This window comes from Athene noctua, chromosome 14, assembly GCF_965140245.1.
Source record: "Athene noctua chromosome 14, bAthNoc1.hap1.1, whole genome shotgun sequence".
Classification (NCBI taxonomy): Eukaryota; Metazoa; Chordata; class Aves; order Strigiformes; family Strigidae; genus Athene; species Athene noctua.
Genome location: NC_134050.1, coordinates 5,678,408 through 5,822,586, shown reverse-complemented (window position 1 = coordinate 5,822,586; position 144,179 = coordinate 5,678,408). Strand labels below are relative to the sequence as shown.

Sequence of the window (144,179 nt, the reverse complement as noted above, 5' to 3'; positions counted from 1 at the left end):
TAAAAGGGAAAGTGAAGAGTTGCTTCTTACCCTGATCAGCATCTTAACAAAAAGTACTTATACTTTATGGGTTTCATACCTGTGTACAATCATATATGGTGAGACTGTATAATAAAACTTGTAGGGGTTTTTTGGTTTTAGTCAGACTCAAGTTACTGAGAAAACATTCTAGCATCTATTAACATTTTGGCATTGCTGGATTACTTATTAACAACTTGTTGCCTTAATCCCCAAACACACAACCTTGCATTTTTTGAACAAATTACCTGTGAAAGTCAAAGACCCATCTTCCACAGAGCCTATACACAAAAGCACCTATTATGATATTTATCTAGCCAAGTTAACCACTTCTCATTGTTAAGTGTCAATAATACTGAAATTATTTCAGTTGACTTCAGTAAAAGAAAACAAAGTCTGAGTCCTTTGTAAAAATATCATTATCATTGACATAATTGAATCCAACCTTGCATCTGGCCATAGCACGGTTCAACAGATTTTGATATTAAGAGCTTCAAATATCTCACTTTTCAAATCACCCAACTCTGCCAATTTTCTATAAATTCAAATTTTCCTGTAAATTAAATATTTGCAATCCCTGCTTAAGTCACTAAATTAGACCAAGCAAATATTTGAGTCAATATATTAAGCAGAAGTCTTGCAAAAATTTACTCTCCCTTAACTACAGTTATAGAGAATTGTCTAATAGGTTATTATAAAATGAGTTACACATGTAAAAAAATGGACAAAACATTATATATGAAATGAAGGCTATGCTAACTGAATAGGCTTTAGGTGCTAGGCCTCTAATCCAGGAAAGTATGACTGCTTTAGCCCTGCTTTATCAGTGATCTCCCTAACATATTTCAAGTTAATCAAGTGTTTATACGCTTTACTAGATCAGGGTGCTCAGATTTCCTATTCATTACTGAGTTTAAACAGCTTATGATGTTGCCCAGGGGACAGCAGTCTGGAACATTCACCTTTTGACCACAGCAATAAAGTGTGAAATCTTTCATATTTACTCACAAAAATTTTCCAGTGAAAATGGTATTAGGACTATTGACCGCTCTTCAATCTGGTCTTCAAAACGATAAATTAAGAAATTAATTTACAATTAAACATTACACTAGCAAGAACATTATTAGAATCTGATGCAATTATTGGGTTCAGGTGAAACCTTGGCCCCACACTAGAACCAGTAACAAAAACTTCCAACAGTGAAGTTGCATTGTGCTACATTAACCAGACTACTTCCTAAGAATGCAAGGCTGCCTGCAGTAATAGCGACCTCTTACTCATCGTATGTTCTTCTATGACTTCTTTTGATCCGCTTTACTACTTGTAGACTTTCAGCCTTGAAACATCTGTGTGAATATCCACCGTCAATTACTGGAAAGTCATGCTACTTTACAGAGCACCTACACAGCAATTTTCCAAACCAGTAAAAGCTCATAGAAGATGTAATCCTTCACAGTGAGGGTGAATGTGGCAGTCTGTTTATGACTGACAGATGGACAGGAGGAAAGGTTGTGAATCCTAGAAGGATGCAGCCAGGATTTTGAAGTGGTTTATGAATTCTTACAACCAGAAATTCTGCAAAAACAAGGGGATGAAAATAAGATGAGGCTGAGTCATATTATTTTAGCAACATAGACATCAAGATGCAAGATTTTGGATTGTTTCTAGTAAGTAATTTGAGATTCTGCAACTTGATCTACTGTGAAATTTCATGAGCAGAGAAATCCAGGAGAGAACTTTGTAAGAGAGTACAAAATGCTATTTAAGCTACCACAAAGTGTTAAGATTTTATCTTTCTAACATCTGAGAAAGAATGGTATAAATTAATTATTTGGCACAAACAGCATGAAATTACAGCTTTCTGTAGCATACATTCTTAAATTATGCTACAAGGCCAGATCATTCTATTGTGTGGTTGAAATCCTGTTGGAAAAAATCCAAACAATATTTCTCTTTGTTGATCAGCAAAACCATTATGGTGATTGAATCAGAGCAAATATGTACACTCATGAGCTATCTTGCCTTAACCTTATTGGTAATTTAGTTAGAGCAGAACTGCATTTACAGTGTTATAGATAAGCTACAGAAACAGCCTCATCTTAAAGTTGCTATTTTAGGGGTTGTAAATCCACTTAAAGTTGGCTGTCTCCAAATGAAACATTCTGATTCTGAAGACAGTATAAACCTTTCCACAGAAAATATGGTGGAGGAAAAATAATGCTATCTTTGGTTGGCAGAAAAAAAAAGAATAATTACTTTAGATATTTATTAGTATTTTCTAAAATCTCTAAACCGGAATTCCAGTAAGAATTCAGTTCCATTATTCTGTTTCAGGCCGGTTATCCACTGTTGCATGGTCATTGCAGGCAGAGCTGCCCTCAACCTTCGCATCCCTGACCAGTTCTCCCTTGTTCGTACATATCAGGTCCAGCAAAGAGCCTCCCCTTGGCAGCTCCTGTGCCAGCTGCGTCAGGGGAAAATTTCTGTGTCAAGAAATTACCAGTGCTCTCCAGAAACCCCCTTGACTGCTTGAGCCCTGAGGTGTTGCTCTCCCAGCAGATTTCAGGGTGGTTCAAGCGTCCCTATAGACCAGGGGCTGCAAGCATAACGCTTCTTCCAACTGCCTGAAGAAAGTCACACACTTCTTCCTGATCGGGCGCTCTGTAGCACATGCCCACCACATCACCCACCTTGGTCTCCCTTCTGAATCTTAACTCATTAGGTCTCAGCTGGCTAATCATTGATCCTTGGGCAAAACTTTATGAGTTCCTGCCGCTCTCTCCTCCTCTCTGTCCCAGCCGGTGCTTCCCAAAGAGCCTGCATCCATCCACGGCAGCACTCCAGCCATCTACACCTCTGCAATCCCAGTGACATCACAGCCCTGCAACTGCACACAGGCCTTGAATTCCTTCTCATTAAGAACTGTTTTAAAGTCTGTTATAATGAGCACCTTTAAAATAACCCAGTAATACCGTTGCCCAAAAGAATAAGTCACATACACAAAAGAACTCCTTCAACAACAAAAGAGGAAAAGAAGAAACAAACCTGTGTGTTTTATTGAGGTACAGTCTCATCACAATTGACTAAATATGACTTTTTTCCCTTTTTTCTCTTTTACTAAAATGCAAAGTAAAAAACAAAAAATATAAAAAGCTCATTGGTCAGTTAGCTGTAAATACAAAATCTGTTCACAAAAATTTAAAAAAGCAGCATCCTGTTTTGGACATATAACTACATATACCTTCATATTTATGGCCTGGTTCACTCAAGATCATGTGAGTAGTTTTGTTTTCTGTACTATAACTGCTTTCTGCACAAGGATCCAATACAAAGGTTGTTCTTGGGTTTATAAATTACCACAGGCGAAGACACATGTGACCTGCTAGATACAGGTCTCTTACTCTTCTTCATGGTAAGAACATTGTCTTCCTTTGGAGGAGGCACGTGTACAGGTTTCCAAGGAATGGGGTTACAATATGCTGGAACTGGATACAAGCTTCCATCAGCATACCCTAAAACATTTAGAAAATACACATAACTAAAAAAGAGTAACTACAAGCTTTACAATGCAAGCAGTTCTAATAATCATCTGGAATAACAAAACAGCGTTATCAGAGGCATAGATGGCATGGGCACATCACATAATTTAAATGTTTCAAAGTAATAAGTCTTCCACTTTTTTTTTTTTTTTTCCCCAATAACTGGCATATTTTTCATCTTTGTTTAAAATAATAAGCAGGTCGAATGCTGTCTAACATTCAGAATGCTCAAGTCCGTTGTATACTTAAAAGCTGTAAATGTCTATGAAGTGGCTACTTTGCATTATTTCAAAGCATAAAACTTCCTGTCACCACGCATGCAAAGCTCACATATTCTTTCCATTTTTGCTTGTTATTCATTTTATTGAGGAGAAAAATACACTAGTTACCCACATATCCACTAATAACCTAATTAATAATCTAAGGCCCGTAAAGCAGTATCAGAAAACCTAAAATGTAACAGAAGGAACATGTTGCCCTATCAGTCATCTGTCTGTAGTGAAATTTCAGTGCATACATCCCATAGATGGGTGAAACAACATCTGTAATACATTGTACTGAATGAACACAACCAAGTAGAGAAATATTTTTCAAAAATCACTTAAACAAGTGATTGCAGCTGTAGGGAAGTAATAAAGTTCCAAAACAAAACACGAAGGCAAAGTGTATCACCATCTTTTGCAACAGACGTAAGCAAAAGGTTGTTCCCTTGCTTTGTACATTTTCTTAAACATTCAGAGCCTGGAATATAGGTCCTGAAATATTTTCTGTTGTGAATTCAAATAATAACAATTATTTTAATTTTATGAAAAAATAAAGGCAAAAGTATATATTTTTTAAAAGAAAATTTAATTAAATACTCAAGCATATAATGCAATACTATTTGTTAAAGCTCTTTTGCTTTTCTACCTTGTGGGATGACAAAAAATACAAAAATAAAGCACCGCATTCTCTTTAAAATAAAAAAGGAATAGAATTAGAGAACCCAAGAAGGTGCAGTGCAGGTATGAAGCTAAACAGAAATCTTAGCTCAGAACACAGGTTGATTCCCACAACTCCTTTTTCAGGCACAACTTCTGTCAGCCTCTTATTAATCTCTGCCTCTAAAAACCCCATCTCTTTTCTAAGGGGGATTCAGGTGCCGTAAGGTGGCACAGACCTTCTGTAACACAAACACTAACTTTACAGGGATGCTAACGTAACCCATTTGCTTCACAGGAACCAGTAATGGGTGCCAGGGATTCCTATGCCTGATAAGGAAAAAAATGAGATCAAAATCAGTTATTATTTGGTATGCCACATTATTCTCTCAAATTTTATCATTTTTCTCCCAAATAACATGAGGGTCTACAAAAAATGCACAAAGGGTCTCAGAGTAACAGCTTCTCTGACTTATACCATATGAGATATTCATTCCCATGTGCCAAAATTAGCTACTGGATTAAAATCTTTAACAGGCCTCATTTTACATTAAAAAATTAGTGGGAAGGAACCACAGAGCTAAGTCACTACCTATGTGTAGTAGAAGTACAAACCTGTAGCCTTCCCACGTGGAAAGCCATAACCATTTAAAACAGGACGTGGTTTATTTCTAGCATTATGGAGCCATTCCTTAAAGATCTTCTCTGATCTTTCTTTCTTCTCCTGTAGCTCAGCTTCCCTTTCTTTTTCTTTTTCCTAAAAGTAATTAAAAAAAAAATATTTAAGAAACTGATAGACAAAGCCCTGTACACTATACATAATAAAATGGTAAATAAATCTTTTGCAGATTCCCGGACTGCTGAATATATTTCAAATAGGTTTTCAAACACAAATATGCTTTCCTGACAATAGAAAAGGTGATTTTTTTTTTCTTTGTCTGAAAAAAAAAAATTAAAAAAAAAAATCAACCTCCACATTAATCATATTAATTCAGTATTTCTCTGAGAAAAAGCTCTCCGAAACCTTTTGGAAGACTACATGTAGAAGATACTCTGAACATAATGGGCAGATGCCCAAGGCCCACTGTGCTGCAGTTAGTCTAAGGAGGCTGCATCTGGGACAGCCATCCCCTCTTCTCATTTACCACTATTCATACACCTGTATCAGACATCACTGGGTTGCTTCCAAGCCTGGAGCAGGCTTAGGGAACCATCAATCAGAAGTAAGAGTGAAAACAGTGTGTTTAGGCACGGCATTTGGATTTAAACTAAGTTTAATTGATACTGTGAACATGGCTTGTAAGAACCGACGTAATGAAGACATAACTAAAAGAATGCATGTGGTTTAAATCTGACTGATGACTTCTGTCCTCTTGGGTTTCAAAGTCTTTGTGCTGTGCATTTTGGAGGCTCAGCAGAGACACAGAATTAGTTTGTTAAACAGGAAATCAACATCATCAGTACAGAATATTTAAGCATGTTTTAATTATATGGGAAATTTTGAAAGACTGCAAAATTAAGGTCATTAAGGCCGGAAAATTGATCTGATAGAGCTGACGGTATTTTCAAGTTAATCCAAATAAATGATTGTGAAATACTTACAAATGTGTTCTGCACTTTAAGAACAACTGCTGTAATTACAAGGGGAATATACATAAACTCTTCTCACCACAATCCTCTCATACACTTAGCTACGCTGGTAGTGTAGCACTAGAATATGACATATTCTACTAAAAAATTATACTGTAATGTTAATTACATTAAAATACAACCAATCAACTTCACAGATAGGACATCTGGTCACATATTTCATCGTTTTCAGGCATAATCATTACCAATATGTGATAATTCAGAGGAATTCCAGATGAGTCCTGAAAGCATTTGTTTTAGTGAACTAGAGGACCTCAAAGCCCGTACTTTAGGAAGCTTAAAACAAGTAAGAGGTGTTCTGAAACTCACTATAAAAATATATAGGTGATTAATTAATATGAAATAACATTAAAATTAGAACTCTCAGCATCAGATTGGTACAGAGAGATATGAAAAAAAATGCTTTTAACTAGAAATATGTGCAACTATAATGGTAATAGTGATGCTGGGAGAAAAATGCCCATTTTCTGTCTGGGTCACCCTGCAACAGATTGAATAATAAAGGTACACTGTGTGGTTTGCATTTCTCTTTCCCTTACCATATCACACTCGCAGTGGGTTTGCAAAGACTATTAACAAAAATGCATTAATATGCATCTTGCTTTGCTGACCATACCTCACTGTCTTCAGTTCACTAACACGGCAACTTTTGAAAGTTTTTGTCATGTACAACACCGCCATTCGATAAATTCTAATCAATTCAATAAATCAATACATTTATTATAAATTACAGATTAGGCGATGCCATCCAAATAAATGGGTAGTTGATTTAATACCTTCTCTTTCTTCTTTTTTTCTGCCTCTTCAGCTCTCTTCTTCTTTAACCATTCTTTATATTTTACTTCGGCCTTTTCTTGTAACTTCATTTTTTCTAGTTCCTTTGTGGCTTTCTCTGACATTTCTTTGCTCAGCTTTCGTTCCCTTTCCCTTCTTTCCTGCATGAAACAGACCAAAGAAACAAAATAGAAACTTCTCAGTATATTTCAGTGAGCAATTATTTTTAGGGATACAGTTAATTTTATTACATAATTACAAATAAAATTATTGTAACCCTGAAAAAAATATCATATTGCAAGCTCTTTGAAGACAAAACCTATTCATCACTAGGTTCCAGATAAAATAGGTTTAAACATATAAACTTCTCAGAAAACATGATAAAATTTACTTTCAGCACTCCTTATGCTCTTATGTTTACTACTCTGTTTTATTTATTCACTCCTGTTTTTAAAACACTTCAGACACTTCTCAATATTTCTGGGAAAGAAATATATGTTGTAATTCTTGACAATGGTGTGTGTGTTTTACTTTTCAATGAATCTAGAGCAAACTACAATTCCAAATGGAAGTCAGGCAAACTGCCCCCTTCTAAGAGTCACGGAGATATGCAGATTGTTCACCACACTTAAGCATAAATTGATGTGAAAACAAGAAGTTCACGTGAGAATCCAGTTCATGTTTTGTGGCATTCTCTGCAGTTTTTATATTCTTGACTTTATTTGTAAACAGACTTCTATGAATCAATCTACACATTTCTCCTCTTCAAGTAACGAAAGGGAAAATGAGAAAACACGTTCTTAAATAGGCAAAAAGTGGTAATTGAGCGTGAAGTGAAATTGCTACCTGTATAATTTGGAAGATAGAATACTCAGAGGTGTTGTTCACTGCTACGTCTTTTCAGCGTGTATGAATTTAATGGTACACTGCAAAGTTCAGGGGACCATTCTCTAACAAGCACATACTGACAGCTTCTTGATCTGGAGACGGAGGTATTTTCATCTGAAGACTAACAATAGCTTTCACTTCCCTGTTCTGCAACCTTTATGAAATGCCTGATTCTACTGATTCAGTACTACCTCTCATCAGCTTGCTTAGCTCAGAAGAACCTGCATACACACACATAGAGGCAAAAATCCTTACCAGACAAGCAGTGCACATGACCTGGAGGAGAGGCAGAAGACTTGAAATCAGTTTCCACTTCATAGAAAAAAACTGCTAAATAAAAATGTTGGTTTTCTTTTTAAGAAATCTTTTTCTTGTATGCTCCCCTCTATACTCCTCTTGAACAAAGGAGATGTGTAGTTTAGCAGAAACTTAGTGCTAACTCAGAATTATTATAGTAGGCAATGTGGATGTCAAATGCCTAGAACCACAACTGCAAAGTAAATAAACTGGGTTTAACATGTCTTCTTCATGGAAAAGAGGAAAAACACATTTACAAGAAGAGCAGGAATAGACTTCCCTTCCCATTTTACCTTTTATAGGCACAAAGTGGCAGAAAGCTAGAGCTCCACCCTGCTCCCCCTGTGGGCCCCTCTTACCCCTTTCTTCCAGATTTATTGCACTTTTGGAAAATCCAGTTATACATAAAGAAGGAGAAGCCATAATACTGGAGCTGGGAACCAGCACAATTCTCTCAGTCTGCTCTAAACAGACTATCTGATGGTTCAACCTTCATCCTCCATACCAAAATTTACTGGTAATTCAATAGTGGCATCATACCGAATAAAAACTGTACTTGATATTGCCCTGCAAAACACTAACTCATTTTTGCCATTTATTGGATATCATGATGAGGGGCAAAAACAGGGCTAAGAAAGAGAAAATCGCTTTCAGGTTAAAACATTTGCCAACTTTTTGTACTAGACATAGTGCTAGATAATAAACACTTTCATGTTTGAATCCTTATTCACACTACATGCAATTTTCTTCATAAAGAAATCATTGTAAGCACAGACTTAGCTTACTCTGGCATTCACTTTTTGAGCATGTCATAATGCTAAACTGCAGACTTCTTATCAGAAGCAGCCAGTTTACAGATTTCTTGAGTTAATGTGCTCCTTTCTGTTTGCCAGCACTAGAAGCATTACTGCAATTTTAACATCAGCAGGTAAATTATGCATTAACTCTGGGGCTTCTTCCCCTCTTTTACAAGCTATGTCTTATTAATTATAATTACCATAATCTCTGAGTTAGATGTTTCTTCACCTAAACCATGATGATACTTTCAGTACCCCATTTTGGTATACTCTTGTCAAATATTCTAATCTGATGTCAAAGAGTTATTTATGTACATACAGCACACAATTTCACAAAACAGTTATTTATTAACTGTATTTTCTCTTTTTTTAAAATTTCACTTCTAATACATTCTAGCAAACATCAGCTGAATCTGTTCTGCAGTATAGGGAAATGGTCAGATAAGAAAACACTCCAGTTTCAATGCATAGTCTTGAATGTAGAACACCATAGAACTACAAAATAATGGAAGTTTTATTATGATTTCACAACACTAAGACCTGTAAATGTGATAAAATTATTATTTACAACTAAGACCAATTAAAAAAACCCACCAAATAACAAACTGTCTAAGATTTTCCTCCTTCATCTAAAATTCACCTTAATCTCTTTTATTCAGAGCTGTTCTTCTGTACCTTCATTACCAAATAGTCTCCACATGCAACTCTTAACAACTCCTGTTTTGAAACCGTGATAGTCTGGGACACATAAAAAGCATTAATGTAGATGAGAATGCTAAAACAGTGAGTTAAAACCACGGGTGAAGGAGGCTTCCAAAGTTTTCACATCTTTTGTTGTTTGCTTGCTTATTTCTATTGTACATGAAAATAAGTTACAAAACTAGGGATCTTTGAAAGCTACAGTCTTTAGCTAGGGGTCTTATCATATAAAAAGCATGAGAATAAATGTAGGAGAAAATGAGGCCTGTTGATGCCTAGGGGAATTCTTCAATAATGAACAACAATTATAAGCAGAAAATACACTAAAAACTCTCTAAATACTGTAATTAAAATGCAGGGAAGCTTCTCAAATTATGTCGCTTTAATCACAACACTTCAAATGAGTTTAGCCACTATCTAGGCTGACCCAAAGTTAAATTAGGTCCTATGTAAACAGTGATACGTCGTGCACGCTACCATGAAAGCCACAACTATTGCTAAGTTTTACTTCCAGTGAGACATCCTTAAGATGGGGAGACTCCCTCCAGAATTGCAGACTTTGCAGCTGCCTAGAAATTATTCTGCAGACAAATCAGAAACGCTTCCTCTTTCCTTCATGCACGGAACAGCTTTTCGTTCATAAAGTCAGTGCACACCACATTCCCAGCTGCTTTAATAACCTGTTTCATGTCAAGCTACTGTCACCCTGGCCTTCCTAGCTTCCCCCATTAGCCTCATTACTTTCCTTACTACGAGTCTATCAAAAATGCTAAGAATGTGCATATTAATGTACATGTTCTTCAATCCTCCACTCTTCTTCCACATATATAGGGGGGAGGGAAATTATGTAATTTGTTTATGCTTGGTGTTGTCAGATTGGGTTTTAAAAATTCTCTTTGATCTTGTGTTCAAAACAGACACGATCTATTCACTAAACCACTAGCAAATTTACATGCACTTTAAAATATGATTACAGGTATTACATAAATTAAGGTATTGATTGTAAAACATCCAATTACTCATTGCAAGAAAGGCTTGTTCTCCTGCCACCCCACCCAAGCACATTATTAAGGAGAAAAAGGATACAAATCTGGCCTGCGGGTTCACTGCTCTGGGCTGTGATCCTATCAAGCCTCGGAACCTAATGAAGCCTGGGCTAGGTCAGTACTTGGAAATCCCCCACCCAAAACAAATCCAGCTGTCCCACAAAGCAGTGATGGTGACTCAGTAGGACAGCATGTGTCTCACCGAGTCAGTACCAAACCAATGTCTCATCAGCAGAACTACTAATTTTTCAAGAAAAATCAGACTTATGTATACATGGAGAATCATCAAAGGAATTTAAAATTTGAAGAAGCATCTCACTTTCTTCTTGACAGGAGGCAGAAATATTAAATAATTTTCCAGGCAGAAAAAAAGCCCAACTGCCATCGAAACAGAGACATCCAGTTGGAAGAAAACTAATAAAATATATATTTGTGTATTTTCATATCAGTGATTAAATGAGAGAGGGTGGAAAGGGTAAAGTGCAGAGCTACTTTCTGTTCTGCATTTGCTATGTTGATGGTCACTGAATAGAAATATTTCCATAAATTAATGTCGTGTTTATATTTTTTAAGGTAATTCTTACAGCAATTCTTTCTTATTTTCTAGTCAGCAGAATGTGACAATATTTTTCTTTTCATAGATAACTGATGATTCTATTTCACAGCTGTGAAATCTTTGCTCGGACATCTTAGCTACCATATTCTAGCATCATTTTATGTTGACTGAGGGCAAAATATCGGAAAAGTCCACACTGCCAAGTTAAGAACATACATCTGAATTTCCTGATTCATCCTCATAATAATCCTGAATGTCAATCACATTTAGCAGCCTCAGAGATCTGGGTTGTTTGGCCAAGAGTTATTATCTTTTCAATTTAGCCCTATTACACAGCTCAGCCACCAAGCCTACCCCACAGAAATACTTCTTTAATCTCTCCAGAACTGGCATGTGAAAACAATAAGAGGCTAGAAAGGAGGCCAGTGAAACAACACCGAGCTGCAGTTGTCTAGTGACAGACAGGTTGACAATGATTTACCGCTCAAGTTCAGACAAAGTCAATGAAGAACCCACCACAGTCAAGTACTTGGAGAATTGTAAAATGGTTACATACGTGGATCTCTCTCCCAAACTGTGTTTCTTTTCTGTGGGTACCCAATATATGTGAGAAAGCAATAAGTCTTTGTGTAATTGGACCCTGAACACTCTTGGGCTCTTCAGAAGAAGGCAGACTTCACAAATGCTGCCAAAATACATGAGGACTCACACTTTAATCGTCTGCCATACTGAATTCTTCTTCCACTCTAAAACTCATTCAAACACTAACCATGAGAAATTAGCTTACTCTATGTACAGAAATCTAAAGTTCGGACACAATTAAGATTCAGGTACATAGTAAAATTATACCTATGGCACTGGCCATGCACGACCTCACAGAAAATTTTGTGTAGAGACACATCAACACTATGCTTAAAAAAACAAAAAACCAAACCCAACAGACTGTCTTGTAAAGTACTCCAGGTCTAGATGCTGAAAAAGTCATAATTTGCAGGGAAAAAAAAAAAAAAAAACAAAAAAACAACCTTAAGAAATTAAGCCCAGATTTACCAAAAAAAAGTTTAGATATGTAAAGACAGACTTGGGCACCTAAACAGAAAATTTGAATTCTTTAATGATGTTGGTTCTCAAGGTTGGAAGGTATTTATGCCAGATATTTAAGCTTCCCTCACAAATACATTTTTTGAAAGAGTTCAGTCTTGGAAAAGGTGAACATCTCAGCATCTCTTTCAAGTCTAAACCATCAGCAAAAACCATAGCACATCAGGCTCTGTATAAAATGTAGCAGCAACCACAGCTTTGACTCAGAACAATAGTTCATCTGTTAGAACATTAACCTAGGACAGGGCAGATCCGGATTTCATTACCTCCCTGCCTGAGGGAATTCCAAATAGCGTGTCCCACTGTGAGGAGAAGACTCCATCTACCAGGCTGCAGGCTGGGATGACAGGATTCTCCACCCCTCCTGGTGAAGTACCACTCCTCATAAAATAATTAAAAATTCACTGGATGAAAGAGAGCATGACTTTTTAACTTGAAAGTCATGCTCAAGCTGCTGAACGATCTGTGTCCTATATTAGCAATGGTGAGATAAAGTACGCATTAAACAAAGTTTCTGGAGCAAGAGTTAGCATCTAAGCCTTTCTTCCAGGAGGAATCATGCAGCACACCAGGAAAGGGAAGTCTGCTCCAAGAACATCTGTCATACATTATTTTATAGCGTGTTGGTTCTAGGCTTTCATATTTCTTACTGCCTTTTCCTTCTTATGAAGATTATCAGCCAACAGCAAAGTAAATTTTAAGAACAAAATTTAAAATTAGAAAACATCAAAACAGAATTTTCCCATCCTCTGTTTTCTATTAAAATCATATTTTTCAATAAGCGATGGGGACCTACAGAAAGCAAAAATGAATAACAAAAGAATTTGCACAAAGTTCTATGATTAATGCCTGCTTTGCTTATATTCTAAGGAAAAAAATAAAAATCAACGCCTTATTCTCTATTCAACAATGCAGAAAGTATTTGAAATACTACAGTCAAATTAACACTGGTATTAGAAAAATTAGTTTTCCAATGTAAAATGTGTAACTTGTGCTCTTGCAGTTTTGCTTAGATACCACATCACTATAGCATAAAGTATTATATGCAAGTTAAAGGCTAAAGACAAGGATGTTAACAACATGAGTTTCAGAATCACAGTTATTTGGGATGCAAGTATTCCGCTTTTTTTGGTTTTCAGTTGTTCTTGAAAATATACGTATTGCATATATGTACTGGTTTTTGGCAGGGAGAGAGTTAATTTATAGCTGTTCCTGTGGCGGTGTGTTTTGGATTTGTGACCAAAACAGCACTGATAACACAACAGTTATTGCTGAGCAAGCTTACACAGCTTCGAGGCCTTTTCAAGCTGACTTTAAAAATAGCATCATAACTAGGAAAAAGTTGATAGAATCACTACAAATTTTAATTGATTTAGGAGTCAATTCAACTACATAAATACACACCTACCACATCCCAGCTTAAAAGTAGCTCAGGTTCTACATTAATTCACGAAAATACACCTTTGTACTTAAAATTTAATAAAATTTATACTTGGCATAATGAATTTTAAGCTTTCAACCATTTCAATCCAAAATAAATGATAAATGTATAGATCAATTTCACCTCTTAACTGCTTTACACCTCCACATAATCATAACGTTAGCAGATTTACCCATTTGTGGTTAATGTAACTTTAAAAAAAGAAAAAAGCCCAACACGTTAAGCGCCACAATGAACAGACATGGAGAAAATAAGCTTTCACAAGCGTTAATTCTAACCTGAAGAAATGAGGCTTTCAATACCTATTTAAGGTGTAGTTCTGTGATGAGATGGGGATCAAGAACATCAATTTATTTCTTTCTAAACTTCACAGTTCAGCTATGAGTTGCCTACACAGAGCTCCTTACCAAACTGGAGTCTAAATACAGCAACCAGCAATCAAGCAAACACTTGAACATACCAGAAGGATTAAGACAGATTCTGATGGCTTTACTGCTCTATGTCCAGTTCTGCATACCACTCAAATCAAGGCTAATTTAATAATGAAAACACTGAACACCAACTTTGCTTGCTCAGCATTTGTAATCATGCTTTCCTCATTTTTATCAATGAATCTAACAGTAACCCATAAATAAAAGCTTCAGTTACATACAAAATTATGTAAGGTTCAAGTACATTTTCTTCTGGAATCAGAAGCGTGTTTGGAGATGTTTTAGAGTTAAAATATTTCAATTGATATTCCTGTGACTTGTTAAAAATAGAGCTCTATTGCATCTAAAGCAAAACAAGTCAAATAGACAATTTACTGTTTGCCCACAAATGACTCAACCTTAGGAGAGAGAAAAAGCAAGACTATTTTTGTCCAGCAGACATCTAGCATCTTACTAAAAATTGGAAAGGCATTAGCAGAAGCAGGATAGCTTCTGACAGTTGATTTTATTAAGCTTTTAATTCCTAGTGAGCTGCAAAATTTTGCCCTATTTGCATAAACATATTTCACAGCTTAGAATGTTCTTTGATCGCTCACATTTCAATATATTACTTCTAGCTCATTTACAACCTTTAAAATCACAAAAGCAATTTACACAGAAGAATATTAAATGTTTATGATTCCTTTATTTTCAAAAATAGTCCATGCAAAGTGATTGGAACCATAAAAAAAAAACTTCATAGCATATAGTTTTAAATATATATTAAACAATAAAAAATGCAACTGCCAGTGAACAAAAATAGCGTTCAAGCTTTGCTTCCTAACCTGACCCTAAAGGACTATATTCAACAGTCATGAGCATCACAGCTGACACTGGCATGCAACAAAATGCAGGAAAAACGGCTTGGCGTACAGAAAAACAGCAGAATTCTTTTATGCACATAGAAACATTCTACTTCTGACATAAATATACCTCACATTCTCAGTATGAAGATTTTTCCAGCAGTGTTTCCCGGTGCTGGATGCTCAAGATGAAGGCAAAAGTTTTATGTACACTCAACCATCCCTTACTTTCTTTGTCAGTATTCAGCAATAGGAATGGAGAGAGACTTGTAAAAGTATTGCCTCCTGCCAAGTAAAGCGTTTTCTGCAGTCTACACACAGGGGCTCAGAATCAGTAACTAGATATGAAAATGGTGAGTGCTTAATGCATATTTCAGAAGAATACTGCAAGTTTTGCCTCAAGGAGCACCTTTAGATGCTCCTAGAAGGAAATGAAGTGAGCTTTCCCGAATATGAGACATATACAGGCTCCCCAAGAAAATCATAGCAACTGTCAGCGCTCATGAATCTGACCTTAAACATCATGTGAAATCTTCACGTGATTTTAAACACCTCAGTCACTGAATTGACATATTTATCATTCAGTCTGTGTCCAGATCCACAGATAATCTTGTGGAATCTTGAAGCGGTAAGGTCTATGCAGCACAAATGTTAATATCCTACAGACAGCTAAGCTTCTAAGTTCAGTTCTTGATTTGAGTGTGGTTTACAGAAAAGACTAACCAGTGAATCATTTGACTTAAATGAAAATCAGATTCCTTTTGGTAAAAGCTTTGGACATGGCCTAAGGATGAACTTATCCTTCCAAAATACAATATGATAAAGTCCAGACACAAACATGTTTTTTTCCCCTTGTCCCCTGGGCTGATGTGATTACCAGAAAAGAGACTTCCTATTCCCACTGACAGTAGAAAAGAAGTTAACCAGTAAATCTGCAAAGACAAAGATCTTTGGAAGACCCAAATAGACAGAAGTTTACAGAAGTTGAAGGTCAGGGGGTAGGAGGGAAGGAAGGAGAATAAGAACTTACACTGTATTGAACTGTGAGCAGTTTTAACAGGCAGCCCAAACTCATTAGTTACAGACACCTATAATTTAATTTGCATTTTAGAAGAGGAAAATGGTATAGTTTGTGCGGAATAATGAATCTTCTACTTTTTGCTGTGTACTTTGGTAAGGGAGGGCCCTTTCTACATCATAACACATGCTTAGAGCAGGACTGGTTTGGGGGCAGGTTTATGCCAATCATCCTGTCAGCATTGAGACCAAGAGTAATTAGGTTAGATCCAAACACAGGTTATTCTAGTGATTCTGGACTGAATCTGAAGGAGTTCTGAAATGGTGAAGACAAATCTATGAGGTCTGGATATCTAGCCCATCTAGTGCCATTGGGATATTTTTAATCGATTTTTATCTGATTTTATTCAGAACCAGAAGTACAGAATGGTAAGCAACTACCAGGGGCTGATCATGCCCAAGCCTCTCAAACGTTCCCATTTTTGCCACCCGTACACATGCTTGCTTTGCGTGACACGGAGCTGTACAAGTGTGCCACTGAAGTCAGGATTCTGTCTGCTTCTGACCCTGAACTTAGGCATCCCCCTCAAGAGAATCTGAAAAAATTTTTGATCCCACTCAGAAATTACTTTTTGGATGAAGGAATTCCCAGTTGCTGACTGTGGTCTACTGAGAATTTCCTGAATCTGGCCTCACACCTCAATTATTCCTCTAAACTCTACCATACTATTTGCCTGTCCACAATGGTACTTAACTAAATCCTTCTTCTGGCTCTACTTGGTGTACAAGGCATTGTAGACAGTTAAGATGTACACTTTACCCAAAATGTTTGGGCATTGAACCTAGGGAATCAGAAAGAGTAGGGTACAGTGAAGACCAGAACCCCAGCTATAATTAGAATTGTGCAGAAGGCTACTGCACAAGATGTAGGCCAATTGTCAGTTCTCTGACTACTCAGAAAACAAATCTCTTCATACCTTATGAAAAAAAAAAAAAAAAATCAGTCTTGGAAAAATGTTTAACTGTGTTGGTCTAGATGTATAATTCTCAATTAAAACAGCCATTCGTTCAGCAAACTAAAAACGCGGTCGTCCAAACAGTCTGAAGTTTTACATAGGTTTACTTAAGCATGGTATGTGCTAGGATATACGCAGCCAAAGCAATATTTACCTCTTCTCTTTTTTTCTGGACCCATTCCTTGTGCTTCTCTTCAGCTATCCTTTTCCTCCTTTCATATTCTTGCTTTTGCTTCATCTTCTCTAGCTGTATATTCATTTCCTAATTAACGAAAAAATATGCATCTTAAAATCTGTGGTGACCATCTACATCAGTACACTCAATACTGGAAACAATGCTCAGTTAAAACAATGTAAGCATTAGATATTGAAATTCTTCCTTTATTAAGATTTTGGAAAAGACGAATGACAGCCAACAGAGAAATATTATGAAATGCAGTCAATGGAAATGTATAATTTCTAGAATATGAACTCAAAATACCTATTTTAAATAGGCTTTGGAAACAATTCAACATAACAAATCACTCCTCAGCTTATTTAAATGCCCTTTCAGTCAGTCGAATCTTAATTTGCAGCAGTACTTTTCTACATTACTTAAAATTTACATGGTGTACTGTTCTGCACTCAGAAAGGCATCAAAAGGTAAAAGTGAAATACTACTCCCTCGTGATGTTTAGTACCAGAACTAGAGGAACCTTAGGGCTTATTAAAGCCAAAATTATTGCAGCTTTTAGCAAACTTTGAAACAGGAGCTTTATTTTGAAGATGAGAGAAGAAATTCTGAAGTATTTTATCTTTATAGGACATACAGTATATATGCAATCAGATCCCTCCAAGGAAATGAATCTATAAAGAAAAGACATGAACTAAGATGACAATTTGAGATGCCCAGCTTCTCTAACAGAAGCATCAGCACAAAGTGCTATTTTTCAATGAAAATTCATACTTTCAAACATAGATGGAATTATTTCCATGAAACTGATTTTATGCACTGCAGTCAGCTTCCGAGAGAAATCTTTTCCTACGACACTGAATTTGAATTTAGTAAGACATTAAAAAAACCCAGGAGCCTACAGAGAGCTCAGAGGAAACACTCACAATACAGACATAGCTTGAAGACATAGTTGCTGCCGTACTGAAGCAAAGTCACAGCAACTAACACCTCCTTTGAGTTCTGAGACATCTGTATTACAGGGACCCTGGTTTCTGTAAAAGGTGATGGCACTCTAAGTACCTTAGAAGACCCCATCCACTATCCAGTCCAGACATTCATCCACTTTTCTGACATTCAGGGCAGACTTGGCACTCCTGTCAGCAAAAGATTTGGGACTTCACAGTTGTTTCTTAGGATATCAATTTAGAGTATTTTTTATATGCAAATGTAGAAATATAAGAATTAAGAATTAATCATAATCACATACTTTGTTCTCTTCTGGCATCTTACAAAAAGGTTGACTGTATTTCTGACCCTGATATAAGGTATTTGAGTTGCCTACGTTGCAGTTTAACATCGAACGTTTTTGAAATCTCACCAATCAAAAATAAAACATTTACTTATTTACTGCTTTCTACACTGTTTTAAGTAATGCTTGTCCTATGACTGCTCTTAATATATAATTGAGAGACATCTTCTAGATTACATGTAGTACTGTATAAATGCTATTGTGTAATACACAAGAATAAATTGCTTTGGTTCCTCATCAAGGCCACACGAGAAGTCCATACACAAACCACATTTTCTACATGACACCAGAAATTACTTTGGTTCATTTTTTATACTTAAAAATCAAAATAGGGAGAGATGATTACCAGACTGGAATTTGAAGGGGAAATGCATGGTTAATGTTAACGGATCAGAACATACTCCTCAAATTTAACAAACTTTTTTGGTGTTATGCTGACCCCCAAGACTGTTTTAGGACCTTCCAGCAGTGTGTGTTTTACAAACAACATGAGGTAGCCCAAATAAAACAGCTGCATGTTATATTCACTTTACAGATAAAGTGAATCACAGCAAAGTTAGGACATTGCTCAAGGTCAAATAGTAAATCAGTAACTAAAGTGAGAAATGATCTTACTTTGATGTGATTGTTCTAACCACTACCCAATACTTCCAATTTGATTTTAAACAACAGTATCATTTAATCAACTGCAACTACAAACATATTAATCACAAAAAGATATAGCACTCTCACTGAATTCTGAACCAGTATGCACAAACTGTTCATTTGCAAGGGGGCAAAAGACAGGAGGGAAAAAAAATGCTCGGAAAAGGAACCTAACCTGGGAAAGGACACCAAACAGTTGTATAATTACACCCTAAGTGGGTAACAACACTGTGCCTCATATCTAAACAAGTAGCTTGGCACACTTACACCCAGCACACGCCCTGCCGTGCTTTGCTACCTACGCGCAGGCGTATGCACCCATGATGAAAATCAAGGTACCAATTATATGTTTTAATCCTTTAAACCTGAACCATTACCTGACAGTTGGATAAGCAAAATATTATACAGCACCACTTCAATGCGGCATAACATTTCGTGAAAGAGAATGCAAGTAGCATGAATCATGTCAGCATTGTCAAACACAAACACTGTGGAGGCCCAAGACACTAAAAAATAATGGAAAAAACTACTCGTGTTTCTACAACTAAAAGGGAAAAAAAAATAAAATCTTGTGCTTGCAATCTTCTATTAGGCTTAACATCAAACCAACTGGATGTATTCACCTCTGCAGCTCTAGCTTGTAAGCGGGCACGTAGCTCCTTCTCTTTGCCAATGAACCATTCTTCCCATGGTGAAAGATTATCTTTCAAAGGTGACTCTTTTCCCCCCGTTGCTATTTCAGAGTCTTCAGCCTTCCTGAATTAAAAACAAGAAATGTAAAAGAATATTATCTGTAATATTTTTGATTGAAAAGTTAAGCAGCGCTACTGCCTTGAAAACTGACATTTCTTTTATGGCATATTGTGAGAACAATGACATAATTTTTCTACTTGCTTAGTAATCTCCAGAATGGATAAATGACATTTAGAGTGCATCTCTGACCATCCCCGGTACGTTCTGCTTATTAAATTCTAGTTTGCCAGTGATTTCTTTTTACTCTGATCCAAACTGTGGAACAGATTCAAGCATCACCTTTTATAAACTAAACAAACGCCAGAAACATCAAAGCGTCACCTTCCTTCTCACATATGAAAACCAAGGGAAATCAGAGATTTAACATTAACATCCTGTCCTTGGACACAGAGAGGCTCCATGTATCAAGTCACCTTTACCATGAGCAAAGGATAATCAAGAATATTTTTCTTCTTTCAAGTCCTATAGAATTGGATTCATGGTATATCAAGCAACCTCAGCATACACTCTAATAGGTAGCATTTTCCACCCTAAAAGGCTTTCACAGGAAACGAGAAATACGGCTTGAGTACAAGACAATATTATACAAGGTTCTATTAGACTTTTAATATGATACCTTGCATAACTCGTAACTTCTTACTAATAAATAATGCAGCAATCCTAGCCCCAGGCCAGAAATACCTTTCATAATATTCTGTATGGTACATGTACTATCTCATAAGTAAGACAATACATAAGGCTCTAAGTCAATGAAAGTTGAAAATATGCCAATAGATTTCTTTGTAAGATTTCTTCTATCCTATACAGATTTTTTTTCTTAGGAAAACAGTGAAACTAGAGTTCATTTCAGTATTCTATATGGACATATAGAGCCTGGAAATATCTACCCTACATACATACTTCAGTGAGTAATTCTGCTTGCTGAATTCAAACTACAGAAGAGGCATCCAAACAAGCATATTAAGTTAATGTTCCTGAAATAAATCTTTTAAACATAAGATATTTGGTTTTTTATCAATATAAAAGTATTACATAGTCACAGGGAACAGCAATACTCTGCTGCCAAACATTTTATGTCCTAATGCTCTTTGGAATACATTTCTGCATTTGGGGACAGTGCTAAACAGTTGTGTCCTACTCTTCTCCATTGTTGTTACCCACATGTGCATGTGCTAACACGACCATTCGCTGGTCAAGCCATGACGTGTCCAAGGGAACTCATTCATGCTGAAATGAACCTGGAAAAGGGTTGTTTTCCCCACACAGAATCAGCCCCCAACCCTCTTTATACCGTGCTTCCACGGAGATTTAGCACAACGGAACTGACAGGGCACCCCGACAGACAGACAACTCATGGGCAGAAGCAGCACAGGCCAAGCACGCCCAAGAGCAGTGTTGTCCAACACACTCTGCTGCACCCTAGGGCTTTTATGTTACAGCATTAACAAAACCCAACAGTTCAACAGACACAGTTTTTAAATAGGTACATATAATAAGGGATGCAACTTAAGAATGCATAATAACACATTTTGTTAGAAAATAGCTCTCTGAAAGTTTATTAAAGATAAGGATAAAAGTATTATGCATTCAAATTCAGGAAACCAACGCAACTTTGCCCAGACTTGACATTTTGGGCAGGGATACTTCCTCAATACATTCTTTTGCTGTGCACGATTTGCATTATGGCACCTTGAACTAGAATAACGCTGACGTACTAGACCAACCTGAGAACAAGTACTAGTAAAAGGAATGAATTAAGAAAAATATAATTTACTATGTATTTGTCTGTATCGGTAATTATAAAGTTCAAGCTGTTAGCTTCTCAAAAAAATTCACAGTAGTAAATTAAAAACTTATCGTATACAAGTAAGAAATAACAGAAAATTAAGTTTAAACAGAGGAAAACACAAGCTCAATATGAAGAACTGTTAGGAGAAACATTTCTCCTCTTCTGCAGTAATGTGTCTGAAGTTCTCAGACTGCACCGGAGCACAGCCTGGAACCCAGTCCTTGTCAGTGTGCATCCCAGCCACCGGTTGCACTTTTCCTGGCACACTGATTATGTACTTTGAGCCACGCAGACCTTGAATTTCATGGGACCATCTGCTGAAATGCTAGCACGTTCACAGCTACGACCTTCCTCAGAATAACTAAAATAATACACTTCTTCAAGTACTGCATTCCCTAGAGCACATTTGTTTTTAAATAAGTATCTGAAATCAAATTAGATACATTTGGCATTAGAACTGAAGTCTGATCAATAGAAAACACTGTGATTATAATTTACCATATATTCACTTAAGTCACACCACTAAACATAACACTGATCCGTAATGAAAGCATGAAAATGCCTAACACCATTTCACAAGACCTTGTTTTCAGCCATTCTCTTTTGCAAATATTGCATTTCCCACGTTAAATGTCTGCCTCTGGCTAATTTTTGTGCAGTTTTAAAAGGACAACAACAACAAAAAGACTCTTTGAGAAAACGTGTGCATATGTGTGGGGGGGTAGGGGCTGTGTAAGAAGAAGTGTTTTTTATTACTATACTTTGGAGATCTTGGCAGTTCTACACGGAAGCTGCTATATGAACATTTGGTAGACACTCATTACAGCGCAGCAGCAGTATTATTCAGATGCAGTGTCTGCATGAACAAAGTATATATTGTGCCTACAGAGTTTCATGAGGTTGTTCCAACTCAGGCCCTAACACAGGTCGTCTTCAGTTTCATCTTACCACTGCCAGAGAACACTGCAGCAACAGGCCCAAAAATGGAGACCTGTGTCAAGTAGCGTCTCAAGCTGCAAAGACGTGTAGTAGTTCGACCCGAGTGCTACAGAATTTCAAGGTACGAGAACAAAATTGGTTATTGGGAAGGAGTAAAATGAGAGGGAACAGAGAAGCTGAAACAGGAGGGACCATAAACAGGCTAATATTCTCTTCACTCTGACGCTTCTGACTACATTTGAACACTTTCCCTGGACTTTCTAGCACCTTTTTCAAGAAACACTTGACCGAAAAAGTTTAGTGTGGCCCATACTGCTTCAGCCTGGGAGGTGTGCACTGCTCTCCACAGGAGTTTTGAGAGGCACACTGGAACCCCGCACTCCCGTGAAGCTCAGCCGTCCTTCCCCTTCCCCACTGGCACTTTTAGCTCAGTTCAGTCTTGCTAGTGACATCCACAAGCAGTTACTGCACAGATCTGCAAGTTTCCATTGCAGAGATCATACTCCAGGCACTCCCTGCTCTTTCCCCTTTTATTTTAAAGGGAGGAATAAGGATTATTTATTCTCCTGTCAAGCAGAGGAGATCCCAAGGAAGACATGACATATTAAGTTTGCATATAATTAAAACCAAATGAAGCTAAGTCACAGGAACAAGAGCTGTGCAACTGACCGAATACAGCTATATACAATAGGCAAAACAGGCCTTTAGTCTTTAAGAACATTTAAAAGGACGACAGGAAGGGCTGTACTTTTTTAACTTGCAGAGTCCCTCCGCTCAGGTCAACAGCTTATAGTTATTTTACAAATACTCAACTGCCCATAGAGAAAACTGCCATAACCTGTGACTCCCCAAGAGAGCATAAAAAGGGAATGAGGTGCCTAAAGCGCTTATCTATGCAAACGGATCTATACTTATAAGAAATAATCTTCCAGCCCAAACAAAGGCCTCAAGCGGAGGGAGGCGAGTAGGGGAGCGGGGGCGGCCCCCTGCTCCCTGCTCCAACCTGGGCCCAGACGTAGGAATTACCTATCGCCTCGCCGGCTCCGGGAGGCCGCGGCCCGCTCCTCCTCCTCCTCCTCGCCGCTCGGGGAGCTGGGGCGGGACGCGGGGGAGAGCGGGGAGCCGCCGGAAGGACTGAGGGGCTCCTGGCCCTCGGAGCTGGTGGAGGACGGCGGGCTGAGGCGGGAGGGCCGCCTCCTCCTCCTGCCGCGGGTGCGGGCAACGCTGCTCATGCCGCCGGGTGGCACCTGAGGGGGAGGGCGGCGGGTAACGGCGTAACGGCCCGGCCACAGACCCGCGGCCACAGACCCGCGGCCTCCGGCGGGCGCCAACGGCCCGGCCCGCGCTCCCGGCGGCCCCCGCGGCCCCGCCGCCGCCATGGTAACGGCGACGCCGCGGCCCAATCGCCTCGCCCGCCCGCAGCGCGCGCCCCGCCTCGCCCCGCCCCGCTGAGGGCGGCCCCGGCCCCGGCCCCCCCTCAGCGCCCCACCTGCCAGCGCCCCGCTCCCCGCCGGGCCGCGGCGGCTGAGCCAGCGCCCGGGAAGAGACTCCGGGGGTTTGGCGTCGCCCGGTGAAGTCCTCCCGCACCCGCTCTGCCAGGAGGAGGAGGCAGCGCGGCCCAGGGAAGGGAGCAGGCCCTGCTCGCCTTCACCGTCATCACTGACACACCGGTCGTCTAATTTATATGAACCCTTTACAGCTGTTCTTTCTTACTTAATAACACTTTCGCACATCTACCAGTTCAGTAAACAGGTACCAGCAACCTCACCTGCCGATGATGATTCCAGTACATCACAAAATGTTAAGGTACCTCCTATCAGCCAAGTCAAGGTTTGTAATCTTTCCTTATATTAAACTGCAACATCCCATTTCAGTCCCCACAATTAGAATCTTGTTTCGGATTTAAAGCTCTAAAGACTTTTGGTTTTCATACACCTCTGCTAGGCTAGTGGTGTCCTTGCCCTTCCCTCTCATCAGTTAATTCTCCATTGAGTGTACAACTCTTTGTTATAAATAAAACAAGATTTTAAACTTTTTTTTTATTATTACATTCCTGTCCTTGTTTGCCACTAGATACTCTGTCAATATTCCATCATGGTCCCAAATCCTGGGAACACAGACCCTCTTCACTCCTGATGTTGGGCCACCTTGACCACCTTTTTAGCCAAAACCTTAAGCAGGATCAGCAACAATCAGCTGTGTCACCAAAGCTTTTCATTGCCTTCAGATTTCATCTACCAAGAATACAACCACTGACTACCAGGCAGGTGGCTTTTTGTAACTTCATTGAGTCATTTTGCTGTGGCCGACTAAGCAGAAATGTTACTGATAGTAACACAAGATACAAAAGTTTGATTGTAAATTGTGTTGCTATATTGGTGTAATTTTTCTTGCCAAGATTCTCCAGGTAGGTGAGTTTAACAAGAAATATTTTTTAGTTGGATACTCAAGTTGAAAAATAAGCAAGTGTATTAAAAATGCTTTGGCTGAAACAGGAGTAATTTCTGACATCTGAGGCAACTGACTGGCTGTAAACATCGAATTTCAATGGCTCAATATAAAAAAAGCCAAATCTACACAACCTTTATCCGTGCCTAGACACCACCAAAAATGAGTGCCATGAGGTGGGAGGTATTTCAATGATCATACTCAGGAATTTTAAAAGTTGGGCACTTGGGCTGTGGAATGACAGGCACCTGAGCCCACAATTTCTCTATTGAAAGGACTGCATCCCTCCTGTCTCCCAGGATCATATACCTCTCCCTCCCCCTTTCTCACCAGACCCTTCACCAAGCCACATCACTAATGTAGTGGAAAAATATCCAATTCTTTGGCCAAGCAAGTTGTGGTATGAGCAAGTTAAAGCCCAAGGAGTCTGACAAGCACCGAGGACACAACAAGGCAAGCACCAGGAGTGCATGGCCACAGAGCCCCAGGAAGGGAGAGGCAGAGTTGAGCTGTGAGGAGATTTCCCCCTCTCAGTGGTGGAGCTTCTTAATTTGGCTTACCTTCTCATGGGAACTGCAGTTTTGGAAGCTTGGAGAAATATCGTTATGATTCCGGTAAGGAAAAAACCAAATGTTATCCTATAGTCGATATGTGCTGATAACACAGCTGATCATTTGGAACAGTTTTCCAGCAAGCTGAAAAATACAAAAGGCCTGACTTAATCTCTGATTTAAGCACTCCTATAATATTGACTACATCACTATGCAGCAAATTGATATTTATGATGCTAAAATAACTCTAGCCACGTGCAGTATTGTTGAGCTGATAATCATCAAATAAAAGTTGTATTACTAGCTACAGTGTCTTAACAGACAACAAATTACACCTGTTAATTTGAACTGATGATTCAAGTATTAGACAACAGAATATCACTAGAACCTAAATTTCATGCCAAGTACAAGAAGAAAATTTCAAATCAGACTGAATTCTTAGGATACAAGGTACACAAGGCAATGCCTCAGCTTTGTTAAACACAACCAACCTATGGTTTGTCATGAACGTCTGTGTGTATGTGCTGCATGCAGCTAAGAAGGAAAAGAAGTATCAAAGTTGTTTACTACACAGCACTGTGAGCAAAGCTCCACATCACGGCCAGCATGAAAACTTCCAAGTATTTCAACAGGCTGCAAACCAAGGGCATTCCAAAATATCTTGGGAAGGCTTGAAAACCTCCCCCGATCTTAAAGCCCATCTTGTAGCGAAGACTGTCAACTGTTTTAAATTAATAGGGAAGAAAAAAAAAAAAAAAAAAGGGAAAAAATAAGTCCTGTCACATTGAACTGAGGAATTCTGGAGCTCACTGCACTAGGCATCTCGCCCTTCTGATGAAGCCCCACAGCTGCTCCTCTGGGACAGCCAGAAACTATGAAATGGATGTCTCAAGACAAGGCAGCAGTCAGCTGCTCTCTTGCCAAAGACACAACATTTGAGTCTAGCTTCCCTCCCTGTATTATTATACAGAATAAGATAATTCATTGGGGATTCACAAACCAGAACTGAGCAAATAGCTTATATTAACAAACCTTAGTTATTGTGACAAGCTACCAGAATTTATTCATCGAGACATCGAGCCTGTACAGAGGGTGGCAAAAGCCAGTTCACCTTTGGGGGAATTAAAGCATCGTTAATGGAATGGCAAAAAGCATCCAACTTTGAAGAGAAGTGAAAGTATAAAATACCACCATTGTTATCCCTCCTCTTACTGTTCTGCCCAACTTGTCAAGCCGCCGTGCCCTAGTTAATACAGGCAAGGTAGGAGCCCCAACGTCATTTTGTAAAATACTAAGGACTGAAACAACAGTCCTGCAGGTTCAGGAACCCAACTCCTATGGCCACCAAAGGACTGACAAGTACACAAATGGCACATTACAAGGACATGTTTCATGGCAAAACCTTAATTCTGTGAACTTAGTGCCATAATAGGAGACTGCCTCTAAGGAGCACATGCCCTGGCAGGAAGTAAATGCCAGCAGTGCTAAAGCCTGTGGGCAAACTCAAACTGACACTACGAAGCACAGACATTGCCACAAACGGCTGAGTGTAGTGAATAAATACACAAACACACACCCCAATGGTTGTTACCATTGTGAAAAATCAGCCAGATTTCTCACCAAAGAAATGACAGAAACGACAGTCAGTCTTTCAGTGCTAAGTGAACCAACACCGTCACAGTCTACGGAATAAGTACTTTAAGCTATCTAGCAACAGGGAGTTAAATTCAGAGTAAACACAGAGCGATACAGTCACAGACCTATACTTTCTGCTCAGTCATGCCAATCAGCATGTCTGAACATCCAAATGCTCCTGACAACCTGCTCACAAGTAATCCCTAATTGCCAGCCACAGTGTTTAAAAAAAACATTTTAAGTAGAAAATGATGTCAAGAAAGCAATTTTACAGGTAACAAACACATAAATTAATTAATTTCTAGGCATAAATCAACTGCCCTAAATCACTAACTACCCCAATTTGACAACTCTATGAAATATTTGAACGACTCTTCTTTATGAAATAGTCAAATTTTAGAAAAGCAACTGTAATTCCATCAGCTCAGTCTCTGTAAACATGAGCCATCAGAAGGAAACCTCAGTTCAACTTGATTAATACTAGTCAGATTTAATGAAAAGCATCAGATAAGATTGCTTTCAGATGTAATGTCTAGTTCCATACCTTCACTCAGGAGCACAGAAAAAGCATAAAAATAATCATACCAAAAAAACCTTAGTAAATTTAGGCACAAACTAAGGCGTAGACAACATGCCTTAAGCTTGAAGAATGCGTATCTTAATTTTACTTGCAGCCTAGGAAAAAAAAAAAAAAAAAAAAATCAAAAATTTGAACCACATACAGTCAAATTTAAGAATTCTTCCTAAGTCTTTGGATTTTCCAGCTTGGGGAAAAACGGTGTGGCAGTCATGAGAGCGAGGAAGAAAGGTACTTGGCTCCGCAGTTGGTGTCAGAGCTGAGCAAGCACTGCCTACACACGTCTACTGGCTATTTTTGTGCCTGCATTTGTAGTTCTGCTTGACTAGAGGCTGTGAAATCTGAGAGGTCTTGTATTGCTTCAGTTTTCCTTCACGGTACGGTGTATTTTCATCTTTGCAATACACTGTCCCACTGCTAGTCCCTGTCCAGATTCTGTTGACTGCAGATGTGGAGCCATCTGCTTTCGTGGAGTGCGGCCTTAAGATGAGCAAGAACTCTATGAAACACATTTATATTGAAATCCCGTATTTTTAAATCAATAGCAGGATTCCCACTCAACATGGTTTCTGTCAGTTGGAGATCACAGCACTCCTACTTTTGAACAGTCTTTGCTTCTTTAGCTAGTTTATGCTTCTGCACAAAGTCTTTTCCTCTTTTGAAGTGTCAGTAACAGATTTATTTGCTCATTTTTGGACTGAAATTTTTAAGACATTTACTGGTTATGCTTTTGTTACTGGAAACCAGTGAGACACTTTACATTTTGTTATCCTAAAATCTAAATAATTTCCCTATGGTAAATACCACAGTGACCATTAACTAGTATTTCTTAGTTAAAACCTAAATGGTATTTTATAGCAGTGTAGCACCATGAATGCAACATATGTGGCCATTTGATCTCCCAAGTTCTTACAGTAATACAACAGCAAAGAAAACAGTAATTTGGGATGTATTATCCCATTTCAGATTTCACTTCCTTATTTACTGAATCATCTTCAGCTGAACCCTAGTGCTAAGAATAAATCAGTCAGATTCTACTGTACAATATGTGAAAGGTAGTATTAAAAAAAGTCTCTTGCTAAAAATAAACATGCTAGCAGCTAAAGATCAAACGATCTATGCAATTAAAAATTATTAAATTGAAGAGTATGTATGAAACAATCTTTGCATTGTGCTTTTAATTAAAAATATTACCCTGTAAATTAAAACTTAAGGCTTAAAAATAGTAATCAAGGTGAAAAGAATGATTGGAGAAAAATATCTTTGTATAACTTTAAAATTTCTGACTAAATTTATGACTAAACACAGGAAATTATACTGGAAAGAAATTAAAAAGGGCAAAAGGGATCTAGACCAAAAAGTTGCTAAGTAGATGCATTATTTTTGTAAGAGAATAAAAAGGCTCCATTTCAAATTAAGAGATCTCACCAGCATACTGCCCCAGAGCAGGCTAATAGCTGTCTGTAAGGAAACACTCTTAATGGGAGGAAAGGTAGAGAATACCTTAGCAACAACCTTGGCAATTTTACTTGTGACTCTGTTCCCCCGTAGAAAGCTGCTTCCTCACAACAGCAGGTAAGGAAGAACAACAACAAAATGCTCTCCTTACCGTAAGTTTCCCTTTAAAGTCAACAGCAAATTCTTTTTGTCTGCTAAATCCAACTGGAGCTCAGTACAACAGTTGCTTAGAGGAGTTTGGAAGCAAGGTATGTGACATTGTCACTGTAAGAACAGCTTCAGCTAGCTTTAGACTCTAGAAAAATCAGAGGGTTTACCCCAGAAGGGTGTAACTTGTGAGGTTTCAGTTGCTTGAGTCTCACAACTGAAATTAGGAAGCTTTCCTTGCCTAGCTGAGGAGGTGGCTGCCCGAGTGACAGCTCTGAAAGCCCCTTGTACAGAGGTCACTGGAAAGCCTTACACAGCGCAGCTTTACAGCAAGTTGTCCCCATCTGTTTGACATGGCTTTTGGAACGGGGAGGAGAAGAAGCGAGTTCTCAGGGGATGGCTTTCCTGCTGCAGCTGTGAACATCCGAACACGACATCACGCCCTGCTGCTGAGATGAGCTTGTCCAGCAAAGACCCAACAAAGGAAGCATTAAGTACCTGGTGGCTGGGTTTCTCTGGGTTCTCCTCGTGTGATCCGCCATAGGTGTTGGGCACCTGGTGATGTTGTAACAGGCAAGTTTAGCATCACTGCATCTTGACGGGTTGATTTCAGTAGCTACTCTCTGTATTCTTTCACCTTTACCAGCAGCTAGAACCTGTGTGTGTTGGAAGACACTGGGCTGACTGCATGAAGAGTTAGCCATTAGCATAACTGCAATTCCAAAACCACTGATGTACAATGAAATACGAGAACTCCAAGTAGATCACACGTCTGACCATTTTAATAGCATTTCAAGTGAAGACTCATTTGTAAAACAAAAAATAAATCCATACTCAAGAACACTGAGAACACAACGGGCTTTCTGGAAGCTGGATGGCTGGATTTCCTTCCCTACTGATTATGAAATGGCAGCTGACATTTATTGTCTGTTTTGTGAAGTATTCTTCTTAGAAGTATTCTCGTTACCTGCGACTGGTTGGCAAACAAAGGGAATGTGGAACAGACTAGGACTCATTACAAAAATAAGCCTTTAAAAAAACCCTACAATTCTCGGCATAGAAATAGTATCAACCCCCCGAATCATCATCTGTGTGATTTTCCAAGCCATACTAAAAACATTTCAAACTCAAACACAATACACGATAATGTCTTTTTATTAAAGAGATTGCTTTGTAACAGGGCAAACACTTCTCTGAAGGTTTTAACCTTTTGCATGCCAAGAGTCAGCATGAGCCAAAGATCATAAATCCACTTGTAAACTGACAATTTTCTTATTTTTCTGGCAATTCTTTCCCGAAACTCTCACCACATGTAGCGGGGAGCAGATGACATGTCATCTATGCTCAATAATTTCACATGTGCACCACTTTCAGCCTTAAATTGTGAAAAACAGAGATAAATAACAATCAATATTCATGTACCCTTTATTTGCTTTCAGTGTAACATTCCATGCTAATTGCAGATGTAATATTCATGAGTGTAAATATAAGAATTAAGAACTCTGGGTTGGTTTTCTTCTCTGTTGTTTTTACACGTGAATATTTTGGCTTACAAAATTAACAGCATACAGTAAATAATCCTCCCATATTTTGTACAAACTACATGATTTTGATATACAAGGATTCTGTTTTTATTACAGTGACAATATACAACCATGTCTATTTACAATGCAAAAAGTATATAAACCACATTTTAAACATTCTGCTACTGGCAGCCACTATTGTTTAGGAGGTAGCTTTAATTAACAAAATGAACTGAAGCCACATTTCCCATCATGTGTTCTATCAAATAATTTACAATACAAAGATAAAAATTCATTGTATGAACAGTATATACAGTTTAATTCTCAAAACAGCAATCTAGCTTTAAATCTTAATGAAGAGTGTCTCCAGAGTAACTGGGATGGCAGTGGATTTGCTCTTGATTTAGCGTATTGTTCAAGAAACATACATAATTATTTAAATCATGCGTTCATAACTTTATATCGATCAAATTTCAAGCTAAATATAGATAAATGGATCAACGATTGTACTTAAATCATCTGGGTCTCAGGACTTGAATGGTTTAAAAATACTGCACTGATTTACATGAAAATCAGTGACTTTGCACAGTGTACTTCACCCTCAGTAAAATACTTGGAGAAATGCTTTTCTTTATTGCAAAATCGCTTTCTGCTTTCCCTCCATTTGCTAAAATCTCAGTCTATTCATAGATAGCATTGGGGTGCTGCAACATTCAACAGGCTGCCGAGTATTAGCCAGTTTTTCTGCAAAGACGTGAGCTGTATACATTGACAACACTGCTAACACCCCCCTGATGCACTGATATTCCTTCCAACAGTGTGACCCCACTGCATAATACTGAAGAAAGTTGCTGTGGTTCACCTGAAGTAATGCATCATCACTGGAAAAATGTGTTCAACCCTTTTATTCCCGACAGCTGTTAATATTCTTATTTCATAGTCTACAGATGTTGTGGATTGCAAGTGCTTTATTGTAACAAAACCTTATTTAAAAACTGAACGTTGGCTTGAAATACTAAGCAAACATGGTATTCCTATATTGCTGTCACAGTTACATATGGGAGAATTAATCCCTTTTTTGGCCCTGCAGTAAAATTCATCCTGAGATTCAATGCTGAATACACTATACAAAGCTAGCAAGAGAGTTTTTGCTTAATTATAGAAAAGTCACATTTAAAAATAATTTCTTTAATATTAAACAGCTGTCCTTTATATTGTGCTTTGGCAGAAAAAAAAAAAATCAACAGAACTTACCTCGCCAACAGCAGAAGCAAAGTACAACTGGAGTACAAAGTGGAAACACACCATTAGCATGTAAAAAACTGTATAAAAGAAACCACTATCGTGTGGAAAGAGTAAAAATATCGGGTAACAAATTTGGTTTACCAATTATTTACAGTCAGGGCAATCGATTTATTTGTTTAATTATTTTTAAATGTATGGCTCAAGAAGTTACCGCCCGCTTCCCTTCTTTACAAACGACACGAAACGATGATTACAAAAGTGCTTCCTGCTCGAAAGGTCAAAACAGGCAACAGTCTACGAAGCATTATACCTCTTTATTAGAACAGCTGATGGCAAAAAGCCTTTTCAGTCTTTCATTCTCGGTATGTTGTAGGCGTAACGAACCAAAGGGAATCCTCGGCTTTGGTAGAAACAGGCACGGCCGCAGGCCTGCACTTGGTCTGAGCTGTCCGACACGAAGGAGTCGTCCTCGTCCGCGTAGTCAGAGTGGGCTGACTGGGTGCCGCAGTCCGACCAGTAGCCGTCTGGCCTTTGGCAAGGCACCACTGCCAGCGCGGGGCAGCTGTGTGATTTTATTAAGTGTTTACAGGGCACGGGCTTGGATAAAAGGAGCGATTCGCAACATTCACACACGGCGACGTTACCCTGCAAATGGGTGTAAACGCCACAGTCGTAGTAAAAATCCTGCGTGGCGCAGCCCCCTTGAGCGTTGACGGCAATCGCTACCGCTCCGGTCTTCCTCGTCATGTGGCGCCTGAGCAACTTCCAGTCTTCCTTGAACTTCGGGTTGAAAAAGACGTACAGGACTGGGTTCAGGCAAGCAGGCAATGGGAAAAATATCAAAGTAACAGACTTCATGATTTCAGGGCTGATAGAAATCGCAGTGATCAATGGTGCAAATGAGAAAAATGCAACAGGGCAGAAAAAGATGCAGTTCGTGAAGATTAGCCAAGCCACATGCTTAATCATGCTGGACTGTGAGTTTTCGGAGAGGTCCTCTTTTTCCAAGTTGCAATACAGTTTAGTGTAGATAATAGCCATTAGCAAAAATGCTAATGAATTCAGGAGCACTAAAGTTACCGTGAAACCTAACGAAGGTGTTTCTCCAGTGGGGAAGGGCAAGCAAAGGGGTGATGCCGAGTACTCCGCTTTATAAAAAAGTGGTAAGCATCCCGCTACCACAGCACACAGGAAAGCAAAAACTGCCGCAATTTGAAACTGTTTTTGGCGATTGCTTTTCCCCTTTTTAATGATCTCCTTCGCAGAGAAGCTCCGTTCAACAGCTGCCAACATCAGGAAGAAAATGGCACTTTCTGACGAAAAGACTGCGAGAAACCCAGCAACTCTGCAACCACTGCCAGTCTCCCACCATATGCCAAATTCAGCAAATCTTCCCCAAGAGACAGCATCCAAGAAAGTTAAAATACCAGTATAGACTCCCATAAATAAGTTAGAGATAGAAATCAGGCCTATAAACAGTTTGGAAGTTGGCAACGGAGTACAGGATGCAAATATTGTTAACATGACAAGCAGGTTGAAGAATAAAGCAACCAAAAAAATAAACCAGACAGTAAGTCGAATCATCCAGCTGCCCAATAAATATTCACAAGGCTTAAAAGCACCTAGAAGAAAAACAAAACAGAAGGACAAGCAATTTAGGAAAAAAAAATCAGGCCTTACTAAGCAAGATTTTCAAAAGGTATTACAAGTGCACTCCTCATTAATTCATGAATAGAGTACACAACTGAACTGCTAAATAGGTCAGTTGAAAATAAACTACTCCATTGAAGCTATTTACTAATTAATTATGCCTGAAATAAAAATTACTGAGATGAATGGTCACTCGAGAATACTTTGTATAAACAAGCTAGCTAAACAAGCTTAATTAACTTTTAGCTACTCAAAGTAGTTTTTATTGGTGCCACCTAAATAATTTTTCTTTTCTTTAGATTTCATACTTCATAAAAAAGTTAATAACAAAATAGAAGCACATGTTCACAACTGACTTGTAAGGGGAAAGAAGTTTTTAGAAGTAACATGTTCTCTCAAAAAATGATCCACAAACATGCCTTCTGGAGTAACTTTTGGTCACGAGAAACATCCGTAAAACAGCCGACAAATTCAATTTAATCAGCTTTAACAGGGACAAGCCTATTCACCACAAGCCCTTTCCCCCACCCTCATTACTGAAAGTCACTGTGAGCTTGGAAAGTAATATAGGGAAAATTAATTTTTTTTTCTTCTTTTGTCACTTAAAAAAGCTTAAACAATAAAAAAAAAAAGTCCAACAAGGAAAATAAAAGGAGGCAAGGCAAGGAAAAAAGGTCACTACCACTGCTTACCCTTCTAATCCTTCTAATTGCTATTTATTCCATAGGGAAATCCTACTGATTTTAAGTAACAATTAGAAGAGTTTAACCTCTCCTACATCCCCATTAGGCACTGCTAATTGTCCGAAGCACAATAGCTGGGGATCTCTCCCTGCAGTCAGGCACTCTGGGAGCTGAAGGCAGAGCAGAAAAATGCCAAACTCTGCTGCACCTCAGGCTGGAGCTTCTAGGCCAGACTCAGCCTGCGCAGCTCATGCCCTCCCTTTAGGCAGGTGGAAGTTAAGTACAACCCATCCCTAACGTGGGCTGAGCAACTGCAGAGAACCATTAAATGTCAGTATAAAAATCTCCCAAGGCTTAAAGCAACTTCCAGAAATTACTGAACTGACAAGTCAAAAAATAAACTTTTTGTTTGTTTAAACGAGCAAGCTTCATTTCTGGGCAAGAAATAATGGTGCTAACTGGATTATCGGACCAGTAAAATCAGCAGTAAAATCCCCTTTTTTTGCAGGTATTCCCGAGACATCCTCGCCAGAATAATTTTTACAGTACATTCACATGATGCAACAATACCTGCTAAGATGAGTCTACTTAAAAGTAAAAACGACTTCCTACTTAAGAAATTGTAAAATGTCAATGCTGTGCTCCCAAAATCAGTTTGAAGTCTTGTTTTCTAGTAGCTGTACAGTGAGGCATCTTTGGACAAACAAACCCCACCATGCTTTCCTGTCTTTCTCCCAAGGCCTAACTATCCTTAGAGTTAGAAGTTATCCTCCTCTCTTACTAATATTCCCAGTCCACTGGGGGAAATTCACACTCAGAGGGATGAATTTCACAGCTTTCAGTGCTGCGCTACTTGAGTGCCACTGTTCACAATCCATTCCTGCCATTAGGCAAAGCAGAAAGTGGATCTACGAGATGAGCAATGATTCAGAACTTACATGGTGGGTGGAGTGTCCTACTTAAGACCAGACGACAGCGTGGCATAGAAAACAAGTTGTTAGTATGGGAGGGACTGGTGAAAAACAAGGCAAATTGTGAACTTGTAAAACAAGCTCTTCGTTCCTTTTAGAGCTATAGCATCTCTGGCATGGGCAAAAAGAGAGAGCTAAAAGCTTTAAAGACTGAACCCATGTAACACACCATCTGAATTCTCATTCTGTGAACAGGAGATCAAAAGCAAATAAGCAACGTTGGTCAAATTAATTCTCAGATCATTTACAGTTACATTTATAATATATTTGACTTTCTGACCACAATTTTTTTGGGCTCTGATCAAGAAATCCTTGTGATAGTCTGTATACTAAAGCTGGAGCTAGCCCAAAAGATGAAGAGTGAACAGATTTTCATAATGGATGTAAAATACCAGTTTAGGAGAAGAGAATGAACCAAGACTTGGAAAACCCCTGCTCATCCAGAAGTAACTTCATTTGGAAGCGTACTGTTCCCCCCATCTATGTGTTTCTGTTTCTGCAAGCAGGAGGGTACAAGATGTACACAAGGAATCCTCTGGAGAGCCCGTGGCAACGGCAGGGAAATAGGAGGCACCACAGCAAGCGCTTTAGGAGCCGAGTGGAACCATGTGTGGAAATTTGCAGTTGGAGGAAGATAAGCAGAAGGGCAGCAACTAAACTGCTTAGAATGAAAACGTTTGTTTGCAAGATCAAAGACTTTTAACACTCCTGGACTGTTCAAGCCTGAATTGGAGCAGTTCTGGTATGCCAGTGAGGCTACCCATTTCTCAAGTATCTGCAGCAGTTTAAGATGCTACTGTCTGCCCAAGGTACCTGTAACAGCCCTCTGCTGTCAGTTTGTGAGTCTATAGCAGGGTTGGGGAACACATAACCTGAGTGCTCCTCATCCCCTCTCCTGCAAAGACATCAAGCTTAGTTAAACCCACCAGTGACAGAAGTTTGAGTTAAGCTTTTAAAGCACTGGCCAACTTCTCACTGAAATAGATGAGCATTCATCTCTTTGGCAAGAGTAATGCAGAATTAGAGGGCAGTGCATTAAACACAGCTGGCTCCACATAGAAGTATTACAATCTTCACTGCTTTGCTTATGGAAACAAACTTGTTTTTTCCCTAGTTCTCCAATATAGCATTATGCATCTAAAGCTGAGCCAAATCTTTGTGATCACTCATCCAAAACAACACTGTCATCAAATGAAGTTTCACCCAAGCATTGTAGAATTTAATCTCTGGTGTACAGAACAGCTACGAGGAATGAAACATGTAATTCTGCAGACAGCTATTTGCATAACACCATGCCTGAAGTTCACAATGTGGCTAAAGCACATTATAGGATTTACCTGTTGCTGGTGTACAGTGAATAATAGTCTGTCCCAGTTCCTCATTTTCCTCATTTCTTAGAACATCTGCATCAGCTGTATCCAAGTAAAAATGAAAAACAGGTTAGTTGTAGAAAGAAAAAAAAAAAAAAGTAAAATGCAGTGAAGCTGCCTAGGATGGAAGTAGTCCTTTGAAAGATCAAAGACCTAACACTTCACCAGCATTCAAGCCTTTAACAAGTGGAGCTGTTCTGGTTTGCCGCATGAAGTCCAAAGCTCAGTGCAGAAATCTCTGCAACAGTTCCTGCTGCCTGTCCCAGCTACTCACAAAATCTTTGTAACAAAACAGCAACATCCTTCATCGCTGGGGAAAGACCTACCGGCCTTGACAGTGGAAAGACAAGCCCTGTCTGAACAGGAAGGTCAAAACGCTGAGAACCATAAAACATTTTCTGCTTTGGCAGAAAGTGACAGAAACAATACTGGCAGTTTAGAAATTTTTTTCTTTTTTTTTTTTTAAAAAAAAAACCCAGGCAAATCTTACACTGGCAGATAAATCCATTTCACACGTTTGGAACGAACAGGGCACTGCCAATCTGTAAGCAACTGCTAAGCACTTTCAGAGGCAGCTTTTGTACCCCTATAAACATTTATATCTTCCAATTTTTCTTATACAAAGACAACATACACCATTATTTGGTCTAGACTGTCCCAAAGTAATACAACCAGTTGAATACAATGGTTTAACCCTTACCTTTCTCACGATCCACCGAGGCACCTTGATCTTGGTGACTGGAATCTTCAGCGTTAGAGTTTAGATAAGAATCACAACCCCAAAATGCACAGCACTGGTAAGCGTATGGTACAGAGAGTGACCTGAAATACAGGCAGAACAACAAGGAGTGTTACCCACTGTAACTGAAGTTAAGATTACCATCTATTAAAAACTGAAGCTTGTTTTTGTCATGGTTGCTAATAAAGTATTTCAAATTGGATCAGTTGTAATAATTTCTGATGAACTTTTGCACTGAGATAAAGGATAGGTGATATATCCAAGCCTTGTCTGCTGCAAGGAGTACAAAGAAAATTCTGTGACGTTTAGCTCTTTATTACTCATCCTACTCCATACACAAACCAAATTCTGATCAGTGTTTGTGGCGTGGCTGTACAAATGAAACTTAAAAACTAAGTTAAAGAATAACTGTTTTGTAAGAAAGTTAATTCCCAGATGACCACAATGTTAAAAATTACATCTTTACTTCTCACTCTTCATTTTGTGGCCCCAAAATAATTGGGTTTTTTCCTTCTATTTTTTTTGTGTGTTTGACAGAAATGGCACATAGTATTAATCCTGGTAGAGAAGAACTACAGCTGCACATACAGAGTTTTAAAAAGTCCACATAAACAAGGAGATAATAGCAGACCAGAAGATAATTTTCCTGACTCAAGGCTACAATATCAACTGTCTGCAGTACTGTTCCTGATTTCTGTTCTTGTAAATATTTAGGAGGAACATCAGTCTAAAGGATCCCACAATGCATTAGTCATCAAGCACAGACCAAAACCTAAAAACCAATCTGCTGTTTCCACAGGACTGCTGAGGCCCGATTCCAAAATCGACATGGATTCTCTTGCTGGCAAAATTAGACAAACTAACACTATCTTCACCTCCATTTTTTCCATCAGACAGTATGGGAAACATTTTTTTAAGTACTTCTTCTCAATGTGCAGAAAGATCTTTGAAAATGCAAAGCTGTTAATCACTATCTGATGCACCTCCCACTGAACTCAGTACCAGGTTCCCATTTGAATGATTACTGTTGCTCTTATCGTTTGCCTCCAAGAATAAACAGTGTATGTATAAAGCGTGGTGATTACGGATTCAAACACCTGCGTGTCTGCTCCCACTTTCCACACTGTGAAAGACAGATGTGCTCAGTTCACAAATGGAAACCACCCAAACCACCACTCCAAAGTCAGATGGTATCTGCCTGAAAAGCAGTGGAGGAAAAATATAAAAGGTTCCAAGAAAACTGTCTGCACATGGCTTCTATACCAGAATAGTCAGATGCCCCTTTATATATGCCAACATTAAGGCACTACAGGACTCAAAGGGCTTGATCATTTGTTGTATTATTTAAAGGGCCTTCATTTACTGTCATGTTGCTTGCTGCTGTCAAAATAAGTAAGGCACTCTGTGGTGCTATTTACCAACATACCGGAGCTTTGCAAAGTTCTTCGCTGCCAAAGCTTCTTTCAACTCAGAATTGCCTGCAAGTTTAAGCTGGTTGAGTCCACTCAATCCTTCAGCTGGAACTGAAGTGAGTTCATTGAAACTTAGGTCTCTGAAATGTGAATATGAAGACAGTGTTACAACAAAGTAAGTTTGAAAATCCTATAGCGTACATTCCATTGAAGTAGGAAGGCTTTTTAAAGTCTCGTACCGAGGCTGTGGTCTGACAAATGCCTGTCAGTGCAGCAGGCACTTTAAAGATGCGTGCCCTGCATACGTCCAGCTAGCGAGAGGTTTTGTGACTGACACAGATGAAACACACAGCAGGCACATATCAATTTTAAACTAAAAATATTTACTATCTCAGCAGTTTAACAATAGAGGCAGGAGGTCGCTGCACAGAATAGCCCACTTACAGGTTAACAATAGCTCCAACGGTGGTGAAAGCTTCCTTGTGGATCTGATGGATACGGTTTCTACTGAGGTCACTGCAATGAATGCCAAATGAGATTATTTTAGCAGTTTCATCAAAACTTTGTAACAGCGACTGTACTGAGGAAAAAAGCTAAGGTGACAAATACATTACGCCCTTGTCAGAAAAGCTGAAAAACCCTCCCATTTCCCCTCTCTCCCCAGTCAGCCAGGTGCAGTAGCAGCCAAATCCCTTGGTAAGGCAGCTGTATCCTGCTTCATGTCATTCCCAGAGCAGGATCCATCTCCCATTCCTCCCCCTTTCCCTTCCTCCCTGGCACTAGCAGCTGGGCCTGCGCTCCTAAAGGCAGAGGCTGGCTCTGGCAACATCCATTCCCAGGCTGAAGGTGCCAGGACTATCCCTTCAGTGACAAATGCACGTGTGGTAGGGGTGGGGAAGACAACAGAAGAACAAGCAGAAGGGCATCTGCTTTGCTGGATTTCAAAATCCAGATCCAGCTCCTGCTGGACCACAACTTATATTATGACATTCCTTTTAAAACACCTGTCAGTTTGTGGATTTTTTTTTCCTGATAGTTTCAGTGTTCCTAGATAATCTTCATGTACCTAGAAATGTAAGGGGAGGGGATAATTTTGTTTACTGGTCTGTTCCTCCTGAGAAAAACAGATAGGATCTCTCCAATATATACTGTATCATAGAATAATACAGCAATAATATAATGCAAAAGAGTGGACTACCTAAAAAAATCTCCTGTATTCGTTCATATATATATTTTAAAAATACCTTTGTAGGCTAGAAAACCAAAATGGAGACTAGAAAGGGACTGAAACCAGCTCTTCTAGTATCTCTTGCACATGGTTTGCTCCACCTCAGGATCCAGCACACCTGGCCTTTTGTCATCAATCAGATTTGTACCCAAACCCTGACATCAGTTTACATGGGAATCAAAACCATTATCTTGTTTTTTCCCAGTATGCAGCTATGTACACTTACAGGATACGAAGGGAGGACAGTCCTTGAAAGGTATCCTCTGTGATTTCATGGATTTGATTATGCTGTAAGGAACTGCAAAGGGAAGAAGCAGAAACAGAACTTTATTGGCTAACTGGGCTGACTTCAAACAAGGGATAGCTCAGTGCCTGCTAATACACAGATTCAGCCTTACCAATGGCAAGATTTTTCTCATCGCCCCTTGTAGGCAAACTAAGTATTTTGCATTAGTCATGTTAATACAACCATGAGGTTCTTTCATGGCACCTCTGCTCAGTCTCAATTCTCAACTCATTTAAATTTGGAAGGGACTGTTAAGAGGGGACTGAATTACTTCCAAGCTAAAAGTAACACTTTGTGAACTTTCAAGAGTCACAAACAAATCTACTTCATTTTGCAGGGAATCTTTAGGAATATTCTAACCCTGGGTGCACTTTCATTTCTCAAAATACAGATTTATGAAAGTAAAATGTTGAGAAACACCTCTAGAGCAAACGGACAAATTATACTTTCAGTTCACTAGCTCCCTTTACAATGAACCATGTGTATAACAAGCCTGAAGATGCCAAGAGCAAAATCTGGTTAAGAGGAAAGAAACTTGAGTGCAGTAGAGGTAGAAGGAGAAATTGGAACAGAAGGTGGCAGGAAAAATTGTGTAGGGTCTGGAAATGAAGCTTAAGAAGCTTTAAAACAATGAAGTATGGAAAAGCAAAGATGGGTTTTGAATGTGTCTTACAGGGACCAGAGGAAAAATAATTTTCACAACCACAGGCTGATGGTTGGAGGAAACTGAAGAAGAGTGGAAGAGATAGGAGGCAGAAAGGAAAACACATAAAGCCCATTCCTTTTATGTGTAGAGCAATACTTTGATGAAATGCAGGATTAAGGTGTCCTTCATCCTTTTTTGTGCTACAGGAACAACTAAACCTTAGCTGATTGAGGAAAGCACAAGTGGTTAAGTTCTCCGTCCAGCACACTCCTCGCATGAGATGGTCCCATTATTTCTCTCTTTTCTTAATCTTAGAAACTTATGATCAAACATGAAGGAAAAAAATTTCTAGAGACTTGGACTCAGCATGCTAAGGAGGCAATAAAAATAAACAACATGTATTTCTACTTACATTTCCTCCAAGGAGTGGCAGCCCTTAAAACTTGGGAGGTCCTTTATATTGTTATAAGACAAGTCCCTTCAAAACAGAAAATGGGAGAAGTGCTTAGTTCAACTCTTTTCTACTTGAAACGTCTCATCACCTGTAACCATTAAATGGATTGGCAGTAAAATCTTCCCATTAGTAACATTCTGTGGAAAAACTAAGGGCAATTTAGAGAAAAAGCATGAGAGGAATCACAAGTGTGATCTCTCCACAGTTGTCCTAACTAGCCCCACTATATACTTTGATTATACATATATAACACCTAAAGGTGTAGAAAGACATAACTGCTATGTCAAGCTTGCAACAGTCAGCAAACAGCAGAAATAAGGCTGCCTCTACGACTCTGTAAAATGTTCATTCGTTGCCTTCTAATCACTCTATTCGTGTAATCTTTTTAAAAGTTACATTTCTCTCTCCCCGTTTGCCTCTGAATTCAGTGAAGTGGGTTTTTTACTTTCCTGAAATATTCAAACAGTGATGTAAAGCAAGCAAACGTACAAAAAATTTCATCCCAAAATTCTGACAAATCTTAACAACTTAAACTAGTGCTCTGTAACTGAAAAGTAATGGAGAAACAGGCTGTGTCTTCAGTGTGTCTTCAACAGCTCATGAGACCCCTCCCAACCAGTAATTTGATTCTATATTCTATTTCCCTGCTTTCAGCTCTGCATCTGGATATAAGCATACCCTAAAACCATGCTGTGCGTATTCCCTAAATTCTGAGACTAGTGATCTAAAAAAGTTTATTGATAACCTGCTTTTTTAGAATAAACTGGATAGATGGTATGCAATGCAGGAATTTGGTGCAAATTTTGATTTACTGTGCTGGTACCTCCCTGAGCAGAACTATGGAAGTTCAGAATATTCTGTGAAACTATGAAGCGAAAAAGGGAGACAAGAGACTTGCAAACAAACCTCAAATTTCTGTTCAGAAGATAAACTGCCATTTGAAAATAATCCTACCTCGTCATTCCTTTTCCCCATTTTTTTCCTTCTATAAAACAGAACGTATTTTTCTTCTCCATTTTTCATCACTTGCTTTTGTTCCAACTTTTCCTGCCTGTATCCTTTGTAAACATGGCTTTGCCTCTCCTCTTCCAGTGGTTTCATTTACCAGTTTGGGGTTTTTTTGCATTAATTTTAACACATCCTTACTGCTTTTTCTGTCTTGCCTTTGTATTACTATTCTCTTCCTAATCCTCATCTGCATTTCTCTTGGTTCCCGATGCTCTCTGCGTTTCCAAACACAAAAAGTCAAAGCACTATAATTAAACTCTCCCTTAACCTCTGAATGTAGATGACTACTGTTGTGTTAAGAATTAACAGTGGCAGAGTGAATTTGAAGATGCCAAGACTGTTCTGCAGCACCACCTTGCAGATCTTTTAAAATATGAAGCTTCACTTGATATGAAAGAAATACAGTGCATCTCTATAAAGGGGAACCCCCTGTTTTAGGAACGTAAGGCATTACATCAACTCTGCTATGAGTCTTGATTTGAAGAATCAACAAACTAGAATCAGATTTCCAGCTTTGATAGACCCACTAGGATGAGCAATTCTAACCAATACTTCTCCCTTAAATCAGATTAAAGTTTCTTTTAAAACATTTTGATGCAGATGAAAATAGAAGCACAATGTGTATACTTACAAAGTTCGTAGCACCTTTTGCTCTTGGCATAAATTAACAGGAACACTGTTTATCTTGGTCCCCGTTAGAGTCCTGTGGAAAAAAAAAGCCCATATATGTATGTTTGCATTGTTGATGGTAGATGGCATAACAAGCATATGTGAGAGCAGAATAAGGATGGTGTCTCAGCACTTGGGGTGCTAGATTCACCAACCAAAATTTTATTTTGGTTTGGTTTTTGGAAGAGGCCAACTTTTCTGTTTTTCAGTTCTGTGAGAGGGGGGTTAGTATCAATGGCCTTTTCATAGGCTGTTGTCAGCACACCCTATTAAAAAAAATATTTAAGAGACACTTAAGTACCATAGTAAGGGATGCTATGTAATTACATTTATTGACAGGAAGAGAACATGTATCTAGTTGCTCTTCAGGTCCACTAATTAAATATTCACTCCACAAGAGGCAAAACCAAGAAATTATTGAAAATTATTTCTGTAAAAGATACTTACAAACTCTCCAGATTAACGGTTCCTGTCAAATTAGGAAACCACTGCACCATGCTGGCACCCCGAATGACCCTAAAAAAATCCCCACGAAAGTTAGATGTAAACTATTACGTAAATGAATTGTCACATTCCATCCTGCTATCAGGTAGAAATTTTCACTAAGGAGATATTCTAACGTTCTTACCGCTTTTTAAAAAAAAATTTAAACATGAATAGTGTGTAAAAGATAAGACTTTTCACTGCTACTTATACTAGTAATTTGCTTAATAAGTTACTCCTCCATTAGCAAACAACTGGAATTCATCAGGCTGGAAAAGTCGTATCAATACACATATGAAAATGGAATAAACTCCTAGGTAGTTTGTAATTCAGAGTTTCAAGTCTCACTCCATTTTGCTTACTCGTCACCCCCAGAACTGATATCTTTTGAAAGCATGCATGCACTAACCTGCAAAACATTCTCACAATGTACATCCCTGTTCAAAAACCACCTAGGACATATTGCAGTTTGTTTAAGTAAGAACCTGAGCATTTGGCCTGAGGTTATGCGTCTTACGCAAGGTAATGCAGACTTTAAAAAAAAAAAAAAAAGTTTGTGGAGCACATTTACTACAGCTTCTTAGCAAAACTGGATATTCCCCAAAATAGCAATGTTTATTAAAGCTTACTGCAAAAAACCTATAAGGTAAGAGGCAGTCAGCAAATGTAGTTATTTTGAGTTCTTAGCCACAACACGTCATATCCATTTATTGTACTATATAGTTGAGAGGATACTTACAGTGAATGCAGATCTGACAGATTCTGAAATGCTGAGTTCCCCACAAAAGACAAAGGATTATCATACAAATGTCTGGGAAATGAAAAACATGTTTCAATCATTGTTCCTACAGTTACTGTCTGCTTAAGACTAAAAATAGATGCATGAAAATAACTTACATTGTTCTTAGAAGGGGGTTTCCTGCAAATGCACCATCAGGAATTATGGAAATGTAGTTACTGTGAAATCCCCTAAAGATATTAGCAAAGAAGAAAACCAACATTTAAAAATATACTGCCGGTAGAGTCAACCAATAATCATTTTCTTCACACCTACTCAATTCCCAATCCTGACAAAAATAGGATTGTAGTTAAATAGGAACAAGTCAATCTGTAGGAATAACTTTGAAGGTATGATTTCTGTCTGCTGCACATCAGCTAAACTGAAAATATTTGATTGGAAAGAAACTATTCTGACCAAAATATGATCCTGTGCTTTCTCTCTTCTTGCTTCTCTCTTAAGAAGGGAACAAGGAAAACGTGTGATTAGTGAATACTTTATTCTGTTACTGGAGGCCAAAACCAGCTCATGATTAAGATCTATGCTAATGGTTCTCCTGAATAAATTGCTTGCTTATATAACTCCAAAATAATTTTCAATAAGCTCCCTCTCTAGCTGATGATTATATTTTCTTTTAATTATAGCTTCACTTAGCATAGCTTAATCTGATTTAGGTTGCTGCATAATGAGAAAAGCATTCTTAAATCCAGGAATTTCTTTTCTCTTTTTATTTATGGAAAGGAGAAAGAGAACTGGTAAAAAAGAAGAATCAGTAATACTCACAATTCCTTTAGACTTGGGAGTGCTTTTATGGCTTCAGGGAACTCTACCATGTTATTATAATTTAAATCCCTGGAAGAAACAAAGCAGGAAAATTATAAATTTCTTAATAGTGGTCATGAATTGTCAAAATAGTTTTTAAGACAATGCAATGAAAGTAAAAAGTTCTCAGAACATCTTTAACTACACCATAAAATAACTTTAACTTAGATTTAGTCTTCTGATGTTTTACATGCTTTATAACCTGCTAATAACTTAGGCAAGATATTAAATATTATCCAGAGGATTATTCACATTAAGTCAAATAACATTTCTTTACAGCGAAGCTCAGTATTTTTCAACACCTCACAGATTTTTCTCCGATGTAATTTACATGGAAATGAACTAAGATTTCAAAGCTCTGGAAAAAAAAAAAAAAAAGCAGATACAAATGACTACTCTTTATTAGCTTACCAAGAAAACTTTTCTTTCAGGTTTTATAAAACCATCAGTAAATAAGCTATTAGGCAATAGCAGACCTTGTAGGAAAAAATTATAAATACTGAACAGCAGCAGAGGGAAATTTCATCACACTGAATCAGTACACAGCACTGATAAGGATCTGCTGAAATCTCAGTCAACCTGTCACCATTCTAGCAGTAATGTCAGAACCTGCTACAGTCTTTTTCCTGCAAAAGGGACTCCTTGTGAGCAGCAAAAACATTCTGAGTCTTTTATCTGCTGTACACATTTACACAGCATTTTCTTATTACTTGAGGTTCTAAGAGAATGACAAGACAGTTGGAGTAAGCAGCATTCTTGGACTCATCCAAACTACTCATGTTAACAGAGGTTGTCACTAGTTTGACCTTGGCCTCCATCTGTTTTATTTATTTAGCATTCTCCTAAGCATAATAAGAAGGCCAACAGCATCCTGATTGTATCAGAACCAGTGTGGCCAGCAGGACTAGGGAAGGGATCGCCCCGCTTTACTCAGCCCTGCTGAGGCTGCACCTCAAATACTGCGTTCAGTTTTGGGCCCCTCACTACAAGAAAGACACTGAGGTGCTGGAGCGTGTCCAGAGAAGAGCAACGAAGCTGGTGAAGGGTCTGGAGAACAAGTCTTATGAGGAGCCACTGGGGGAACTGGGTTGTTTTGTCTGGAGGAAAGGAGGCTGAGGGGAGACCTCATTGCTCCCTGCAACTACCTGAGAGGAGGTCGTGGCGAGGTGGGTGTCGGTCTCTTCTTGCAAGTAAAAAGAGATGGGACAAAAGGAAACGGCCTCAAGTTGCACCAGGGGAGATTTAGATGGGATATCGGGAAAATTTTTTTCACTGAAACAGTTGTCAAGCGCTCAAACAGGCTGCCCAGGAAAGTGGTTGAGTCGCCACCCCTGGAGGTATCTAAAAGATGTGCAGATGTGGTGCTTAGGGACATGGCTTAGTGGTGGGCTTGGCAGTGTTAGATTAACAGTTGGACTCGATCATCTTAAGGGTCTTTTCCAACCTAAACGATTCTCTGATTCTATCAAATGCAGCACTGAAGGAGATACAGCTTGTTAGACGTTCATCGAGTGAGCCAAAGGGAAATGGGGAATGTAATCCAAGTGGCTGAAAGCCATTCCTTGCCAAGGAGGAATGCTTCTGTTTCTGTTCGAAGGAACATAAGGCTCACTGTTTCAGATAAACCAGTCCATTGCCTTAATATTTGCCAATACTTGAAGTCAACTCAGGTGAATCTCTTGTAGAAGAGGCTGGGAACGAGGAGCTGGGCTGTTTTCTATCAGCCTGCAGAGGATCAGCTCGGGAGCTGTGGGGACGCGCTAGCAACAGGCTCCTTGGCAGGCAGTGGTGCCCATCCAGTAATGGAGGAGCAGTGGAGAAACACCCCGCTGGGGCCCTCCGAGAAACCTCCAAGCGTCACACAACAGTTCTGGCAGCGTATCTTAAATATGTTTAATCCTACAGTAAATCTGAGAAACAAATATTTGTCCCTTATCACTCACAGGGCCACTCAAACACTTCTGATAGATCCACCTGACTCAGTGGAGTGCTATGCAAAGACAGCAGCTACATCAGGGCGAGGAACATTAGAGCCACACCATCCACTGTGACTTTTCACCCATGCCAATATTTACCTGCTTCTCAACATAATTAATTAGCTTTGGTGGAGCACTGCACTGATACTAGCCTTCGGCTCCGGACCCTGCGCTGGACCTAAGTGTCAGTGGTATGTGTTGTGCAGTGCACACATGCCTTCTTTGTAAAATTTTCACCATAACAGTAAAGTAACCTCGATTAAGCTCACAATGAGACAAACGCTGAACAACAAATTACTTTAAGAAGCATACTTACAAGGTTTCGAGGTTGTCTAACCCATCAAAACAGTGTTTTCCTATAGTTTTTATTTTATTATTATGAAGATGTCTAAAAAGTAAAAACAAAACAAGTATGAAAACAAGTGAATGATTTCACATAAGTTAACAAACTAGCAGGTATTTCTATGAAATAAAGAGTGTTAAACTGTTTAGAAAAAAACACTGCATGGGGTGGATTATGCATAAGAATGTCTTTCACTTCCAGACAGAAATATTTCATCCTCATATGGGAACAGAATAAATTGCCTGCAGTCAAGACAGACTGCTTAAAACCTTTACTCACTATCCAGGAGCATGATAAAAATATGATTTAAACATGTAACTCAAACTAATTTTTCATATTCGTCCTTGGAGATATTTAAGACTACACAGAAACAGGTCTGTGGCAGATATTATTTTCTTCTTTTAATACTTCTGAAAGCTTTCTCTGACAACCACTGGTTTGAAATATTCATTAGTAAAATGAGATGTCAGAAAAATATACGTCACTCACTACCCATAGCCCATTTGACTTTCTGATTAGGAGAAAGTCTTTAGCAAACCTTCAGCAGGTTGTCTAGTAGACACAGTATCATCTCATGTTGGTGGTATAGGCTGTTACTAGACAACTGAGCTGAAACATGGCAAAATACCATTTTCAACGCCATCCTAGTGTAACCAAAACTGTAACTGAGGAGAGAATCAAAGTGAGCTATGAAAAACAATTACAAATACTCACAGAACAACAAGACTTGAAAGGTTTGTAAATGCATAGTCGGGAATGTGCGTTATTTTGTTGAGAGCCAGCGTTAATGCCTGCAGAGAGGGCAGATTGCTGAGCGGATAGATGGGAACTTCTGTCAAACTGTTGTCATCCAACCAAAGGTGACGCAACTGCACCAGACCCTCGAAACTGTCTTCTGGTATGGCGGTAATATGGTTAGCATCTAAACGCCTGTGTTAACACAGGAAGAACTCACATAGTAAACACAGAAAGAACTCACATAGTAAACTCACAAACTACAGGTAAGTAAAAATATCAAAGTCCTATTCCTTCCGATTTATTTTTTAAGCTTAAATAGGCTTTAATGAAATAATTTAATATTGGAAATTTGGAGGTTTACTGAATGATGAATGAACACTCTTTCAAGATAAATGCAGAGTCCATAAAACAAAACTTCATAAAAAACTTCTTCTCAGACCTTTTTAATAAAACATTTTTAACAAATTCATATGCTTATAATCATGTTAACAAAGTGAACTGGTAACTCTACAAACATCTTCCCAGCACAAAACCCCCAGCTGCTAATACAGGAACAAGTTGTCAAAGTGGGAGCTTGACAGTGTATCAAAGATTGCAGAGGCATTTACTCATTTGAACTGATTATCTCTATAGCTACATTATCAATAGCACTGTATACAGTTATACACTTTGTTCTGTGGTACTGCTATACACCTGTAGAGACTACTTTAGAGAATAAGATTATTAAAAGTGGTTCTTGAACAGAGTTATGAATTATCCCAACAAATAAAACATTATATCAACTAAATCCAAGAAGTTTCTTTCACTCTTGCACCTGATCCCTTCTAACACTCTCCACCACAAAATGTAAAATATCACATTAGCACTGTTGACTATTGTACATTACTGGATTTGCCATCACGCTTTTTCCGCAAATGAACTCCGACTGCAAACATTAGCAGCAGTGACACACGTGGAAAGCACCCATCTTTCATACAAAAAGTCAAACCACGTGCAACAATTAGTTCTGCTACAGTTACTGGCTCACCTATGCTATGGGGTTTCACCACTTCTTCAGGTTTCAAAGCATAAAAAAAAAAACAAAACAAAAAAAGAACTCCATATCTAGAAACCTAGGCTAAAATGAACATCCTCAGCTCCAGCTCCAGATGTGAAGCCCTCACGATGGGAGGTGCAGGTGTTACCGTCAGATTCTTGCCCCGAATCCTGATCCGTGACAACTGACAAACCTGATACCGCAACCCACTGTCTGTCGGCTTTGGCAGCGACCACAGAAACTCTCAGGCAAAATGACATGTGCCTTCTCCTTGTGCCATGTGCTCTGAGCCGATCTTCCTACACTAGCAGGGTAGTTACTTGATAGCATCACTGCCAAGCAGGGCAGGCAAAAGACACAGACGGGGACTGGTTCAGGTTTGTCGACACTACACTGTGTAACCAGGTGTGTCAGGGACAAAAAGAGAAAACGCACCCATTCTATAAGCTTAAGCTTGGATTTACACAGATGGAAGCCCCAGGAATGAGCAGCAGTGAGGGATGACCCAGGAAGAAGCAAAAAATTAATAAAGTGCTATTCTTCATGAGGAGGTGAGAGGAAAGGTCAGCAGTGATTGCCCACGAGACAAAAAAAAAAAGACTGTAACCAATCTGAGCCAGTGTACGGCTGAGAGCAACAGGCAATGTTTGACTGTCCTCTGACCTAGAGGCTGTCTTCTCTAGGTCAACGCACAGCTGAACCGTGGTGACTTCGCTGCAAACGTGGAAGAAAACATCTTGCGTAACTGCTTTGAAAGAACTGGTGTACCAGTTACGGTGTGTATGCTGCTCTCCGGGGACACAACACACATATACTCTCCTTCATTAGCATCCACGTTCATTACAATACAAATCAGCACAGGTTTTAAGTTATATTAAGCATTTGCTGTGTTTAAAGCCATGATCAGACATGCTCTTGAAAGTCTAGCTGAGTTAGTTTAAGAAGCCACCACATACATCCAACCATTCATCCCGTCCCTCTCTGGGCTGGCAGAGCAGTCCAAGTGACTGCGTTGCATTTGTCTCTGGGCACAGTCACAGCAACTTAAATTGTAGCAAAAGCGCTTCTGGACCCCAGCACTTAAAGGATGTTGCCTGAATCCAAAGGGAGAAGATAAGCTTGATCAAGAATTAATGCACTTAATCCATTTCCGTCAGAGTGGTGGTGTGATGTACATGCTTTACATATTTCAAATTATTAGAAAAAAAAACCAACAAACAGCAGCTGAATATCCATGCAATAAAAAGTCAAAAAATACATCACATTAAGAAACAAATACACTAATACAAGTGGGAACTTACAAAACTGTCTGCAGTCAAAGGCTCTCTCCTAAGATGAGTGAGGTGCCATTAGCTCTAAAGCTATACATCAAAGAGCTAATTCCTCTGGTTATATACTGGCATCCCCTTATCATTTGCCCGATGGTCTGACAGGTGTGTACGCTATTCTGTTTGAATGTTTTCAGGCTGCACTGAGACTGGAACGTTTCAGAGAAATTAAATGTCTGATGATAATAAAGAAAAAAAAATGGGGGGCGGGGAGGGAAGAGGAAAAAAGCCTGCGGCTCTGCTTCAGAAAAAGAAAACAAAACTAGAAATTACCTGTCTTTCTTCTCTCTCCTAAATTCACACACCTACCTGAAGATCAAAAGAATTATTTTCCAGTGGAATAAACATATCCGAGTCTTCTCCAACTAATTTCTCCCTGCCCCTCCCCCCTTGCTTTGTGTTGTTTTTTGGAGGTTGGTTTTTGGTTGTGGGGTTTTTTGTTTTTTTTTTTTGAGAAGCAGCACACTCCAGAGGCAGGCTTCAGTCCTTAATGACTACTTGTCTATGTCTATGTTTGTACTTTCACTGTGTTCTGTGCTACATTCCGTTTATTCTAGCAGACTTTGGAAAACAAAAACATACAATGAAGCCCCAGGTCCTGCTTCTCCTCTCCCACTGCTAAAACAGAAGATGGCCAGAGGAAGGATGGACATGTGCAATGAGAGCGCCAAACTCTCAGCCAGGGAAAACAAAGAGGGTCATGGAGAAGATGAGGGACCCCCATCCCTAACTTGCTTTGCCAAGACCTCTGTCCCCCAGCACGAGCAGACGGAGTACCCAGGTAACTCTGCATCTTAAACTGATGGCTCTCCACAGCCACCCAGCCTGCTGTGTTCATCTTCTGTCCTCAGCAGTGAAACAGAGGAGGGGAAAGACGACCACCACCCACCGCTGTCGGTGAGCAGGGAGGTTTGGAAGGAGAAAGAGGGCGCTTTTCTGGCTCTCTGTCACTTCTTTGCAAATATTTGGCATCATCTTAACAAATGCAGTGTCTGAATAGAGCTGGAAGAAATTAGCGATGCCAAATTATGAAGCCCAAGTCAAGCAGAAACACAGGACATCTTGCTGTGATTATTTGTGTGTCTCTCACTCCCCATTTACATAGTGGCTTACCCATCTCTGAGTCTGAACATCACTGCGCTAGCCCAAGGTTTTCCCAGAGGCCAACAGATACAGCAATAAAATAGTTGAAAATGGATGGTTTACTCAAAGTATTCATTGACCTGCAGTTAAGAGTTTTCAAGGGAAAACCTGTGATTTACAGATGTTATAGCAACAAGCACAGCACCAAAAGAACCAAAAGGGGTATCGTTACGATTACACAAAAAAGATTTATTAGTGCTGGATTTCTGTTATTAGTTGTCATACCCCAAGACTTGTTTTTAACCAATTCAGCCATTTCTCTCATCCACAATATTTTGTGTTTCTTCAGGCCTCTTAGCATAAACCTGATGTGCCACAGTTATTTCTTTTTTTTCTATCATTCCCTCTTCCAAACAGTCAAAGCTTATCCGCGTTATGTTCAATGCACAAAACACAGCTGAAATGCTTCTATTGGTGTGAAATGCACATAATGGAGTACTTTATGAAACAACTGAAAAGCAAACCTAAAGCATTTGACAACTTCCACAAAATACAACTAAGGACCACACCTTTTCTTTAAGATGGGATAAGGGAGTATTCACTATCTCCAATAACTAGCAAAGTATAAGTAATATTCTTCACTTGGACTGAAATTTAAAGACTGTCCTACTCCATTAAAGTGTTAAAGATAAGACTATGTTCTTTAAATCAGAGCTTGCAGCATGCACTTAAATTCCTTAATCTTTCAGAAGCTATTCCAGTTCCAGCTTCCCTATAGGCACTGGCTTGTGAGAGACCTTTATATTTTAGTCTATAAATTCAGAGTTCACTTGCAGAGCTGTCATCTTCAGGTTTTATTACCTGTCAGGTTCCCGGCTCACACAAACTCCACCTCCACAAAAAGAGCAGGAGGATGATAGAAACCTACATATTCAGCAGCTCTTATGTCAGCATTTGACATATTGTTAAAACAAGTAAAGAAAATAGCAGCTTAAAGGTCTTCAAGCAATTAACTCAGCTTTAAGGAAACTGTAAAACTAATATGAACTCCTACCTCAAGTGAAACAAATAAAGAGTTCCAAAGTCTCAAAAACACATACATACAAATTTTTATCACTTACACAGTAATATAAACACACATAAAAAACCCCATTCCCACTCCAGTATATTTGAAGTTTTCATTAAACTTTTCACTAGAGATCTTAAGCTATGCTTGCCAGGAGTATGCTACTACATAGAGAGCAGATACCTGGGAGGTGGCATGGCATGGCATCCAGCTTTTTTAATACATTACAGCAGGGGGAGCATGAAAAATTACTGATAAATTTACTGATTTATGGAGCATTGGGAGCTTAAGGAAAAAAAAATAAAATCACTGAATCTCCTCAGTGTTTCCTCAGGATGCCCCAGGAGTCAGCCAAGCCCCCTCCTGCCCTGGTCTCGGAGGCAGCCCTGTGCCACCCCAACCTGCCACAGGAATTGCTGTGCCAGATGCTTGCACAAAAGCAAGTTACGGGGCACAGCACCTACTGACAGGGCTAAAAACGCTAAAAGCCCAGGTTACCATCGAGAAATGGACCCCCAGGGCCCCGCTTGGGCTGGCCAGCAGCACTGCCTAGGGCAGGCATCCCACAGCCTGTGTCCCTCGTGGGCAGTGCCGGGGGTCTCCAGGGCCACGCTCCCACATCTCCTCCAGCTGCCCAGCCCCTCCGGACTGGTGTGGATGTGAGACATCTCATAAACGTCATCTTAGTCATAGTACTCACTGTGAATGTACTGCCACACATTTTGTTAACAGTATTTGCCTGGGAAGAGGAGGCCATCGCAGACTTGTTTGCAGCTCCTATTCCAGCCACACTATCTCTCCTCCATGACCACACTCGGCCTTCCAGGCATCAGTGACTGGGAAATTTTAACAACCTTGTACACTAATAGCAGGAGTTTAATGTTGATGTTAATAAAAGGAAAATCACTCCCAACTCCTGTGTTAAACCACTTCTGCTCAATGGCAATTGTTAAAGAACTTTGCTCTTTAAAGTGCTCCTTCAAAAACCACAAAGAAATCACTCAAATAACACTGGAGTAGATTTTTAGGTTTTGAAGTTGAGTACTGATAAGCCTGGTACCAAGGAAATTCTGCTACAATGCAAGGCAATAAACCCACCATGTTAACAGAGGTACTTTAAAATACTCAGCACGTTTGCTCACTGTATCAAGCAGCAGCTCTCTGCACCTTCTGTGTGGAGAACATCAGTAATTGATTTATTTGAAGACAAATTTACAGCAGCTCTCAAAAACTAATGATACATGCCAAAGCTATTTCAGCCACCTCAGCTGATGTGCCAGCACATTTATTTCTTCCATTTTAATGTTTAAGATGGTACCAGTCGGAGATCATACAAAGTTTGCTGCAAATTACCCACAGAAGAAACAGCTGATCTTTACCTACATACTGTAAAACTTCCACCATCCCACTTAGTTTCCCATCATTCCGTTTCTAAATAATTTCCTGAATTTACACATTAGCAATTCCTTAAGCAAGTCCAGACAGTTGTTTTTTTTAAAAAAATAAGGCTACAAAAATCCCAAAGATTCCTAAAGCTCACAACAAATACCCACACCTCACTTTAAAGAAAAATTAGAACAGCTTCTAATGGTGAACATGGCACAGAAAAATGAGACTCTTGTCATTCAGCAAGTTTGTAAGGTTCACGAAGCAGTGTATTTAAACTGCTGCATATTTAAAGATTTTTCAGCACAATCAAACATGTTCAGGAGAGCTCTTATACATTCTTGACTCTAAAAAAATGAAAGGGAGAAAAGCATATTCAACGTATTTAAGTTTGTATGGGTTTTGCAGGTTAAAAAGAAAATGCACATGAATTTCCTCCCTTCTCATTCTGGTGCTGATAGTTTAATTGTATAGCTTAACACAGACTCACTTGAGGACTGATCCCCTGTTTTAACCCTTCAATAACAGCAAAGCAGGGAACGGAAAAAAACTCTGAAGACAACCCACTAAAAGTTAGTTAGTTGAAAAACCACCTGCCACTGTTAAAGGTGCATATTACATGTAAGACTATATAATGCCTCTTAACTTCATCTAGTCATGCTGTTAATTAATACCTTCCACAGCCTCCCAGACAAGACTATCCCTACAGATACCCCTGTCCTTCAAAACTATCAACCAGAATCACAAAATTATCAGCAGAAGCCATAAAACACTCTAAGAAAAAAGCAGCAGAATTACAGCTGAACTGTGTATTTTTTTGATACAAGGCAGTATTTGCATTGTCCTCTTCAATGCAGGGATCTTCCCTTCTAACACCTTTCAACGCTTACATTTACAATTTACATTACTAAAATTGTCACCAACACACACTACCGCTTAAAGCTGTGTGGTTTCGTTATGGTACCAGCAGAAAGTTTCTAGATTTGATTTGGGTTTTGGCTTTTTTTATAAATACAGATGTACCTCCATCTGTATCAGGAATCCTTCCTAAAATAAGAAAAAGCCAGAAAAGCAAGGCTGTAGCAGATATATTTTAAATGTGTCCTAACTGACTGAAGTACGCCTCCATCCTCTGTCCACACCCTTTCACCATACATCTTTACTTTGCAAAGCAAGATCCTGCTCTTATTTCTTTCAATCCCATGCTAGGACCCCAGTCTCTCCTGCCTGGGCCAAGCTGATTCCCTCTCCCAGAAAATATAATCACATCCCAGTTGAGCACGTTCACTCCTCCTGCCTCATCCTGCCTCAAGCCTGCTCCAGCCTTCTGAGATAGGAAAGCAGACTGCAAAACTGGTTATGATCCTGCAGCAGAGGCTGCCAGCAAACCAGGCCAGGGAGCCAGAACTGCTACCGGGTACCACAGAAAATTACTGCTGACCACATGCATGAAGACACTTACCCTGCAGCTCAGGTGAACACCCACACATAGAGAAAGGCAGGAGCTATCACAGTTGAGTACCACACTGGAATGATCCCAATACCTACAATTTGGGCATCTGGCATAACAGTGTAGCTGCAGTGCTTTGAACTATTGCTGCAGAAGGCTCTCAGATTCCCCGCGTGTGGGCATGTGTGCACATGTGCAGGGACAGTAACGCGCCGATTCCTGAACTACAATTACAATAAATCATCTCCCGATATGTTAGCAGCTATTGACAAGCTAGCACAAATGTCTCCTGGATTTGATGGCAAATGTCCACTAAAATTATCAGCAATCAGATTTTTCTTGAGTTTAAATGGAACACAGTTCTTCTTTCCAAAGCATCTGAAAGGCTTTGCTTTGTTTAAATAACATAGTTCCAGTAGTCATCACACATTGAGGATTATACTGGAATATTCTGTGCTATGACTTAAAATTCATATGTAGGTGGGTTTCTAGGGAGACTCAGAGCAACCCTAGAAGTTGCTGTAGTTTCAAGAACCATTTACACATCCCCACATTCTGGATCAAAGCTCAGAATAAGCAGTTTTACCAAAAAAAAAAAAAAAAAGTCACTGCAGTCAAATACAGAAAGGCACTTAAAGAAGTGATCCTCTGGAAGGGCTCCCCGGTCCTTTCAGGCTCCACACACGCTGTGGGAGCAACACACCACCTCGCTGCCTGTGGCTCGCCGGGTGACCCTTGGATCACCAACAAACCTCAACCACACCACTGCCAGAGCTGAAGGACGAAGTACGCTTCTTCGTTCCCTCGCGATAGCAAAAATACCCTGCTGATGGCTTTGCAGTAATTTAAATGCATCAAGATTATTTTTTACACTTGGGAAGCTCCTTATTTGTCAGGTTTTTCTGCTACCAAAAGCTGCAGGCACAAGCTGGGCAACTACTGCCTTGTGTCTCAGTAGTGCAGTCCCACAGTCCCAGGTATCACGGCTCTTGCACTGTGAGAATATATCTTGCCAGATAAACTTTTCTTGGGGTGCTTGACAGAGAGTTACCACTCAGTAATTCACTTTGCTAAGTTTCACCTCCATAAGTAAGGACTCGACTCTAAGTCTCTTTTAGAGGCCAGAGCTGGGAAAATATCCAATGTAAACAGAAAATAGAGCTGTCATTTAGTATTCTGAACCAGGCTGGCTACTTGCCAGCTATAATATAAACATTAGAGATCATGAAGCTCCTGTAACCATCATCTTCATTTCCACCTAGGTATGTTTACTGGGCTTGTTAATACATACAGTGTGGGAACTGTCTTCCTACACAGCTCGAAATTGGAGCACATTTGGAGAGAAATCGGACAGTTCTACAGGAGTTCCAAACCAAATGATTATCAATATACTATAAAATTTTACGAGCAAGTAATTTGTGTCTTCACCGAGAAAAAAAATCCCCCTAAAGCCTACTTCAGAGCAAACTGGGAAACTGCCAAAAGAGAGTCAGTTAAGTGATGTTTAAACTTGCAGGTTTTAGATGGAGATTATATATTAAAAAGGCAGAAGCAGATTTTCTAACATATCTTCTGCAAAGAGTTATTTGTTTTAGAAGGTCACAGCAGCTCAGGAGCTTTAAATCCATTTTCGACACAAATTCCTTTGGGGGGGGGAATATTTTTTTCCTTTTATTTCCCCTTTTGTTTTTTATATTAATCAAGCAGCATGCTGACACTCACATTTCCATGCTCCCACACAAAATTCAGAGGACCAGTCCTACATTCCTTTGCCAGAAGGTGTTTCCTACATTAGTGGGGGATATGCATAATTACACTGTAATTTTACGAGTGATGAAATTTGTTAAAATGATAGAAACAATTTCTGGTGAAGTAAACAAATTGCATAGGAAAAATGCTTTACATTTCTTACTACATTTGTCTCAAAACCCAATTTATTCCCAAATTGCTGCCAATCCTAACAAACAATGGTGACCTTGCAACGCAGACAGACACCCTTCTCCAGAACGGCGAGGGGACAACCACAACAGTGGAAGAGAAAAAAAAAACAAAAAACTTTCTGAGCTTCTAACAGTGATGGATTTCCAGACTGGCTTTGCTCACCCTATTTCTAACAGGTATTCTGAAATCTCAGTTTGGTTTTGCTCAGGAAAAGAAGTAACATGTAGCTTTCTGCTTATAAACCCAAGTTCTTCCCTTTTTACCTTCCTAAAGTTCATACAGTTTATCACTTGCCTATGAAGACTGAAGCTCCCAGAAAGGTAAAGGTCACCACATTTTAAAGTGTTACTATTATATTTTATTTACACTGATGTGATGTGGTACTCAAGGACATGGCTTAGTGCTGGACTTGGCAGTGCTCGGTTAACAGTTGGACTCAATGATCTTAAAGGCCTTTTCCAAACTAAAAGATTCTATGATTTGATGTCAAGAGATTATACTGGTTACATTATACAAAATATATAATCATTCCATGATTTTTTTCAACAACTAAAATGTCTGCTTTTTTTAAAATGGCTCTAACATCATGTTCTTTCCATTCATATTAAAAATATATTACTTTAAGAAAAAAGGGAGATGCTGGTTTAATTTATGCCTTCATTATTTTTCCCTTAATTTTGTCCCTTCCCCTTTTGCACATAAAATTATCATCAAACCAGCAACTGGAGATTTAATATTTTAAGCTTTAATTAGAGAACAAATGTTACTGTAAATAAGTACAGGAAAAAGCACGTTCATTGAAAATGAAATGGATGATTTGCAGACAACAAAGGTATTTACTAAAGTAGTTTCTTTTTTTGGCATCACAGAAATGCTGGAAGCCAGGAAGGAGTTTTGTTTTGTTTTTTTAAATAATTACTAAAGGGTTATTCGCATCGTATAATTTGAAGGATTTTTATTACACAGTATTTGCACGAAGCAGACTGTGGCCCTCAGACCAAGGTATTCTCTCTTCTACACACACACTAAAACACGAGGGAAACGGGGACACTGAATTCGCAAAATGGCTGCAAATGGAAACCTGCATCTGTCCTACTCTTGGGTCCAGAAACCTGGAAGAGTCTGTGCCAACTTGTGGCACCAAACCTCGCTGCTCTCTCCTGCTACGAGCTGTGTGCTCCCCGCTCTCACCGCCGTGAGCAGGAGATGCAGGCTGGTGAGCAGCCCAGCGGGAGCAGCTCTGGGGCTGTGCTGGGAGGTGGCACGTCCCCACGCCGCACAGGCTCCCGGCTCCCCCGCGGCACCCTCGGCAGCCCACCTTTTTCTGCTCCATGCCACTTACTGGGCTTTCCTCAGATGGAAAAGGCGGGAATACCAGAGCAACTGAGAAGGTAGTGGCCAAGATCCAAGTTTAGGGAACGCAGAAAGCACCTTTGCAAAAGTTGCACAATAGTTTGCAAAGCTCTTTTGCAAAACTAATTTTTTTTTTTTTTTGCAAGACTATTCCATAATCTGATGCAACACTGAAAGAAACGGGATCTTAGGCCAGAAACCTGAATTTTGGCACAGAGTGAACAGACAATATGCCCTCTCTCTATGTAGGTAAGCAGAAAGGAGGAAAAATTTTAAAGCCCTTCCCCCCTCCGCCTCCTCATCACAGTGATAAGCATCTACCACCTAGAGAGCTGTAACTAACTATTAAGGTCTGATTAAGATGCTTTATAAAACATAATAAGCCATGAGATAGTATAAGCACATATGAAATATCTTATGAGCAACTAGCAATAATGGCTGAGGTGTTCATAACTGTCTGTGTGATTTCAACACCTTCCAGTAAAACCAATACTATGCACATCTCAAGTAATACTCCTTCCCAGAAATCCTTTTTCCTCCTCTGGATACGAAAGACTCAAGCATGATTCATTTTTGCACAACGTTTTAAAATTGCTTAAACACCTTAGGACATGCAAGAAGGATGATAAATGTTTAAACTCCACTACCACTGCATTTATACAGCAATCTTGTACCTGCGTTTGGGTTTTGAAAGACCTTGGATTTGGGTCACCCCACCAAAGATGACAAACAAAATTCCCTAGAAACTTTCATTGGGAAATTTTGCTCCAGTTGAAATTGCAACATCAGAAAGTCCAGGTACATTATTACGCATGCATGATTACGCTTCAAAACTCTAAACAATGAAGCAAATGTGTACAATGTGACTTGAAGTGGAACTTGGAGAACAATACAAGAACAAAAGCAAAATAAGAAAACTTACAAGGACTGTAAACCGCTTAATCCTCGGATAGCCTCATTAGGTACAGTCTTCAGCTGATTGTTCTGTAGGGTTCTGTAAAAATCCAGTGTCAGTAAAGTGGCATTTGACAACAATCTTTATCAACAGTAGAGGTGACAGAAGAGCCTATGGTCCTGTTACGGTTTCACAGATTACTAGTGTACGTAAGAGCATGTAGAATTATTGAGACCAGATACCCAAAGGCAATGATGAAACAAGAAAATGGTCGACTACAGTTTTATTTACAACTCATTAATTAACTGCATTCATTTGCAGAGAACAAGCCTCTAACATAATACACTGAAATTCCCCTGAGAACTCACTGAAGAGATTGAACAACTTAACACTAGTACAAATTTGCTACAGTGAATGACATTTTCTTATTTTCTTGTGAAATCGTCCTATAGATGCGACAAAATGCACAAACCTCTAATTTTTCTCAAAGCCGCATCAATACGCAATGCATTAACAATCTAATTTATGAAGTGTGTTCACAACAAAGCACCTCTGGGCACAACATTAAAAAGACACAGAACGAAGCTAGAGCCAAGCTGAATTAAGTTATACCAGGGGTTTTTTTAAGAACTTCTCTACGGGACAACAAATTGCATGATGAGTTCTTTTACAAAGAGGATGTAAATAACCGAGATCTCTCACACTTCATAAAACCTTGTTGGATTTTGGTGCATAGTGGGGTAAAATTCAAGTGGACAAGTTAATTGTTAATAAATATCCAAGTCCCAAATTTTTCAAGAACTGCTAGAATTTCAGGGACCTTTAGCATTGAGCATCTCGATGGAACATACCTTCAAGTCTTGACACTCTGCATTGAATTTACAAAATATCATATTAAGTAGCATTGCAGATGTGCAGTTTCCTAATCTGTACCCTGTTTATGCTTCTTTCTTTACAGTATCAGGGTCATTTTCCATTATATTGTAAAATATATGTTTAATTAACTATATATTACCCTACTAGCAATTGGAACTATTTACACATCAGCATAAATGCTACAATTTCTGGATATGGGTTTTTAAAACCCCAAGCAACAGAAAGCTCTTTTTATCCTTAGCTATGGAAAAACAGTTGAAAAAAATATTCTCTCAAAAGAAAACGGGATATGGGAAACTGGGTACAAAATTAGCATTTTTTTAAATTAAAACTTTTTTCTAATAGTGAGTGATTTTCACCTAAACAAACATCAAACTATAGAAATTATTTTTGTCACCAATAGGGGACAATTCAAAAGTCACAGTGTTTCAAATCTCTGTAAATACTGGTACTATCTGATAATGTCAGGGCACCTGATGGAGTAAGATGAGGGAGTGAACAATAAAAAGCTTTACACGTCCTTTTTTTAGAATTTTTCCTTTTTAGGATTGTTCTGCTACAAGATATACTTCAGAAGACTAAGTGTTCTAATTAAATGCAGTAATTACATTTTAGTCAACTTCACCCCTGCTCATCATCACTTAGAGCAGGCTTTGTTAAAAAAAAGAGAGTTAGGAGAGTTGTAATGGGAGCAGGGGGGTGGGCACAAAAAAAATTTCCTCCAGCCTACCAGTAAACAGGCTGGCTGTGCACTAAGAAAGCATACAGCTAGCTATGAAGTTCTAAAACCCAATTACTTACAGAACTTTGAGTTCTTTCAACCCAGACAAGGCCTTTGGATGGATAAAAGAAAGGTCATTGCCAGCCAGTCGCCTGGAAAAAAATTGCAATAATAATTTCAGTCAGAAAATACAGTACTTCTACAACTAACAAGGAAAACCACCAATACATCGAATCTTGCAAGTAATTATGCATTTTGCAATTATGCCACATCTATGAGCTTCTGAGTTTGCAACAGTTATTTTAGGAATTGCACATTTTTAACAAGAACAACTCATTACTCAGCCTCGTGGATATACTTTTGCAAACATGCTAGAAAAAAAACACACCCCGGGATGATGAAGAATTTTCTTATGGTACTAGGTTTGAAAAGTGCATTTACCAACTCTTAACATGATCCTCTGGCTTTCAGCATTGCTCTGCTGAAACACGTGCTATGGTACCCATGTGTTTTTAATCTCTATGGCAGTTTCTAAAGAAACTATGCAGTTAAGTAAAAAACAGTTAGATGCTAGCATGACACAGGCAAAAGTTTCCATGAGAATCCCAAATGTTGAGACGATATTTGCAAGCAGGGAGTGATGTTCACAGTGCTGACAATCGACAGGATGCCTGCTGACATTACCAAGACATAATCTTGGAAATATTTTATCTTTTTGGTGAGTTATCTGGACAAGCTTTTCAGGAAAGAAAACTGTTTTGGGGGAGGGAGAAAGGGAACAGGATCCTGAGCCGTACTCTCTCTCAAGATGTGACTTTGTGTTAGTGTCTAGCAGTCCAAGTAAATAGTGAAAACCACCATGATATTAAAAGCAATAAATACAGAAGACACTGCAGAACACAAAGCAGGAAAGCAGAAAGAGCAGCCAAAACAGCTGCTTTCAAATAGCTCATTCCCCCTTCCCGCATTCCTTTTTTTTCCTTCAACCTGTTTACCTCTATCCTGACCAGCAGACCCTGTGTGGTCCAACCTTTGTTGAGCTGCTAATAGTTGTGACAGAAGGTATTTTATTAAGGGTAAAAGACAATAATGCAGAACACCTGGTAATCCATAGCTGCCAAAAGCTGCCCTCATTTCAGGCGAAGTATTTGCTTTCAGACTTGGTTTCCTATCCAAGCTAAGCAAAAACAATGTTGGAGAAGGTTGTACAATAAAATCATCCAGTGGAAATACTATGTACAATGCAGTGAGTGTTAATAATTAAAAAACAGGCAATGCGCTTTAACAAATGTTACAGAACACCAAAACCCACCTCTGCTGTTACAGGGCACTGTGAAGCCAGTTAGTTCCACTAAGGGGAAAGCATTAGTTTCAAAGAGGCAAAATGAAGGAAATAACAGGAGCATCATCTAAAGTACCAGCCTGCCAGGACACAGCAACGTTATTACATTTTTATCTTAGTCTCTATTTCCAATTACATAAAAGAGATCACCTAAAACATTTGATGCCTACATAAATCTGCTTGCAACAGAATTAATGACTTAATAAAATGCTGCCTGATAGAGAGGATGCTAGTTACATTTATCAAATACATTTGTCAAAGGTAGATGCTTTATTTATAAACCCAAGGAGAAGAGGACAGCTTCTTATCAACAGGAAGGTGACAGCAGCAGCAGATACTACTCGATTTCAGAAAACTGTGTTATTATCATTTGTGAAAGATGACCTTGGTATTTACTCCTTGTATTCTCATGCACACCCCAATCATCATAGCTATAGCTCTGACATCATTACAAGCATGCTTAAATCTCAGATTTCTCTGGCTTAGAAAAAAACCCGTATCTCCTGACTGCTGAGAAAAGTTTGTCTGTGTGGCTTGCGTATAACCAAACAGCTCTGAAACTGCAAGCAAAATAGAAAAAAATCAATGTATATTTATTCTTGAAATTTCCTATCTGCAAACCACCTCAGGATTTCAGAACCGTGACATGATTTTTCAGATACTTTGAATTTTTATGATGAATGAATAATTCCAGATGGCAACTAAACACTCCCCTAAAATTCATTTTCTTGTCAGTAGCTGTCCGATTCAACTGTATTAACTTTATCGGGGGGACGTGGAAGGAGGTTTGCAGTATTTCATGGCTTTCTTTTTAGAATTCTGTGAGAAGTTCACTGTAAAGAAATACTGATGAAACACGTTGGGTCTCTACACCAGTGGGCCACTCATCTGCAGAACACGTTTATTTTAAAAAGCGTTCAATAACATCAAAATAGAAATCCTTAAATCAAGTGAAATTTAACTGAGGCTGTAGCACGGAATTATTTTGGCACTCGAACGCTACTAGTTGACGTTGATTACCTACCACACACATCAAGAAGCAGCAGCCCCGGTCTATGGTTGAGGCGGCTCTGCCCAGGTTCCCTGTTAATCAGGCTGGTGTGTGGCTCGTCAGGCATCTGCTCTAACTTCTCCCTCCCCCTCCAAAGAGCCTGGGGATTATGATTTGTTTTAAAAAAGCTAAACTGAATCCAGTTGAATACCCTCCCCCATTCTCACTGCGTGTCACTAACACAACCTACAGAGCACTGGAAACAAAATACAGCTGAGCCAGAGCAAGGCTTGCGTGACTTCAAATAGCAAGACTTCGCCTACCTCAAGGCAACTCCTGTTTATTCAGCCCTTTTTTTCTGTTGGTTGGTTGAAAAAAAAAAAAAAAAACACAACCCAAAACCAACCAACCCTTGCAATCCATTACATTTCCGTTTCTTCTCCATCTGGCAACTTTCCAGGAAACAGGATACAACTAGCCAAGTGTGCAAAGGCTTTACTAATCAGATTGCCAAATATACATTTATCATTCACGTCCTAGCCTTGGGGAGCGTGGCTGCTTGTTAGGAGGCTTCGACTGCAGCTCTCCAACAGGCAAAGATCAACGCATCACACATTGCTCTCAACATGCTTCCCTCTGCTGCAGCATGCAGCAGCTGGGAGGATGGAAAGATTTCTCTTTATGTAACTAGGTTCATTTTAAAAGAGAAACAGAAAATTGGTAGCATAGAATATAGTCCATGTACAGCATATAAATTAAGACATCACTGAAACCATCCAGTCAGGTTTCCCATGTTACCTCCTTTCAGCTGTCTCGAAAATAGTCACATTCAGATTTTCAAATATAATGTTTAAACTAGTTAAAATATTTTAAAAGCACCTCTTTCTGCCTCTCTCACATACAGTAAATGGGCTAGGGAAAATCACAGCTTTATCAAGCCCCAAACTCCAGCACAACAGAAGGAAAATTTAATCTCCTTGCAATGAGACTGACTGATCTGCTTGGGACCAGCCCATGGTGGGACAACTCCATGCTGTTACGAAGCTACCTGAAGGCAGCCCCACATTTACACTGCCAAGAGCTGAGTACTCATCCTCCCCTTCGAGTGGAAGGAGTCTCAGAGAACTGGTCTGAAAGTCCATCTGAAGTTACTGAGCCAACGTGAATCACCAGCTCTTTCTCCAAAAGGCAGAGGACTGTAGAACAGGTCCCTCCACAAAGACACTCCAGACTTTAGTTAACAGACAACTGTAAAGTGCCCTGCTATGCTATAGGCCACAAAAACGTAATTAATCATTTTTTACTTCTCAATGTACGCAGACACAGGAGCAGGCATCATCTCAAGTGCGGTGTAAATGTATCACATTGACCAAGAGATTTCCTGCTAACCCGATCGTGACTCCCCTCGTTTGGAAACTCTGCCCAGGACTGCAGATATCCTCAACTAGCCCAGCCGAGTTACAGAAGCTTGGAGGCTTCTGCAGTGGAGGAACAGTTGTAATGTGTGACCACATTAGTACCTTTCTTCTAGGTTGGCAATCTCCTTGTAATTGCTTGGTATTGAAAATTGTCATCTTCTATTTTTTCTTTAAAAAATAAAAATTGAGTGTTTCAATGGGACAAAATTTCTGCAAATTTGGACAAATTCAAGTAGACAAAATCAATTTCAGCATAGCAGGATAATAAAGTAGGACACACAGAAGACAAAATACTTCTGCTATCCTGTCATATATAGGTGAGCAATACTCCTTAATCATTATTTTAAGTGACAGCAAATGATCTCCAGATGTAGAGGACACCTTGTTGTTATTACAGAAATCAGGATACAGTCTGGCTGGGGAATAATCTTCCATGGTATCTCATTCCAAGAGTACACAGCAGGCATGGCTTTTTGCACTGAAACTCTACAGAAAAGCAGCAAAAACTGTTTTCTCTCTTTTGGGAAATTAAAACGTCTGCAATTATGAGTCTGGCAACCCGGCTGCACATTAACTGAGCCAAGTTAATCACTGGTGTCACTCCAAAATCAGGGAGGATGTCCCAGGGATACATTTTTGTCTGTAACAATTAAAACCATCACTCTCATTTTGACAGGATACAATACAAACTTCTTGGAAACCTCTCTGTTTCTCTTGCATCCCAGATGGTGGTGAACTTCAGGTTACTTGAGCAAACAGTTAGATCTCCTGTTCTTCCAAAGATCTCGTGCACATACACAATGGTTTTGCTGTATGTTCTCCCCCCCCCCCCCCCCCCCCCCCCCCCCCCCTTGGCAGTATTCCAGTATTGTCCTAACTCTATCTATCCATCTGGTTCCTGATAACGATACACTGGCTACTTTTTCCATGGATCAAGTGTAATCTTACTTCCTCACTAAAAATTCCAATAGTGACACAGACTTCAATCCTGACACATCGTAATGAATCACCTGATTTATTATTTTTATTTCTACATTAGCTGCAGTCTGGTAAGACCCAGGATTCCTATTCCTTCCACATTCCTTACACAGACCGTCCTTCACTGCCCCTCTGCCCACACAACATCTCCTTTTAGCTCTCCAACTTTCACCTATTTTCATCCCATTGGAAAATATTCCCTTGCTTCCCCACTTAACACTTCTGCAGTTTCTTTCCTTTTTTGCTGTCTTATATTATTCTGCTGTCCTAACGTGCCTGTCCCTAAGATTTTTTCAGTTCTTTGTGCTCCCCACACAAACTTGACTGTTTCTTCAGGTTCTCTTGCAACAGAAGTAACCTTTGAAAATGCCTTGTAAACACACGTGGTGGGTATCATGGATTACATTTTCTCAAACTTCAGAGCTTCAGGTTCCACTTACTCCAGAAACACAGCTACTTTGGAACAGAATTCCGTTTTCTTAACAAATGATGCGTAGTTACGTGCCACAATTTATCCACCACGGTTTGAAGCTTTACACAAGAGGTACAGCCGCCTGCAGAAAAACACGAGGGGCTCCCTGCTTGTCCCACACAGAGAGATCCCCTGCCTGGCAGGGCACACGCCTGTGCAGACAGCTCCTGCCCAAGCTGGGCAGCTGTAGAAGGGGAGGGCTGGTAAATGGAAGCTGTATCACTGGACTAAACTTCGCTTTGCTTATCTGTGATTAGCAAACAGCCCCTTTGGGACTTTTGTCAGCTGCAGCCTGCTGCACTGCTATGAAGCCAATCAATAACCTACAGATTACTCCCAATTCTTCCACGCCAATTTAGCATAACTAAATGGATACTTTATTCTGCTGCTGCTAATGGAAAACGCGTTTGTCCCCTTCTTTTCCTGCAGTAGTTTCAGTATTATACAACCTCAACAGCTATTTATAAAATCATGAGTACGTAAGCCAAGACACATCAGGACTGAAAAAGGAAGCCTGTAACTACAACCAGCACTGAAACTGTACCACCTCCTTCCAGCTGAGTAGGCACTTCTCACCCTGAGCTTTCCCTTTCTAACATTTACAGCTTTGTCAAAGTTATACTGAACTTCTAGGTAATAGATTGTTTTCAAAATGCATCTAAAATTTCTAAAAATTTAAAATGTCTAAGCCAACTAAACCAACTGATGACAAGAAGTCTAAAGCTTGTGCATAAGTTCTACTGTTAAATTGTCATCAAGAGTCACCGGCACCCACTGCAAGACAAAATACGGCTCTATGACATTGCTTTTCATGGACTATTAAAGAAAATTTATAGTTATATTTTTTTCTTGTTAACAAGAAAATAAATTACACTGGATTTTGAAGAAAGCAAGCATTCCCACCTGCGCAAAACATGCTCTATCATTCAATTTGCAAGCAGTATCTATATTGGGGCAAAGCCTCCTTGAAGTAGAGCCCATAGGCTACAACACATATACACTGAAGGAAATACATGTTAACCTAAAACCATTATAATACAATATCAGCTGCTGAAGCAAGCTGCCTTTGTAGTCCCAATCAGTGTTCTTCAGCAAAGAAACAGAAGTTCACAAACATTTTATTACACGGACATGTATCAAACATAAGCAACAGTTATCATGTTGTCTTGAAAATTGGTAATGGCTAGTCTACAGGAGTAATGACAAGTTGTTGCACTGAGCAACTTTGATTCCTCTCACCTCCAAAGCAGAAAGCAGAATATATTTTATAAAATGCACTGCCTTCTCCCGGATTGCCTCTGCACATCTTGCACTGTGTCATAACAACTCTTCTCTGCTCTACCACAGGCCAGGTAGACGTTTCCCTCACTAGCTCTCTCAAGTCACTTGGGTGAGTCTGCATACGCTGATCCAGGTTCCACCACTCTGGATTTCAATTTCCCTCTAATTTCTCACTGCACAAATAGCAATCGTTACAGGCACAATCATGTTTAGTTGAGAAGGAGCAACCCAAGACAAATATTCCACTTTCCTCACCACGATACCCAAACTTAAATACTTCAGTGCCAGAGTAGGGGGAGCTGGCTGGTTCTCAGCATTTTCTTTCTTCTTCCTGTCCCCTCAAAAAAAGCCATGTCTAATATTAAACTTCTCCTTTTTGCTGTGGATGCTGAGAGGCTGGGGTCACTTAGCTGTGCTTATGGGAATGGCTTCCATAGCAGTGGGCTGGCTGCTGAGAGAGCAGAGGGGGATTTCTGGTTGACAGCTCCGGTTCAGAGGACTGACACTTTGAGAGCGATCTGTGGATTCAATTTAACTGCATCACAGGCCAGCACAGAGAGCAACATGCAAGCGAGATGGGCTCTCTGCTGCCCAGACCGCTACACTGAAGCGACAGGAGCTCTTCCAGCATCGACTTGCTTCTTTCTAGCTATAAACACATTTCACTTGCCCAGTCTGTAAAGCAGAGACACAGAGATGAAAGTAACCAAGCTCAGTTTTGATCAACTAGGATGCAACAACTGGATCGACTACAGATTTGTGCTTTTAGCAGAAACTGCTATTACTGTGCTCAGAAGGTTTCCAAGATCATGAAATCTTGTGATGGCTGCACATGAGAGGGTTAAAAAAAAAAAAAGACTGCTGAGAATCCTCAAAGTTGCTTTGATCTGTCAATACTGCCTGTCTCCTGCCCTGGCATTTACTGGCTTTCCAGGCATGGGATCTTTTGAATGACCATGCATTTAGCAAGTGACACTGCAAAATGTCGAAGTGGATTAAACCCACCTATATTTAGCAACTGAACGTCTGTTACCAGTTTCCTAACTACTTCAGATACATACTGGGTAAATACAAGACCCAGGTTTTATAGACACCTTCACAATGAATGACCTTAGAGAAATGGGAGTAATTTTCAATGCGATTTTTTATTTCAGATGTAAATCAACTGTTAACTTTCTCCCATCTGAAAAAAAAAAAAACAAAACCAACCAACAAATATTTTATCAGAATCATGTAGAATCTTACTTTTATATAAGGAGGGCAGGAAAAGAACTTTACACGAGTACTGGTTACGACTTCTGTGCCAGAGTAAGATCTGCCAACTCTAATTAGGCAGGAGTACCTCAGTACTCACAAAAAACATACCAAAATACAACCACACAAGAGGAGGGGAGGAAAGGAGGTGAAAGAATGACTTAATTCCACACCGTATCTTCTTATGGTGACACACAGTGTCATACCACAACACTATGATGACAATGCACCCAATTACTTTTCTAAGAGTACAGGGATAATGCATTTACCTCCAACATACAGGATTTTTTGGTTTTTCTGCTTTTTTGTCTGACTATTTAAGGCTTTTGGAGAGCTACATGTGACTTCTTGAGGCTTGAGCCTGGAACTGGCTACCTGCTCGCTTGCACATGTACATCTTTTGTCCCACCCTCCCAATTCCTGAAACCAAGAGGAGGAGGCAGACTACACGGTCCAAGCACTGTTTAGGGGACTCTACCTGGAGAGATTCAGCCTGAGAGCTTCTGAGTCTACCAATCAGCCTCCAGAAGTTTCTTATCTGGTTTATACGTTCAGACAGCCCCAACCTGGCAGCTCAGGCAGCATAATAAATTCAGGCTCGTAAGACGGGTCTTGAAGCATAACACCACAAAGTTCAGCCTCCAGGCCATTCAGCTAAGCCAGCTTCTGTGTGTATGCGCATGTGAAAATAATGCTGAACGCTGAAACTTGAAGGTGACAGATAAGGAAGAAGTTTTGTTTCCCTCTAAAAGTACTTGCAGCAGAATAACCAGTCTTGGGATCTTTATACACAACCACGGCAACTTTCTAAATTAACATGTAGCAACAGAAACTGGAAAGAAACTTCCTCATCTTCTAAAAACAATGGAATTTACTCAACCTACTAGCATCTGTCCCTACAAACAGGAAAAATATGCAACTGTTAAGCACAGCAAGAACCTTCTAAGCTACAGAAATGTTATTCTTATATCAGCAGGATTGATACTCACCCAGAATCAAACTGATTTAAGACTCGCACAGATAAGAAAACATTAATTAAACACAGGTTGGCCAACATCATTTAGCATCTAGCGCAGATCAAGTAGGTGATGTTTAAAAATATCTTAGCTGACTGTGGTTAATTCTACTTGGGAGTCTTTGCCTAAAGGTTTGTCTTGACTAGAATCTGAAGGTGCAAGTTACAACATGCCAACACACTTTGTAAAGCTCCGGCGCACACAAGGCAGCAAACATTTCTAATGTATGCTAGCTGGTCAAGTCAAAGCTTAGGCTCCTAACTTGCTACCACACGTGAAACCTACACCTTGCATTTTCTTCATAAGAACTTTACCTCTTGGAATTCAGGCTGGAGCAACTGAGGAAATTACCTCCTCCAGCTGTTCAAATATTTGGAGCTGGCAGATGGATGAAGAGCACTCATCGGCTTCCAATCCAACGTCAGTTGGCTATTTTTGAAATACCAGCAGAGGATGTCTACACTGGCTGCCTTTAGGACAAAGCAGCTGAAGAAAGCTCTCAAGTGGTTCCTCAGTCTCTGCTGGTAGGGCTGAATAGACAGATATGGGGTGGTAACATCTCCAATTGTACCAGCCAGTTTCACAAGAAGATGTTTAACCACAGCCTCGGTTACTACCCATCAGCTAACACAAGGCATCAGGACACCTTTCCTCATGAAGATTCATCTTCATCTTTTCTATTCGAAACAAGCCTTTCGTCTCCAGATTCCCCACTACAGACCCTGGGACTACTCATGCTTATGAAAGGGAGAGGAATTGCACCATCTCATCAATGTTTGCACACTACCTTGAAAATACTACTTTAAAAGACCTCGCACTGAAGGGCAGAAAACCTCCTTCCACCAAATACTCCACAGCTAGGTGAGGAAAGACTACATCCCAAACTAGCAGCTCAGCCTTGGTGGCCTTGGCTTAACTCCAGCACATGTCTTATTCATAAAATCGAAGTAATAAAAAAGACAGACACTCCCCTCTCTCCCCAAGGATAATACAACTTGTTGCCGACGCAGAAATTAGAAGGAAGGGGACCATCTAAATTACACTCTGAAATGGATACTAGAAAAGCAAGCAGCTGTGACATTTCAGCCAGGTGGCCATCCTCAGCTGCAGTCAAGAGGAAAAACAACTCCAGACATTTCTCTTGCTGATACTTCCTGATCACAACCTTATGGCAAAAACACCTCATTTTTACTGCCAGTATGAATTTTAATTAATTCTTATGTTCTTAAAATATATTTTGCCAATTAAAAGCCACTATCAGAGACTCTGGCTGAGGGTGGGGAAGAAGGAAGGGGGTTGAGACATTTAAGCAAGATCTCTTAGTGCTGTAATCTGCATGGATATAATTAAGCAAATACTCAGTTGTAGTGTTTCTTTTCCCGAAAAACTGAAGTTGCATGCATGCAGTCTCTCACTCTCTGTTTATTCATCTCTCAAAAAGCAGATTAGCATTGTCTTTCATAAAAGAAAACTTTTATTGATATAAATCTTCCTTTTATCACTTTATTTCATCAGCCATTAAATAAAAACCTTAATAAAGTCTTGCCCTTGACTTACAAAAAAAATTTTGGAAGGTAGTGTCACAGAAGAGAGACTGCTTCATAACATTTATGAACAAAAACCAGAAACACAACAGACCTTGGCATCAGCACACACCTGGAACACAATCGAGCACCGCTGTCTCTTGGTGCATTCAGGATGGATTATTTTCCTCACAGTATTACTGGCCATGATACAGTCTTCTAAATCACAACAGTCAGAGATGAGAGAGCATCCTGCCAAACCCTTGTTGAAGATCAGAGCCCTGTCCCGAGGCTGACTGGCTGGGAGGTGACCAGTACTCCCCTTCGGACAACCACAGGCAGCCTACAGACAAACAGTGGGACAGCTTGCTGTCCTCTGCCTCCCCACTGCCTCTCACGTGGACCAGCAGCCAGGCAGACAAAACCTTATCATCTAAACCTTACCCTCAACGCAGGGCAAATATGACAACAACATTTTAAACGGTTAAGAGTGGAAATCAAAACAAGGTTAAAAGGTCAAAGTCAAGGAGACTTTTGATTTATTCAAATGGTTCAAGTTTCTGAAGCCAGACTGGAGAACTGGCTAAGAATAAAAATAATTCTGATTTGCCTTCCTTGATAAGAGTACCTTTTAATTAATCCAGCAGATCATTCACAAACACAGTGAATGGCAATCATATTGAAAATCCTTCAGACTACTTTAGATAACTTTAAATATTAGAAGGAAATGCAAACGTTTAGAAGAGCATCAAAATATAACACAGTCTGGCTTTTCTAGTTAAAAATTCACTCTGAAAAACAGTTTTTGCTTTCTAAAAAACACTGCACTATCTAACTTTATTTCCCTCTTCCAGTTTTCTATAAATACTTTAAGGTGTGGTTAGAAAACTGTGGCCAAGTTCTTCAAGGATTTTTAGTTTCCATATCAAGTTCAGGGCTGCAGCATATTTACATTAATGTTTTCTGGAGAATACACTTCATTAACTGCTGTGGCAAAACCCTTGGTGGTCTGCTCCTCGCTGACTCTGACCATTGCCGTTTCAATCATTTGCAAATTACTTCCAGATGGGTATCAGTTACACAGAGATGAAGAATTTTTATAACATTTATAAATAGTGCAAGAATCCTACAGACACATATGTATGCTATGCAGTGACACGCACGATGGGGCTGTGAACAGGGCACATGGAACACATAACCCAACAGGCAGATTCTGCCCAGTGACAACCTCGAATCACAGAATGGTTTGGGCTGGAAGGGGCCTTAAAAATCTAGTCCCAGCCCCCTGCCATGTGCAGGGACACCTTCCACTAGCCCAGGTTGCCCAAAGCCCCGTCCAACCTGGCCTTGAACCCTTCTAGGAAGGGGGCAGCTACAGCTGCTCTGGGCAACCTGTGCCAGGGCCTCACCACCCTCACAGGGAAGAATTTCTTTCTTTAATCTAAATTACCATTTCTGGTTTAAAACCATTACCCCTTGTCCTATCCCTACACTCCCTGATCAAGAGTCCCCCTGTCTTTCCTGCAGCTCCCTTTAAGTCCTGGAAGGCCACTATAAGGCCTCCCTGGAACTTTCTCTTCTCCAAGCTGAACCACCCCAACTTTCAGCCTGTTCTCACACAAGAGGTGCTCTAGCCCCCTGATCATCTTTGTGGCCTCCCCTGGACCCGCTCAAGCAGGTTCACATCCTTCTTATACCTTCCCTTTTCTTGTATCTGCAAGTAACACTCAGGTAGGATGCTATCTCAAAGGTACAAAAACTCTGACACTCTGCAGGGCAGTCAGCTCGCTAAGGACGACCATTTAGTGCCACTTCAGATGTCTTCTTCCATCTGGCCTCAAGTGCCCTTCCAGGTGGCCATCAGTCTCCCACCTGCATCAGACTGGCCAGTCTGGTGTGGGTGTCTCAGATAACAGCACGGGATGCACGCATCGGAACACCCAGGTTGCTCCCCCTTCAGTGACACAGAAGGCACATGCTGATCGAGCAGCCAGCTTCTACAAGTCTAGTAGGCTGCTTCTTTCACTTTTATTCGCTAGTGTTCATTTTAGGATTTGGAAAATGATCCTCTGAAGTCTCTCCAGACTACCAAATAATTCACTGCATTAAGGAAATGCAATTCCCATTTTAAATGGCTTCTACAGCATTTTTTAATCCCAACCTCTTCATATGTGCACTGTGTAAGACCAACTTGCCTACATAATGCATCTAATTGCCTCCCATTTACATTCAATTAAATTCTGTGATACTATTTTGCAATATTAATTAACTCTGTCAGGGGCTAATCTCCCACAGCATTTGACAAACGACAGGGCTAATGCATGATATACAGAGAAAAGTGTCTGGGGCTGTCTCCTGGATGAAGAGCTACTGGAGTCCGTGGTGGTGTAGGTACTTACTGCATTCCCATTAGTTTGTGGGATTTTCATTTACTTTACACATGTAGTTCTTGGGAAAAGTTCTAGATGGAAAACTCGCTTCTAGCACAAACCACTTTGCTTTAACTCAGTTTCTTTTTCTTTGGCACAGAGACTCACACCCAGGTTTCTGTGCTGAAAATGTGACTTTGCTAGTGCCTGGCAGTCAGGATTTGGATCTGTTCAACTATAAATAAAAGCCAGGAAGAAAGTTTGAAAATCATCTTAGAGTGGAGAAGAAAACTGTGGTTGTACAGTGGGAAGTGCACGTTTGGGTTTTTTCTGTCCACAGCCAGCAAAAATAAAGACAAAATATTTCTGTACCTTTCCCCATAAAGGAAAAGCAAAAGTGTCCTGTCTGGTGCTGGTCATTTCTATTAAGGAGGAAAGCTTTGATTTTAATCTATTTTATTATATTTCCTCTAGGAAGAACATGACCTCAAGCAAGGGAACCTGAGGTTGACTTGTGCATGGATGACCATAACCAGGTCTTTAGAGAAAAGGAAGAAACCCTCCTCGTTTCAGTGCTGGTGGGCATGGCCAGAGCCTCGCTCACAAGTCTTGGTTAATGGTTTTCAATTGAGAAGCACTGTACACAGAGACTGTCTACTTATGGCTCTGCTCTCACGGTTGTTTTCTTGTCTTTTTGCACCCCTGACAGCTGTTGAATTAGAGAGAGTTTTTTTTTTTAATCTTTCTGCAGACCTCTGCTGCTGTAGGAGGTAACTCAAACAAAATGAAAGCTATATATATTTTTTTTAATCGATTGTACTGAAGACTTTATGGTTGATTCAAATACGTCCAAACATTTGGCAAGTGTCATTTTTCCTGTAAAGTTGTTTTTAGGGCTTTGGTTTGGTTTTTGTTTTGGGTTTTTTTTCCAGAAGTTGCTTTAATATATGAAGTAAGTGTGCCAGGAATGATTTAAAGCTTCTGGGTGTTCACATACAATTCAGAGCTTAATGCTAGACTATGGTTTTGCAGACTGAAATACTGGAATTTAGGGGACAATAAGGTACACGTAGCAAATGGCTCTTAGGCAATAAGCACAACAGATGATGGCTGAAGGCTCTGCCTTTTCTCTTTACCTCCTGACACACCCCAGGGTTTATAGAAGTTACACAATATGCACACCCACCAGTTAGGTTTTATTGCTTAATTACTTATAAGGGAAAATGACGTCTCCCACAGTCACTAAAGTTGTGAAAACAGAACAGTTTGGTTTTTTCAACTTTTGGTGTGCAGTATGACTATAAAGAATTCGGAAAAAAATGGACTACAAATATAGTCTAACAAAACATACAGACATACAGCAGGGCGTATTATAAAGCACACAGAGAATGTTGCTAGTATATATTCTGAGCCAAGCAAGCCTTTCCAGGCTTCTAATTCTTCTATTTTATTTTTAAATTGACTACTCATGCTATAGAGCCTGTCTTAAATTGTGTCCATTACACACATGCACCATCTGAAATCCTGGTAAGTCTACTTTCCTTCATGAGGTATTCTCAACAACATTGCAAATTTAAGCAATATCTAAAATCAGAGGGAATAAACCAGAACCTGTTAAGCATGAAATAAGATCACACACAATTCATCTGACATAAATAAGCTCAACTGCACTCTACAGTTGTACTGACCCGAGTCAAAATGACTTAAAAACCAGGGCAAATGGAATTATTTAAGTGTATTAGTAATGGTAGCTGCTACATTATCAGGATATAAGAGAGACCAAAATTGTAAGGAGAGGTAGAACACCTTATTAGACCAACCAGTGTAGCTGGGATGCAAGGAAGAAAAACAGAGAAGCTTTCAGGAACACAAGCTGATCTTTCAGGAGCAAAGTGAACCATCTCTTATCAATTTCTCAACATCTTTGTTCCAGTGAGGTGCGGTGGTTGTACTGGTCATAGCAGATAACCCGAGTCAAAAGGTTCTGGGCCTTATCTGCAGTTCTGCTATGTGGTTAATTTATCCTGTTGCCCTCCACAATTGGCTTTCATTCCTTGCTTCAGTTTCCTGACCCGTGAAGTCAGAAGACTGCTTCCCTGCTTCACAGGGGTTTGTCTCTTTAGGGAAATGAGCTGTTCTTTCCCTAAGATGCACTCACTGAAAAATCTCTCAACGCAGCATTCATAGTTCCAGTCTAGCCAGAGTCACAAATGAGGACAGCCTTACTCTGTATTTTAAATGCTCTCTGATACGAGAAATGCTTCTTGGACTGAAAATACAAGAGAAGAAAAGCAAATTGCAGTGGTTTTGTCTTATCTATCGCTTATTACTGAAAGTTCTCAACGTTCTCTGGCAAAGGTTGAACCATTACCCTCTCTTCATAGATAAGGAAACTAAGGCACGCAGAAGTCACTTGTCATATAATAGTTGTCACATAATTACTGAAGTAGTAATTGAAAGGCAAAGCCTTCTCCCTGTTAATTGACTCTGAAATCCAATCTAATTTGGGGCTATGCTGTGAATGGGTGCTTCAACTTTGCAAAGGCCATCTGTTAAGACTTCAGTTTGGCAAAACACAGCACGTGAGCCTTAGCACAGCATGAGGATTCAGAAGGGCAAGTATCACCTAAGTAAAACCTAATAAAAAAAAAAAAAAAAAAAAGGGCAAAAAGGAGAGCAGCACAAGAGGGAGATGAGAACTGGAGAGAGAAATTTCTGCCAGAGTAACTAAGAACAAGAAGCCCTGTACCACAGAACTTGAATTTCTGATGCAGGTCAGGATGGGTTTGTGAGCACTGCATCTGCAGCCTGCAGAGGCAATGGGAGCAAGATGCTCAGTAAATGTAAGAACATATATTTTATGGAACTTATGCAACGGCTATCCTGTAGCTCCTTCAGAAACAATGGTAATTACACACCTCTCGTGTTATCTTTGGATAACACTGTAATTAGTATGTGTCATCACTCTAGCCATGATTAAAATAATTACCGTAAAAAGTCCCTTGTAAGTAGCATTTACTGTTCCGGTTTCCAAACATGTACAGGATTATTTTTTAAAGTATAATTGCTTTCTCTGTTCACAGCTCAACTCAACACTATTTCCCCACCCACCTTCCACTTTATGCAGCCATCTGATGTTGTAGCAAAACTTTTAACATGTGTGAAATACTTACAGCTCTTCCAAGTAGGGAAAGTTCTTGAACGCATCCTCTGGTAGCCTTGTGATGTTATTCATGCTAATATCTCTGGGGAAGAAGAAATACAGATTTATTAATAATCAGTAAGTGATTTTTACACTCTAGGAAGAGACAGAGAAAGCCTAATCAGATGGTATGATAACAGAAAAAAAATATTCTAGCATCACACAGCACTATCTCTTTATAGAAAATTGCACACTAAACTTGCAACGCACAGTAATTTGAGAATCCAGTTGCAGCAAAGACCTTTATAAAGGGAAACTGATAAAAAAGTCTTCTGACACCTCTAAGGAAAAAAAAAAAAGAAAAAAAAAGACTGAAAATACAGGGTAAAGCTTGTATGGAAGAGGCTCTACAGTACTGTTATCCCCAGTATTAGTTTTTAACCAACTTACACATGCATACAATTTTAACACAGATGATTAAGACTGCTCTGAAACCACATCATATGAAAACAATTTTTTAAAAAAAAAAAAGATTGTGACCACCCACCACGCAAATTTTCATCCCACAATGTCTTTAAAAAAAAAAAGAATACATGCATTGGGACTTAATAAAGAGCTTCTGGCAAACATGGCTTCTGGAACAACTGACAAGAATAGCAGAAACAAGTCCTAGCTCTACCACAGTCGTTTTTTTTTTTGTTTTTTTTTTTTTTTTTTCCCTACAAAACCTATAGAAGTCCTCGAGGTAATAGTTTTAAGCAGATTTCATTCTCAATCCATGAGCAGAGACAGGCCGGCAGCAAGTGCTTACATGATAGGTATGCAGACCTGCTCAGCTTTTTTCTTTCTGAAGGAGCAGTAAGTGGCAAACTTGGTGCCATCACCTCAGTTCACACCTACATAACCATCACAGATAATCCAGTCCTAAAGCAAGTTATTGCTCAACGTGAGTAAAAGTAGCACGAAAACAATTCAGTTTGATAATTAAACTAATAACTGCCTAACAATTCATGGCATAACCCAAGTTCTTACTTTCCACTTGGTTACCACTTTTTTTTTTTTTTTTTAATATGCAGTTTAACAAGCAAATCAGTAAGACTCGTTAGTACAGCCCTCCCAGCTTCCTTCTGCTTGCTGTCTTCCACACATTGTTCTTTAGCATCTCTGTGCCACCTCCCCTTGTATTTTGGGTAAAAAGCAAATAAACCAAAACCAAACCGCCCCTTCCATCTCATTAACAATCAACAAGTACCACTGAAGCTCCTGCATGAAGATCTGAAGGGCTGGTGACTGCATTCAGGAAAGCAGATATTGTTTGCCACCTAAAAAGTTTGACCTTGGAATAAAGTACCAGGCTTTGCCTACTGCGGGGCAGACATTCATAGCCCATCCGTAGCCATCACTATTTTTAAAACAGCTGTCTCAGCTGGAATTCCCACTTCTGATGAGGCAAAGAAAGGTCAATTTAGACTCTTCCTGCTATACTGGAAGGGCACAAATCCCTGTAGCAACAAAATCAACCCCCTTGAGAAATTACGTTTCATGCTCAGGATGGCTTCCATGGCTCCCACCTATGAGAGGACTCGGTGCTGACCTCAGGAGGATCAGTCAGACGCCGAAGGGGAGCAATGAGCATGTGGAGGGGGGTAGTGCTGTTTCTGAGCAAACGGTATCTCAGGACTTCTGTGCCTTTTTTCATGCTGTGACAAACCAAATGCCATGTCAGTACCACATAACCTACCGAAAACGTTGCAGCTGCTAATTAAACCACTTTTTGCAAAGAGTGCCCACGTTATTCCTCCAGTTGCCAGACCATAATGTCTAACATAGCTCGTTTTTAAAAATTTCCTTATTTATACTTACAACAGAATGCACTATATAAAAAAAACACCCCATAATTCCTGGGGAAAAAAAAAAAAAAGTACTTTTTATCCCCACAGAAGTTGCCAATGTCAACTGATGTCAGTGAATTTATCTTGAGAATAACAAGTAACAGGCAACTGGTCTGCTGCCCCCGACCTAAGCAGCACAAGCCCCCAGCCGCCACCAGCATCAACATTGTGCTCTTACACTAAATCTAGATACAACTGTTCCTTTAAACTAAATGTTTATTAAATAGCAGGCCAAAACTTCATTCCTCATACCCCAGTGTAAACCAAAAGAATTATTCCTTGGCAGCTATTAAGAGTATACTAACATAACTCCAGAGAAATGGAGATCAAAATAAGGTTCAGCACATACAAAACAAACCCAATTGTGAAAGAAGACCAAGAAATTTCACTACAGCACAATAGACTCCTTCACTAAGCTCCAGAAGGAACTGAACTGGAGATGATTTATTTCTGAACGCTACAGCCCGCGTGCTTTAAGAGGTGCTTTGTGTCTCAGCGGCAGCTTGAGCACTGTGAGATGCTGCAGTTGCTGAGCAGGACATTTTTCTTCCCAAGCAAGAAAGTAAATAAAAGTATCAGATACATGACTCGTCAGCTGTCTGCTCCACAGGAGACTACAACTTTTATTCTCCCTACCCCCATATACATTTTTCAAATTGTCACGAAACACGCGTTTCACACAACCAGGCTGGTCCTCTCCTTTCCAGAAGGCTACACAGCTCCTTACAGTATCAACTGGGAAGCATTTCTGAATAGGGCAGAAGGGTAAGAAGGGAGTGGAGACCCTACATGAATCCTAAGAAATAGTAACCTGTGCAAGAAAAATCACAACTTTCCCAAAAGACTGTCCGGGTGATATAAAACCCTATTATCATATATACCATATTAAACAGTAGTAGTAAAAATAAGCACGTATCATCAGAAGGCACTTTATGCGTGGCTACGCATCACTTTGTCGAGGATTTTTGACTGCAACTACATTGCTGCACTACTTGATAGCTCTTTAGGACAGAAGAAGCAAGAAATCACATCCATCTGAAAACAATGGTCTTGAAGTTTCCAGAGCTATAAACACCTGATTTTCAGAAGGGTCATACACAATCCTAAACAAAGTCAATGGAAACCATGTAGACATACAGCGCGGCTGACATCCAAATTCTATGTAATTTCAGCTTTCTCTGAGATCTGAAATTAGCAAAGAATTTTTCTTCCCTGTAGCTCCAAGTGTTAGCTTCTACAATTTTAATATGGGGAGTAAATTCTTTGGATGTAAGCATGAAACAGAATACCTTAATAATGAAGTTTTGAGAAGCACCACAAATATCCATGAATTCTACTGAAATTTATTTTCAGTAAAACTGCTTTTGTAACAAAAATAGGTATAAAAAATGCCTTGCAATTCTGTCTTTATCATTATCATGTAAAACTTCAAGGACTGCTCAACATGTTTTGCTAAAAAGCTGGAATTACTACAGTTTCCGTATTTGCCTTCATTACATGTGATAGTAACTTCTACTCAGTAAATAAGCCAACCCCTGTTGCACTGATTTGCAGTCTTCGAGAAACATCAAATCACCAACTTTCCAAGTTTGTTATTGATCACCATATAAGCTTAAAATCTATTTTTGCCCAATTAAAAACTTTATGTAAAAGCAGTTTTGCAACAGAAACCACAGACTGATTGCCAACGCCTCACCAAACAACAGACACAGGTAGATCACATTTTGAAAAACTGCTATTAAAAAAAATAGTTTCAACATAGGTGAGAAGGTGAAAACACATTCATCTTACCTGAAATGCACTATCAGCAAAAAAGCAACCAATACAGAAGGGAAAAAGCCACAATGAATTGCAGAGGCCAAAATGAGACACTTGCTGTGCTTTTATATATACATGTATATAATTTTCTATTATTTTATTTTCATTTCACTCTACAGAATATCCTCAAAGGAGGAGTTCATGGGCTCATAATTTTCATAATATTATGTAGTTCATGAGCTTCAGTGAAAGAATTTACAAACAATATTAGCAAACATCCATATCATTAAAATTAGATGACTTAGTAACTACTCTCTAACAAGTTTGCTTAGTAAATTTGGAATATACTTTCAATAACTTTGAACTTTCAATAACTTTTCAATGCTTTATAGATGAATTACAATAAAAACGGACTAGCACCATATATTATAACAAAATAATGGCAAATATTCCCCCCCAAACCACTGCCCAAAACAAAGATAGCCCTTGCCAAGTCTCTACTGCTCTTATTTTAGAAAATATTCGTTTTAATGTTCCTAAAGTTTCAAAAAGTACATCAATCTATACACAGTCAAGAAGGCTGTCCATGTAATAAACATAAAATACTAGTACAGGCCTTGGTTATGTGTAAGAAATCTCCACTAAGAAGCTACCCTATTTCACCTGTTCCTCCACCTCTACTAGAAAGACCTCAGGCCCAGAGCTCATTTAAGGTCCTAAAATATAAAGTTCTAAGAACGAATCAAATGAATACCTAATAGTACTTTCCCAACCTCTAGCAGTGTCCACAGGAATGATGCTATCAGACCACAGAAGGACCATGTCAGCAGTTACCTAATGCCCCATCCCAGCAGCACTATGCTGAAGGACCCATTCTGGATTAAGTTACTGCATCCAGACATAAGACCCCTAAAACCAGCTCAACGCCCACAAACCTTTCGATTGCCACCGAAAAAAAACAATCCTCAAAAAACAACAAACAAAAGAAAACACCAAAATAACCCCACGCTTGCCCCAAATTTTACTGGTATACCGAAGTTCAAACTCAGCATCTGGAAGGCTGATCTTAAATTTCTTGTTCTTTCAGCACTTTGCAGTATGATTTGTCAGTCCCAGCAACCTACATCTCTGTCTTGAAATTAAACTCAGCCTCATGCTTAGATCTGGGACGTTTTCCCTGGGAATCGCAAAACAGACACAAGAGCTTTAAGGGGGAAAAAGATAAGGACAGCAATGCCGTGGTTTTACACTGTGGATTAGTCAGGAAAACAAAGGAGGAGGCAGGGGTAGACCTGCACCTTTCAGCAGTTAGCCATTAACCAGGCTTATCTGTACCAAGCAGCGAGGCTAAACCTTTGCTCGCTAACCAACTTTAACAGAGACAGGTCAGGGCGTGATCAGGCAAGGAGCTGGCATCGAAACTAAAATGATGAGCAGCCGAACGTGGTAACCTCTTTAGCAAGAAGAGGCTGCATCTTGGGGATAACATGAATCACAGCCTCACAGTTACAATTAGTTTCGCCATTTCAGGTAGGAGAGATGTAACACCAGAATATAAACAAAACCCTGCTCCCTCCTACAGTGCTATTGCTGCTGTGGCTGCAGTTTTGAACAATAAATAAAGCTCTCACAGCCAGTCAGAAGTTTTGCCCTTCTTTTGGGAAGGTACTAGAGAAAGGATTAAAAAACAAACACAAAAAAAAAAAAAAAAGCAAAACCACAAAACAACTAAAACAAGTAGCTTGAAGAATCTTACTGAAAATGTTATTTCACCATCCCAGGTACTGCAGAGACTAATTTTTACAGGCCAAAGGTAAAACAATCAAGCCATGGTACTCCAGCAGTCATTTGCTGTCTTCCACCTGCTTCAGTAGATCCCTTCGGGTTATTCTGACCTTTTACTTCAATCTTTATTTCCAGCTTAGGTTAGCAGAGACCCCTGCTTTCACCTAACACAAACACTTTAAAGTCTTTAAAAGTACTTGTACATATACTAACTAGCAAGGATGCTAAAAGCTATGAAAACCCCTCCTGAAAATTAGCATCAAATGAGATAAATTAACTTGGGAGAGGAAGGCACCTTTGCTGGACACAGTAGAAAACACACAGCACCACAACTCCTCTCTGCATAAAGCAGGAGATTTAAATTACTCTTAAAGCAACCAGCAGTGGAGATTTCAGAAACTGGAACTAGTCAATATAATGCACTTAAACTTTTTTATTATACTCATTCTGTGCAAGAATTCCAGTTCTTGATGGAAAGTTTTGTTTGGCATTGGGTTGTTTGCTTTTTTTTTTTTAAGGATTCTTTATTCTACCACTAACCAAAGTCAAACTTCCCCAGGCTTCAGGTTAAGCAGAAACACTTTGAATCTTGAAATCTTGAATGGCAATTTACTAATTCTCTCACATTGTAAAAAAAAAAAAACAAAAAAACAACAACAAAACCTCTTACTTATCTTTAGAAAGTGGCTTCATGCAGAAGAGAATCAGATAAAATGCACAGCATGTCACAGCATCTCCTGCAAGGCACTGAAAGCTTTCTCTCTCATTTTAAAGTACTGCCTCTACCATAAAGTAAACCGACCCTTGTTAAGATTTATCCTAAATGCCTTTCTTACAGATTGCCAGAGCCGTATTTTGGCTGGAAAGGACAGTTAACTAGAGATGATGGAAACAGAGGAGGGGGACAATAATTCTTGCACAAGAAGAAAAGCTGCAACAACAAAGAGGGATCACAAAACGGGAAACAGAGACTTCCTGTAGAGGGCTACAGAAAGCACAGGCAAAAATGGTAAATAAATTAGCCCAAGATATAGGCAGAGAATGAAAGCTAATGACCCACAATAACTGATGGGCATTGAAAAGGAAAACGATGCCGGTCTCTCTGGACTGAGGGAAATAATAGATGTAACAGCCTTTTTTTTTTTTTTTTTTTTTTTTTGACAATACCTACCATTCTTCTCTCTATCTCCCCAGCCAAAAGGTGAGCACATTTTAGGCAAAGAAACCTTCCTCACTACCCAGGCTCTGGTGTGCTGGCATGTCTCCTAGAACTCATAGCAGATGCCAGGGCTATGCTTTCCATCCTGCACTGCAGCCTCGCCTAGCAGCACTTGGATCTGCACTGAACTGGGGGCACGCACACCTTCTCACCACATTCGTACGCTGCATCCAAAAGCACGCTAACAACCGAAAATACTCCACTCGGTAAAGAAGATCTTAAGCCAGAAAACCATGAAATATCTAGCTAGAGAAAAGGAAAGTTACATCTTGACCAAACCAAATCAAGATTGGCTGCTTGAAAAATAAAATCAAAATACCACCCCCCCACCCCGTGTTCCCCTGCACTTCATTTACTTCTTCCTGACTCTCCACCTAACCTCTATCTTTTGTGAAGTTTAGAAGGGAAGGGGAAGAGGGAAGGGGGGGGCGCATAGTGTTTGTTGAAGTAAAGAAGATCATGTTTCAACAAGGCACCTTTAAAATCCCATAAAATACTCCCTCAGAGCAAGCTTAACCTGTTTGCTGATAGATAATAGCATGTAATACTGTAGGCTCCATTCAGTCTTTTCCAAGGTCTGGGCCCTCTGCCACTGAGTTATTTAATTATAACACAAAATGATTTAGGCAGAGCTATCTATATTTGAATAAAGCCCTCCTACCTACTTGTACAAAACCATTAGGTAAAAGGTCTTAATCTTATGTAAAGTTCTCCAGGTAGTAACCCTGATCCAGCTTCAGTAGTACTAGGAAAAGCTGAAGCTGTTAATGTCTTTCGAAACTATGTTAAATAAGCCAGGTTATTTCAAATGAAAGCCAACATGATGCAGGAAAATACTCAAAAAAACAATTAGACACCCATTACCCCTGGGATCATTGATAAGTGGATAATGTCCTGATTAACATTGGTGAACATCAACAAGACAAAGCAAAAGACGTTTTTCTTCGTATACCAGACCAACAATTCTTTACCAATTATCCAAAAAAAGGGGACAGAAGCATACACAGCTGTACGGCAATGGTCGGTGCTTTGAATTCGGTCCAGGTCACCTCTGCATTAACCAGGAGAACTGCCTGGTGGGGGGGCAGCAGGGAGAGCTGCAGCAGAGGGTGGGCAGGGGAGAGAAAATAAATGAGGGAAACTCAAGGTTAAACCAATCTAAGTTGTGCTGTGGTGCTACTGTCTTGAAGGAACACATTTGGTGCTGAACTCCTTGTAGGAACATGCTCACATGATGAAAACCAATGTAATTTTCAACCAAATCACACACCTCAGCAGCCAGTCCCAGGGGAGATGAATTACATCCTTAGTTTAGACCTACTTTCCCATTTAGCCAGTTTCTTCAGGATGAACATAAAACCACTGAAGGGACTGAGTAAATGAGTTTGCATTAATACTGTCCCGTGTCTTAAACGTATTCAGTATGTAATGAAAGCATAGAAAACCTGGTGGATCAGGAAGGAAATGCCGATTAAACTCTTTCAATTAAAAATACAAACGTTTGGAGAGTGGGTTTTTTTTTGTTTGTTTTACTGTATTCACTTCTTGATAACAAGAAGTGAATAACTCTCTTCTAGAAGCACAACCTCCCGACTACTGCTTTGAACGGTAATTGCCCACACTGCGATTCCAGTAAGTGCAGCTAAAATTCAAGGATATGTGTTACACACATGCCAACCCCAACAGTCAGAAATCATGACCAGGAGGCAAACAAATATCAGGCAAAGCAAAGATGATGTTTACAGAGGAGCCTACACTTGGAAAATGTTTGAGCTTGCAGTGATGTTTGAGTTTAAAAAAAAGTTCAAGTAATACATCCAGTAATTAATTTCTTACCTTTTATATACTATCTACATCTGTTACTGCAAGGTTTGGCTACCTCAGCCTATACTATTCACTAACGTTTATATGGTAATAGCCCAGCGATGCCCCAGTATGCTAGACTGGAATTGCATTTAAAATTTCCATTTTCCCAATTTCTGACAAGGTCTGAACCACCACTAGCACCCATCTCTCAGTGGGAATGACTTGCGGAAAAAAATAACTCTACAACTGTGAAGTTGTAAAGTAGGTATGTTTATTCAGCGCTGGGCACATGGGGGATCGCTCCACCACAAACACGCGCACCCTCTGCAGCTATGGTCTTGCTCATATGTTACAAAGTCTTGTATATTCATAAGATGCCTATACGTATTCATACTCTATCCCCGCCTCCCCTCGCTTCTCATGGTAATCAGGTCTCCTCCTCTTGCGTCTGCGCATGGAGCTCCTCTGGTCCTGGGCACTGGTCGCAGATTCCTGGGCGGGGGTCGCACAGATGAAGTATCTCCTCTTCCTCGCTGATGAACTCTTCACCCTGTCGTTCTGCGCAGCCTCAGTTCTTCTCTGGCCCCTGGCCAAACCGCCAGGCCAGTTTGTGCCAGAATTTGGGGTAATCTGTTGCCGACACATACACTTTCAAGGACCAGAAGAAGCTTCTGTTTCGGCCAGAAGATAATAGCCTAGCAACACTATCAGCACCTGGTATGTCTTTCGCGCATGGCCCCCTCATCTTTGCGCAAGCTCCTCAGTCTCGCGCCATCTAACTAAAATTGTTTAAATTCCCTATCTCATTCCCCCCTTTTCTTCCTACTTAGTAAATTCTTTTACTATTTGGCTAATTCATAATCTACTTTCCTAACCTTTTAATATATTAGTACTATCCTACAGATTAGTAAATTTACTTTGGTCGCTTAAAGCTCGGATTGTGATATAAAGCGTCAAACGTAACCTGCAAGCGTTTTGTAAGTCCGAATCGCATGTGGACCCATCTTAAAGATCCTCAGTCTCGATTCCACTGCTCGCTCGGGTGGGGGCAGGGTAGTGATAGGTTCTTCAACATCTAACATAAGCATTCCCAGAGTAAGGAGGAGGTATTACAGATAACCTCACGAGTGTATTGTAAAGCAGTAATATTTAACCAACAATCTAGGCCTCGAGTTTTACCCTTCAATATATGACCGTCACATGCTCTAACTTCATAACATTCTATACTGTCATTGTAGGAGTCAGTATTCAACCTAGGGATCAGTCGGCATCTTACTGTAATGTTATTCCCTCGCAGCACCTTAACAGAGGGTGTTGCTTCATCATTGTCCCCAGCTTTGTCGATTATTTCACGGTCATATTCATCATATTGAAGATAGTCATCCTATTGGAGTACTGTGTAGAGAGTTGTTATATCGTTTTGTGTAATCGCTGCAACAAGCTCGCCGCTTGGATTCCTGAGATACTCACTAGGCCTAGATTCAGCCAGGTTACATACATCCATACCCACGTCATCGTTTTTGGAAATGAAATTTTAGTGGTCCCACTGATGTTGATTCCCGTTTTGGTTTATGACCAGGTGCCTTTTTTACTCTGGTGTGGTGTATCCATGATGTCTGCTCTTTAATCTTGATTGCCGTAAATGTCGTGAGCAGCACTTGAAACGGCCCCTTCCACTGCGGTTCCAAGGTCTTTTCTGCAAGAGACTTAACATACACATAGTCCCCAGGCTGTATGTCGTGTCCAGGTCCATCTAATCCTCTACCCCGAGTTCCAAACACATGTTTCCCAATTTTATTGAGCTGTTTACTTAGAGCTACCATGTATGAAGTCACGGTTTCCTCCCCAGCTTGCATTGATGTTCCCTTCTGCACCACGTAAGGTCTGCCATAAAGCATCTCAAAAGGACTTAACCCTTCCTTGGCCCTCGGTTTGGCTCGTATGCGCAAAAGAGCTAGAGGGACAGCCTGGGGCCAGGCCAGGTTTGACTCCTGACCGAGCTTCACTATTTGTTGCTTAATCAAATGATTCATTTTTTCTACCTGGCCACTGGATTGGGGACAATACGGGGTGTGAAGTTGCCAATCTATACCCAGATGGCGACTGATTTGTTGAGCTATTCTTGAAATAAAGTGTGGTCCTCTGTCCGAGGATACAGTTGCTGGAACCCCAAAGCGTGGAATTATTTCATGTATTAGTACTTTTGTCACTTCCCGGGCTTTAATCGTTCTAGTGGGGAACGCTTCTGGCCAACCTGAGAAGGTGTCTGTTAATACCCATAGGTATCGATACCCCCCTTTTCTTGGAAGTTCTGAAAAAATCAATTTGCCATTGTTGTCCCGGTCCATTTCCCTTTCCAGTCTGGCCTACTTCTAGATTGGGGGTATTCTTAGGATTAGTCTGGAGGCAAAGGTCACACTGTTGAGTCACTTGTCTTACGATACACTTGATTGATAATTTCCTCACTGATTTCTCCTCCTGTGGGGATACTAGTTAGGGACAAACTCATGATTTGTGTAAGTTCTTGGTTATTTACCTCCAGAATAATCTCTCCATTGTTAAAAGTAACAGTTGCTCCCAATTGTTCTAGTAAGTCTCTCCCTAGGAGCGCTTTTGGGGAGTTAGGCATATACAGAAATTTGTGTATGCCTAGCTGCTTTCCCAATTTATATTTCAAAGGGTTGCAAAAATACGCCTTCTTGCTTTGGCCAGTAGCTCCCATCACCATTAATATAGTCTTCCTCTAGGGGTGTTAAATCCATGTTTAAAACTGAATATGTTGCCCTGGTGTCCACTAAAAATTCTACTTCCTTTTGTTCTTTCCCTAGCTTTATTGTAACCAGCGGATCCACTAGGGTAGATTCCCCAGGTCCCCGTCATTGCTCTTCTAAATTGGCTAGCATCTGCCACTTTCGGCGGCTTCCTCCTTTCCCTTTGTTATTCCATCTCCCTGGACACTCGTTTTTCCAATGTCCAAACTCCCTGCATATGGCACATTAATTTCTTTTAAGTGGGGGCAGTTCCAATCTTCTCTGCTCCCCTTCCTTAATTACTGCCAAAATTTTCGTAAGTCCCTTTTTGTAATCCTCTTCCCTATTCCTAAATACCCTCCATGTCTCCTCTAATAGTGTCTCTAAATTCCTTCCCCCCAGAGGAGGTAACTTCTGAAGTTTTCTCCTAATATCTCCTGTGGCTTGCCCTAGAAACAGAGAAACTAAATGTTGTATCCCTGCCTCTGAGCTCAGGTCTAAAGGAGTATTGTGGCGCAGTGCATCTCTCAGTCGATCCAGGAACTCTCGTGGGGACTCGGATGGACCTTGTTTGACTTCATAGAGTGCTGACCCATTTATGGTCTTAGGGATAGCCCTCTCCATTCCCTTCGCAACCCACTCACGGTACGCTCGTGATCTTTCCACATGTGCAGACCGATTGGGATCCCATTTCGGATCATCTTGTAGAGGGAGGAACTCCTTATAGTCTCCCCCAGTAGCTCTGTAGTAATCCTCTGCCAAATTTTGTGCTGTTTTTAAAACCAGCTGTTTTTCAGTCTCTGTTAAATGATCCAGTAGCAGCTGCATGTCCTCCCAGTCAGGGTTGTGTTGCCTTATAATAAACCAAAAATGCCTAGTCACGTTCTCAGGGTCATTTCGGTAGTTTTTAGCTTTCTTTTCCCATGTCTCTAAATCAGAGGTAGAAAACGGTATTTTTACCGGCACAGTACCCTGGGGTCCCACTGCCTCTCTGAGGGGTGCTTGGAGGGCTTTAGGAGCTTTGCCCCACGTCCGGGAGGTGATTGGGCTATCCGGGGAAATGGACAGTTCCTCCGAGTCCTCGTCCCGTTCCTGGGACTGAGGAGGAGCTTCGAATAAGTCCTCCAAGCTCTGTTCTTTCACCCTTCTAGTCTTATCCAATCTTGTACACCTCTGTCCAATGCTGCATGATGAGCAGTACCTTCTTAATTTCCCTTTCATTTCTCCCTTATAATCTTTTTCCAGGGCAAGCACTAAAGGGTCTTGTGGTGGAACTAATCCACAGTCCCTCTGCCACTCCGGGCGATTCCGGAGGGTAAAGAACATATCTGCGTAGGATACCTCATCCCGCTTCCCTTCTCTCTGTAAAAATAACATAAATTGTAGCAGCGTATGGTAGTCTAAGGTCCTATTCAGTGGCCATTTAGCCTCCTCTTCCAGTTTCTCAAGTGGCCACCACTGGTTGCAGTATTTAGTCAGGATTTTCTTGCTTTCTGTGCTTCCCCTCCCCGCTATGCCTTTCCAGTGCGTGAGTATGCAGTCCATTGGGCTTTTCTTTACAATTCTTCCCTGCTTATTCCCCATTATTATTCCTCCTTCCCAAAATCCTTTCTCTCCACTTATAGCGGTTTCTACACTGTATTTTAACCTTCTCCCACTCCTCCTCCTTCACTTCCCAAAGTTCCAGTATCCTATAGCTCCTTCCACACTCAAAACTAATAATTGTCAATTCCCGTCTTTCGACCGTCAGATCTGGCGGCACCTCTCCCTGACACTCTACGCACCTTGACCTCCTTTTATCAGACGCACAATACCACCTATACCTGCAACGTACACACTCCACTAATACCCACGCTTGGTGAGAGTTCTCCTTACCGGGGGCAGAAGCACAAAAAAAGCAGGTGATTCTCCCATGAACCTGGGAAGGGATATGATCAGCTGGTTGTTCCCAGTCTAATGCTACCACCTGCCCAGAAGGAGTTAAGTACAATCCTTCTAGCAAATATAAACTAATCCCCCGCGCCAACCATTCATTCCTTTTACACAGATAGTCACTAGGTTCTAACCCAAACCAACGGAGAAGGGATTCACTTTCCCGTCTCCGAATCATACAAAGTTTTCACAAACCTTACAAAGACAATGCACTATTTGAGCAAATAAGAACTTCTCATTTGTTTTGCAACGACTGCGTCTCACTCACGCCCTGCAGGCATGCAGGCACACAGACACAAAGACACTTAAAGGGCCCACCACACTTTTCACTCATACCACAAAGTATACCAAAGTTCAAACAGTCACCAAGTCCATTTGTAACATATATCATAAACCGTTAACAATTTGCCTTAAGTTCAAAACCAAATAAATCCAATAAATCCCACAAGTTTCAACAAAGTGCGAGTATCAAACTTTGGGGTGGTCAATGACACTCCCATGAACCCCAATACCCACGTATTCAGTTGGTCTAGGTGGTCAATGACGCTCCCATAACCCCAAGTCTCAATGTTCCTTTCCGCGCGGTCTCGCAGACCCAAAACCAAATGGGTACCCCGTACCCCCGACGTCTCTGCGCGTCTTACCAGTAGCCCGTTACTTCTTTAAACATACCTTTGTCCGCGAATTCGATGGTCCTTGTCTACTCCCGCAGTGGACAGCTGGGAGAGGAGTTCCTCCGAGAAGAGCTCGGGGTGCACCTAGGAAATCCACTCTTCAACTGTCCCGGCAGCCGAGTAGAGATCGTCCCATCTGGGTCGCCAAAAATGACTTGCGGAAAAAAATAACTCTACAACTGTGAAGTTGTAAAGTAGGTATGTTTATTCAGCGCTGGGCGCGTGGGGGATCGCTCCACCACAAACACGCGTACCCTCTGCAGCTATGGTCTTGCTCATATGTTACAAAGTCTTGTATATTCATAAGATGCCTATACGTATTCATACTCTATCCCCGCCTCCCCTCGCTTCTCATGGTAATCAGGTCTCCTCCTCTTGCGTCTGCGCATGGAGCTCCTCTGGTCCTGGGCACTGGTCGCAGATTCCTGGGCGAGGGTCGCACAGATGAAGTATCTCCTCTTCCTCGCTGATGAACTCTTCACCTTGTTGTTTTGCACAGCCTCGGTTCTTCTCTGGCCCCTGGTCAAACGGCCAGGCCAGTTTGTGCCGGAATTTGGGGTAATCTGTGGCCGACACATACACTTTCAAGGACCAGAAGAAGCTTCTGTTTCGGCCAGAAGATAATATAGCCTAGCAACACTATCAGCACCTGGTATGTCTTTCACGCATGGCCCCCTCATCTTTGCGCAAGCTCCTCAGTCTCGCGCCATCTAACTAAAATTGCTTAAATTCACCATCTCAGGAAGGGCCCCGTTCGAGGGCACCTCTGGGTATGCCAACAGCCAGGACTCTGCAGTATCTACTATCCCATATCCTCCAATTCTTACCACCGTGCCTCAACACATTTTTCTCCTTCTGATCTTCATCTACTGTTCCTTTTAACATGGACAAAGTTGTTAATGATAAAACAAAATGGAAGATCTGAAACCAATTTTTGCGTTAATGTAGATTTTTCTCCTTGTGATTCCATCTCTGCCCAACAATTTTAAGTATGTTCCAGCTGCCTCTGACGTGATCACAGACACCTCCAACACTTAAGTTCTATATTCATGGCCCATTTTGCAGTCACAAAAAGCCTATCAGCCATGCCACTTCTTGATTTATGAGCATGGCTCCTTTTCCACTTCTAGGAAACATTCCTGTAAGAAAGGAAATATCCAAATACTTAAAGCCTTAGTCAACATCTGCTGTGACTGGCTAAATAAGACGCAGGTTGCATTCCCACCCAGCAAATACACTTGCCATTTCCTAAGTACCCATGCTATCTCTCTAATGAGCACAACATCTTATCTTTTGCTATTTGTATTGCATCAAGAAGCTAAGGGCCCTAGTTCAACATGTCAACATGATTGGCGCTGAACAAACACACAGTTGGAGACACTCCTCACCTAGAAGAGTTCGCTGCTTAAATGGACAAGACAAACAGCATGGGAGGCAAAACAGGTCATCTACCCAAAGTCACCAGCAGAACCAAGCGCCCTCCACTTGCCCAATGTTGCTCTCGTGCTATGCCCAGCTACAACCCACCACGTCCTCTTCAAAACAAATGAGTTACTTTTTTTTTTTTTGTAGTGGGCAAACAGAACAGGACGCTGTTCTGACAGTTTCTCATTTACTAGATGTGTAGGTTCACTCCATTTCGTAACAGAAGAAAGAAATTAGGCTCTAACAGCTATGCAAGCAGCTTATATGCAATGTTTCCATCCACTGTTCTGTGGTTCAAACTAACTGGAACTGTAACTGCTCACTTGGGGACGAAGCACGTAACCTGCTTTTCATGGAAGCACTCAAACGTCAGACTACCCACCAACCCTGACTACTAGAGGGGATCAAGGTATTCAGAAATTTTAGGAAACTGGGGTACATGGAGCCCCTCCTCAGTACAAACACCAAAAAAAGCCCATAAATCCTGTTGATTCCAGTAAGCTTCTAGCATTTTGCTGAGGCAGGAACTACAACATTTTCACTGACAGCCACAGAAAGGCTGAAAAATTTCTGACAGGTCTGTTCCTGCAAGAGAAGTAACATCCCCCTCTTTCCCCCACCATATTTTTAAGTTATTTCTCCTGCCTCCTCCTTCCCATGTCACATCAACCTGTTTTTTTTGTTGTTTTTTTCTTCCAACATGATGTCTTAGCTTTCTTTCAGACACAGTAACTAGCTCTAATGTACCCTATTCATGTGCCAATCAAGCCATCATCAAGATCTTAGAGAGAACAATACTTGTATGCAAAGACCTATTTTGAACTGGTATTTGAGTCACTGCAGGCCAGCCATTAAGCAATCACACATACGGTTAATGGCCTATGTTGACACATGGTGGGGAATTAACCCAGAAAAAAATTCCATTGCATTATTATGAAAGAGATCGTATCCTGGAATAGGAATATAGCACAAGTTAACGTGCTCTTCGGTTAATTTTGAAGAGCCACACGTTTGGTGCAGATTACGGGCTGAAGGAAGGGTTTATTGGAAACTGGAGGAGGAAACAAAATATCTTCAGTGCAAGAGTATTTCCCTTACATAGTTAGAGATTATTTATAGCAGAGAGTAAAATTATACATTATTCATGGTTTTATAATTATTTACTCTCCAGAATACAGCAACACCGAGGAATTGAGTACCAAAAAAAAAAAAAAATAAAAAAAAAAATCAAGCTGTGTAACAGGCACATTAGTCAAGCAGTCTTGAGGGCATGCCTGTGCCGAGATAGATACTCCTCCTACACCGATGAGTATCCATCACAAAACGCGAATAACCGACCTGTGCAAGACTATGAAATAGTCCATGGACAAAACCGAGTGGGGACTTGGGTCATCCACGTGCCTGATCTGTAACCAGCCTCGCATGTTCTGCTACCACCCAAACTCCTGGTAGGGAAGCTCTCGGCGTGGTTACATCACAGCTACCCTCTGACTTGGAAGTTTTTAAAAATCGTTTATAAATAAGTAACATGGTTATCCAAGACTCCAAGAGTAACTACAGATTAAAAGGTCAGAAAAGTCATTGTAAGTATTCAGCGATAATCCCCTCGGATTCACAGCTACTTGATGTAGCACAGACTTCAGGCGAGCAGCAGAGCAGTTAAAATCTGTAAAGATGAACATTTTTCAAAGGACCACTGCAGAGCACATTTGCCAAGCAGACTCATCATGCCCTGCATGATTTGAGGGGGATCAAATCGAAGCAGTGTAATTATTTCATGCCAACTGCATGTCTTCTGCACTTTTTCCAGCATGTCTCCTGTCCCCAGACAGCACGGCTCGGGCTGCACACGAAGCCAAGGCAAGTTGTAAACCTGGTGGTGGAGCCTTTGGGTGCAAGGGTTCAAAATGCTGCCCTCCTATTAGTGATTCTTTTGCATTTCACCAACATGTCTTCAAGATATGGGAAACGATGAGGAATACTTTAATGCCTTCACCTCAGTTAACAACAGTCCCAGTAAACTGGCTGTAATAACAACTGTCCAGGTAAGGGGCTTGAAGCTGGGATCATCTTAGCCCAAAACACATCCATCTAAACCGTTAATTACAACCATAGTTTTTGGCAAGCCTTAAGATAATTTGCAAAAGCCAGTAAAGGTAAACAGAAGGATTTTTTTTTTTTTTTTTTTTGTAATCCATTGGTCTCCACACATGAAGGAGAAAGCATCAACAGGTTACATACTTAAGGCTTCAACCTACTACACCCTCCAGGGATGTAGTTGCACGATGTGTTTTTCTGACGAAGGAAATTGGCTTTTAATTCCCATTGCTTTCTACCTCCACAGTGGAACTGTTTACCAGCAGCATTCTGTAATCAGATCATCGTAATAATAATCTGGATTTAAATAAAAATATTTTTTACATCTGATGGGGTTAGCTGTCTTCTATATAGCACGGACTCTGAGAGCTGTATCAGCACAACTATGAAGCAGCAGACTCCTACAGTAGCAGGGAAAAGATACTGAAGGAGACAGTGAGAACTTCACGCTAAAACAAAACGTAACATGTAGCTACACCTGCAATGAAATTCACACCAGACTCCCTAAAGGAGTTTTTACAGAAAGATATTTGTCATTTTTTAAGTAAATAATGGTTAACATTATGTTTACAAACAAGTCAAAACAAGGCAGCAGGGCCCATTACAATTGTCTCTACCATGACAGAGTCACATTGTACCATCAACCACCACAGTAACCAAGTCATTTTTAAATAACTCTAACTTTGATTTTTCATTAATGAGTTAATTCAGCTCCAGGTTACATGCGTATTTGAGTTTAATTTAAAGCGCATATTGCTAAACCCGACACAGACACTGCACGCGTGACCAAGCCAAAGTTTTGTTCATTACTATTGAGGAAGTTCTCAAGCATTTTTTTCCTTATCGAAAACTTCTGTGAACAACCACTGCTGAAACACTAGGAAAATCACCAAACTATGTAATCTAACCAGTTTAATGAGATCTGGGTGTCCCCCCTCCAGTCTCACAGTCTCAGGTCCCTGCTTCATAACCACAAACACCTACAAGGCACATTTCATTCCGTTTAACAGCTTCAAGGGCAATTCCATAGAAGTTAAACTGCTCGACAGGAGCATAAGGGAGCCACACTCACCCTTTGGACTCCAAGGACACCACATCTCCCTCCACCTAGCAACACAGTATTTACTACAACAAACGTTTCACACAAAGCTCCCTGTTACAACTCTGGACACAGACCCGTCGAGGTTCAGTTCCCTGCTCCAGCAAAGGCTCATTTTATGGGTTTGGACAGGTTGCTTCCCCTTTTCAAACACCAGGTTCAAAGAAGAATAATCTTTTCTGCAAAGAAGGGGGAGGATAAACTACCGGTGTTTGTGAGCTGTCCTGACAAAGCCCAGCACTTAAATCTGTTTACACTGATAGAAAAGCTGTTCTATCATTACACACATATATTCATACAAAAATCTTGTGTTGCATTTTCACTCTATGTTTTTGCTCCGTTGCAAAAAGAGAACACAAACAGCTACAAATCCAATCTCATAAAAATGCCAACTTTAGTAACTCTAAATACTTTGAATTTTACTCATTTTCTACTGGTTTATTTTGGTCTCCTAGTCTGTCCCACCCAATGTTTAGAAAGCAACCTGAGCCTCAAAATTCTGGGTAAGCCCTACATTTTTAGAAAGCTAAAAGCAAAAAAAAAAAAAACCCAAACAAACAAAAAAGAAGATGTACCAACACAGTCACTGGTAGGATGAAGCCAGAAGACAAAATGTAAACATTTCAATCAGTCCAAACCTATATACAACAGCTTCAGCATTTAAGAATTTTTTTTTTCCACATACACGACATGTAACTTGGATGCAACTAAAAATTACTGTGGGGAAAAAAACCCCCACTTTTCTGCAATACAGCACTATAATTATCTATATATTGTGGCAAAACTAAAAGCACACAGTACAGCTTTCTAGTGTCAAAATAGATTTCATGGCAGCACCTGGAATGACCTTTATAGAACCAAACATTCTTTTATGTAGAAATTTTCAAGGCATCTTAAAGCAGATGACGAAGCACAAGCAGTTTTGATAAGATATAAAATTTAGGATTTGGAAATTCTTGACCATCAATTACCACACAGTACTTTAACAGAAGAGAGTCACTTTATGACATTTGAAGGATTAAAGTTTGTCTGAAGTCTTCTGAAGTTTCCTACGCGGCAATGTTCACGTGTGCTAACAACATACAACCCTGATATTCCACTCAGGAAATGGCACCTTCGACAAACGCTAAAGCGAGCATTGCTGCCTATTGACAAGACATATAACTAAATACAAGAATCCCAACAGCCTCGCAAGCTTCCTGACCTTTTGGGTTATACTGGTTTCAGCTACAGTTCTCTTTTCAATTTATTTGAGATGGGTGGCCAAGTCCCTTACACATATGAAGACATGGTTGAGCATCCACCTTAACTTCCAGTGAACTTTAGACACGAATTGAAATGAAAGCTGCCCAAAACATCTGCCGATGCTCTTAGGGAAGAGCTAAAGGTTCAAGCTTCTACTCCAACAGTAAAGGACTCAACGAGGGTCATCAATGAAGTATACAAAACCAATTTTCTTGCTTCAATGAATAATGAGAGCATCAGAAATTATCTAGTTCTTCACTGACTTATCACTAATTATTTCAAGTAGCAAAGCTTCATGTATGCTTTGCTTTGTGAAAAAACCGCAACTCTTTCTTTGGTAGTCAAGTCTGTGTAACTTTTATTCCCTCCCCACCCGCATTTTCTGTCATCTTAAAGCAATATAGCATGTATCAAAGTTCAGGATCTGCAGCGACAGCAACACCTACGGTGGACATATACATAACAGTGGGTTTTCTCCCCCAAAGTCTGCAGTAAAAAACTAGCTAGTGTTATGAGCATTGGGGTAAGAAAAAATAAAACCAAGCCAACAATTCATTACTCCATTGCTCTCTAAATGTGGCCACCAACTGGTTCTCTCTCCCAGAAGACAGACAGACTAGCGCTACTTCTGCACTCAACCCTTGGACAACGCCTTCTCCCCCGCCTCCCACCAGCCAGAGCAGGGTCTCGCACCTAGAGACCTCCCTTAGCTGGAGCCTCAGACTGCGGGACACGCTTCCCCGAGAGCCGGGCTGCTCGCTCCCTCCCACAGGCCCCCACGCCCAGGAGACGGTCGCCCTCGTCACTGCCGACAGGCCTGCGTGCGCAGCCAGCGCTGCCAGCCTCGTGCAGGCACAATCCCCCAGCACGGATGCACCTCTCGTGATCTTGGCAGAGGTACGGCCCTACCACTGACAGCCCCCAACAGATGACAAGTGCCCACAGAGTCGCATCCTCCGACAGATTGAGAGCCTTGAGCAAGGCTGTTTGCACCGTGCTACGCTCATAGGGGGGCACGACTAACTGCAGTCAGTGTGGGTTGGGAATATAGGGCAAACTGGCAGGAGCAGGCACATCTGCAGGTAACAAGCCATTCCGTAAAAAAAAAATAAATAAAATAAGATCTAGGGGAAAATAATCAGTCTGGAAGAGAAACTGACTGAAAGCACAAAAAACTCCTCTTTATGCACCAAAAGATGAAGGAGGAATGTCCTCACGGCGCTTCCACCTCCAAACATTGAAGGACAAAAGGCAGACTCATTCCACCTGCAGCAGATAGCTACATAAGATGAGGAATACCACCTTTCTCCCTTTTTTTTTTTAATACTATTATTATGAACTATGCCTAAATGCAGATTTTAGATGGCTACACAAAGAGGTCGCCATAACCAACCTATCACAACCACCGACGGGCCTCCTGAGCTGCTGATGTGCCAACAAGTCTTACAGCGTAATGAACTAAGATGGATCGACTCTGACTGAGACATGCATGGGTCCTTACTCAAAATTTGCCCCAAACTGCAAGAGACTTCTCCAGAATCAAAACAGTCAGTGAACCTGGTGCTTTACCAACCAAGTCTTTTCACACATTTAAACTACAACTAGGGGCTTAAAGAAAATTTGGGGGGAAAGGAAAAAAATTCTGAATTATAAAAGAAAGAGCTGTTGGAAAAGACTTTATAATGTACTGGACGAAGTGGTAGAGATGTGGGAGAAGGGGTATCGAGTTTCAGGCACAGAGACACTTTCGGAGGTCCCTAACCGCATGCAGACGTTTATTCTGCCGTTGTAGGGCTTCCTCCTAACCTGCAGAGGTTGTCCCTCCATCACTACAACACACAAAGCAGCCAGCACAGTCTGAGCTGCCAGCCGTAAGAGGGTTAATGTACACTGCACACCAGTTAGAAAAAAACTACCGTTAAAATTAATTGCAATTGCAAAGAAAAACAGAAATTAAGAGGAGAAAAAGAAACCCCAAAACCCTCACTCTCTCACACACTCAGAGAAAAAGCCGAGTACACTGGGAGCATGGGGAATCCAGCCCTTTACACATTCCCATTCCACACCAGCATATTCACAGTAGTTTTCAATAAACATCTACACAAGTCACTGGGGGGGGGGGGGGGGGGGGGAATCTGTTTTCTTTCATACAATTCCACAAAAATAACTGTCATCACAACCATCCTTGTGGCAGAAAAGTCCATATTTGCCTGCAGTGAAATCCGTCTGCAGCTGCCCTGTGGAAAAGACAGCCAATAATTGGCTTCTTTCACCTCTGTTAACCATGAACAAAAGTGTCATTCAGCTCCCAAATGGACAGAAGGCACCAATGGATGGTCAGCTCGCTGAGCCAATGGGCTGGAATAACAATAACCCTGTAGCATTTTCTTTTTCCTTTTGTTTAGTCTTTCAAAGCCCTTAATTAAGACCCTCACAAAGCACCCCTACAGGCTTCTTTCAATGAGGCATTACACGCCTGTTTTCTTGTATTTAAGGAAGAAAAGTAACAGGGATTTCTCAAACACATTAAGCAGTACACACAATTTCCATGTATTCACAACTGAAATACTGTTACATTTCAGCTTTTAAATATTATCATCAATAAAAAGAAGTTCAAGCTTACTGTGCCGGCTCTTTGCTGTACGTCCCTTGCTAGGTCAAGATTAAGAAATAAATAAATAATGCAGGCAGTCATAAATCTGGCATAACCTCAACAGCTCGCCCAAATCCATCGCACGCCAGCAGCTCCCAAAACGAAGGCAAGTGGAACAACGCATGTTGATGAAACATCCCTGGGCATCCTGAAGCAGACAGCTGAGAAAGGACTGGGTAACGCAGGGAACTAATTTGTTGAGACTGCACATGACGCACTGGCATTGTCTGAAAATCAGAGCTTGTGATGGCTAAGGTACATACCCTGCTGGGTTTAGTGGTCTCGCATACAATTGAATTTCTGCTTACATTTAATATACGTGAAGGTAATCTGTACTCCGTTATTTATGGCCAAACTGATGTAATACTGCTGTTTGTATATTAAGCAGGACATCTGAGGTGACTACCTCTGCTTTTCGGCAGCACGGGCGGTTTCTGCTTAACAGAAATGCTACAGAAACTTGCAGTATCTGAGCAAACAAGAGCGGCTTATTTCTTGAAGGACTTCTCCCCCAGCCACTAATAGGAAACAAAACGGTCTTAGAGAACACCATTGAAATATCATCCTTGTAGGTGCAAGCTAGTTAGGAGAAACCTAGTCATCTAGTCCTTCCCCACTCCAAGCCAGCCCAGGGCAGTGTGGCCACTGGTTTCCGTGGGGCACCCAGTGTGTGAGGTGAGAGGGGCAGGGGTGGGTGGGGAGCATCATGTACAAGCACCACCTAACAAAGCCATCACCCGGCCAGTGAGGGTCCAACCCCTCCAGTGTGCTGCCGTCTCTCTCCATTGTCTTGCAAATGCCCTTATCCTGTGAAAGGCGGCATATGGGCAGCTTCCTCGCAGGAGACCAGCCCAGCAATAGAAGGTGCAGCCAAAAAACTACCAAAATCATTAGCAGAGGGTATTTTTCCCGTTAAAGAACCGCAGGCTGAGGCTCTGGTAATCTCCAAAATGCTCTCTCCCCTGCAAGAAAATGGGAATAACCTTTTTATGACTGACAGAAACCACACACACACAACACGGGAGAACAGAACAAAGACATTTTTATTACTAACACCAATCAGAGGGAACACAAAAAGCAATGGTTTAAAACCCTCCCCTCTACACTTCCTACGTATCCAGCAGGCACTCCTCAACAAACACCACTTGCTATAAAGACTGCATGTGCGTTGACAAAATGCAACTGCGTATACATCAGCTTAGACCTTTGTTTATTTTTATTTTTTTTAAAATATACCGGATTTAGCTGCTTGTACCTATGTTCAAAACGTCAAGAAAGTAACTTGCCTTTCAGGAATGGTCATCTAGCAGCAGTACTCAGAGATTTTGCTTTTCAAAAATCAGACTGCCTATTCAGGTACTATACACCAAAATCTCTTCTAGTCTTAGACTGCTGAATTAAGGCCCTAACAAATAATACATGACTATCACCTGTCCTATATGGCTTTCCTGTTTACTACAAGAAAATATGATGTAACTGTACTAAAATATAAAGGGGTTAAAAAAAAAAAAACAACATCTGCATGACTGTGTTTTGAAGGCCTAACTTCAAGCAGATGTTTTAGGAAGCCCGTTCACAAGCCTTTATCAGAACATGTCGTATCACTGACCTTGACAGAGCTTCAACATCGATCAAGCATGAGTTTGCTCTCAAGTTCCCTTACATTATTGACAAATTTCTGTGATTATTTACCACAGCAGTGGGTAACTGGAGAGACTTCTCTACAGCACCGAACAGGAAGATAAATAATTTAAATTCAGAAAACGAGCATGAAATGTCATCCTAAGTGCATCCAACACATCAGCTACAACCCAAATTCATATTGTGCTGATAAAAATCTTACAAGGCTCCGATAAAACTGCAATATAATGTAAAAAGAAAAAACCAACACAAGACCCAGCTCCTCTCACATCCCCCAAAGCCCCAGACACAGCTCCAAGTAGAACACGTGAAGGGTAAGGCTTGCCTCGCACTGGTTGTCGGGCTCAGTGTCCAGGACAGGGGGATCTCAGTACCTAAAGTGCTATTGTCTTTAAAAAAAACAACCAACCAAAAAAAAAAATCCACCAAAAAGCCAAACAATCCCACCAAAAAACTGTCTGAACAACCGAGCCACTTGCCAGGATGACTTTCTTGCCTCCCGATTGCATCCCAAACTGGATAGATGTGTTACCCAAATTTAGTAGTACAGCTCTGGACTTATGGATTCTGCCCTAACATGAATAAAAATAGTAATGCTTACCATTGCTGACCCAAGAATATAAACCAATAAAAAATGAGCACATTCTCCAATTTTTTAAGGAAAATGTGTACACGCAGATTAAATCTTTCAAAGAAACCTTCAGCCAAAACTGATAGCCATTGCTTGCCTTTATAAAGAGGTCAAAGAAGCACTTATTACTAGTACTTTTCTTGAAAAGGTTAAGTTCTCTCTCCAAATGAACTCTGTTCCCAGTATTTACATGACTACACCTATTTAAAACTGAGTAGATTTTAATCACTAAACTGTCAAGAAAAAAACAGCATACTTAATGCAAACAGAACATAGCAAGTATTTACATGAAAAACAAAGACCTACCACATTAACTATCCAGCCCACGCTCTTAGCAACAGAGATTAAGGCTTGTCAAGTTTAATCATGTACATAGGATCAATTTTTCATATAAACACATCTAACGTGTGTGTGATAGAAAAGCAATTGACCCACAACAGGCAATCAAGTGATCCACCTGTACTCCTAGCCTGCTTGTAAACAGAAATAGCACATACGTCTGGCAGGCAATATGCATTTTACAGAAGAACTCCAAGAAGAAAATTGGGCTTGTGAACCCTTGTCTCCTCATCGATCTCCACACAACAAATATGGGCACATTTTTACTTTATCACAGCTATCCAGGCAAGGAAATACACTCTAGCTCTTACCTAAAGGCCACTGCTCAATGTGAATGCCTTTTTGATGTATAAACCTATGTTGCAGTGAAGACAACTATAATGGATGCAAGGTGGACAAAGAATACCCCTCCCAAACTCCATTAATAAAAAGATCTGGTTTTTCTTGTTCTCCCTTGTTTCAAAAGAAGTCCGGTTTCTTCTGCCTTGAAAGACTATGGGTTTTACTGAATCAGTAAACTGGGACCAGTAAAACTTGCCATGCAGCTCAAAACCTGCCCCTAACATGGACACCTTAGTGCTACCAACACCCTGTTTTCCCCATTAACAATTTCATCGTTTACTACCATGAACACATCACCAGCAAAACTGTGAAGATACTATTAAAAAAAAAAATTAACCCACTGAAAGTTGAGAGGGTAAAAAGGGTTTCATAAAAACTGGCAAACCTTTCATTCTCTTCATTTTTAATAAAAACACATGTATTAACATCAATATTTAAGCTACCAGAAATGAAGTAGTGCTCTGCAATTATGGTGTCAGATCCCACAGTAAATGCCACCACATCTTATATTTGCTACCAAATCTGAAAAGTATAAAGCAGATGTAATTTATTTTAGCTTTTAGTTGAGGGACAAGTAATCCCACAACAGAAGAGAGATTAGAGCTTTAAGAGACTACCTTAAAATAAAAGGTGAGAAACATGTTCACTTTTTATCTGTATTTAAACAAACATCAGGATATGATGAAGAAAGCAGTGTAATTAAAAAAATATATAGCTTTGTCATGTTCAAAAGTTTGAATTTTTCACATACATGACGACAGTCGATTTTACAAATATATTTACTTACTCTGTAATTAATAGTAGAGTTAAATAATTATTCCATCTTAATAAGCGCACAAAATATTCAGAGGTTCAAATGGAACCTTTTGCTACTTTTCATTATAATTACCACAAAATAGTTATAATAATGTAAGGACTATTTACAGTAAACATGGTAGAGAAGGAAGCATCCTCATCCCTTTGACAGATCAGATTGCATTTTGTATAGCACACACGTTAATGTAAGTTGCAGAAGACAAAGCTTTTAGAACTAATTCTGTACCAGGCATTCCAAGAAATGATCAGTCATATCTCCTCTGACTACCATCAACTTAAAATAAAAAAGGTTTTAACAAAGAATTTATGCACTTTCTTCCTCTTGGGTCTTTACTACTTGTATTCTCTTTTCTTTCCCCCATACTACATAATACAAAGGACAGCATGAGGAGCAATCAAAAGGATATAATCTTGAGAAATTTTCACAAAATTAACTATGTAATTCTTTGCTATCATAGGAGCAATCAGTCTGGCAGCATTGCATCACATTTATCTCGTAAGGAGTCATTCCCTTTTGACATTTAAATAGTGTATGACTAAACAACAGCTGCTAGTAGAACGAAACAGTTGAATTAATGGATGTTATCTGCTAACTTAAATGTCCTTTTTACCTGTATCGCCCCACTACAGTGCAGTGTAAATTTACCAGTGTAAACTGGTGCTTTTCTGCCTAACTCGTGCGGCCTTTAGTTCAGGAAGAAATGTTTCACGCTTGCTAATTCAGTACATCTAGTAGTTGAGTTTCAGCAAACTGAAGCTTAATATGCTATGTAAAAGGTATAAATTATGTTTCCAAGACAGCTCCAGGCACTGCCTTGTTTGGAGTTGCTTACTGAGCAGCTACGTTTCTCCAAACAAACTAATGTGCAGAAGGGTAAAGGGCAGTGAAGGTAATTATTGGAAGGAAATCTCTCCCTAGGCCAGAAAAGAATAATTAAGCTTGTGCATGTTAAATCACATAGGGGAAGTGAACACTGAAGTAATCGAGTGTAAGCGATAGCAGGACGTATCTACAATCTTCTTGAAAGGAAATTAAGGCAGGCGGTAATCTAAAGCGGGATTGTTTAGGCAACACCAAGGCAATATCCCCAAACTTCATTCACAGTTCTTTGTATAAATGTACATGTTTCCCCTACACAAACGCACACCCCCCCAGCAGAGAAAACGTTCAGTAACCCAGTAATTAAATGAGTGTGCTGAAACCTAAAGCAGTTTAACTGCATTCTGCAAGCCTGGATCCAGCATAGTTTACTTATTGCTCATTAATCTCTCTGCAGATAATATCTTTTTAACAGTTAAAAATGGTTAAAATATGACCAAGATTTTCAATGCTTAAAATGCCTCTTGTACTTCGACTGCCACAGTGTTTTGGAAACTGCCTTGTCTAAATGAATGCAGCATATGGGAATAAGTGTGATGAGTTTCTAGTCTAGTCCTTTCTCAAAAGCCTTGGGCTATTGTGTGAAAACTTAATGAAAGTCATTTGCACAACCCTGAAAAGCTGGTGAAGAAAAGCTGTAACAGAATCTCCTCCTTCTGAGTTGCCTATCTGGGGAAAAGAGCCTTTCTAAGACATCAGCAATGCACTGTTGTGGCTGACAAGATGGCAGCAGAATAAGGGTCAGTTGTGGTTTTAATCACACACACTCTTGGTCGTTATTTGCTGAAGCTTCTTGGATCATCTGCATATATTCTCTGAAAATATACTATGTGCTAACTGCTTTTAAAATATATAAAGCCAACACAGAGCAATACTCTGTATTTCTAACATCCTCGGCACTTCAGGGAGATCTAAACCAAAAAGAGACTACTTCATAATGACAGGTTAAGAGGCAATCCCATTTAAGGCCATGCTTGTGTGTTTGAGCTCCGAAAGGAGAGAAGCAAAATGTGTAACTTAGACTTTAAGGCTTTCCCAATAATTTAGCAGCTACAAATTGTTAAGAGATCTGCTATCAGCCTCAAAAGAAGCATCTGCTAGCACTGTTCTGCTGCGAGAACCTTCCTGACTCCTTCACCAAACTTTAAAACTTTGCATCTTGTCTCTCAGCCCTTCTAGCAAAGCCCTTGGATTAACTTTCAAAGCTGGGTATCTCTACATACCAACAGATCTCCACCGATGTACCACAGAGCTAAACAAAACGGTGTCTGGGCAGGGAACCTTCCCACTGTCAAACGTAAGGCTTGAACTGCAATGAAAACATACGGGCAGGGCTCAAATCCTGAAGCAGGGTGCTATTACTCAATGGTTTTTCTTTCTTTAAATCAGAGATGCAAAGGGCTTCTGTAATACTGAAAAAATGGTCATACATACAAATAACTTCACTGTTGATTCACACTGTGATTCACCTGTTCTCTTAAAATCGGAAGCTACTTTTCAATTTGACACAGTAGTTTAAGAAGGGCACCAACAATTAAAACTTACTTAGCACATGGGACAAGTGATTGTAGGCACTCCGTACTACTTTTTCTCTGTAACAGCGCAATGAAACTAATGTATCGTCTTTTGAAAGGAGTGGGTTCTTTTGAAAAATGTACATATATCATAAAAACTGTGTAGACTCCTCAGTTTCCCCAGTACCTCTAAGGTGTGAAAAGCCAAACAGGGACTGGTCACATAGGAGCTATGAGTGAAACAGCCCCATTCAACTAGTGCCTGTTGAAGTAAAGTACTCAAACAGGAATAACTGCAGGGATGCTCTCAGTCCTGAATGCTGCAATACACAAACAGGGCAGGAAAAAAGCCCTTATTTTAAAAAGCGAGCTAAAGTTCAGAATAGTACCTGTTGCGTGTTTAGCCATTCAATAGATCCAGCTCCACGCATGTGACTCCATACCCATTTTTGCCATGACTAATACTTACTCCTCCAAGATCGCAGAAAAAAAAAAGATCTAAGGTCCCGCCGTACTCTCAACAAATGGGGGCACTGCAGTGAGTGTAACATTGGTTTTATCAGACATAGCAAAACAGAGACATACATAAATGTTTGCCAATTTGCACGGTATTCTATAAAACAGCCCCAAACCAGAAGGGCAATGGGAACCTATGGCAGTACGTGTATTCTGGCCAAGCAGGCACCACGTCCAAGTCCCAAGCAGTCAAATACACACCTCGCAATCACCAGCAAACAAAGCACGTGAACTAAACCATTGCCCTTCCATACTGCGGGGCATTTCTAGCTACACATTCTCCTCTAGCACAACTGAAGTTCACGGAGGAAGATTTCATACTGCCACAGTATGGCAGAGTTTCCCAACTTGGGGATTACTTGCACATCAGGTCATCCCTTATGGCTTGAAGCATTTGCTTACATGGGCAAAAAATTGTTAGTCTGGCACAGACATTAAGACAGCAAGAAGTCAAGGATCAAATTGTACAAAGCTCCCCCAGCCCTCCCAAATCCCCCACACAGAAAAGCCCGAAGGGCCTCAGCAGCTCCATACACCCTGCAAATGAGGAGCAAGCCCCGAGCCTTGTCTCCTGCCCGGCACTCACAGGACAGAGATGAAACGGGAGCTGTCTATTCCCACTGAAGATGCAAAGGACAAACTGGTGTGCAGAGCAATTTGCACAGCCAAGTGGCCTACAATATCAATCTGACTCTTTTATAGTAAATAAAAAAAAAAAAAAAAAAATCAGACCCAACACCAAATTCGCTGAGCTCAGTTCACTGAAAAATGGCATTAAGAGGGAATATTTTTTTATGTTTATTACTCCATTATTCTCTATTCCTGATGGCACTGAATCAGCTGAGACCAGGTGATGCACTTTGCCTGAAGAAAATGGGAAATATATTTGGCAAGATAAAATATCTGGGGTATTTGGAAATACACATCACTCTGATGTATGTTACAGAATTTCTCCCATCAGCACAGTTAGTTATTAGGGAAAAAAAATTTATCTTACGCGAGTGAAGAGACAATGACGGTACAAGCAGTCCTACACTTAAGCAGGATTTCTGATATATTATTGTTTAAACAATAGCCTTCTCCTGAACATGTTGTAGATTTTTTTTGCCACCACAATTACTTAGGAGAGTTGAAAAAGTTTTTTAAGGAGGAAAAACTGGCCTTGCACAATTGCAGAGGCTTCTGCTGAAATAATAAATGACTGCCGTTTATTATCCTCAAAACAAATAAAACCCCTGCTTAAAACTCCTAAACATCAAGATACCGTACTGTTTTGGTCTGGAAGCTAGAGACCTGTCTTTGCAGGAAGCAAGTTAAAAAAACCAACACGTAAACAAACTAGTTGAAATTTCTGAAGAGGAGATGTCAAGCAAGAGCAAGTCAATTTTAAATACATGATTAATTGACCTGAATGTTGAAGAGATTTAATGCCTCCACTAAACACTTAGCACAGAGCCAGAAGATTTGCCCTTGGAAAAGACATGGATTTTCTACACCTAGCAAGGCTCACACTAGTTCTGTAAAATATTAACAGTTTGGTCAATATTAGCACATACTTTTTTTTTTTTTTTTACTTTTTTTTTTTTTTTTAAAGTGTTAAAACCAACAGCAGTTAAAAGAAGTACCAAAAGGCAGAAGCCTGTCCACGTCCAAACCACCAGCAACTACATTCTCAGAGTAGGGCTTCTTACACAGGACCACATCCTTTTCTTTTCCTAGCTCAGCTTTTCCTTCTTAATTCCATGAAGACCACCAAGATATCAAGGAGACATCCAGAGGAAGCACAGAAGGGTGAGCATTTAGTGCCCCATGACAGCAGCCACTTCAGCAAAACTGTAACTAGAGAGATGAACAAGGAAGTTTGTAGATTGCTGCTGGCAGCGGCTTTGCAAAACTCCTTTGGAGAACACGTAAGTCTGGACCTAAAGACATCAGTCTTCCAAACATCATGGGGCTTCGTTCAGTAGGTTCAAGGGCTCCTAATCTGCAGGAGCAGCTCAGAGAACTGCTGAGAGCACTACAAGCATGTTTCCTAGTCTGGGCAAGGTTCCCCTTCGTTAAAAACCCGACACACGTCTAGGGCTTTCAACCATAGCACCTGAAAAAGAAAACGGCTCCTTCACAGCTTCTACACGCAACAATTAAGCGGAGGCCAGATCCACCAGTTTTGCCAAGTAACACCAGGCAGGTTTCACACTGAAAGACCTCTGCTGCCCCAAAGAGAGAGGCCTGCACACCAAAGTCACAGGCTTCAGAGTCTCTTCACTTTTCCAGATGAACCAACTATATCTACTACTGTTCCGGATCAGCATTTAGAAAAACAGCAAGGAAACTTCTGAAGTAAGAATTCTTTTTAAAAACATATGTAACCGAATTTTTAAAAGGACAGACAGGACACCCCTTACATGAAATTTTAGTAACAAAGAAAGGACTGAAGCTAGACACCACCATGACCTTTTATCAGACATAGAGCAGCAAGGTTCCTCTCCTGACTCACACCATCTTCTCCTCCAAGGTGTGCTGCAACAGCACCAAACCATCCCCGCTTTCCTGCTAGGGCTTTGAGGTTGCAAGTACAAGAAAAACAAACTCTGACTTTACAAGCTAACACGCTGCAGTGTCCTTTTTGGATGCCAGGAAACAGTTGGTCCTATTTTGTGCTCTGAAAGGGGAAGTAATGTGCATAGGGGGAGAGACAGACCCCAAGGCACGTTCCAATGGGACCCTTACATCTGTGCTCACATCTTCCACACCTACTGAACACCAAGCACCAACCGCCACAGTGCCCAAACGGTTGAGAAAAAGCCTTGCTTAGTACCCTATATCGAGAAGAACGAAGCACAACCACAGTGAACTCTACTGCATGGTCACATTAGTAATAACGCAATGCCAAAATGGTTTTGCTCTACATCTGGGGTTCTGGTCCCACAGCAAAACACAGGGCCACACAAAGAACGATGCCTTCGGCAAGAGCATTTTGACGGCTCACAGCAAACCTTGTGGCTAGCTTACCGATCTACCACGAAGTTTGAAGCCTCCAGCCCTCTGCCCTTAGAGCCCCGTACACTGCTTGCAAAGACGGGAATGAAATATTCCATATGTTTCCTTTGTCAGTGACATGCCTATTGAAAGCACAGCCACGCCGCTCTCCCCGTTGGGGCACTGGGTCAAGCTATTCATCTGTAACCATGCAGATGTCAAGAAGGTAATGGGAAAACTCCCAAACAAAAACACATTTTCACAGAACAAGGTTATAAAATACACAACTGCATTTGCAGCATTATTAAGCTAAATTAAACAGGTTTAGGCCTCCCCTGCATACCTCTGAAATTGCACATCCATTTATGATTCATTGCTAATTGTGTTTGGACTTTTAAATGGTACACATTTGCTCACAAATTTCAGGGTGAAAAAAGACCTTGCAAGACCTAGCATTCCTCCAGGATTGGTTGGGGACAGAGAGGAGGAGGCACACCACTTTTTTTTGAAAAAAAAAGTCTTTACATTTTAGTAAGAAAATGCTCAACTGAGAGTTGCAAAGACAGCTGTTAACTCTGAGGGCCTGACTGCTCAGGGTGCTCTTCAGAGTGCTCTTAACTTCCCCTGACTGGATTTTTCTTCATTTTTTCTTCAAGATAAAGAATTAGTACTTGCTTTCTGGGGAGAGGAAAAAAAAAAAAAAATCATTCTTTTTCCTGCCCCAAAGACAGCATCTTCTGCATAACTTCTATTCCTTCTTCCAGACCACAGCGATGGTTTGAGGTTTCTCCTGCATTTTTAATGCAAAGCTTACAGGAATAAAGTTACTATATTTTTTTAAAAAGTGATAGAGTTCTTAAGCTTTGTAATAGTCTTCTTACCTCTGAAGATAATATCTTCTTAACTTCAGATCAAAAAATACAAAAAAAAAAAATCATGCTCAAAAATTACTTCAATTATAGCTTCACTGTGCCAAAATCCTGAAACTGAGTTGTCAAAAATCACCAACCGTTGTCTGAATAACCAAAAAAATCACCAACCGTTGTCTGAATAACCAAAAAAATCACCAACCGTTGTCTGAATAACCAAAAAAATCACCAACCGTTGTCTGAATAACCAAAAAAATCACCAACCGTTGTCTGAATAACCAAAAAAATCACCAACCGTTGTCTGAATAACCAACAGGTAACAGAGTTATCTCATGTTATACCAACAAACATCTGACATTTAAAACTATCACTGGAGAATCATGAGAAACCTTTTTCAATAATGAAAAAATGTATTGCTCTTACCTTCCACATGCTCATTTACTTTACAGGTTTCCTTACTGAATTATATTTATCAAATAGAAATGCAAAAAGCATACACAGGAATGCCAAGGAATTATTTTTTATTTCTGCCATGCTATGAAGACTGTTCTTCCTTTGAAAAGACCACAAATTAAACAAGATATATTGAATAATATGCTTTTTAATAGGTTTAAAAAAGTAATGTCCAAATCTTAGCCAACAAAGTTTACTAATTCCAAAACACTGTGTATGACTGAAACAGGCCACCTAAGAAAATTATGACTTCCCTAGAACTCAGTAAGTATTAACAGCAAATATAAAAAAAAAACACCAGAAAAACGTGGCTAACAAAATTTCATGAAGTGACTGATATTCTTGCTTCCAAAATCAAACACATCCCTCACAGACATCAGACCCCAGACCATCAAGGAATATATATCGCTATCACCTGTTCAAAAATAACCATCTGCATTTTTTAAAATGTTATCATATTGACTGACATTACATATAATGCCATCAGCTACCTGTTATATATTCAAATTCAACAACAGTTTCTAGACACCTGCTTTAAACTGTTATTTTTGAGATCACTACAGTCCTATCTGTTGTTTTGTGAAAGATTTATACTGTTAATAATGTAAGTTGACTGGCTGTATGCAGAATGTGCTCTCAAATTCAGGGTGAAGCTGAAATACAGATTTCCCATAATCTTTCAGCAACAATTACATGTTTCTGGGAAGTGGAAAGTTCTGACCTTGTCACAATCCTGTAACAGTTAAACTATTCAACAGTAAAATAAAATGCATTCTGCTATTTCAGCTATGTATTTTAAAATAAATGACATATGATTTGAAAATATTGGAAACTTGCGACTTCAGTGAAACTCACTGACAGCTGCAGTTACTCAGCACTTAAAAAAAAAAAAAAAAGGCAAAAAGGTCAACTGTTTTGCCAGGTAGATCACATGCCATTTCTGCATGATTTCATTACGCTTTCCAGGCACCCATACATCTAATGCTAGATGCTTCCAATTAGGACATACCAGCTTTATTTGGAAAACAAAAGTGAAAAAATCTGATTCTGAGCAAAGGCATTCAAACATGTTTATAGCGAGGATGGTATTTATATAGTAACACCAAGATCTTCCTCTCCTCTGAGAGAGGCACTGTGACTCCCATCGCTGCGTGCAATCCTACATCAACTGAACCGGGGGCCCGTCCATCAGCAAAGGAAATACCAACTGCTGCCTCCACATCTCCAAAAGGGTTGAGTGGGGCAAGCTGGCGGTGGGAGAACATTAGGAACCAACATCACATGACCAGAAATCTTTCAGACCAAAGTTTGAGAACATCTTATCAGAAAACTGCAGTGATACCTGAAAGACAGGTATGAAAAACTATGGCAGAGCATTTCCCTGTAGCAAAATCCTAGGTGACCACTGCAGCAGATGGCAAGTTGGCCAGGGACCTCTAACCCATGAAATGCTGTTGACCTCTCTGTTAGCAAAGGTCTCACATTTAAATCTCTGTTGCCTCAATTTACAGGTTTCTTCAAAGAAGCCTGGCTTCTTATCCTCTCTTATATACCCTCTCCCACCTCTGTCTCCTATTTCTAGGATCATACAGATCTCTCTAATTCTTCCTCAAGCTATTTTTGACTTTTCTGCTCCTTCCGTAAAGAATCCCAAAACCACAACTTGGCAGCACAGTGCTGCTGCTGCCTGAAACATTCATCCCTTTAATAGAATAACTGCTGGCCATGAAGTCCCATGTGGCCATGCAGAAGCTAACCAGCCCCATCCACTTCACTCCCTTGCTTGTTTGCAAAACAAGGAGCAGGCAAACCTGAGTTGTTGGCAAATCCTCCAGAACATAAACATCAGCAGCAGCTCCTGCCCATTCCCAACAAGAGGACCATCTTTAGGAACAAGCTTTTAGGAAAAGCCCAAGGGTGGCCAGAAGAGGGAAGGGAGAGGAGGGTCTCTGACATTCAGAGCTGCTCACGGAGCCCCACAGCCACCACGCTCTCTAAAACGAGAGATACGGGTGCTCAGCCCTTCTGAAATCTAGGCCAGTAATTTTCTCTGGGTAAATAAGAGCTTGTGTTCTGCAAAAATTGCTGGCTTAGATGTAGAATACAAAACAAATAAAGATCCTTGCGGAGGAGGTTTCTTTGGGTTTTGTTTTGTTTTGCAGGCCTTATATTACAGCTTCTATATTTTCCATCTCAAGCAGATAGTTACTAGTAAATTCCTCTCAAGAACTGAAAAGGTAATTATTTACTAGCATAAACTTGCTTACACTAAAGTCCAACTTTTTTTCACGCTGCAGAAGTATTTATTTCCCAAAGTCACACTTACAAGCCTCTGCCACTAAGCATCAAACAAGAAATGACATATTGCTGATACAAAATAAATGCCAGATACCTGACAAATTACATGCTATGGCAGGGCACTGGGTTTTCTGGGGGGGAGGAATAAAAGGAGAAGAGGAAAACACCAAATTTGCTGCCAATAGAGAACATAAGAAGAGTAACAAATACTTAAAACTTTGAAACAACAGTTTCACTTTTCTATGCACTACCTAAGAGCTTTTTTTTTTTTTTTTTTTTACAAGCCCAACAGACAAATCAGCCAGTTTAAAATGAATCATAACGAGTCCAATCCTTGGGTGAAATCTGCTGGAGAGACTGTCACTGGAGCCACTGGGCTCTGGCCCAGTCGCCAGGCGCTGGATGCTGCACCAGCAAACTCAAGACCCCCTCCTGCCCGTGGGATTTCACAGGCCCATACAAACATAACACCATTTCTGCCCACTAATAGGAATATTCATCTTAAAATGACATGACCATGTCTTCCCAAAAGAAGTATGGAAAGCATGCTTTCAAAAAGACAGAATAAGCCTTTTATTGCTTGCCATCACATCACCAGCATGTGGTATAGGCAAGTGAAAAACTAAATGGTGTAACTGTAAAACCTTCAAACCTCTAATTAGATAAGGCTTTTCTATCTCAGGAGGACTGCAATTATGCTACATTTTCCAGACTCAAGGTCATGTCTGGACATCTTTACTTTTCACCATAATAACTCTGCTAGACAGCATTCACAAAGCCTCAGCCAGGTCCTTAGTGTGCTTATCTGACCATAGCAGGATGCTAAATATCTGTGTGCTTGTACCAGACGTATTACAAGAAGACACCTCACATCTACCTACTGCGTTTCACCACCATTCTACAAAAAATAAAAGTGCCAGATGAAAAGACAAAAAATGTGCAAGCTCTGCTGAAACCAAACAGAACCATATCATTTTACCATTTATAGACATTCTGCTCCATTTATGTAACTCAAACATGAGGTAGTGTAGGTACTTCCAGACAGTCCACATACTGAAAAGATAATCAACTCTGCAACTGCTGAAGCAACCTGTGGTATGAACCAAGGAAAGGATCCTTCTCAACTGCCACATCTTGATCTTACAAAGCCAGTGCATAACACAGCACACAAGGACAGCCAGTAATAGGTTAAATGAGTAATAAAAAACAAAAGACCAAGATGAGCATTTCATCCTGAAGGTCTATCCTCTAGGGCAGCCCGGACTCTCAAGGCCTCCTTTCACAACTGAAAGTAAAATTAAAGCAAGGGACCTTGCCATTCCCTGAAAACACAAGCAAGAAGCACTAGAAGGAAAATTACCTGCACTGGTTTTGTATTGCAAGCGCCCAAAATATAGTAGCAGGCACTGAGAAGGGACTACATTCCTCATGGTTGTCAGGCAAACCCCTAAATCAGCCAGGCCCATGTAAGATGTCTACAAAGCCATTGTCTAGAATTATCTGCACAAGACTCACACAAGTATTAAATCCCTGAAACTGGAATTTGAGTTCTCAAACTGACACCCACGAGAAACACAAGTACAAATATGCCCTGCCATAACTTTCTTCCACTAACATGGATGTTTTCTAGCACATGGCACGTGCAGTATCATAGCAAAGACCAGGAGCGTACTCCATTGATTAAAAAACCCAAACATTTTCACATTCTTGCATAGGCATCTCAACTTGCTAGACAACAGTTATTTTGCAACAAAGCAAAATCACAATCTTCATAAACAGAAAAACAGGCAGCTGGTAATTAAGAGTTACATAAACACCTACCTAAATTATACGGAACAAATGGCCGCCTACAGTAAAAGTATCAAGTAATTATCTCTGGTCATGTCCTTCTGACTCCCTCTGAGCTCCTTCCCATCCATCCCATTCTCTCCCCTCCAGCCCCTCAGAGAGTCTAGATCTAGTGCTGCCACCTCTTTCTTTGCCAGCACTTACATATCTCCCAAAGATCTCTTCACCAAGATGACTGTGGTTGGGACGATGGACTCGCCTTTATTCAAATTCCATCTCTCAAAGCACACTGATGACTCAAAAGTATTAAGTAGATACTCTGTCCTTCCAAGCTGCTCGGTCTGATGCAACTACCCTCACATGACCACACCGAACTTCAGTGACCCTGTAACCCCCCTGCCCTGACCCCAGACCTTCTCTCCCTGCACCCCAGTGTTACAGCTGTAACACGTTTAGCCAGGTGTGAACGTGGTGGAGCATTCAAAGCGTGTTCCACAAAAAAATTCTGCTGTGTTTGGAGGAGCTTTCTAACCACCACAGTAAGCAAGGAATGAGCAGCGGATCAGTCAAGAGCTGAACAAACAGATACAAGGAAAGAGAAGACCAATCTCTGAAACGATACACTTTTGAGGCTCTACAGAAATCACTGCCTGACCATTTGTAGCAGCCCAAGAAACATGGCCGAATTATTTTAAAAATACTCCTTGGAAGTTATGCTAAATGATTACAATTAATGCAAAGAAATTAACGCTGCAGGAAAACGGAGTAAAAATTAAATACCAATCCCCTTCCACAGTTCTCAATTGCCTTAAAACTCATTCACTGTCAACTTGGGTGAATTGTGATCAACTTTTCTTCAGTTGCTCCCTCCTGGCCAAAGCCAAAATGTAGGCACAACTTTGCTTTAGCATTGAAGAACATCACCTGTAACACTCTTTCAGCCATCTCTACACTATGGACTCTCTGCTGCTATAATCAAAAAAAGCCCCGTGGCAATGCTAAGGGGATTTCCTGGCATCTATGCTGCCTGAGATGAAGCACAGAAAAGCTTTCTTCTTCTTCATGTAGCTAAGACGCTTTGCCATCACACAAACATGTCAGCTAGGGGGTGTGATTTTTTTTTTTTTTTTAAACTCCACACAAGCCAGCTCAATTCTCTGGCAAAACTATGTATCACCACAGCCCAAGCATGTCAGAAACGAGTTTTCTATTGCCTACAAAATTTTTCTACATACCCTAAAATTCCAGCGGCCTCGCTACAACAGAGACTATTCAAGCTCGTAAGTGCCAAGAAATCACCCATTTTCTTCCCCTTCTGTAAATAAAGAAGCAGGAACTGAACACAAATGGGGACCAAGAATATCCCTTACTGCCACAGAACAAGATAGCTAAGAAGTTTCTACTCAAGTCTGAAGAACACAAAACCAGCAGCGACATAAACTCCTCCCAAAACATGCTGAAGTGCATGCAGGTCTCCTCTCACTTTTGTCCTAAGCGTTGAGTCGGCCTCTGGAAATTTACCTGCACAGTAAGGAGGAACTTACAGACTGAAACTCTTTGGCAACCTTATCTCTAATGGGTGTTGGCTCTGACGACCTGTACTCATTAGACAACGAATGCCATGTTGCAGACATGCAGGGGTGTACCAAGCCCATTTTACAAGACAGCCAGACAATGCTGAAGCCATAAAACCTCACGTTTAAATGCAGCTTTTACTAGATTGGCTTCAAGTACTTTATGAAATTGGGTAACTTCCCTGTTCTATCCGTGGAGCAAAGAGAAGACAGTTTACAAGCGAGTTCAAGGCTTCGCGATGGCAGCTCCTGACTCCCTACCCCAAACACTCACAAAACATCGTTTCTGCCACAGAAAAACCACCACAAAGTCAGCTCCCACTAACACTGTATGAACACAAAACCAAAATGTTTAAGTGCAGGTAACCGAGACCTGCAACTTTTGCCATTCATCAAGCACTACACAAGCAAAAGGCCCGGTAATCTTTCTCCACCCAGCCTAAACAATTAAAAGAAAAAAATAATCCAAACAGGTAGGAGAAACTAGAGACCTGCTCAGTAAACAAAACTAAGAATTAGACTCCCTTTGCATGTTAAATGAGCATAGGCAAACAAAGCGGGGAAAAAAAAAAGTGACATTTTCAAAGGCACTACACCACTACTGTATTTTGACAAGGCAGCAGTTCGGGACCGATCTGAAACCACGCGCCGTAATTTGCAGCAGTGCGCTCTGTGTTCTATGTTGTAAACGCAGCGAAGCTTCAGTAATAGCAGACCTGACCACTGGCCCATACAAGACCTCGCTCCAGCCTGTGAAATCTTTGCTGAGAAGCGGGGCAAGACTGACAGGTTTTATTGTGAAACTTAACAGGTTTGTGGATTAGCAAAACTACCATATTGAAAGCTGCAAATCCATCTTCGGTCATGTCTCTACAGACCAGAGTGTTCATTCTTCAATTAAAATTTTATTATTAAAGTTACCCAAACTGAACACAAGATGCACCAGTTTGTGCCTGCTCTACAACATCACCGTAGGATACCAGAGAAAGCGTTTTGAAAATTTGTATTTTTCTCCATCCACAAACAAAACTTGACAAAGCTCCTGAGGCTTGTTTACGCTGGGTTTTTTTGTAAGGTTCAGCTGCGTACCCCGTACCGAGAAATGTTGCAAAAGCGAGGGCATCCTTATTTAATCGGATTTACGTATGCTGCGGACTGAAACTGCTTTGACTTTTGGGAGAAGATCGGCCAGCCTGGGAACTGGTTTCTGGAGAAAACTGAAGAGAAAGGCGCTTGGGGGGGGGGGGGGCGAGGATATCGCGTAGAGACACTCGTGTGCCGGCAGCAGTCACCCCCCCGCCTCAGGACGGCACCAGGACCGACCCGGCCCCCCCAAACCCCACCGGGATCTCCCCCAGGAGCCGAGCAGCTCCCCCCCGCCGCGCTCCGCTGCCCCTCCCGGCCTTTTACATCTTCGGGGTCTCGGGGAGCTCTGCCGGGCCGGCTCACCTCCGCCCGCCGGAGCCCTGGGGAACACGCCGGCCCCCCGCGCGGGGCTCCGAGGAGCGGGGCGGTGCCCGGGGCCAGGTGCCGCCGCCTCGGGCCCCCGCCGCCCTCACCTGCCCCAGCGGGGCCGGGCCCTGCGTGCGGGCCCCGCCGCTGCCCACAGGCCGCCCCCCGCGGGCCGGGCGCGTTACACCCGCAGCACCGACAACAAACACGTAAACACGCCATTCTCGGGGATTTTTTCTGGAATAAAGGGGGACAAAGCACCCGCCCCCCCCCCCCCCCCCCTCCCGCAGCTACCTGCCCGCCCCCCGCCCCGACTCACAGGGCGTGCGTGAAGGCGCTGAGTCCCGGGGGCACGGCCGCCAGCCCCCGCCCGGAGCAGTCCACGCCGCGGTCGCCGTCGCAGCTGCAGGAGGCCGGGCAGGGCGGGGGGGACGCCCCGCCGCTGGGCCCGGCCCAGCTCCCCAGGCCCCAGGCGACGAGGCCGAGCAGAGCGAGGCACCGCATCGCCGACCGCCGGGCAGCCTCCCCCGGCCCGGCCCGGCCCGGCTCGGCTCGGCCTGCCGCTCTCCGCGTCTCGAACCGCGGCCCCCCCCCTTTACTTCGCGGGCAGGCGGAAAAAAAAATACCAACAACGGCAACAAAATAAAAAGGCGCCTCCGGCCGGCGCGGCGCGGCCCTGGGGCTGCCTCAGAGGCGCGCCCGGGAAGCCAGCCCTCCGCCGCCCGCCCGCCCCATCCAACGCCCGCAGCGCCCGTGGCCGCCGCCGCTCATCTCAGCCCAGCAGGTACCGCGCGGGGGCGGCCATGGCCGGCCGGCCCGCGCCGCTGCCGGTCCCCGGGGAGCGCGCCGGCGGCCCGTGCGCCCCGGGCCCTGCGGCTGCTGCTGCGGGGCTGCCTGCGGCGGGGCTGCCCTGGGCGCCCGCCCGCCCCTCCCGGCCCTCGCTCGCTGCGAGCCGCGGCCGCCGCTCTGCGCCCGGCGCCGAGGCGCGTATGCTAATGAGGCGGCCGCCCCCGCGCCCCTATTGGCGCGAAGAGAGCGCGGGGGCGGGGCAGATGCAAAGAGGAGCTCGGCCGCAGCCAACGGGAACGGGGGGGCGGGGCTTAGCGGCGGCGGGCTCCGCCCCCTCCCCGCGCTCCCGCCGCGCCCCCGGGGGCTCTCCCCGGCCCCCCCCGCCCCCGCCCGGTGCCCGTCGGGGCGCTCCCGGGAGCGGCTCGGCAGGAGCGGAGGGGCCTGCGGCCCAGAGCAGCGCCGCCACCCGCGGCCGCTCCCACACCCGCATACCCCTCGCCCCGGTACGAACGGCTGCCGACTCCCGAACCCCGACGGGCCGTGCCCGCCCGTCGTCCCGCAGCGAGGACACGGGGCCGTGCCGTCTCTCTTCCTCACCCGCCTCAAACGTTCGACCCCCCTCCTGCCCCCGCGGGGGCAACTGCATCCCAGACTCTTCTTAAAACCGCTTTGCTTTTAAAGAACTGGTTCCGCGGCACACAAAACCACCACCGAGGGGATCTGGCTTTTATCACACCTATACGTTGTCAGCAAACCTGTGCCGGCAGCCACTCTGTGTCCTCTTCTCCTTATTGCCTTAAAAAAAAAAAAAAATAAATCTGAAAACCCATCTATCCTCGTGGTTTGGACCCTCCATCACTCTGTGTGCGCTGCCTTTCTCTTTAACCAACTTGTGGGGTTTTCTAAATCCTTTCTTTTGGATGTTTCTAACCTGCAGCCACCACCCAGAGTGACCCGGTACACGTCCAGCTCGGCTCCCCCGCCCGCCGTGCTCCACACCATCACCATGTCACACTGGGGGTCCCACAGCACCTCTCGGGTAACACCAGCCAGGACCTCTCATTGTTGGCTCGCCCTGGGTCTAGACCCCATCACGGGCTCTGAGCCGACAGACCTGCTGAAGCGAGCGCTCTAAAGGCACTGGAGCCTGCCACAGCGACCAATGCTCACACCATCGACCCCCCCACGTCTTGTTTGGACGCTCTGAACCCACCTGGGGAGTTGCCTGTTCGGCTTTGCCACTGGCACAGTCCCCAGCTGCAGCCCGAACAGCACAGCTACCCGGAGAGCCTGCTACAGAACCGAGCTTTCCTAAGCTCTTCTGCTGGTACGTAGGTAGGGAGGTATCGTTCTGATCATTTTGTGGTAGATGATGGAGGAACACAGAAACAGGCAAGTGACCGACAACCTGCCTCCAGGGAGATGGGACAAACCACACTGCTATGCGCACGCCAAGCTCCGCTGACCTCCCCGAAGCCAGGAGCAGGTTTCACAGAACCACAGAATTATCTAGGTTGGAAAAGCCCTTCAAGATCATCCAGTCCAACCATTAACCTCACACTGACAGTTCCCAACTCCACCAGATCCCTCAGTGCTATATCGACTCTACTCTTCAACCCCCCCAGGGATGGGGACTCCCCCCCTGCCCTGGGCAGCCCATTCCAACGCCCAACAGCCCCTTCTGCACAGAAATCCTTCCTCAGAGCCAGCCTGACCCTGCCCTGGGCAGCTTGAGGCCATTCCCTCGGGGCCTGGCGCTGGCTCCTTGGCTCCAGAGACTCATCCCCCCTCTCTGCCCCCTCCTGGCAGGGAGTTGCAGAGGGCCAGGAGGTCTCCCCTCAGCCTCCTCTTCTCCAGACTGAACCCCCCCAGTTCCCCCAGCCGCTCCCCAGCAGACCTGTGCTCCAGACCCTGCCCCAGCTCCGTTGCCCTTCTCTGGACACGCTCGAGTCATTCAATGGCCTTTTTGGGGTGAGGGGCCCAAAACTGAACCCACTCAGCGAGGGGCGGCCTCACCAGTGCCGAGCCCAGGGCTCAGATCCCTTCCCTGTCCCTGCTGGCCACGCCAGTGCTGACACAAGCCAGGATGCCGTTGGCCTTCTTGGCCCCCTGGGCACACTGCTGGCTCCTGTTCAGCCAGCTGTCAATCGCCCCCCAGGTCCCTCTCTGACTGGCAGCTCTCCAGCAAACCATGCATTGAACCCTTGGTCCAAAGCAAGAGCAACCTTGCAAGCATCTCAACACACCACAGGGGCACATACTTCAAGTGGCTGCAGTCACGTACAAAAAAATCCCAAATACCCCACATGCATGGCGAGTCAAACACGTCAGGGATGAGGCACACTTGCTCCCAGCAGACAGGCAGTGAAGAGGCGACGTTCACAGCAACCCCAGCCCAGCCCCAGTGCCCCGATGCAGGTGCAGGGGGTCAGGCGTGGAGGGGCCCGTACCCTCCCCTTCACCTTACCAAGGGCTGCCCTTACCGACAGGACATCGCAGAGGATGCTCTCCATGCGGGGCTGAGGTCTGGGCTAACCACACCTTCCTCGCGCTGACCAAGATGGGGGAAAAGAAGTGTTAGCTTCAAACTGGTCATTTGGTGGAATTTAAAAATCAGGCATGTAAACGGTGGAGACCAGAAGATTTAAAAACATCTGTGCTCGAGAAGGTGGAGTACACACTGAGGACCCTGGAAATACACCACCTCCTACACATCTCCTCGTCGTTTCGTCTAACTGTTAATTCCCTTCTAAAAATGTTAACACTATTTTACCTAGTTAATAAATTATTCTCCTCCATACTGGGAATCCTGTTCCCGATGCACTGATTTTGTACGAACATCATCGTTCAATCACTGCAAAAATAAGGTCATTTTAATAACTCGCTGTGTGCTTGTCCTATACCTTGTGAGCAGTACAAAGTTCTCACCAAAGCTGAATTTACCAGTGAACGATAAAGCTTTGCCATACATATGTAGACACACATGGTTATCTCTCGTCCTTCTCCCTGGTTGATCTTGGCAGGGGAAACATGTCAAAACCATGTTTTTCTAACAACTGTCGAGGTCAAAGACACTGCACATTCATGTTGCTGCTCTGTGCCGGCTCTCAGGGACAACGATGGAGGAGCAGCAACCAGAGTAGCAGGGAAAAAATACTAAAAGGAATTATTTTCTAGACATACTTCTACAAAACAGACCCAAACCAATCCAGATAAGAAAAAGTGACCTTTTTTCTCCCCACTGACAAAGAAAAATAGCAAAGTGCTTATACTCACTCTGCAAATAGTCTCACTTCACTAACCAAAGATAATGGGAGCAGAAATGGCCCTCAGTGCCTGCATGGCGTCCAGAAGATGAATAGTAGTATGGAGCATACTTTGTACTGCAGTACAACCTGCAACACCCGCAGAACTTCTGGAAAAAAAAAGGATAAAAGATTTCTAGCAAAAGGAGAATAACAAAGCGCTTTTTTTTTTTTCATCCTTCGAAACACAAATAGTTTAGCTTTTCCTCTGAATCCTTGTCAGGTTTCAATCTTTTCCCAGTTTTACTTCAGGTGTTTTTTCTTTAATGGAACTATCTCAAGTTCCTATCTTCCAAACTCCTGTCCTAGGAGCAGTCCACTTGTCCTTTCTATTCAGATGCTGCTGCTTTGCTGCTTCCAGTTAGTCTAACACTCATTCTGGTAAATTAATTTCAATACTTTCCTTAATTTTTCAACCTCTGCCTCTCCCTTGCTAGCACCGTTGGAACAGTTCTCACTATAATGTAATAGCATCATAACATAACAAATTGATTTTATCTTAACACTTTAACCCAATGATCAGCTGAAAATAGGGAACTATACAGGAATGAAAAAGCAATTTCAGGCCAAATAACTAGGAAGTAAGGTCAGGGTTTAGCCCAATATTCATGTCAATCCATATTCCATCTAGAAAATTGTAATAAAAGATGCTAAAACAGTCTTTAATTCGTATTGTGCATCTTCTGTTAAAGGCAGTATGATATTCCACTGTAGGCAGCGAGTACAGCACATCTTTGTCTTACTGTGTGAAGCAGACACAAGGGAGGAAGCATCGCGTACGCTCAGGCACCGTCCCCTCCTGCCCACTCCCACCCAACCCGGAGCAGCAATGGGCAGTCTGATCGCCGGGGCATGATCCCAGCTTCTCCTGCTTTCAGACAAATTCCCCCCAGACTGCAGGCCTTTGGCAGAACACCCCGATGGGGCAGACACTACGCACCCCTCCTCTCCTCCTGACCACTTGCCTCCTCCCTGATACACTGCTTTAGATTTGAGCATCACTTTGTAGGGTACTTTGCAGTACTTCAACAAGTTTCTGAGTTAGAGTGAACTAATGGACACTCACTTATTTTAAAGAAATGGGAATGATTGGTGCTAAAATGCAGGTGGCTCTGGTTTTAGTGGCTAATTTTCTTCTACAAAATATTCATTCCGAGCACAGCACGATCAAGATTTTCTACAGACGTTCTAGCACAAAATACTTTTACCATTAAGACAAATCAAATCATCAGCGTGAAATCAGCTCACAACCAGATGGTTTATATATGACGAGTAAATACTTCGCAGGGAAGGGGTTACAAAGAAGTACGTGTTACTCAGTGAAGACAGAGCCACTGTTATTAAAAGCTGAATAGGGAAACAACCTGCAAGAATGAAAACCCAATAGCTCAAAGCCAGGCCTACCCACTAACTCAACTGCTGAAAAGGCAACCTCCATATCCACCGATACATATTTTATGCACTTTAACATATTTCACAATATGTGGCCAACTGAGAAGTAGCGAGGGGAGCACTTTAGGTGAGAAGGCAGGCAGAGGGGCAGGGAGGGGGACAGGGCTGTGACTCTCAGCAGCATCTAGCAGGGGCAAGCACTTGCCCTGTTGGTACCCCTTTCTCCGAGATCCTCCATAAAAAACTAAAATTCTTGCTGTTTCTAAGTCACACAGCCTATTTTGAACTTTTTTTTTTTTTTTTTAATAAACCACTGAAGTGCTGACCAGTATAAAATTTAAGGCAAGATATTGTACTAGGAATTAAAAAACCTAAACAAAGCAGTGCTTTAAGGGTGAAATTTGCCTTTTCAGAGGACCATCTTAAGGATTTTGTAGCATTAAATCCTCCTTAAATCCTATTTTGAAGAATTATAGTGGAGCCCAAGTAATGTAAAGGAGAAAACTTAACTTCAGTGATAAATTATTCCCAGAACATGCTCATGATCCTAAGCTGTTTAGCGAAGTATTATTAAAGCTCTTGTGTTAGAGTGAATAAACCCCTTTTGTTTAAATTCTTTATCAAAGAAAACTCGATTTGATACATTACCTATCATCACCACAGAATAACCTAAATGCTTTGGGGAAAAAAAAATACACATGAAGAAATACATGGGGTCTTATAAGGGAACGATTAATCATAACGTAATCATTTGGTAACAAATAATTTTCAGTGCAGTGCTAACAAATTATTTAAGTCACAGATATGAGAACATCCCCGATGAAGACCAAGGGAATACACTCCCCCATAGGTTTTGAGTTGAATTTTCCATTAGTATAAATTAAACCAGCAACATTCCTGGGTGCAATGTATTGATTTAAATCATGTTGCACACATGCCGGATACCTTATTTTGGCATGTTCTCTGAAATGACAAGGTGACTGCACGAGTGACATGGAGCCTTGAGAATGAACAGAAGTGTTGGCTTTGTTTTGTTATAGGATACAATTACCCATCACTATCTAACACTTCGTGTTGTTCTTTGTCTCTCACTCAAATGCTGCAGTGTAACAAAAAAATTGTTTTGATTCGTATTTGGAAGCAGTATAAACAATACTAATCTGTGGGTGGCTTAGTTTCTGTAGGACTGAGTTTAAACTGTTCTGAAAAGCTCTTACAGTTACACAGCAACCGACTCAACCATTGTCAGCAGAGTTCTTATTACCAGAGTAACTGAGGAATCCCGGCCTTATTTTAAGTGGTTAGTATCTTGGGAGAAGGAAGGGAAGCAAACTGCTAAGTAATTAAGATTTATCATCAAGTTGACCTATCAGATACCAAGCCATCTTCAGAATTTGGGGCATAAGAATACACTAGCCATTCTGGGCCTATTTTATCCTCCCTGCCGATTTTTTATCCTTGTTATTTTGCTCACTGCTAAGTTATTTCCCAAAATTTCTGTCTGGCTTACCATGCAGAGAGGTTCAAGTTTTGTTCTGCAGTGTGGAATTAATGCAAAAATGACTGCACCTGCAAAACAAAGCAAAAAGCTGCAAATGCCAGAGCACTATCATTTGTCCAGAGAACAGTCCTGCTTTTAACTCACAGAAGACAGGTTGTTACGGTTCTTCTGCCAGGTGGCACTACTCGCCAAGCCACGCTTAACCCAAAGCTTCCCTTCAGTATTTGCAGACGGGCTGTACGCTGCAGAACAAAATCCAGACAAATAAATCACTTCGAAGCCATGAGTGCTTCTCTACCTTGGGGACTGGCTTGTTTGGAAGCAGCCAACTCATTTCTGGAAATATTTTTATGATGTCTTCTCTTTTATTAGATATTGAAAAGGGTAGATAAAAGCTGAAAGAAATTCTTCAAGTTCCGAAATCACAAGCAAGGCTAAAAGTCACAGTATGTACTTCCGCCGCGGAGGGGCTGGTGCAGATTCAAGGACTGACACACACTAACACTGGTGCTAACAAGGGAGCCAGGCACTTTTCAAAGATACTTTTGGTGGAGGGGAGCAAACGTACCAGCCAGATGTTATCTCTACTTGGGACATATAGCCACTGGCCACCACACCAAGAATGGCCTAACAACATAATATTAATGCCTAGCCTGCCAGACAGGACATGGAAATTAGTGTGAAAACTTTGGGGGACACCTAGGATGAAGCAACAAACTTATATGGCAATGCTCAATAGATGACAAACTTCAAGAGACACAACCATCACTTTTTGTTGAGTAACTGCAATCCTTCACCGTCATGATGATTTTTTTTTTCTTTACTAGTTGCATTCTGCTTGTCTAATTAGCATTACTCTTGCTATTTCATTTGAATACGTCCTCACATTTATCTAAAGCTGTTGCTGTATGTGGTTAAATCGCAGCGTGTCCCGTGTCAATGCCAGCAGTGGCTCAGAAAGACACGTTATACACATTTAATACTTCCACAAAACAGCAAGACAATACAATTTCTTAGGGACTCCATATTTATCACAGAGATGACTGAAAAAAAGCATGGCTACTGCAGGCTCTCAGCTTCAGTAAGATTAGTCAGGAGTTTGCCAAAAAAATAGCATGTTTTGATACATGTACCAGAGTAAGAAATACTGTCTGCTCATGCTGAGGGACAGACTCAGTTTTGTAGTCCTCAGAGAAAAAAAAACAAAAAACAAAAACAAACCCAAAAAAATTTGCCTCAAATGAAATCACAGAGGAAACTGGAAAAAGTATTTTATTTCATTTTCTACTGTATTTTCTTTCCCCACTTCTCAGAAACACTTATCTTACAATACCAGCCACAAAATCTATGATTTCTTAGCAATAGATTGAGGCTCTCTGGAGCCAAACTCTTTGTTCTGTGTGTGTACGCTGCAAAATACAATAGGATCCTGATTTAAACCTGGGACTTCTAGGCGCTACTGCAATGCCAGTAATACAATAAATCACTAACTTTTGCCTTTTTCTTACAGCCACTTGAAGTAGGTGAAAGACCTGATGACTTACTTCCCTGTTGTTAGCCATCCAGTCTCCAGCACAGATTAGATTTTATTCAGACAATGCTACTGTACTGCTCAGGCAGAGAAGCAGAGCTGTGATTAGATAAGAACCAAGTTGGGGTGGTTTTACTTACCTTTGGAAGTACACAGCTCAGTCTTGCTCTGTTCGGGAAGATGACTTTTTGGTGGTGGTGATGTTTTCCCCTCTACAGATCTATTTTCTAGACAGCCAAGGAGAAATCAGAAAGAAACATGGAAGAACATATGTCCAAGTTCCTGGAAAAAAAACCCTCCAGTAACTTCATACCAAAACCTGGGTAACTTTTAGATAGCCATGTTTGCTTTCTATGCTATCAAATCAGATTAACCAGCCAGGAAAATATACCATTTAAAAAAAAAAAAATGTTGAAAAGACAGGGGGAAATTTAATCGAGGGAAAAAACTGTTTAAATATCACCGTGTCTCAACAGGATACATCATTTCTAAGGAAGGTTTTATGAGGCTGAACAGGAATGCCCAGCTATATAGGAACGTATCCACCTTACTCCTGCTTTTAGATTAACAGAAACCTTTCTATATAGGCAAGATATATCAATACATCAAACTATGTAATTAAACAGATACAAAGCCATATAGGTATCTGAGGATTGTTCAGTTTGGAATTAATACATTTAGTTTCCTAAATCTCACAATGCGTGACGAGGCTCCTTCATTTTACTTTGAGGGGTGGGGAAGAAATCATTAGTATGTGTCTGAGTGGAAGACACATAACCTTTAAGCCTTTGTTACAAATAAAATAACCAATTTACTTAAAAAAAAAAAGACAAAAAAACCCAACAAAGAAAGGTGAGGGATACAAAGGGTTTGTTTTACTTTTCACGATTGTGTCACTCCAGACCTAAGATGGGCTCTAAACCAAGAAACAGTAGCACATCAGAACTTCACATTTAATGCTAACTCAATTTTAAAAGGCTTCACTGGAACTTTTGTTGCAGTTTTCTTGGTTTGTTTTGTTACAATTAGAACCAACTACCAATTTTTATCCCGAGGCACACTTCTGAATTTCAGATGCCTTTTGCTGAGTGCACTGTTTTAGCCTCAGACTCTCCAGGCAAAGCACAACTTTCCTAAGAAGCAAACACTCCAACTCTGGCTTTTCTCTAAAACCAGGTTCTACTCGGGATTTTACAAGACAAAGAATCAGAGAAACCCAGACTGCTCCCTACCTTGGGCTTCCCTGTACTTACAGTCAGTTTGTCTACCTACCATGGTCTCACCCTTTCCTTGCACCAATGCAATTCCTTTGACCACGTACTCTGCTTTTTGAGTTCACTTACGTCAATGGAAATACATTCAAAAAACCTGACACCACAGTTCACAGGTTTCTGCTAGCTTACTGCACTGGAATGGCTCCGTGTGTGGTCAAAATCCAGCAAATGCCAGCACAAGCAAGTACTTGTAATTGAGGACAAGAGGATGACAGGAGTGCCAAGTTCCATCAGTTTATGCCAGTACGCGGGCAGCCTCAGACAGACAGAAGTACTGCTTTTTCAAATTAGCATTTTTGGTTTTAAATTAAGATGAAAACATGTTTTTGCATCCAGCATCAGCCTCTAGAAGAAATTATCAGAAGAGAAGAAAATAATTTTGCAGTAAAATACTGAAATTGCCTATTCTATTCAGCTTAAGTTCTGTTCTGTTCAGTCCGTCCACATTTAAGGTGGGATAAGAGCTGGGACAAAATACTTTTCCAGCTTGTTTGGATACTGACTGCTAGATCATGGTTGAAATCAGCAGTCAGAAATAAAGTATGTTCCACTGACTTTTTCAGTTGTTTTAAAATCAGTTAAGTCTGTAACTGCAACGAAAAACATGAGGTAGATAAACTACTGCTTTTTAAGTTATGAAATTATATTAACTTCAGTCAGTCTTTGGTTCAGTGTTATAAGCCTCATGTTGAAATTCAGTTTAATTCTATAAATCTGAACTGTATTTAGCAGAACACAGACAGGCACTGTGTAAGGCAGATCATGGAAAATACTTGATTTTAAAGTAAAATTGAAAAGGTGTTTTTATTTCCAGTTCATGTGCTATCAATCCTCTAGATCAAATAAAAATATTCACATAAATATTTTTGCATATATTTTCAATTTGCAGTCCAGCCTACCTACCTGAAAAAACCCAAGTCTTTTTAAATTCACAACTGAAGTATTTTCCTCCTACCTTTATCTCAGTTCGTAACTCCAGGCACATTTTTCTGAGGGGCTGACAACCTTACAAGGTCTTTAAACAAGGAATTACAGAAATTCAACATCTCATTACTTGAGATACTTGTCTCAATTAAAAGCTAACATCCGACTTGGAGTAATAGGCATCATTTGAGTTCACACAGCTGAGACTAAGGATGTCTCAAAAAGGCAGGAGGCCCAAGGTATTCTAGATACTTTATAGCATTCTGATTTTCTCCAACAAACCACAAAACACTGGGATAGAAAAAGGAAGATCCATAAGCAATCAGGAGAACAAACTAATAACGGATTTAAAGTTTTTCTCTTCGGACACCCACACACATGCAGGGTGGTTATATTATGCCCTAGAGATTATAAACACCCCGTTAGAGCAGTCTAAAAACAGTACTCAGAAAGTCAGAAGAAAAAAGCGCACAAACACAACGCACATGAAATTTAACTTTTATTTTTCTGTTGATAAAACCCAAAGATCCCTCACAGCAGCATAGATGCAGAAGTTATCTGCAGAAACAATACCTCTCCTCAATCTGTGTGCATACCCAAGTATGCCAAGTGTGTAGGGACTGTATATCAACACAGTACAGGCACTGCTCAGTAGTAACAGAGATCAAGTTTCTTGGCATATTTTAATCCATCCTTTCCTTAATATTATAAGGTTTCCGTAGTATTAACGATGACTGTTAATGAGTTGTCTGTTTATTGGATTTTTTTTTTGTTGCTACTTAAAAACTTTTTATTAAATTCTACACGTACAATTTATATGCCCAGATACACCTCCCTACGTTTTGTAGTAGTTGACAAACTGTATCCAAATGCTACAATTCAGAATGAAAACGTGACTGCATTCAGCAACTCTAGCTGCACTAGAGTATTTCCATAGAGTAACAAAACACACCTCTTTGTTCGGCAACACAAGGGATACAGGTTTTAAAACGCTCATTTCTATCTCGTATCCATACTTTTCTTTAATATATATATATATTTATATATAGCTCTAAAACAAATCTCTACTATTTTACAATTAAATTAAAACACATCCACAATTGGTCTAACTAGTGATTTTGGTCTCGATACTTCAAACATTAGTTGTTCCATTAAAAATATACAAATCCACAACATGGTTGTATCAGTAATATGAGGCCTTTTGAAAGAGGCCTGTGACAGAGTCAACCATGCAATTCAGTGCTCAATGTCATCTAACTGATAAATATTGATACTGCATCTTCAAACTATCAGTATCTTTAAAATCCAGATTTCTCTTTGCAGGCTTACCATGCTTACAAACATGCAGAAGGCAATCACATTTCTCACTTGCCTGTAGCAATCACATTTTTAATTTTTCCAATAGATCAACTGACAAAGCACAAACTTCATGCTGTCATTTTTAGATCGCTAACCTCTTCCTTTCTTTCACATACTCAATTATTTCACAACGGATCATACTGCTCCATGTGAAAAGACTAGGTATTAGCCACATAGTAAGAACTGCACTTTTCAGTTTAAGCTTCTAAGAATCAAATTACTAACAGTCAATTAGGATGCACTCATAGCTGCCATACAAGTGAACAGACACCCAGTAGACAATCAAGTTAATTCTAGATATATACCAAAAGATGAAGCTTAAAAAAAAAAAACAACAAAACACCCCCCCGCCCCCCCGAAACCTAAACTACACAAGTAGAGCCTCAAACCTGGTAGATGCTAAGAAGCAGACCTCTGTCCAGAAATTTTCTTCAAAATGGCACAGAAAAAACTATGCCACCATCAACCATGCTCGAGATAAGACATTAATCACTGCTTATAGCTGGAGATTTCCATATTACCACCAGAGCACCATTCCACATAAAGTTTTACAGCAATGGTGATGACGTAGTACTTCTGTAGTACAAACAAGAATCCTCCAAGACAGAAGCAGTCAGTAATAAACCCCCAGACAAGTTCACATGTCATGGTAACCTGGCATATAAGCCTTAGAACATTTTACTCTTATAAAAGTAATCATCAATAATTTAGGTACCAACTATTCCAAGATCAATACAGTCAGTCTGTAGATACGACTACAATAGAACGTACTAAAAATGCAAAAGAGGTATGACAATTAAGATGAATATTTCTTTTAAACAGCAGAAAGTCAGGGAAACATCTGGAATTCCTTTGCACTGCATTAATATATCTTCTGTTTCTGAATATAAAAATACATCTAGAGAGTCAATCCAGAACTGCATACACAATTACATTTTTCCCCTTAACTGCTTTAAAATTAGTACAAAATAATGTAAGTTACAGGAATGATCGTTGCAAATTTGTAAATGTCAGCTATTACAAAATCATTATATGACAACGCTAACTGTAAATTATTTACAGGCGAGGTAATACAATTTCCAGAGTAACGAATTACAATTTAGCTGAAGTGTAAAAATAATGTACTCACCAAAACATTACAAAATCTGGTATCATCAGCTACACAGTAGATCATGATTAGGTTTTGTAGTTGATATACAACATATTCTTAAGAAAAGTGCCAAAATACTGCTACATAAGAATCTTTTTTTTTTTCTAAAATCAGTTAGCAAAAAAACCTGCAGATTCTATGTAAGATAATGCCAAAAGAAAAAAGGGATGCCAACTGTACAAATATGACTTATTAAATGCCTTTGAAAAAATCTGTAAAGTCACGCTTAAAGGTCTGACATGAAGGAGACTTATAAAAAAATCAATAGAAATATCAAAATACATGCTTTTTCAGGGTATCTTAGACTATTTTAAAAGTACACATTCCTCTTAAACTGTGAAACACATGGAGACCGAAAACATTCTAAAAATGTCTGCACTGCCGAGGGGTGTGGTGCTCAGAGGCACAAAGTCCTGGTGGGTACCAGTCACTACTGCAGCACCCCAGGGGCCTGTCCTGGGGCCCGCACTGCTCAACATTACCACCACGGGCGAGGGGACAGAGCACACTCTCAGCGAGCTACTCAAGGGGACCTCAGCAGGTTAGAGAAACGGGAAAACAAGAATCCCAAAGTTCAGCAAAGGAAAGTGCAAAGTCCTACACCTGGGGAGGAATAGCCCCATGCACCAGTTACAGGCTGGAGAGCTGAGTAGCTGCAGAGCAGCCTTGGGCAGAATGATGCCGAGCTGACCACAAGCCACTGCGTGCCCTTGCACATCTCCGGGTCTGCATCAGGAAGGTGAGGGAGGCAATTCTTCCCCTCTGCTCAGCTCTGGTGAGACACAACTCAAGTGCTGGGCTCAGCTGTGGGCTCCCCAGTTCCATACAGGCATGGGCATACAAGAGCAAGTTGGGTGAAGGGCCACAAACGTGATTAAATGATTGGAGCGTCTGACAGAGAAGGAGAAGCTAAGAGAACTGGGATTGTCTAGCCTGGAGAAGAGAAGGCTCAGGGCTGATCTTACCAATGTGTGTAAATGCCTGACAGGGAGGAGTAAAAAAAGAGCCAGACTCTTCTCAGTAGCATCCAGTGACTGGGCAAGAGGCAATGGGCACAAAAAAAAAAAAACAGGAAGCTCCATTTAAACATAAGAATAGACCTTCGTAGTGCGAGGGAGATCAAAACACTAGAACAGGTTGCCCAGAGATCTTCTGGAGCCTCCATCCTTGGAGATGTGTAAAAGCCCAGCTTGTCAGCGTCCTGAGCAACCTGCTCTAGCAAACCCTCCTCTGAGCAGGCGGGTTGGACCAGATGATCTCTACCACGAGTCCCTCTGACCTCAATCATTCTGTGATTCTATGAACAGGACAGTGTCTTCTGTAGCCCAGGCACTGGATCAACTGAGTCACAAAGCAAACTATAAAATGTAAATGGAATATATTTTCTCTTTTGAGTTATTGCATACAATGTTAATTTTGCTGCCTGCGTTTTGCCGATCTCATTTTTTCAAATCTCGACTCCATTTCTTCCAGGACCTTTGGTGTATAACGCACAACTAATTTAACCTTTCCTTGAGCTGCCTTCAGCAGTTCTACTGCTTTTTCATGGTGTTCCCCTTCGACACTCTGCAAAGCATAAACCATTAAGTATAGTATTAGTCAAGATACACTGAAAACAGATTTTTTTTTTTTCATTTTTTGTACAACTTCTATATAATCAAATATTGAAGTATTCTACAATGGCACAAGGACAATGTCACCCAAGTTCAGGATTTATTCTTAAGCAAATCAATGAGAGGTGATGATAGATATACTAATTAGTATTAATGACAGAGTGGTGCAAAACTTTTGGTTAGGTTTATGCTGAACAATTAAATTCTGTATTCTCATATAGTAAGAGAAATAAGGATAAGGTGAGGCAATTATCAAATTACACCTAAAGATCAACAACTTCAGGAGGATACATTTAAAATTCAGGATTGTTTTTCTTCTTCTGGCATGCAATTTAAATTCAGCAGTCGCCCGCAATTTGCCTAATAAGTTGCCACAGACAACTGCAAGATAGCTGCATTCTTGATGTTATCCTGTGTTATAACAAGGAAAGACAGTGCATACTGGCCACCTGCAACAGAGCAGCTAGCATGCGGTGTGTTGCCTACCTTAGTGCTCCACAAGTCTCTCAGTAAATGCAAGGTATGCAAGTTAATGTCCTCTAAACTGATTAAAATAGCCTAACCCAACTCAGTAAGAACAGAATAAAAATACTTTCCTAAAACGACTCTCAGGATTTGTTAGGGTTATGTTAGATTCATCTAATTACAAATTTTAAGCAACAGTTCTCAACAACCTCATCCAAATCCACATTCCTGGGTAGCACACATTTTATCAGCAAAACTTATTTCTCCCAAACTTATTAAACGCAATGATGGGACTACCCCAAGCCTACCTCCCACTGGTGCTATTAGAAGCTAGAAGGCAGGTGATGTACCTGTTGATCGGAGGGTTTCCCTGTTACTATAAAGTTACTTACAGAAAGAAAGACAACAGTTAAAAAACCCCAAGTTATTTCTCTTCTATCAGACTTAGACAACACATATATTTGAATGGTTTTATTTTTGTTATTCAAGTGGATGTGTAGGCTGTTCTATTTCAAACTGGTAATAAAAGGTTTGTAAAGTTCTGTGACTAATTATACCAAAACACCTAAAATCCTGGAGTACACTTAAAACCTCCCAGCTGAAAAAAATAAACTCGTTTGAAGGCACATTAACTGCAGTCTTAGTAGTGGCAATTTTTTCAAAAATTATCATCATTATTAAATTAGAAATTACAGTTAAAATGCCTATCCTATGTATTAAGATGACAGGATTCCTCTGTAAACATCAGAATATGATGATCCTTCTGAGACCACATTAGCATTCTCAACAGTATTTTATGCACTCACTGTATGCTTACAACAGCCAGGCATATTCATACGTGTGTGCACACACACAGAGTCATTAGCTGTACCAACTGGCTGACGATCAGGTTCAGTTTTGGGTGGAGTGGTGGTTCTGTTTTCTGCAAGAGGGTCTGTGGGTGAGGAAGGCCTCATATGAAGACAGTTCTACGCTTGTCCCTCAATGTTTCAAAACAACAGGAAGGCTAGGCCGACAACAGCTGTGTCACTATGGCCAGAACTTCTCTTAACATCTCCTGAAAAGGACAGCAGGACTCTCAGGTAATAGCCAGGAGCCAATTATGTCAGAGATCTGTGCTAGCAGGGACCTCCCAGAGGACAGACACTCAGTCTCTATTTCTTTCATGTGTCAAATGCACCCACTCGTGTTAAAGAGCACAGAATTCAGCTCAACCCTCAGTCTTAAAATAAAATTGAGTTCGCAGATGTAATGATGAAAGCACTAATTTTAAGATGGCATACAGCTTCACTGTAAATAAAAGGGTTTGAGAGATATTTACATGCATTTGAGTAGCAGCTGCCTTAAGTCAATAGTCTCCTCTTTGCAGCCACCTGTGTTTTGCTTTTTGTATTGGAACTCTTCAGAAAGAGGATACTTATTAAAAATAAATATCCACAACAGCACTTGAGACATGCTCCTTAAAAAAATGCTAAAAAGCCTCTGGTTTTGAAGCCCAGTACACTTAAGTGGAAGGAAAAAAACCTACCATACAACTAAAGGTAACACCACCTTGTAGTTCCATCTTATTACAGCTTCCATTATGCAGTAGCAGTTTTACTGGGATACTGAGAATCTGCTCAGTTTAACACAACATAGCATAATTTACTACTTACCTTAGAAGATGCAGAGAACTCTATTAATTGAAATCTCCATCATGACACTTGGATGAAAGAGGAAGCCATAACGGCAGTTACTATTTCACAAAACAATACTTTGACTAAATGTATACAACACCTCAGAACCTGAAACACTGACATAAATAGTACAGTTCCCAGCTGAGATAGATAACCAAAGCATAATCCTAGAACTCTCAATGAACACAACTCTATAGAAACCTAAAGAAGTTGTTCTGGTAAGGACAAAAAGAAACTATTCCGCCAAGATTAAAAGACGACATCGAGCTTGTGCCATGTATATTCTTTGTATGCCCCCCCGTGGAAGCAAGTAGTTACTGCTACGTAAAGTGAAAACCAATTCCTACCACTCCGTTTACAGAAAGCAGCTGGTCTCCACGTTTCAGGCCCCCATGTCTGTCAGCTATACCGCCAGGGATAATTCGAGAGATGTAGATTGGAGAATTTTGTTCTTTGCCTCCCATAATGTTGAATCCAAGACCTTCTTCGGTTTTAGGTAGTTCAACCACTCTGGGATGGGAATGACCTTCACTAGCCGCAAATGCAGCTACAGTGGCCTGTAAGAAACAAGATTTTCCTATTTATAAGAAATTAAATATAGACCCCTTAGCTAGACACAGTCAGCAGACCGAATAAGTATTTTTATCTCAAAGTACTTAAATATTAAGACAAATGAGATTAATTCCCTGGATACCAACACTAGCATGAAAAATTTATAACCCCAAGAATAAAATTAAATCGGAAGAAATTTAAAAATAACAAGTCTTTTATTACTTTTTAATAACCTGTTAAGCTTATCCATTTTGTCAGACATCTGGATAATATCCTTCTGAACTTTAAATAACCTTCTGCTTCTAAAATAACAAACTACTGTATTTTATAGAAGTTATAGTTTGGCATTTACCTTTGCTGTTGCATTAGCTCTAACTTCTGGGCTACTGCTGATATCCACAGTTTCGTATACATGTTCATATACCTTTAGAGACAAAACAGCTTAAGTATGGGGAAAACAGATATTTTTCTGCTTAAATAATATTCAAAAATATCAGGTACAACTGAAAAATGTGCGGATTAAAACGTACACACCTGTAATACGAAGTTACTACCTGATCCACTACAAGGTGTCAAGTGAAAATTTACCATACTCTGAAGAAACAACCCTCTCGCATCTTTACTGCTCAGTTAATCCATGCCTATCTAGGTCCCAGCCTACATCATCTCTCCTTCCACAGCATTCAGATCTCACCATGAACTTAGGAATGCTTATGGCCAGTCTAACACACCTGACTGAAGACACAGATGACCATCTTCTCTTGTTTGATTCAAGTTGCAACTCTTCAATAAGGATGAATGAAAAAAATCACAGCTCCTCAAAGCTCTCCTGACAACCCATTCCTCCCTGCAAAACCCCAGTTTTTCCTTCAACTGATGCAACTAATTCAATACCTTAAAAAAAAAGTATTGAAAACACAGAGGCAATTAAGAATACTAATGCTAAGGAGGTGCTTACACTGAGGGTTAGCCCACATCCTCACATCTACCTGCCAACCATTTGGACTTGCTAGGCAATAAACACACCGTCCTTGATAGGCTGAAAACATTAAGACTGATCTTTTAAATCATTCCAGATGTTATCAATAGTTGCACCAACAGCAATAGCAAGGTATATTCAATCACCTAAGAATCTCAAAGAGTATCTGAAATGAAGGTGAGGTGCAAGGCTCCACCTCCATGTGGTGTGCAAGGTGATGTGGATTTGGCTTAAAAGAAACAGAGGCAGTTGGTACTTCATCCATTTTACCATTCTAAGAGGATGGCAGTCAGCTAGCTGCCAGTAAGGACAGACACTTAAAATAACCTCTAAAAAGTGTTTTGCTCCTAAGCCCTTATTTAATACACCTATGCCACCCCAAATCATTTTCTTTTGAACTTTTAAAAAATAAGTCTTGTTCTATTAAGCTCTGTAAATAAAATTCAGCTTTTAGAAAAAAACAAATTGGATTACTGCACTGAGCACAAAAAGGAAAAGATAAAACACACTGGTTTTTAACTTAAGGTAATTGCTTACGTCAAGTTAACTTACCTCCCTTACAGCATTACAGAATTCACTTTGAAGGACCCTTTGCAATGCCTGTAGCTTTTGTGGTGGCACTTCTCCACTTCTCTGTAATTTTTCCAGCAACTCAATAGCTCTGCAGATGTCTATAGAAAAATAAAGCACTAGTAATAAGAAATGCCTGAGAAAATTCAAGGGTTTTTTGTTTTGTTAATAAATTAAGTGAAAGGAGCAGTGTGTGTGTGTGCACTCGTATACACCTTAAAAGTAGATACTAGTTTCATTTCTCCCATAAAACTCTGTATCTGCAAAATGTTACAATAAAACATTGTACTTATGTTAATTCAACCACAGCAACCCAACCCTGTAAAATACCTGGAGGTATCACTGCTATATGCGTACTGCAAAGCAATCTGATTTTTCCTTCAAGTTTAAATCACACAGAAATATTTCACTGATATCCACACTACCAATATTTCATGTGTTTTCATTATTTACCTACTGCATGGATAACATTTTGTTAAAACCAGCTAGCATATCATCAAATATGCTAACATTCCCTTTATATTAAAAAAAATTAGTTCAACAAGAGTACAGTGAATATTTTCCCTACAACAGGGCTGAGAATTATCTGACCTACTTTTTTCCCCCAAAGCGCTTAGAAAAATCACCAAACTCCTTTTGATATTCTCAGCTGAGAGAGAATATCTCTGTAGTCTAGAATCTTCAACCCTGAACATCTTTGTTCCAGTTCCTAGAAATTTGTTCCTAAGAATTCATGTTGTTCATATTCTCATAAATGCAGATGCTGCTTTTTGAAACTAAACTCCCTGTGAAGGATTCGATTCCAGACCAGTACGACTCAAGACAGGCATCAAATGTGACATCAAACGCTACGTGACATGCTCCTGGCAGCTCTACAACAGTAGAATACATTCATAACCCTCACTTGTACTTCCAAAGTGTTACATTAGTGATGATTCTGAATCATACAAGTCCTTGAACAGAAGTAGAACAGTCTTTCAGAAAAGCAGATAGAAAGGATTACTTTCGTTACCACAAAGGCAAAGAAGCAGTGATTAATCTACTACATAAATAAGGCACAGGTTATTTTAGAAAAGGATGAAGTCTGGGACATTGCTATATCCCAAATGCATTACTTCCTTTTTTCTGTAATTAACCTTTTGGCAATAATTTTTCATGTGAATACGCATTGACTCAATTGCATCATGTCAGCACAGAAGACGTGCGATAGCCTCGAACTTCTCCTAAAGGCCAAGTTTAAGAATAGAGGATTTACGTAACAGGATGAAAAGACAGTGGGGTGTATGTTCTGAAATTAAGGTGAAGTGCACCGACGAGAGACAACCCACAGTGATGTTCTGTCCACTTCTGTGAATTATCTGTCAGACACATCTTACCAAGCACTACACTGAGATCAGGTGGGGCAGTCAATTAAACAAGGTACAACTTAACCTCATGGACTGCAAACATCCTTCATGGAAGAACATCCAAGTATTATCACTACAGCACAAGACACAAATTATTTCAGGTGAGAGTTAAGCTTTCTACGTGCCGTAAGAACTTGGCATTTTTTGGCAAGCATTTTCAAGTTTTACGAGCATCAGTTATCTAAAGCAAAGAAATATCAAAACCTAAATTTTAGCTATTATTAATCCCAAGTCTACAGAGAACTCATTTCACACAGGCATGATTATTTGCTACTTGTACAATTACAGAATGAAAAAATGCTTCTAAAGCTTTCCTAACACGCATTTTGAATTTCATTGAACATACAAAATAGTTTGTGAAATTAGAGATTCTAGATGTGATTGTTTATTAATCTTTCAATCTTTTCCTGATGCAAAATTACCAATATTCTTAGTATCCTTGAGTTCAGCAACAGCAGTACAAATTATCTTAAGTTTACAAAGTCTTACACTGAACAGCTTGAAGTAAAATGATCAACCGATGGCAACAGCAGCACTTGGAATCCTGCAACACTCCATATATTCATTAAAAAAGTCTAGTAAGCATGTAAATTACAATACAGCTACCATTTAAATACTTGCAGATGTTTGCAGACAAATGACTATTTCATGCACGGAGAGTACAGTTCTGAGCAGCCGTTCTGAGTCTGTGGCCCATGAACCATGTTAAGCTGTAAGATACATGAACTTGTTATCTAAATTTGATTAGGATACTGCAAGAAATTTTGAAGTGTGACAGCAATCTACTGGTCTAGGGCAGTTGCAGAAATGAAGACTCCATTTGTTAATTCCTCCTCTTTCTCGGACCTCCCCGTTTCATCAATAAACTAGATGTATTTCCCACCTGGATCTCCTTACAGACTAAATGTTTAACTACATAACATTTTACACCCCAAGCTAAAACTGGCTACTTTGAGAACCAGCCGGGTCTTTCATAAAGCACAGAATCAGGTTGTCAAAATGACTGGGATACACCAAACTAGACTTGTTTGAGATGAAACTAAAGCAGAAGATGCACTTTAATAAAAAAGGGCTTTCAGATCAAAGGATCAAGCTACTGCTGCAAAATAAAAATGCAAAGCTGACAAACACAGCATGAGAGTTGGGTCTGCAGCACTCTACAGACCTCTTTTTAATTACACTGCATCTCTAACTCAGGTAGATACAGGCAAGGCAGCCCATTACCAGGACCCTTTTTTTCCCCAAAAGTTCTTCTGTTTTACCCTGTTGACAGGAGCCCATTATACCAGTCAGAGTGAAATGAGCACAACTTTCTCCTACTGATCTGCGTTAGGCCCTATTAGTCAAAAGCTGAAGATTCAACCTCTCTCAGTAATACTGCTCGGGAAAGGAACTAGTTTGGCTGGGAACAAGTGGCAAAACACACCTTCTTTCATTTTCAAGAAAATATTGGTGACCATTCTGCTGATACAGTGTTTCCTCTTGAATTGCTGCTCAGGCTATGATCAGTGGAAAGCTGTCTTCCTCATGGTATTAACAGTACAGTTCAGCCAACTGTCCAGCACCAGAGGCTTAAATGAACACTACAGAACTGTTTCAGTGATGGATTTCAGCAAGGATCAATGTAGAAATAACTCCAGAAGTAGGTGATTAAAAAAACCCCATAAAATAGAATCCACACATAACTAAGAAAAAATTTTCTTTTAATCTTTTCATCCTTTTTATGTCAGTTGCCTGTTCTTCACAAATAATTTTGTGATCACAGGATACTAGATTAAAGTCCTGAGAAAAAAATACATTTAAACTAAAAGAATGTAGAAGAAAAGCCAGCAAGATGCCACCACTCCAAGCATATGCATTAACAAAACACAGAAAGAGGAAAGATGAAGCATCTTCATAGATACTCCCGATTAACCACCTCCGCTGCTTATGTTCAAATAGCCTGGATTCCTAAGGTGTATGTGGAGTTATCACACATCACCACCAAACCATAAGAATAACTTAGAAATGTTACATGTCGTTTCATCCCTGCCCTCCAGTGAATTTAGGTGATGGTGTTTGCAATGCAGCTTAGAGGAGAGAACAGACGGGGAGAATTTTCAATTGCCCTGATGGTAAGCATATGGTAACCATTTAAAATCAGCTCATTTTCTACAATATTCTCTCTGTTCTTATGCTATACGCCAACAACATTAGTGATGTTCACTTCCAAGCTGATGATGATTCATCATCAGGTTATCTGCAGTCAACCCCATAAAATTAACAGAGGTTATTTCTGTAAATAAAGCTCTTGCTTTTGTAGGTCCATTATACTGTGCTCCCTTTTTCTTCTTTTCTTAAAAAGACCAATATGCCAGAAGACTAAATAGCTCCTTTGTTCCACTGATCCCTAAGTAACTCTGCAGATTTGTTTGTTTTCATAGATGGAGCATAGTGGCAGGGTAATGAGGTGGAGAAGGATGCTGCCTGAGGTTTTAACTCCACAGACCTACCATGAGCAACTAATCCACTGCCAAAGCAGCTGCCCTAATTAACAAGCTTCAGAGTAGGAAGCAAAGTCCTTACATAAGTCACTATTTACAGGCCTTGTCTCACACAAGTGGTTCACTTGTGGAATGGGAAGGAGGGGTAGGGAAACAGAGAAGTGAATTCTGTGGTAGGTAACACGTGATAATACCAAATACAATAAAGTGGGTATAAACAGCTTGTTATATATCTACAAAAAACCACCCAGCACTATGAGCAAAGGCAGTGGTCCCAGTGGGAAAAGTCAGCTCATCCAATCACTTACACTCCACTTAATTGCTTTCCTTCTCAAAAACAGGATTTCTCGTACTCAGTATTCTTTTCCCATTTAAATTCCATTTTCTGATCCCTATTTTCCTGAATACACACTAATAAACCAACCATATATATTGTTACATAAGCATGCGTTCACTGAGCTACTGTGGCCCTTGCACACTTCCGAAGAACCACCCTGAAGGAAATTTATTAGTTTCCTAAAAGCCCTGGTGAAAAGAAACAAACGTACTAAGAAAAAATATCCCACTAGGTTTTGTATTTTATCTGTTTCCCTAGTAATTCTAGTTACACACCGCACAGTGCTAACAATACAAATTAAGACTACAAACTGTCAAATCGGGATGAAAACAGAAATGTGACAGGGTAATAGAGTCGAACTGAACCATGAACAAGTGTCGAGGGATCCCTGCGTGTGTCAGTTGTCTTCTATAAAAACAAGTAAATTATTATTGCTAAGACACAGCCTAACAGACTGAACTTAAAGCTCAGAATTCAGCTGTGTTCAAGAGCAAGTTTTCCCAGGAGAGAAACAGTACCAAGGAGTTAGCAGGTTGAGGAAAGAGCTGCCAGAAGTGTTGACACTAGCGGAGGCACAGCAGACACATCTACAGAAGGTCTGGGGCGACTGCATCCATGGAAACCCAGCCACAAACTGAAACGCGAGAAAAACCTTCGGGGGCTGCATCAAGAGAAGCCGAAGCAGCAAGTCCCACCAACACAATGAAAGAACCAGAAGCGAAAGAAAACATTTTCAAAGCAGCTACCGCAGGGCTGCTCTGGGCCGCCTGCGGGGGAAGAGGAGCCGCTCGGCCCGCTGCGGCGGGCCGGGGAGGACAGGCCGGAGAGGGCAGGCCCGCCGCCGCTGCCCGCTCCCGCCCGCCCCGCGGCCCGGCGGTGCCCGAGGCCTCAGCCCGGGGGAGGAGGCACGGAGGAGGCCGCCCGAGAGCCGGGGCCAGACCCCCGGCAACGCGGCCGAGGGCCGGGCTGCGGCAGCAGCTCCGCCGGCCCAGCTCGGCCGCAGCAGAAAGCTCTCAGCAGCGCCCGTCCCCCGGCCGCAGCCGCGCTCACCTCGCTCCAGCCGCACCGGCTCGCCCAGCGCCGCCATCTTGTGCCGCCGCGGCCCGCACGGGAAGTGACGCGGCGCTGCCGGAAGGGCCGCGGGGGCGGGGCCGGGGCCGGGCAACATGGCGGCCGCGGCGGCGGCGCGGGCCCGGCGGGCGGTAACGGCCCCGGCGCGGGGCTCCCCTCGAGGGTCCCGGCCGCCGCCTGCCCGCCCCTGGGGGCAAGGGGACACGGTTCCTCTTGGCTCTGTGTGCCCAGCTGCCGCCCAAAATTATGGCAAGTTCACAAGAAAATGCACTCTCCTCCTTTTTTTTTTTTATTTTTTTTGGCTCTTTACACACTAAAAACGCCACGCAGGGAGCGCATCTCTTCCTGCGTACCCCAAGTGTCTCTGGAGATGGAATATACATAAAAGTGGTGGTTTTCTGCCTGTGTGAAATGTGCAGCCTGCGCTTTACGTTTGGTTTTTGGCATCACTTTATGTGGGGGGCTAATGTATTGCGTTTACCTTCCGTATTAAATCGATGTGAGTATGGCATAGCTCAGGAGCTTTTTCTGGAAAAGTGTAGGAGACTATTTCAGGACATGTATTTATATACACTCAATTTATTCCAAGGGGTTTTAACTCTTCGTGTTTTCCTTTGATTTTTTTGTCTGCATTTTGTATTTTTTGCTTTGAAAGAGATTAGTTCTCAACAGGTCTCAAATGTGTCCTCTAATGTGACAGTGATGTACTCCCTCCTTTCCGTGAGTCATTTTAATGCCAGTTCCTCTCAGTTTGAAGGATGTTGCGTGTGCATTGCAATGAAAAGGTCATATGAATGGAATTTTGAAGGTGAACAAAATTAAATCCTCACAGACTAGTTTCCAGCGAGAAAAAGCATTTTTGCAGATGGAACCGTAAAACATTTCTGGAATAAAATCCAGATGTTTCTATCACAGTGATGCAGGAACTACCATTGTGTTACAAATGATTGAAATTGTAAATAGCCGTGGACAGATGAGCCTATGGAGAAAAATGAGTGTTCAACAATATTTCATAAATCTTGAGATTTTTCCAAAAGATTTGTGATAAGAAGACATGTTTAAACATATCTTTAAAGTAGCATTATTCTGACTTCAATAAAGACTAAAGATTAAGAAGCTAAAGCAGCTGCTTTAACTTTCCTGTGGACCCAGCAAATTGGACAATGATGTTATGAGAATAAGAAAATCTGAAAAGCGAATTTTATGTAGTGCTTCCACTGTCTACTTCATAGCACTGTCCAGCTTAAACCATATTGTTCCAGGAATTTGCGCTGATATATACCATCAGGGAAAAAAAAAAAAACCCAACAAAAAAACACAACAGAGTTTGGGTTTCTAATTTGTGATCTGTGAAGAATGTTCATAATGTAAAAGTTACTTTGTCTTTTATTTCCAAAAGGGAACTTACTTTCTCTGATTATCTTTTACTTGGGAAAGCTAGGTCTTTTTACACCAGAGTTCTGTAGCAGGAAAACTAGGGGGTTAGAATCTTACAAAATAATGGAAAAGCAGCAGGTGAAGAGGCCATTTATTCTGTTTGGTGTGTGCTTTTTTTGTAACACCCGTGAAACTCAACCAAGTGAAAAATATCCGAGAGAAAGAAAACTTTGGTATGAAATTTGACATTGCTGTCCATTTTAATAAAAACGCTAAAAGTTGGCACATACACCTTCTCTGTGTCCAAAGAATGGCAGGCTTCATATTCCAGTGCAGGACCACAACAGAGAGATGGAAAATAATGCTACGGGTTATATATAAAAAGAAAAACCATGCATATCCATTTGCTTTTTACTTTCTGAGGTGACATTTAAGCGCACTGCTGTATTTTTGCCAGATGTTTGCAGTGGTGTCCTAAGTTACAAAGCCAGGCATTGCTATGGCAGAGGTATTTTAGTGCATTTGTTGGTCTTCAGAACTAAAAAAATATATCTGAATTGAAGCAATAGCCACTGCCTAAGTCAAATGTCTAATCCTGTCCCACTAGAAGGGAATG

General features: G+C 40.8%; 3 protein-coding genes across 6 annotated transcripts; all 3 read right to left on the bottom strand.

The window, feature by feature from the left end:
• Positions 1-3,043: 3,043 nt before the first annotated feature.
• CCDC34 (coiled-coil domain containing 34) lies at positions 3,044-23,945 on the bottom strand. Of its 2 annotated transcripts, XM_074918262.1 has the most exons (6): positions 23,648-23,945; positions 19,764-19,896; positions 17,187-17,294; positions 6,904-7,062; positions 5,093-5,234; positions 3,044-3,530 (listed from the first exon to the last, which is right to left on the bottom strand). In XM_074918262.1, the coding sequence occupies exons 1-6, from the start codon at positions 23,851-23,853 to the stop codon at positions 3,316-3,318; spliced, it is 963 nt and encodes a 320-aa protein (XP_074774363.1). In that variant the 5' UTR covers positions 23,854-23,945; the 3' UTR covers positions 3,044-3,315. The 2 variants fall into 2 exon arrangements, with proteins under 2 accessions (XP_074774363.1, XP_074774364.1); XM_074918263.1 differs by lacking the exon at positions 3,044-3,530 and having other exon boundaries at positions 5,070-5,234.
• A 6,631-nt stretch (positions 23,946-30,576) lies between these two features.
• On the bottom strand, positions 30,577-118,622 carry LGR4 (leucine rich repeat containing G protein-coupled receptor 4). 3 transcript variants are annotated; one of them, XM_074918078.1, is made up of 18 exons: positions 118,129-118,622; positions 77,414-77,485; positions 61,677-61,748; positions 60,027-60,098; positions 48,438-48,653; positions 47,697-47,768; positions 45,366-45,434; positions 44,702-44,773; positions 44,544-44,615; positions 43,769-43,837; positions 43,284-43,355; positions 41,603-41,668; positions 40,485-40,556; positions 39,475-39,546; positions 39,045-39,170; positions 37,574-37,701; positions 36,847-36,921; positions 30,577-33,827 (listed from the first exon to the last, which is right to left on the bottom strand). In XM_074918078.1, the coding sequence occupies exons 1-18, from the start codon at positions 118,311-118,313 to the stop codon at positions 32,551-32,553; spliced, it is 2,859 nt and encodes a 952-aa protein (XP_074774179.1). In that variant the 5' UTR covers positions 118,314-118,622; the 3' UTR covers positions 30,577-32,550. The 3 variants fall into 3 exon arrangements, with proteins under 3 accessions (XP_074774179.1, XP_074774178.1, XP_074774180.1); XM_074918077.1 differs by having other exon boundaries at positions 37,580-37,701; XM_074918079.1 differs by lacking the exon at positions 77,414-77,485.
• A 10,389-nt stretch (positions 118,623-129,011) lies between these two features.
• Positions 129,012-142,218, bottom strand: LIN7C (lin-7 homolog C, crumbs cell polarity complex component). The gene is made up of 5 exons (XM_074918438.1): positions 142,166-142,218; positions 136,872-136,990; positions 135,693-135,764; positions 135,136-135,345; positions 129,012-132,600 (listed from the first exon to the last, which is right to left on the bottom strand). The coding sequence occupies exons 1-5, from the start codon at positions 142,200-142,202 to the stop codon at positions 132,445-132,447; spliced, it is 594 nt and encodes a 197-aa protein (XP_074774539.1). The 5' UTR covers positions 142,203-142,218; the 3' UTR covers positions 129,012-132,444.
• Between the last annotated feature and the right edge of the window lie 1,961 nt (positions 142,219-144,179).

Bases quoted from the DNA above. Each gene is read 5' to 3' on its own strand.
- LGR4 (XM_074918078.1), bottom strand. From the start codon at position 118,313: ATGCGGTGCCTCGCTCTGCTCGGCCTCGTCGCCTGGGGCCTGGGGAGC. The intron at 61,749-77,413 runs GTAAGTATTTCA...ATTTTTTTCCAG, and splicing joins TTTCCCTACTTGGAAGAGCT to GCGACTGGCTGGCAATGACC. The intron at 45,435-47,696 runs GTAAGTATGCTT...TGTTTCTTCCAG, and splicing joins TTAGACAACCTCGAAACCTT to GGATTTAAATTATAATAACA.
- CCDC34 (XM_074918262.1), bottom strand. From the start codon at position 23,853: ATGAGCAGCGTTGCCCGCACCCGCGGCAGGAGGAGGAGGCGGCCCTCC. The intron at 19,897-23,647 runs GTAATTCCTACG...TTTTTAATTCAG, and splicing joins CGGAGCCGGCGAGGCGATAG to GAAGGCTGAAGACTCTGAAA. The intron at 7,063-17,186 runs GTAAATATTGCT...TGTTTCATGCAG, and splicing joins TCCAGAAAAAAAGAGAAGAG to GAAAGAAGGGAAAGGGAACG.
- LIN7C (XM_074918438.1), bottom strand. From the start codon at position 142,202: ATGGCGGCGCTGGGCGAGCCGGTGCGGCTGGAGCGAG. The intron at 135,765-136,871 runs GTAAGTTAACTT...TTGTCTCTAAAG, and splicing joins TCTGTAATGCTGTAAGGGAG to GTATATGAACATGTATACGA. The intron at 135,346-135,692 runs GTAAATGCCAAA...TGTTTCTTACAG, and splicing joins GAGCTAATGCAACAGCAAAG to GCCACTGTAGCTGCATTTGC.